Consider the following 144,179-nt stretch of genomic DNA (forward strand, 5'->3'; position numbering starts at 1 on the left):
TAAACATAGGCTCAACAATCACTAACAGTTTGAGGTGGAAGAACATACGTGAACATACAGGGAGGCTGGGTGAAGGCTGACTGTTGAAACTGTTGAGACATGTTCAAATTGCCACATTAGCCCTAATTCCCCTTGAAAACATATGACTATGTATTAGAGCCTGTACCTTAATTAGAGGCCATTATGGTTGCCACATTTAGCATATTCATTTGGTAAACACTTTTATGCAAAGTGAGTCACTCATTACAACAGCTAAGTTGCAGTAAGATAAAGACACATACTGAGAGTGAGGGCAACAACAGGGCAAGCTGACATAGCTGACATTCCAGGCAAGCTGACATAGCACAGCAAAAGCAAACATCTTCGTTTTTGCCATCCACTTAATCCCTTAAACAACACACAACCCTTCATAATAATAATCCCTAAATTCTTTAATGAGTTAATAATTATGTCTTTTGTCCTATTAGAGTTGTAGGTGAATAGGTCAACCTAGGCCTACTGTTGAATTAAACACTATTTAGACCATGTGGAAAGTGGTTCTTAGTTTGTTTTCCCAAATTAATATAATTAGCTTAATACCATTTGTGAAAATGAAGTCTACGCCTAAATGTCCCTAGAAGACCTAACTTGATCAACAATAACTGAAGAAGGTCCCTGCAAGACTTCTCATTGCCATGTGGTGATCTCTGAACTGTTTTTACACCTTCCCTCTAAATAAAGAAGCAGCCCGTCATCACCACTAATCCAATTTTGGGAGCGACCAGTGCCAATCAGTGACTGGGCTATAGCCGACCATTTTGCCACCACTGCCCACCGTAGATTGTAGCCTTCCTCTCTCTCTCACTCACCACCCCCCTACCCCCTCTCTCTCAGTGACCTTTCTATTCGATAGGACAGCTTTAATGTCAGTGTGATATCATATTGCGAGCATGCAAGCTTTAGCATTTCAGCGGGTGATCCTCTTCTCGTACTATGTTCTTCATTGTGAGGGGCATAGGCCGGTAAAACATGGTAATCACCAGTTTAATCTCGAGCTTTGCTCTGTCTCTGCTGGCTTCTGATCAGTTCAGTGGCTGTTGTTGCATGTTCGAAGTCCAGAACTCTGTTCCAAAAATAAGTCTGTGCCACCATGCCGAAGGAAGAAAAACAAGAAGAGTCTTATTTTTAGGGTCATTAATTTTGACCACGTGCCCTGAAGGTAAACTGGATGGCCACTGCGCAAAAGCTCTCCATCAGTATGTCCTACGAAGCCAACACGCACTGGACGTTGACAGCGATTGTTCTCTTTGGGTCCCTCTGTGGGATTGTGTCATTGTATCCTCTCTCAAACAGGACTAATGTAATTTTAATGGAAGAAACATGGGAGAACCTTTTCTCCCGTTCCGTTTTAGGGATCTCGGGGGAGAAATCTGACCTGAACTGGGAGAGTGACTATTTGCTTGGTATCAAGAGAGTGCGGAGGCTGTACTGCAACGTGGGTATCGGGTTTCACCTTCAGATCCTCCCAGACGGCAGGATAAACGGCGCACATAATGAAAACCAGTACAGTGAGTTGGTCCCCAAATAATTACAAGTCATTAAGCATGTAGCCCATATCCCTGCTTTTTGCATGATAACCAATCCGTTATGAGAACAGACAAATGTGTCCCAAATAAAAGACAGATTGTCCACCATTTATGTACATGTCTTCAAGCTCAAAGATGAGATGAGTGTTAAGGTGCAAATTGTATCTTTATGTATACTATCCATAAGTGAAATAATTCATACCTAAATCTGGTTGGATATTTTGCACTGTATAGGTTATCGAACAGTTGTATTACATAGATATAGATAGATAGATACTTTATTGATCCCCAAGGGGAAATAGATCAGTCATTGTAGATTAATTCCCTCCAATTTATCCTATGTTTCATACAGTGTAGGATAGTTGAAGTTCTGCTGTTTGTAGGCTAATTCAATGTTTTGTTCTATCAGGTCTAATAGAGATCTCAGCTGTAGAGCGTGGAGTCGTTAGCTTGTTTGGGGTGAAAACTGAGCTGTTTGTCGCAATGAATAGCCGTGGGAGATTGTACGGAACGGTAGGTATGATATCTCGGATATTGTCAAGCAATCCAAGGTATTTTCTGCATACACAAATTTCCTGTTCATTAAATTTGGTTAGAGTAATGGTGGTTCTGTTGGAGAAAACCAGGCTTTGGATCCGACCAATCTGTATATTCCCTATAACACCAGATATTACAGGTAGCTTATGTCTGTTGTTAATATCCTGAAAAAGTCATTAAAGTAATGATGCTGCTGTTGGGGAAACATGGTATTGATTTGGATCCTGCCAATCTGTACTCTGTAACACTAAATGTTACAGATAGTCTATGCTTGATTTGAAATTATGTATGAATTTTGCAACTTCTAAAAGCTAACTTAAACCTAAACCAATTTGATGTGGATAACCCCAGAAATTCATAAATAGAATGTTGACTTTGAATTAGTAGTTCCATCCAATTAGTCATCCATTTACTCAACAATCAGAGTGGATGGAATTCAGGAAGAAATGGCCCAGGTGTATCAGATTCAGATATCAGTTAATACCTACATGTACCTTATTGCTCTGCTTATTGGAATAATCAGTAATCTTTCAAAATCGGTATGAATATTATGCCGATAAAGTAATTGCAATAAATAATGAAAAATCTATCAGCTAAATTTGAGTTGGGCTGTTTGTTAAAGTTTTCCCTCGATGACTTTTTCAGAGAGTCTTCCAAGATGAATGCAAGTTCAAGGAGACCCTGCTTCCCAACAACTACAATGCTTATGAGTCTTCCATACATAGAGGATGTTACATTGCTCTAAGCAAAAATGGGCGCATGAAGAGAGGATACAAGGCCTCTATCGCCATGACTGTTACACACTTCCTACCACGGCTATGAGCTAAACTGACAATGAACCACTAATTTGCACATTTGAGTTTGAGGAAAATTGAAAATCCACAGAACTTCAGAAGAAAGAGACCTACTATTCTGTTTACACACAAAGACATACTTTGCTAATTTCATCAGCAGACATTGTCAAATATTTATGTACTTCATTGTCTATGCTAAGTGTAGTTTCTGTTCTAATTCTGTAAGGGACTTCTTTTATTCTTCTTTAAGAGGCTTGCTATGGCCTATGACTTAGGTGCTCCTCACAACAGGTGCAAATTATACAGGTGTCACTGGGTTAACTAATATCCTTGGCTTATATGTATACAATTTACAGTGTTTTATTACCTCAGTGTGCATGATGGTTTCAGAGAGAAACATGCTTGTTCACCACCATTGTTCAGATGACTATGTTCATCATTGCCATTCTCTTGTGAGTAAAACTGAAGAAATTACTAAAGTGATATTCATGCAGTGAAATTACAGTAGGTGGTGCCTTAGCTTTGTGATTGTGACCCCATAACTTATGCAACAGATGTACTCAGTGGGAAAAAATGGATTTCTGCAAGTCTGTTAACACTCCAGAAAAGTATGTGTACTAGCCTAATTACTAGAAGGCCATGGGTATCTTCTGGTTGTTTTCTTTCATAATCAGATTAATTAAGCTGTTGAGATCCTAGAGCCCAGAACTGACATAACAGTGTTTGTAAGTGGACATTTTTCTTATAATGCTGCTGTATCTGACCAGTTTAACTGCTGGACTGTGGGAATGAACTCCCCTTGATACCTGATACTTTTCAACTGATATTTGGCTGAAGGCGTACAGTCATGAGTACCAGGAATGTAGTACTTAATTAGAATAAGATTATTACTGATAGCCTTTGTGTGAACTAAGGATTTATTTTAATAAGACTTTAATATGACAAGAAGAAATAGGTCTTTAGACCTGTGGACTAAACATGACTAACTGAAATATTTTGACTCATAAGATGGCAAAAATGCTGATCTTTAATGGCTCTTTTGTTGGTAATGGCCTTTAGTTTCCCTTTTCGTTATAAATAAGTTCTTGCTGTGTTTAGAGAAAGTCTTCCAACCACAAGATACATAATACTATCCCTCTGCCCAGATGCCCTACATGAACCCAAAGTTCTATCAAAGCATTTGCAAAATGTGCGATATAACACTACTCTGACTTTTAAAACGGATCCTGGGGGCATGGTACAATACTGCTGCAATACTGGGGAGTTACAGGTGGCACATATTAAGAACCTTTTTTATTATTCTATTTAACAGATAATGTAGTTAATTTGCAGACCCATTACTGATTTAGCATCAGAGGGAAGGCACTGTGTGTGCATCTGTTATTCCTTAATTCAGGAGATATTGTCGTTGCAGTGGTGCTTGTTTACAGTTTCACAAATTAAGAAATGAGTTTGCACATGATTGCATGCTGTTGAGAGCATAAATAGTTGTTTATGGTTGAACCGTTATGGATACAAGTCTTGAACTCCTGAGACGGAGAGAAAGAGGGGTAGGGGGGAAGACTTATATACAGTACCTAAATAGCACTTTTTCCACAAATTTACCTCATGACAGACATTTGTTACATATTTTATGATTTTACTGATGATTTGGGACATTGGTGCCAAGTAATTTTAGGGTGAGCATTTTTTTTTTTTGGGATATATAATTTTAGGGTGAGCACTTGTTTTGGAACGATAAAGAAAAAAGTAACTCACTGACTGTTCTGTCTTTTAACTGATGCAGAAAGATACTCAGTAGTCTTCAAATAAAACCATTCCCCTGGGGATAATTTGTAATTATTTGTTACTGGGAGCAATGTTGAATGCTTAGTGTAAATTCTTAATAACAGCTACAGAGAGTTAATGACCAACCAGTCCCACTTGCAGTTTAAGACTGGTTGCAGTCGAGTTTCTGTATTAATTCTCATGGACATAATTTTAACATTATTTATTTTTAATACAGTATTCTTGCCATTCAGATATACAGACATATGCTAATTATACAAACCTCCCATCACATATTCTTCTCTCTTCTATTCAGAAATGTTGTGTGCCATTGTTTTCAGTTTGTCTTGCAATTTAATCAGAAATAATTGATGTAAGGAGATATTGTATGTCCTGAAGTCTTGCTTGCACTTAGTCTCCTGGGATGTTACTGGATACGTTAGAACCTTATTCCTGTGACATTAAACCGGCTCACAAAGACACTTTTTGTAAGACTGTAAACACTGTATCTGGCTATGTAGCATGAACTCTGCAGAATATTACACAAGGGTGACTCCTTGTATGTCGCATCCGGCCTTTGCTCCTACTCTTGTAATTACAATCCTAAACTGCTGAAAGGACTAATGCACCCTTCAATACCCCTCATCTTCTTTTTTCAACACCTTTTGCCTTAGTTCTGATCTGCAAAAATCATGTGTTTTGTGTGTGTGTGTGGCGGGGGAGTAGATATGTTGCAAATATTTACCTTTTATTTTTGTACATATGTGCTGTGCACAAGATATAGATGTATTAAATTAATTATTAAAATGTTTAAAGCTGTATGTTTGCTGTTTTGTGTGAATGTACAGTAGGTAAGTCATTGCTTATTCACATTCATCATCAATCATCATGAAGACCTACCATGATCTTTATATAATTAAGCACACCTTGTAAATTACTGTGGTGCCCGAAAGAACAACAAAAAAAACAGAAGTAGATATAATTTTTCCTTCCAACAATTGTTCATCAGTCCACTACCAGGAGCAAGCTGGACACAGAATGGATTCATTTGGATAAGCCAAAAGACTTAGTTTGTAGATGGATGGATTAGACCATCCCAATTCTGGACCAAGTCTCGGCTCACGACTAAAGAAAAAAACTGTGAAAGTCTGCTACTTTACAACAGACTCAGGACCTGTTAGCAACATGTTGAAGATGCTTGTGTTTGTAATAGAACAGGCACACAAACAGGCCAGATTGAAAATGGTGTTGTGGTGCTCTATCATGTTGGTATTCTGACCAAGGTTTTACAGTTTTCCTCAGTTGCTTTGGCGCATTTCTCAGATCAGAATTGAAATTCTCAAACTCCATCACATTATCACTTCAAGCACTTCAAGCAATTTCTCCCAATCTTGAACAGCAAATGCTTTAGGACATCCATGCTGACTGTGTACAAAAGTCCGCTGTTGCAATTGCTAATGTCATGTTGGTCAAAATGCACAAACTGGTTCCATGTTGAATAGTCCTACCCTAAAAAACAAATGTATGTTATCGCTTGAGCAATTACACGCACTGACATTGAACCACTTGTCATAATTAGTCATAATCTGTCAAGCATGTTTTATACATTTCTGTTACATTTTGTTTCATAAAGGTTTCCTAAATTATGAGGAATTATATCTGAAAATATGTAGCCTGACTGACAGGAATGTCAGGAAGTATAGACTACAAATATTTACCTATAAAGTAAATCTGACTCAGCGGTGCACAGCTCTAAGGGGTTTCAGTGTTTCACTGTAAATTTCTAATTTTTTCTTTGCGTTCTTTTCGTTATCTTTATACTGTAACAATGTCTGTCAATAAGTGTAAGTACTAACAGTCCAGTGCAGTAAAACATCCAGTCTCTTGCAATTAACCCCCCCCCCCCCCCCACAATAAAGTGTAACTTTGTAGTTTTGAAATAGCTATGCCGCACATAATTGTTTTTCATTGGAAAGTACTTACAGAGACAAAACAGTTTGGAAAATACTTACAGAGACAAAACAGTTTGACTATCTTGCTCATGAACAATAAACACTTGTCAATCTGATTGCATTGACATTTGCATTGGCATAAATACTTTGAGGCAAACTACAGTAAGCATTTTGAGCAAGATACACTTTTGCAGGTAATGTGGTCTACCATTAGGCTTCTATTGATATCAGGTCACACAGGCATCTCAGAAGAAGCTGAGGCTTGATAATAATAACCTAGATTGGGCATGGTTTGTATACTCTTGCTGATTCAATAATAATGACATGTAATTTCAGAGGCACATTTTCAACAAAAGGTTAAATGCTACATATGTAAAATTGCTTATTTTTACTTTATTTTTCACTTTTTACATGTTACAACCCTCTCAGTCTGTGCGCCTACCTGGCCACCCCATCAAACGGTTTCTAGAATCGCCTCTTTCTAAAAGAGTGAAGTTGAACCACACTTACTTTATACTTCTTTTAGCCTAATGACACGTCAGAAATGTTCTCCAAAAACTGCAGCAAATATTTTAATTGAGCTTATATTGTCCTATTGCATTTCAGAAATTGGCCAAAAAGAATAAAATCAAACACATTTGATTTATTTGTTTCAAAAGCTTAAAGAGACTTGTCCTCTTGTGTAACATATTTTATCCTCTGTGACAGCCGAAAGACACTCACAGACATTTTCTGTCACATCAAAGGATCATAGGCTTTTGTCAGTTAATTACCATTGTAGGCTAGTTGGTATATAGGCCTATAGGCTACATTTGCAAGTTTCGATAATTAGGCCTACATTTTATTTATTTATTAGAATTGTTTTATTAAAACATATTAGATTTTATTATTCCACGAAAACTACTTCATTAACTTTTTGATGTAGGATAGGCCTTAACTATAGATATTTTTTCTATAAAACCTTAGGGAATCCCACTCAGTTAGGAACGCTACAACAGCCAATCAAATCGGAGACTGCCTCAGGCTGCTAAATTTGTCTCATGCAGGTTGCTGATCTCAGTTTATTTTGAAGACACTGTGAAATTGTGGACTCTGACAAGTGGAACTCCAATAGTAGGCTATGATACCTTGTATTCTAACAATAATGCGACAGTAAGTAACATCAGTTTTGATAATTTAACCATAACTTCAATATGCCTAATGTGCTGCATGTGTAGGCTATAACCAACCCCTTAAGGCTGATATATGTTTCTGCGTCGACTCCACGCAATGGCCGCTGCCTCGACGCACACCAGCATGCCATGAAACTTTCGAAGTTCTGCGTCGCCTAGTGTCTGCGTCGCTCACCACCGAAACGGTAGTCCGAATGGCAAACCCCATACTGCCGTGCTGAAATATCAATCTTATTGGTTTTCCCTTTTCTTGTTTTCTAAAGTATCGAGAAATAGACACAGTAAATTCCAATGACCTAGTTACTGTAACCAGAAAATAAGTCTGAGGTTATTTGCGAGGTGTCTGCCAGTCAGTTATGTTAGCAAGCAAACGTCACCAAAACTGCCCACAAAGTAAGCTAGGCCTACTGCTTGCTGGCGAAGTGTTAATTTCAAAAAGTTAATAACAGATAGACACGTTATAAACTAATAACCCCGTCATTCTAACTTAAATATGTCTGAGTTTATTTGCAAAGCTTATGTCAGTGAACTAACAGGTTGCTAGTCCCAGTAGGCTGCTTGAAAACACCGGTTATCAGGACCAGTGGCGCCGGTGTTCCAGTTTAGATGGTGAGCAGGTTAACTTGTGATATTTGCATAAAATCCGTGAATATTCAACAAGACCCTGCCTACTTGTTAACAACGCTTTGCTCTGCCTCCGCCCTTCCAGTGCTGGAGATTCACATTTTCACAAGCCTACAGTGCGTGACAGAATATGAAGCAAGATCTTGCCGAAAACATGCGGGAATCGCTATGTATAATGCATGTCTGCTTAAGCATCCACACAAAATGTTGTGCAAACAGGAAATGTGTCAAAGTAAATCAGCTGTAAGGCCCGTCTTTTGCCCAAACCTTATGCATTTCTAAAGAATGCCTTTTGCAGTCAATTTACATGTGTGGATGCCTGCGTTTGATCTGTATTGTCTTAGCTGGCCATGGCCAAAGATCCCCAACACCCGCTCATGCCTAAAGTGACCATTTGGTCCTTGTTCTGGCCCCTCTACTGAGAGATAACTCAGTCCTGGGCCTACTTGATGTCTTGTGGTGAGATAGGCCAACCTCATTATCATACAGTATTGCTCTGTAAATATGTGTTGTGAATAATACATTCATGTTTGGTCTTGAATTAATACTTGTAATGTGGGCAACAGTCTGATTATGGTTTTGGTACAATTGAATGTATCTGTTCATAATTGTAGATTAAGAATTAAGCTGTAGCATAAAGTTATGATATCCACCTGGGCCACACCCATCCACCTCAGACAACAAAGGCTCTGATGAGTCGGGGGTGGCCCAAGTGAATGATAAAAGTGGAGGCTCTGGTCCTCCAGTGGCTCTTCTCTTCTCTTCTCTTCCTCTCGGCTCTCTCTGCTCTTCTCTTCTCTTCTGTCTTCTTTCCCATCTTGGGGCTCTTCCTCTCTCTCCCTCTTCATCTCCCTCTCTCTCCCCCTCTTCTCCTCTCTCTCTGTCTCCCTTTGTCTTTCTCTCTCTCTCTTTCTCTCTCCCCCTCTCTCTATCTCTGGGTTTGTATTGTTTTATCTGGTGTATCAGTTATCTCTAACTTGTCAAGTTTACCTCTGTGAATTGGTTAAGTTTCCTTTATTACCATTTGCTACTTTGTTACAGTAGACTATGTGAGTTTACTTGTACATTCAACTGAAGTGATATGGGTTACATTTACCTTTAAGACTTAATGCTTATTAAATTGTTCATTTGCCTACCAATAGTATATCTTCAATTCCCGTAGTGTGCCATGCCATTCTCCTCCATAGCTGATAAGATAGTTACTTGGTAATTGATTGGTGATACAAATTATTGATAAAATGGAGTCAGATCAACGAGTATGTAATAACATCATTGCCATTTAACTCTTCACCCTACTTGTCCACACAAGCTCCTTTAAGTGATGATATAGCTCGACGCCTCTATGTTTCCGAGGCTATATATATATCATTTCTGAAGGCGTTCTTCTTACAGAGCGAAGGTTTTGTTGGGTTTCGAACATGAGTCTCACTGAGGCAAAATGTTCTAAGCAGTAAGCACTATCACCACTACACCACAGAGAGCAACACTTGTTATAAGTCTATTAGACTAGTCTACTAGCTTACTAGCTATCCTGATGTCCATGTTAACTGGTGATAGCCTATAACATGAGCAAACACAGCGAATGCATGCCTTGAATAATGCAGATTAATTTTGCCTCAGTAATTTTGCATCACAAACAGTAACAAATGACCCCATCAGACGTTGCTCGTTTTTTGTGCAGAAAGCAAAAATTATGAAGATCACTTAGGCCTCGAACTGCTCACTAAAATAGCAAGCTTGCAGCAATAGTCCACCCTGCTAACCAATTGCACCACTGGTTATTTTGTATCTATGCAATAGCATGGTGTTCCTATTAAATGAATGTAGGTCTATGTTCTGACAGCTTATTTGTCAATCGATCAAGATATTCATTATAGCAAACATCTAGGCTAAGTGAATGTTTTGCAACAGGCTGCTGAACGAGCAGTAAGTAGGCTAAACTATTTTCTAATTTAGGCTACGTGGGAATCTGAAACAGCAACATCTGTCATCAAACTCTCTCATCAAAGTTTTGTAATATATGCTACCATGATAACCATTTTGTGGCGTCAAATTAGGACCAACAAATTAAATAATATTTAACTCAGAGAAAATAAGTTTCATGTGTTCACTTCAAATCATTAGACAGCTCACTGCATAACTTCACCGAGACGTGACACTAAGTTATGATAATGTTTGCACATGACTGACGTATTTCATATAATTAACCCCCAAAACGGAATAAAGTGTTAGTGGGACATGCCAGTTTGTTGTACATCAGTTAGGTTTTGGTACCTATTTTGTTGTTTTGAGGCTTGCATATGCCCATGTTAAATGGCACCAGTTAACATGGGCGTATATTTCTCACTTATGATAACCTGTGTTAACTTTGACTAACAGTTCAATATATACATAGAAATCTGGCATCAATTTCAGCGGCTCGTAGTGTAGTGATATAGACGATGTAGAAGCTAATCCAATCAACTTTCTTGTCCATGCGTGGTTCGAATCCCAGCTAGTTTTATTTTTTTCCATTCATTCAGTAGGCCTATGTAGCCTATCATATTTGTGGATAATGCTTAAACGGACATGTATTAGACATACACTGGTGATGTTTTCAGCGATATCCGTTATATTGTCTCAGTTGCAAACACTTCGTGAAAATGTAGCCTAATATAAACCTGCACTATCGGAGGCAGAGCAGATTAAGAAGTAGGCAGGGTCTTGTTGAATATTCACTGATTTTATGCAGATATCACCAGTTAAACTGTTCACCATCTAAACTGGAACACCGGCAGGCGTAATCCTGTACGCACTGTGCATACAATTTTTTCATGGTGAAATCATTCAATATTAGCCTACAACAATAAAATAAAAATAAAAAACTTGTGTGACTAGCCTATATTTATTGACTCATGTGCAATCTGAATATTGGAATTATTCCGAAAAAAACGGAATATGGTGTGCATGGAAAACCAGATAAAATATGAAAATGTAGCATGACATGATAACGATTGACCTGTGGCGGTTGTCGTGCGTGGCTTTGGATGGGTCAATTCTGGTGCTTAAAAAAACAACGTTCCATTCATTTATAGGCTAAATCATTCAGTCATGAAAAGAAAACAACAGCAGCAGCTTAATATTTTTCAGGCGTTTAACCATAACGTTAAAAGACTTAGCCTATGTTCTTAGCAGCGATGCTGACACTGACAGCAGTGAGAGATTGTCCTCTACGGTCACGCTCTACACATGTTTAAAATGTTGAATTGTTTGCTTACCTCTGTAGGCTTATTTAAAAAAAATAAAACACTGTTTGGAACAGGGATTCAGTTAATGCGTAGAGCATTAGAGGTTCTCAACCTTTTTGGGGCTAAAGCACGTCATGACGAGTCGGGTTGGTGCAGGTGTTAAAAGTCCTTGACTGTGCGTAGGCCTGCCTATCATCTAAAAGTTTGGGACAACCAAGTGCAATGTATTTAGAGTGTTGTGAGCAGTGTTGGGAGGGTTACATTCAAAACGTATTCCGTTACAGAATACAGAATACATGCCCAAAAATGTAATTTGTAACGTATTCCGTTACGTTACTCAATCTGAGTATTCTGAATACTTAGATTACTTCTACATTTAATTGCATTTTATAAGTGTAGGAATGCGCCATCAAATCCTACTTACTAAACAGGCCTATTCTGGTGTGTTCTTCTGTTCCAAATAGCTGAAGTGTTAGGCCCACATAGGAGAATGTAAAGTCAACTAAGCTACCTGATACAACTTTAAAATAGCAAGGTGACCACTAAAACTACAGCAGGCGACTAGGCTAATTAAAACAAACAAAATAAATAGGCTACTTTAAGGGCGTAGCCAGAAATTATAATTAAGGGGTGCCTGTGAGATTTTTCGGCGGCATCAACCCAGTACGAGGGGCTCATATTACAGGTGGAACGCAAATGACCTGTAAATGTAAATACGCTAGCTAGGCTACTGTATATAAGGGCCCTCAAAATGGACGTGATCGCGTAATGACAATCAAAAACCGCACGTTAAAATATGCTACTGTAAGGTTTGGATGTCCAAGAATGAAATATCAAGTCAGATGGTAATGGATGTTTAATTCAAGCAGCATGTCACATTCTCCATCCACACGCAGGTAGTAAGACACATCAACTACAGTACTTCCTGTCTAATCACTACAGTCGAACTAATCACAGCACCACCTAGTGGTATAATGTGGAATCTACTGGTAAGTGAACACAACATCCCCCCTTTACTTAAAAGATATTTTCTTCCACTCATAGGACAGTATTAGGGAGCAACATCCTTTAGCTATAAGTTCTCAATACCTAAGGCAGAATCAAAATGTAACTTAACATGAATTGTTCTAATAACATTAGCAAAATCTTTGAACACTAGGCTACTACATGTTCTAACACCTGTTCCTTAAATTAGCATTTAAGAATTAACAAGAAGACAATTACTTTGTTCTTAAAGGCAATTTTTCTTGAACTAAGTATCACAGTCCAAACATGTAATGTTAATTCTTTAAGTCTCATAGTCCTTGAGCCAATCTGGTGGTTTATGTGCTCTGGCAGGACGGTCTCTTGCTTCTTGATCATTTCCCGGTTCAGCTGTATCTTCCGGACCAGTCTGGCTGAGCTAGAGACTCTGGCAGTCTGACGGGTACCGAGGCCAGATGGGAAGCATGCCAGGTTTTCCCATCATCCAAGATGTAGGTGCTAGGACCCACTTGCCTCTTGATCCTGATGGGTGCAGAGAATTTCTGATGTCCCTTTGGAACATGCACTGGTTTTCGTACTCGCACTCTATCCCCTTCTTTGAATAAAGGAGTGCGAGCTCCCCTTCTGGCATCACAGTACTGTTTCATTTGAGATTGGCGAAGGGAAACTCTGCAACGTACGTCATCGTCATGAGCTGTCACAGCTGGAGGAGCAAGAACATTGAGCTTAGTTCTCATTTTTCGGCCATACATGAGTTCAAATGGCGATGCGTTGGTCATGGCATGAGGGGTGGCACGATATGCCTGAAGGAACTCAGTTGTTGTAGATTTCCACGTTTTTTTCTGGAGGATTGCAGCTTGGATACAGCCTTTAAAGACTCTGTTGAATCGCTCTATGGCACCGTTGGAGGAGGGATGGTACACAGATGAATGGATAAGTGTGATACCCCGGTCTTTGAGGAAAGCAGAGAAAGCAGCAGCTGTAAATTGTGGCCCATTATCTGTGACCACGGATTCTGGGTTACCGTAGCGGCTGAAGAGACTTCTGAGGAAACCCAGTACTGTCTCAGTAGTAACAGATGATGCAAAAGCGACTTCTGGCCACTTTGAGTAATAATCAGTGAGGGTGATTGCAAACTTGCAGTTCCATGTTGCAGTTTCAAATGGTCCAACAATGTCTATCCCCAGCTTACTCCAGGGGCCCTCAGGTAAGGGTATAGGCTGCAATGGTGCCTTGGAGACTCTTGCTGACTTGTCTGACCTTTGACACAGTGAACAGGCAGAGATCTCAGAGCGAACCAGTGTGTCCATACCTGGGAACCAGTAAAGCTCGCGCAGTCTCTGTTTTGTCCGCACAATGCCTTGATGGCCTTCATGTGCCAGGGCAATGAGCGTGCTGCGCAAGGAGACAGGCACAACTAGGCGTGACCCTCGAAACACCAAGTCGTCCTTCACACTTAGTTCCTGCCTAACCTTGAAGTACGGTTGAAGCACTGGATTCACAGTCTTTACAGAAGGAGGCCACTTCTGGGTAATTTGTTGACGCAGAGAAGCAAGTTCGGAGCAGGAAGAGGAAGCAGCTTCAAACTCACCAGCAGTCACTGAGATAGGGCCCATTGACAACAAGGCCACCAGCTCAGGTTCCATGTCTGCGATAAGAGGGGAGGCAGCAGGCAGAGGTAAGCGTGAGAGGCAATCGGCTGTATGGTTCAATGTTCCGGCACGGTAGACGACGTCATATGTGAAGCAGAGGAGACGAGCCGACCAGCGTGCAATACGCATCCCTGCTCGATCAGCCCCTTTTGTAGAGAGGAGCGTTGTAAGGGCCTGATGGTCGGTGCGGAGTGTGAACTTACGGCCCCACAGATACGTCCTCCATTTCTCCACAGCCCAGACGCAGGCGAGAGCTTCTTTCTCAACTGTTGAGTATTTTCTCTCGGCCGGCGTCAGTGTCCCTGATGCGAACGCCACTGTGCGTTCCGTGCGGTCTGGATGCAACTGTGTGAACACGGCACCCAGGCCATAATCTGATGCATCTGTTGAAATTATCGTTGGAAAGTCTGGGTTGAATAAAGCAAGAGCAGGGCTGTCAATTAGCAGCTGTTTCACGGCAAGGAAGCATTTCTGAGCCTTATCAGTCCATTCAAATATGGCGTCTTGACGCAGACAGAGGCGGAGCGGCTCTACAACTGTGGCATAGTTTGGTATGAATTTCCCATACCAAGACAGCATACCTAGGAAAGAGCGAAGGCTGGCAGCATCTTTGGGAGGAGGAGCCTGTGTGATTGCTTGCAAATGCTCTGTGTCAGGTTTGATTCCATTAGCGGTCACCAGGTGTCCCAAGAACTTCAGACTAGATTGACGAAAGTGACATTTCTTGTCATTAAGCTGTAAGCCTGCCTTTTTGAGTCTTTGCAATACCGTTTCCAGAGCAGTGTCATGCTCTTGTGCTGTGCGCCCGTAGCAAATAATGTCATCCAGATAGTTCTGTACATTTGACACGCCTCTCAGCACTGTGGCCATCAGCTTTTGGGGAACTCTGCAAAACCGGAACAGCCCTTCATGTGTGATGAAAGCTGTTAAATCCCGACTCTCCGGATGAAGTGGTACTTGATGATATGCACTTTCCAAGTCTATGGTTGAAAATAAAGTAGCTCCTGTCAGTGTGGCGAGCAGTTCCTCCATGTGAGGAAGAGGGTGACTGTCTATGATGATTGCTTTGTTGGGCTCGCGAAGGTCTACACACATTCGGATTCCTCCAGTCTTCTTTTGTGTGACCACTATCGGCGAGACCCAAGGAGAAGAGTCAATGCGCTCTATCACACCAGCTGAGAGGAGACGGTTCAGCTCTTCTGACACAGCAGATCTCACTGAGAAAGGAAGGCGTCTCAGCTTTTGACGCACAGGAACAGCAGTTGGTGAAATCTTCACCTGATGCATAAAGCCTATAGCACATCCTATTGTTGTTGGTGAGGCTGGACGTATGGTCAGATGCCCCACTGACGCTGTGAATGGTGGAGGAGAGATTGATGTAGATGGTGGGTACACGGTATTGCCCTCGATGCGCAGGTGGAGAGCAGATATTAGGTCCATGCCCATCAGTGCAGTCCCTGAGTCCACAACATAGAAGTTGGCTGGACCTTTAATGCCATCCATATGAACAGTTGCTTGCATACAGCCCAGCACGTTGATAGGTGTTCGCGAATATGTCACCAGACGAACAGAAGATTGTTGGAGAGGAGCTTCCTTGAAATGCTCCTCATAGATACATCTGGGTAAGACTGAAACTGAAGCACCAGTGTCCACAGTTCATTTCACCGTCTTCACAGTCTGTGCAGCTTGAATGTCCACTGTACATTGTATCTTATCAGGAGTGTCTGTTCCTTCCACAAGCAAAAGTGTATATTCAGGCACTTCAACCTCTTTCACTGAATGAGTCTGCATAGACTGGCAAACACGTGCAAAATGTCCCTTTTTATTGCAATTCCTGCAGGTTGCTTTTGCTGCTTGGCATTCACGTGAATTGGCAAGATGTTTGTCTGAACCACAGCGGAAGCAGGTACGTGCAGAGGAAGCTGAGGTAGGTTTTAAAGCTGGTCTTGCAGTAGAATCTTGGCGCAACTTTGTAGTGGTGCCCTGACGTTGAGGTCTTCGTCTGCGCTCTACACTTTTAGTCTGGACCACTTGTACAGGTAAGTGCTGGTCATCCGCAATAGCTTTAGCTTGCTGAGTTGCTGATTCAACTTGAGTGGCTATAGTAATGGCTTCAGTTAATGTAAGTTTCTCTTTCAATAACAGTCTTTCTCTAATACGAGGGTTAGCCACATGCTCAACAAGCTGATCTCGAATCATATCATCTCCATTTGGGAATTCGCATGTTGCAGCGAGTTGTCTTAATGAAGCAATGTATTGCACTATTGTTTCCTGGGCTCCTTGAACTCTTTTTCTGAAAGCGTGGCGCTCAGCAACCACATTAATAGCAGGAGTAAAATGGTTCTGTAGTGCAGTAATGGCAGTTGCTAAATCGTTTCCAGAATCTGGTAAAGTATGGAAAATTCTTTGCCCTTCTGAGCCCAAGCAATGCAGTAATAATGCTCTTTTTCTTGCCTCCGGCCATGTGTTTCCGGTTGCATTGATCACTAGAAGATAATTCTCAAACATCCTCACCCATACCTTGAAAGGAATTGCCGGTTCTCCCGGGCATGGCAGAAATAAATCTGGAAATGGAGTATTCAAAGCCATCCTCACTTAAAATTGCTCACTGGGTTGTCTCGTCGCCAATTTGTAAGGTTTGGATGTCCAAGAATGAAATATCAAGTCAGATGGTAATGGATGTTTAATTCAAGCAGCATGTCACATTCTCCATCCACACGCAGGTAGTAAGACACATCAACTACAGTACTTCCTGTCTAATCACTACAGTCGAACTAATCACAGCACCACCTAGTGGTATAATGTGGAATCTACTGGTAAGTGAACACAACAGCTACTCGCAAGAATAATTCTTCAGAGGCTGCACCATATAATTCATTTTAAAACGTAAATGTAGATCTAAGAAAAAAAATCCATAAAGCTATTTTTAAGTTAGAATAAAAAACTTAGAATGCAGTGCCTATTTTAGAGATTGGTTTTATTGTAGGTCTAAATCAACACGTGAACTAGGCTTTGTTTATTGATTAGCAAACTGTTCAACCGATTGGCTGAAGTAGCCTGAGCTATTTATACTTGGGAAAATATCCTTTGAACAGACATCAGGAACCACAATCAGTGAGGAACAGGAGTTACCTCCACTTACTTTACTCCTAATTTGCTGTGCAAACAGTCATTTCAGGGTCTCCCATGACGCGTCCATAATGCGCGCTGGCTGCGTTTTGAGGCTAGTGCAAGACGGTGGGGCTTGGATTTAAACATGGAAACAATGTCATAATAGATTGCTTTCAGGAGCTTCTGGGAAATGGAGTTGCCTTAATTTATTTAGAGAGTGAATAAACTTATGAAACAGAAGTATCGTCGTGTAATCCATTGATTTCAACAATGTAACTGTATTCTAAATACCAACTATTTAACTTGTAACTGTATCGGAATACAGTTACTCATAATTTGTATTCTGAATATGTAACGCCGGTACATGTATTCCGTTACTCCCCAACACTGGTTGTGAGCAAATCCTTATTGTTAGTAAGTTACCATAACTGTGTTTTTCTCTATCGCAAATCGCGACATAAACTCATTGGTTTATTTTTTCTTTGCTGTCCCTTTGTCACGGGTTGGGTAGTGAAGTTATAATGCGCATAAGGTATGTTCACCTAATTTGAGTCAGAGCCGCTTGCTTTGTAACAGTAGGCCTATTTCTGTCCTTTCCAAACTGCGTTAAAATAGTGTGTTTAGCAACCATAATTTTAAAAAAATCCCGGGAGAGAAATCTCCCTCATCCCAGAACTTTTAAAGAGCGAAACACCCCTATAAGCCCACGTAACCTACAGCCAGTGTTGTAAAAGTTAGACGCTTCATGCAGTAGGCTATTTTGATAAGGGATGACATGGGTAGGTTGACGTGAGGGTTTTCTGTTCCAGTTTATGTAAAGGTCTTAGGCTCAATAAGGAGGCTAGCCTACATTTACCAAAAGCGCAAATTTGGTAAATAAGGTCGGGTACTCTTTTTTTTTTTTTGGCAGGGGGGGTGCGTACTATGGAATAGGCTACAACCCTAGCGGCGCCCCTGACTTCAATGCAGCAGTTTTGAACAAATTTGCTCAGCATGGTCACGATGCTAAGCGGATTTAATAGCAATTTAGCCAGACGTCTTCTATGCAATGCTTCTATGTGGCAACAACAATCCTTCAACAATCGTGAATATTTTGTTAAATGCACATGCAGAGGAGGGGCAGCAGGCTACGAGAGAGAGCGGGGCGGGGTAAGGAAAGGCTGTGTGCGTAAAAAGCGCAGCTCAATGGCAACTTAAGGATTTGATCTTATATTTAATTTAAATTAAACTAAATTAAATTAAACATAGAATATTAATCTGTGGCGGTTTCATGGCGCCCCGCCACAGATTAGTCAATGTATGGGAAACACTGACAGGCCTACTCATTACTGACGAATGTAATGTGATTAAAGTTACTTTAAGGAATACACTGTGATTACAGTGAGTTACTGTAAGGAATTACACCCAACTCTGATAGCTAAACATAGAGACATATAAAGATATTAGGGTATAAGAACATATAAGATATAAAACTTGGTGGAGCGTCATCCTGCAATGTCCGGAACCAACAGGGTGCATGGTCATCTAAGCGTTTCCATTTTTAAGTGTGCTTGCAAGCACACTTATTGTTCTTCTTAAGTTTTATTAAGTGTGCTTGCTGCAAAGCAGCACACTTATTGTTCTTCTTAAGTTTTATTATTCCCGTCTCCCTAATTTTTTGTCAGCTCTAGCGCCTAGGCCCTTTGAGACAGAGACACCGTTCCAACTTTAAAACGTCCGGTCAGTACCGGTGTAAGTTGGTCGCAAAGATGACGTCAGGTGGGCGTGTCGTTCGTCCGCCATATTGGATTGAACAGAAAGCGAAACTAAATTTTCACAGGTCACGAAACTTGACGTACATTATCCTTGGACCAAGCCTCACAAAAGTTACCGGAAGGATTTTTGATTTTCGAAAGCGTTTGACCGTCACAGCCAAACGAAATCGGCGGCGAAGCTCCGAAACAGGAAGTCGTCCATATCTCAGGAACACTGTCACATATCGATACCAAATTTTGTATATGAACTGGGGACTCCAGTGTGAGGGTGCATAAGCTAAAAAAAAAAAGAAATATTCCAAAAGTTTCCATCATTTGGCAAACCACCCACAGGTATTTGGTAACTCTCACCATTCACCTTTGCACCATTCACTTTCTATCACAATGCCTTCCAAGTATGCTCAATGTCTCTGGGCAGCCACAATGTCTCCAGGCAACCTTGCCCAATCATGAAATCCTTGCTCTGCCATGGGATAGTATGGACTTAAGAACTGAAATAGCAAGGAGAACAGTAGCTATATATAGCTTACATAATAGAGTTGTTTTCACATTGACGGTATTCAAATTACATTTTTCATTATTGTTAAATATCATGATGGAAGAGTATTATTAAAAATGTTACAAGTATGCAAATGCATATGTCTACGGGCATTTAGGTTTTACTGTGTTGTTTTGTTGTAAAGACATGCAAGGCATTCTGGGCCCACTTCCCCGATAACGACGGAGACATGCTCTTAAGAGGGTTTTCTACGATTCATCTTACGATCGTTCGTTTGGTTTTTCCGACTGTTTCCCGAACATGCTCGTAGCGTGAACGCGCGTGCACTGCTCTTAAGATGCTCTTAAGGGGAGCTGTCCACGTTAATAGTTCTGAAATATCCTCTGATTTGACGGTGATGTCAGGTGACTGCACGTCACAGCTATAGGCCTACCATTTAAACTTCGGATCTACACATTAATTCACATCAATACGAAAATAGAAACACTTTGACATCTGCAAGTAGGTTATATAGCTACCACACAGAGACATAAATAATTGTAATTATTTTAAGATTAGATTGTTGCACCATGCAATAATTTTTCGCGGTGCCACTTAAGAACACGTTTGAAGAAGTCGAGTAGCCTAAGAAAGAGAGGAAATGTGTAGGCTTAGATTTTGATGCAGTAGGCTACAGACTAAACCACATGTTGCTTTCTCTGCTTTTTACCTCATAGGCCTAATAAAATATTCACTTAGCAAAGATAATGTCAAACTATTCTGGCAACGTCTCGTTTCATAACTTGATTGCATTTTTGTCCGCTTTTCATCACATTATTATGACCATTAAATGTAGGCTATTTTGCACGCTAAAATCTGATTCATCACAGGTAAACACAATAAAGAATGGGAAAGTAAGTTGGATTATGTATTCTAAGTTGTAATTCCTCTGTATGTCCTGTTGGTGACCTCAGTGAGAAGTACTGTTAAGACGCTCTTAGCCGGTAACGAGTACTCTGGAGCACTCGTAGATCTACGAGTGTTTTCACGACGCTCTTAAGCTACGATGGTTTCGGGAAACAGTCGGCAAATCTTAAGACGTTCGTAAGAGGGACTTTACGACTCTCTTAGGCTTAAGATGCTTTCGGGGAAGTGGGCCCTGGGCCCAGTTTCCCGATAACGACGGAGACACGCTCTCACGAGGGTTTTCTACGATTCATCTTACGATCGTTTGTTTGGTTTTTCCGACTGTTTCCCGAACATGCTCGTAGCGTGAACGCGCGTGCACTGCTCTTAAGATGCTCTTAAGGGGAGCTGTCCACGTTAATAGTTCTGAAATATCCTCTGATTTGACGGTGATGTCAGGTGACTGCACGTCACAGCTATAGGCCTACCATTTAAACTTCAGATCTACACATTAATTCACATCAATACGAAAATAGAAACACTTTGACATCTGCATGTAAGCATCCCTAGGTTATATACCACACAGAGACATCAATAATTGTAATTATTTTAAGATTAGATTGTTGCACCATGCAATAATTTTTCGCGGTGTCAAGAACACGTTTGAAGATAAGAAAGAAGTCGAGTAAGAAAGAGAGGAAATATGTAGGCTTAGATTTTGATGCAGTAGGCTACAGACTAAACCACATGTTGCTTTCTCTGCTTTTTACCTCATAGGCCTAATTAAATATAGCCTTCACTTAGCAAAGATAATGTCAAACTATTATGGCAACGTCTCGTCTAATAACTTGATTGCATTTTGTCCGCTTTTCATCACATTATTATGACCATTAAATGTAGGCTATTTTGCACGCTAAAATCTGATTCATCACAGGTAAACACAATAAAGAATGGGAACGTAAATTGGATTATGTATTCTAAGTTGTAATTCCTCTGTATGTCCTGTTGGTGACCTCAGTGAGAAGTACTGTTAAGACGCTCTTAGCCGGTAACGAGTACTCTGGAGCACTCGTAGATCTAAGAGTGTTTTCACGACGCTCTTAAAGGAACACGCCACCCAAAATCAGTAGTGATATATGTTCTTACCGTAACTTTCACGAGTTGAGTCGTACCTCTCCCGCGTCGGTAGGTGCACTCAAACGCTCTGTTGCGCGGCGCGAATGTGTTAGCATGTTGCTATGCTAGCGGGCTCTGCCGTGGCCGTAGAGAGAGGCACATAGCAGTATTCAAACACCTCCACGTTTTACCTACTTAAATACAGTTGCACGAGTAGTTGATGAAAAATGTTAGGGCACACAACATGAAACGTGACGATTTTCCAAGCGAATAAACATGAGAACTACAATGTGTGGCGCAATAGCACTTGGGAGTACTTCGACCTAGCGTGGTAATATTATTAACACCTAATTGTAGATCCTATCCACCACAGAGTTTAGAATCCATGCTGGATCGACCCTCAGCCTCTCCCTCCCCTCTGAGCGAGAGAGGCACACACACTAGAGATGCGCTGATGGGCTATTATTTCAACCATAACTGCATAGCAAAACTTATCATCCATCAGCCATCCTTTAGCACCAAAGTTTGTTGACCAATTTTCAAAACTGCACCCGCCCACCATCCGCTGGTTGTTTTAATGTAGGCTATATGGGTGATGCAGCGCTGCTGACGTGAGGCTAGAAAGCCCTTGCCTGTTCTAGAAAGACTGATCTAATGCAGCAAATATATTAAAAGGCAAAAGTCGTACATTGGCTAGGCCTATCCCCAGAATATCAGCAGCAAACTCAGTCTCTGTCGCGCAAAACAGTCTCCAAATAAAACGCACATCGGCCTGTTGCCTATTCTGCCAGCTTGTGACAATATATCGTCCAAAATGCTTGATTGCATTGCATTCTCCACATTTTTAGCTACATTTTCATGTACCACATCAGCATTTTTGTTCAGTGAATCTTTTGTAAATTGCTTTACAATTACCGTCGGGCCCTTGTCAGCAGACTTCGGCTTGCCTCTTGCCATATTCACTCCTTGTCTTCCGATGTCATTTCTGAGTCATCTACAGATGTTCACCTCCCTAAATAGAACCAACTTCAACCTGTGTTATATCCTAGATGAGACTGCCTGGGTTATTTTGTTTAGATATTAGCCTATATATAAAACACATAATTGTAGCCTACCATTCAGGGAATAGGCATTTAAAAGAGAGACAGAGAGTGATATGACTAAGAAATGACACCGGGCGATGGCAGTGCGAGATGTTCAGAACGTAAGAGCTAAAACTTCTACAAACTCACTAACATCCACAGCGGAAAAAGAAGTTAAGAAAAATAGTCGGAAAACTTAGATGTGTAAGGCAAGCAAGCAAGTTTGGCGGTTGTTACTAAAAATGTGAACATGCACGTTGCATTGTTGTGCGGTGGACTTTCAGAATGAATGGAGTCGGAGTTTCTTTAATATCGAGGCGTCATATTTGTCCGATGGCCTGCTATAAAATGAATTGCGATGTCTGTCTGAAAAAGACGCGCTCGTGCAGTCAAAATGAATGGGAGTCTTCAGAACAGGCTTGTCAGTCAACCTGACATAACAGTGTGTAAAGTAGCCTATAATGTGAATGCCTTGTTATTTTATCAAGGATTTCTTTCTTTTTGCAAAAAATAAAGTACAATAGGCATTAATTAGTAGGCCAGGAGCATGCTGAAATTATGTGGCAAATTGCGTTTTTTATTACAATGATAAAATTGTAAAAGGACGTGACCGAAGCTGAGGCAAGCCAGGCAATAGGCCTATAGGCCCGACGGTAATTGTAAAGCAATTTACAAAAGATTCACTGAACAAAAATGCTGATGTGGTACATGAAAATGTAGCTAAAAATGTGGAGAATGCAATGCAATCAAGCATTTTGGACGATATATTGTCACAAGCTGGCAGAATAGGCAACAGGCCGATGTGCGTTTTATTTGGAGACTGTTTTGCGCGACAGAGACTGAGTTTGCTGCTGATATTCTGGGGATAGGCCTAGCCAATGTACGACTTTTGCCTTTTAATATATTTGCTGCATTAGATCAGTCTTTCTAGAACAGGCAAGGGCTTTCTAGCCTCACGTCAGCAGCGCTGCATCACCCATATAGCCTACATTAAAACAACCAGCGGATGGTGGGCGGGTGCAGTTTTGAAAATTGGTCAACAAACTTTGGTGCTAAAGGATGGCTGATGGATGATAAGTTTTGCTATGCAGTTATGGTTGAAATAATAGCCCATCAGCGCATCTCTAGTGTGTGTGCCTCTCTCGCTCAGAGGGGAGGGAGAGGCTGAGGGTCGATCCAGCATGGATTCTAAACTCTGTGGTGGATAGGATCTACAATTAGGTGTTAATAATATTACCACGCTAGGTCGAAGTACTCCCAAGTGCTATTGCGCCACACATTGTAGTTCTCATGTTTATTCGCTTGAAGAAAATCGTCACGTTTCATGTTGTGTGCCCTTAAATTTTTCATCAACTACTCGTGCAACTGTATTTAAGTAGGTAAAACGTGGAGGTGTTTGAATACTGCTATGTGCCTCTCTCTACGGCCACGGCAGAGCCCGCTAGCATAGCAACATGCTAACACATTCGCGCCGCGCGACAGAGCGTTTGAGTGCACCTACCGACGCGGGAGAGGTACGACTCAACTCGTGAAAGTTACGGTAAGAACATATATCACTACTGATTTTGGGTGGCGTGTTCCTTTAAGCTACGATGGTTTCGGGAAACAGTCGGCAAATCTTAAGACGTTCGTAAGAGGGACTTTACGACGCTCTTAGGCTTAAGATGCTTTCGGGGAACTGGGCCCTGGGCCGTAATGAACAGTGGTCGGCAGCACTCCATAGGCTACGTATTAATATGAATAGGTGTTTCTGTAAACCTAGGGACAATAAACAGCTATCTCTGTTACAAAAACGAGTTGGTAATCGCTCATTGAAGAGGGAACTATGATAAAAAGATTGTTTTCCTAAAAGCATGTTGCTGACAAAAGAATAAGCAGGAAATGCCACGTTTATCTTAAATAGCCTACTGAACGCTAGGTGGCAACGTTGTATTACATTTCACTAAATGCGGTGGAATTAGTGTGAACTTCACAAGGAAGGAAGGTGCAAATATTATGTAATTTATCATGGGAAATTATTGGAAATGTTATTTCTTGTTTATTCTAATTGCAAACCACACACATCCATTCGTAATCACACGTACACATTTAAAGGATGCGATTTGTAGGATTGTTAACGAACGTTCTGTAGGCCAAAATCAAAACACTGGTGAACATTCTCAAGACTACCAGACGCGAGCCTCTTCTGGGTTGCCAGATGTAATGAAGACTTATAGCTAACGTTAGTTGACCTGCAGCTGCTTTAACGTTTCTCCAACCATGACCCAGCTACACATTACGGAAACAGTGAAAACAAAAAATACCTCTCTAACCAACGTAACATATTTAGCTGAAGTTAGCGATGCAGATGAAGTTTAGCATAGGCTAGGCCTACCTGTTGTGGAGAAATATGGCCAGCTCTGCGTCAGACTTGATATTCTTAGTTTGACGAAGACGTCACCATCTCAGGAAGCTCCTCCGATGTCCACTTAATTTGTTTCTTGTTTTAATTTTGGAAATTTGCCTGCCTCTTGTAGGCGTTCATGACAACAACTGACAGCTGTTGAGAGATGGCATTTGCTAATTTGGCAACCCAAATAGGAGGACGCGCTAGCCCATTATTAATACGCTATTCTAGAATGAATCGTTCAAAACATAAACGAAAATTCCAAGAGATTCTGCCCCGTAACTGTTTTTTTTTCATGGGTTTTACGGGGTTTCACGGGTTAGAGTAATGTTGTCAAATAAGCCATTACTTCAATTCATCGTGTTTCCTCACTCTCTGACAACATATGGTGATCATTTTTGGAATGGTTACAGTTTATTTTCCATTATTTCTTACATACTGGACATTTAATACTGGAAGACTGTCTATTCGTTTATTTGATGTTGCTTAGCAACGGGGACAGACTTCAGAGCAAAGATTCTAGAACAGAGCTTCAGAGAGACACGTTTTGAGTTCGTGGCCAAGTAGACTACCTAAAATATCGGTTTCCATGTGTATGTGCTGGATGGTGTGCTTCCTTTATGAAAGTAAGTGTTTTATACAGTTAACGTTACAAACATAGTGAGTCATGTTGTAGTGGTCCACATAAATGTGCCCCTTCTGTTAATAGAATGCTAAGCGGAGATTTTAACATCATTCATTTCTTGTGTGGCTAGAAGCTAGCTAGCTAGGCGGGAGGAGATGTTGCTGTAACGTTATGAGATTTATGTTGCTTAGCGTAATGCCATGGTCATTTGATATGAGATGCTTGTGCTCGTAACTTCGTCACTCGTAACTTTAGGACTCCTATTTTGTTTTACTAAGAGTAATTCAGGAAGCATTTTAGCCCTAAAAGTAGCGCCTGAGTCTGTGACAGCTTAAGCGAGGACTCCTAATAAGACCGATTCACAAACAATGTTTTGTGGTGGCATTTCACGTCGCGATGTTTTGAAATGCGTCTAACAATCACGAGGGAACAATTTTGCATTGTAGGCATTACTAAGGGATGCAGTAACACCACCAACAACAACCAAAACTAGCCTACTCATTGTTTACATGTACATTAAATGTAACGTTTCATTGTGAATCAAATTAAAAGATTCTCCTCTTTGCAAACGTTGGCATAGGCATATGGTGACAGATTAATTGAATAATGTTGCTGCGTGAATCACGGTAAGCGCGAATTAAGTGGCCACTTCTTAATAGGAGTCACTGTATGGAAGTAGGCTAAGTAAAATAGAGATGTTTAAAATAAGTTAAAGTTAGGATATGCCCGCTTGACAACGGCAGAGATAACTGGCCTTTGGCCATAGCAACCATCCATTTAGAACGACTGGCCTTCATAGCAACCAAGGATCTTAGCTGTGATTCATGTAGCTACAGTATGCATACAATGTGATGCAAAGTATAGAAAGGTGATGAAATATACAGAGACAGGTCAAGAAATATAGTGCAATGTAGACAGTAGTATACAGTTGATTTACAGAAGGTGGTTTAGAGTAATATGAATTAAATATAAACATGTGCACTTGTGCAGTGTATTAGCAGTTATCTCAAACAATAAGTAGAATAATGTATGTAGTAGTAACAATATAGATATATGCAGTGTATTAACAGAATATAATAAAACAGAATAAATATGGATATTCAATATGACAAATATATAACAGATATGTACATAACACACTGTCTTCTCACGTTGGTGACCGGACCAGGGCAAGCACACTTTCGCAGTTCCCGCCGGAAATGCAGTCTAGTTATTATTATTATTTTTCCCGTCTCCCTAATTTTTTGTCAGCTCTAGCGCCTAGGCCCTTTGAGACAGAGACACCGTTCCAACTTTAAAACGTCCGGTCAGTACCGGTGTAAGTTGGTCACGAAGATGACATCAGGTGGGCGTGTCGTCCGTCCGCCATATTGGATTGAACAGAAAGCGAAACTACATTTTCACAGGTCACAAATTTGGTCCGAACGCCACGAAACTTGACGTACATTATCCTTGGACCAAGCCTCACAAAAGTTACCGGAAGGATTTTTGATTTTCGAAAGCGTTTGCCCGTCACAGCCAAACGAAATCGGCGGCGAAGCTCCGAAACAGGAAGTCGTCCATATCTCAGGAACACTGTCACATATCGATACCAAATTTTGTATATGAACTGGGGACTCCAGTGTGAGGGTGCATAAGCTAAAAAAAAAAAAGGAAAATATTCCATCATTTGGCAAACCACCCATTCATTTTTGGTAACTATCACCTTTCACATTTGCAGTTATACTGCTATCACAATGCCTTCCAAGTATGCACAATCTCTCTGGGCAGTCACAATGTCTCTGGGCAGCCTTGCCCAATCATGAAATCCTTGCTCTGCCATGGGATAGTATGGACTTACGAACTGAAATAGCAAGGAGAACAGTAGCTATATATGGCTTACATATAGAGTTGTTTTCACATTGACGGTATTCAAATTAAATTTTTTCCTTATTGCTAAATGTCATGATGGGAGAGTAGCAAAGGGGCAGAAAATTTCCGGTAAATTTCCGGAAACTTACCGGAAACTTTCCATGGGAAGTTAAGCTGGGGAATTTTGGGAATATTCCAAATTGGAAACTTTCATGGAATTAAAGGAAATATGGGAATTAATGGGAATGTACGGGAATTAACTGGGAATTTTTGGTAATTCATACAAACTGTTTCATATACAAATATTAACATTTTGTTTCGTAATAAGCCATATGTTTTGTTCGTATTTTCGCTTAGCTTAGCATACAAAGCTAGCTATCATGCTAGCGGGAATCCCATTCTCTGCCTATGGTTTACTAGCGTGCTAAGCTAGCAACTCTGAAACCACTGAACTGCCCAAGATACACCACGCCACTCAACAACAAAATCCGATTGGTTGGAACATTAACTGACTATCAGTTTGTTCAATTAGAATCCCAGAAAATGCTAAAACAAATTAAAAAATATATAATGACACAACATACCACCCCAACCAAACCTTATAGATTATTGAAGTTATATATATATAAATTGTCAAGCTTAATCAGACAGATTAATCGTCCCATTTCAGTTTATGCAAAATGACGTACACCCATTTGAATGAGGACAAAAGTGATGACAAGCTCATAACTGGGCAACTCTGTTTGCAAACTTCCCCCAGTTTCACACCAGTTATTCCCACATGAGATGACATTTTCACTGGGAATTTATTTTCCCCATGCACATGAACACACCATAGGTTTCCTTTATGTCTAGTAGCCTATGCTGATTGCTATGTGCATGTGATTGACGTATGTGCAGGGTAGAAATTTGACTGAAATTAAATCAGGTTGTTTTAAGTAATATTATGCTGCAAGATGGGGTTTTGTCCACTACATTTAAGTTCCCTGTTATAGACTAACTTGCCATATTAAAAATTCCCAGTTTATTCCCATTATTTCCTGTTTATTCCCGTTAATTTCCATATATTCCCGTTAATTCCCATGGAAAGTTTCCAACTTTGAAAATTCCCGGAATTTTGCAACCCTACTAGCTATAGGGAGGAGATGTATGTTGCTAATTGGGATTTATGTTGTTTAGCGTAATTTCATGGTCATTTGATATGAGATGCTTGCACTCGTAACTTCGTCACTTGTAACTTTAGGACTGCTATTTTTTTTACTAATAGTAATTCACGAAGCACTTTAGCCCTAAAAGTAGCACGTAAGTCTGTGACAGCTTAAAAGAAGTGGCAAAGACTCCTAACGCGATGTTTTTAAATGCGTCTACTATTGTCTACAGGAGCTTCCAATCGCGAGGGAACTTGCATTGTAGGCATAACTAAGGGATGCAATAACACCACCAACAACCAAAACTAGCCTACTCATTGTCAACATGTACATGAAATGTAACGTTACATGTGAATCAAATTAAAATGTTTTCTTTGCAAACGTAAGCATAGGCATATGGTGACAGAATAATTTAATAATGCTGCTGTGTGAATCACGGTAAGCGTGAATGAAGTGGCCACTTCTTAATGGGACTCACTGTATGGAAGTGGGCTAAGTAAAATAGAGATGTTTTAAATAAGATAAGGTTAATCAGAATTCTACGATATGCCCGCTTGACAACGGCAGAGATAGAACTGGCCTTTGGCCATAGCAACCATCCATTTAGAACAACTGGCCTTCATAGCAACCAAAGATCTGAGCTGTGTTGCAATGTGAGGCAAAGTATAGAAAGGTGATGAAACATACAGAGACAGGTCAAGAAATATAGTGCAATGTAGACAGACAGTAGTATACAGTTGATTTACAGACGGTGGTTTAGAGTAATATGAAGTATTCCTTTATTCTGAGATAGGCTACATCAATAGGCTCTCAAAACAACCCCAGGCTCACAAAACAATCCCAAACAGACATAAGGTCTTTATAGAGCAAATCCATATAGATTATTTGTCAAATAAACCAGTAAAACATAATTTGTGGGATGGAATATATAACATTCACACTCATAGCTCATATTTTTTAAAAATAAATCAGTGAAAAAGTATCCTGACAAACAAGCAGCTTTTTAATGCCTTGGTCATATTTCATAATTTCAATTCCTCTGTAGGTTACCTGATAGCCCAGTTTGAGAGGCGCAAGACGCGTGACATTATTTATTTTTGCAGCCAATCACTGCTGTCATTTTATTTTATTGATTTGATCTCAGTCATAGAAGCTAAATTCGAAGGCAGGCCAAAGGTAAAATCCAACGAATGGCATTCAACCCGCAAGCCAATAGTTGAATAGCCCTCTCCTAGAGCTTTTGAGATATTGCCACTGCTCCAAAACTGAAAGGCACTGTTACAATGCCTGGATCAAGCCAGGTTCAGCATAGCGTATGCCACTGTCTGCTCACGTTGCTGACCGGACCAGGGCAAGCACACTTTCGCAGTTCCCGCCGGAAATGCAGTCTAGTTAATTTTTAACATATCGGATGGAATGCATAAATGGACTCGCATTTCTTTTAGCCATCGTGAATGTCCTCACATGGTTTAGTGTACTTGCTTTAAACTATTATTTTGTGTGTGGACAAAACCTGAGGAGGCTGTGGTCCTTCAATGTCTGCAGTAAGCTCCTCAGGATGTTTTACCAGTCTGTTGTTGCCAGCGTCCTCTTCTATGCTGTGGTATGCTGGGGAGGAAGCACAAAGAAGAAGGATGCTGGGTGACTAGACAGGCTAATAAGGAAAGCTGGCTCTGTCGTGGGAGCCGAACTGGAGTGCATCACTTCAATATCAGATAAAAGGACCCTGAGCAAACTGATCAACATCTTGGACAATGAATGTCATTCACTCCACAGCACTATTATAAAGCAAAAGAGCTTGATCAGCTGGAGACTTCGCTCACTGCCATGCACAACTGAAAGGCTGAGGAAGTCATTTGTCCCCAGGGCCATTGAACTGTTCAATGCTTCACTTAAGGGAAGAGGAGAGATAGACTTCTCTGCATAGTCTGTCTGCCTCTCCACCCTCTCCATGTTTGAGTACTGACTGCCCACTACTGTTTTACTACTGTCCACAGCATAATGTTTTTAATGCTATATTAGCACACATGACCAATGGCTTCTGCTACAATACTGAATGGCTGTAACCCTATTACCTCAACCTATTCTTGCACTGACATAGTTTTTATATTACCTTGTCTACATTATACATTACTCTCTTACTTGTCCATATTATTTATGCTGGTCTCTAGACCATATTCTTGCACTGTTGGACTACTATTGGACTACTTTTTGCACCTTCAACATGACATTCACTCTCTTGAGCACTTTACCATGCACACAGAACTACAGGCCAGTCCCGGCCCTGTCACTGCAAGCGTCTCATGCTTGATCATCCTGGATTTTTTAAATTTAATTTATATAGTATATTTAGTATTTAATTTTGTTAGTTTTTCTTATTTTCTACTGTCTCTATTGTACAGTGGAGTTGTATTATATGTATATACTTATATTTACCCTTTCTGCTGTAAGTGCATGTTGTGTGTGATGTCTATGCTACTGAGATCTTGAATTTCCCCTTGGGGATCAATAAAGTATCTATCTATCTTTCTATCTATCTATCTAAAACAAGGCAAGGACGTCTTTGGCTCTGGGAGATAATCTTAAAGGTCAGGTATTTTTGGCGACTGTAGAGCTCCCCCTAGAGTCACAATATATTTATATTTTACTTTGCCGTTGTAAATAACCTACTTCTCGTGGCTTGTTCCCCCTGTACACGATGAAAATGCTTTTGTTGTGGATTAACAATAGGCAAAAGAGCTTCAAAGCTCCAAAGAGCTACTGCCAAGGTAATGTTTCACGATTCTTGCGAGATGTGATCGGGCTGCTATTCTTGAAGTTGCATGGCTGGTTCTCTCGTTAGCGACTCACTACGGCTGTGGTGTACTGTATGTCTATGCTAGACAAGCGTTTCCCCTATTACAAGTTTGTTTACTATGAAATTGGCTTTGTAAAGGTTATATTAAGGTGAAAATCTTAAGCCTATAGACCAAACAACTAATTGTTTAATTGAGAAAATAACAGATGAATCTAGGGTAATTGTTAGTTGCAGCCTTAATGGATGGAACAGCTCTAATGAACAGACCATTTTATGAACATTATGTACATCTGACTTCTTATTTAACCAGTGGTGAAACACAGTATAACAGAGATGGGATGCTACAAGGTATGTGTGACTCTGTTCTAATTATTATTATGTTGTTACATACATGTAATTGTTAATTACATTGTCAGTAGTCTGCAGTGGGGATATGTCATAAAACCTGATTAATTTGCTTTCCTGTTTTAGGGCAGAGTATAGACTCTCCACTCTCTGAGATAGGAGAGAGACAGGCAGAAGCTGCTGGAATCTACCTCAGAGATGTCAAATTCACCAATGCATTTGTGAGTGATATGCAACGAGCACGCCAGGTGAGATATGGGAGGTAGACATGTTGGGAATTCAGAGTGAATTTCTCAAAAAGAAGCTGATCAACTGCTGTGTCAGTGTGTGATAAACCAAATGTGTTATTAAATGTAGGTTTGTGTTTGTTGCAGACGGCGGAAATTATTTTGAAAAACAATAACAATTCCGCGGGCGTACAGCTCATGACTGACCCTCTATTAAAAGAGAGAGTAAGTAGCAGGGAGATGTGAGAGGTGGAAATGTACCATTACTTCCAATAAGATATATGCACTTAATTCTTTCTTTGGTATGCTGTCTGTTGTATTTGTTGTGCTCATCGAATGTGTCCTGTAACCAGTGAAATTTACTCATACTGTATGCTCATGAAGTACATTTTTGCCAAATCTCTCATTAGTGAAATTTTCCTCAGAGTTTTGGCATTGTGGAGGGGCAACCTATGGATGTCATGAGGAGTATGGCAAAAGCAGCAGGACAGTTAGTTCCTGATTTCACCCCTCCACAGGGGGAAACAGTGGAGCAGGTAAGACCATAGTAAGAGTATTATTGGTTATGATGATTATGATGATATCCGCATGACCAAAACTGCATGTCTGGCATAATGCCACCATCTGGCAACAGAAAGAATGGCTTGGTCTTGGCTGTACCATTCCTAGATGGTTCATCAGATTTATTTCAGGTTAGGTGTACATAAACTCATGAGTGTCCTGCACCACAACTACATGTGAATTGCCGGCTGTAGCCGGCTAACATAAACTCTGATACATTTTATTTGTAAGCGCCTTTCAAGTCACCCAAGGACACTGTACAATTAAAAGGTTCATGGACGTTATACATTACATACAGACAGAAATTACAAACACAGAGGACACTGTACAATTCAAAGTTCAGGACGCTATACACTACATACAAACAGAGGCACAGACACAAAGGACACTGCACACCAGAGAACAAGAATACACAGACACAGGGCATGGTGGTGTAGCACAGTGTTTCCCAAAGTCTGGGTCGTGGGTCGCAGGAGATTTTATTTAGGTCGCCAGCACAATTTATGTTGTGTTATAGGCCTAACTGATACCATTTGTCATTTGATACCAGGAAAGCTAACAGTTTTCTATTAGGATGTAGTTTGTTAACTACCACAGTCACGGTTTTGTCATAAAAGCTCATGAAACTGGGGGATGAACACATCGCAGAGAGGGTGCCAGAGCATGGATATCTACCTCTCAAAATGAAACCGTTCTGTGGGGCGCCTGCCATGTACCTCACAGTTGCAAACTACAAGGGACATGAATCCGCCTATTTGCATGAACATTAACAGATACCAGCTCCTCAACTTTACCGATTAAAATCTAGTGACCGGACATAAGGCCGTTCAATTTGCATGTAGATTATTTCGATTGTAGATGCAATCTTTAAAGTTAATAGCAACCTCCTCACATTCTTATTTCTGATTTAAAATGCACAACAGTGCATTATATTAGGCTACAATTTAAATGGACATTTTAAACACTATTCCTCTCGTTTTCTACCTCGCTAACTCCAAAGTAAAGGCGCATAATCGGCAATGTTAAGTCTATGAGGATTTTTTAAAAGTTTTTCTTTAATAGTTTAAAAAGTATAAAAGTTTCAAAGTGGAAAAGACATAGCAACCTGCTCCGTTTGAAGACCTACGTTACAAAGTTTGAACAAAGTTTCTAAGTTAAACTGTTCAAGAGAAATTGCGTATGGAAAAAGTGGTAAGCATTTTCATGCACTGTAATAAATCGGATAACAATAGAGTGCATTTTCATGCACTCTAATAAAATGCCTTGGAATAACAGTACAGTGCATTTTCATGCACTGTAATAATCATAAGAATAAGAAGACTTGGAAGAACAGTACAGTGCATTTTCATGCACTGTAATAATAGTCTAATATCAAGTTGATTTTCTCACTTATATCTCTCAAGTTCGTGATGTGAACCTACCTAGGCTATGGGATTTCATTCATTTAGGCTTACTGTTGGGTTTAATGTCAGAAATAGGCTATGCAACCTTGGCAAACTTTTACATCTGGAGAGAGGTCCTTGCTAACTATCCCGCTAGCTCAAGTCTGTCTTTGGTATAGTGCTCACTAAAATCATAAATGAACATTGCAAGACACTTATCTCTTCTATGATCCCAAAAAGATTTTCTTCAACTTGTTCGTTTTTTGAACATTTATTTTATCTAATGACACAGAAAGCATGACATACTGTATTACATCCACTTATCCTTGTTATGCACTATATGCAACTATTTTTCACTAGCCTAAAACCGTAAGACTGAATTACCCTCACATATTTCTTGAAGCGACAGGCACTCAATTACATACATCAGCAATGCGCACTCAATTAGACCTACACACCACATTAAAGATATGCTTAAATGTAATAGTTTTAAAATCAATATGAAGTATCCAAATGACTAAATATTTTTAGCTACTAGTAATTATGCAGATTATAAAATACTAAACATTATTAACAAAATATAGGCTACAATTTTATATGAATTCCAAAATATATGAAATAGAAACATATGACATAAGCTATCATTTTCTGTGTGTGTGTGTGTGGACAGTCGAGTAGAATCTAGGATGGCCACTGGTGTGAATGATCACACTATATTCAATATTACTGATGACGACAAGGTGGTGGGGGCCCCCAAATCAAATAAATTTTTTAAAAAGTATCGTAATCGCAATTCTTTACTTGGTATCGGTATCGAAACAATAATTTTGGTATTGTGACAACACTATTTCAATCCAAGCAGAAATCACACTATTAAGAAAACACATCACACCAGTCAGAGGCAGAGTCCTACCAGGCTACGCAGAACCCGTAGATGGAAGGGATAGCAGGTAAGTGGCAGTAAGGCACAATGAATGGACAAAAGAAAAAAAATACAAACAAACAGACAAACCACGGGTGGCCCTCTCACAGCATCAACTATATATGCATACCGGTATATAAAAAAAAACAAATACTAAAAAACAAATAACTGAAGGGAAAAGTGGTCAGACACTAAACCGTGTGCCTTTACTCTAATAAAAAGAGAAACACATTAGTTCACTGCTTCATATGTGTGTTGCACATCAGAAATACAAGAGGGATATTCGCTAGTTAGTCAGTTACTCACTCAGTAGACTATATATTTCAAAACAAAAGACAATCAAACCATATACCTTTAAAAGCAATGTGTTATCCACAGCCAACAGGCAGGGCGTGCGAGAGAAGCAACGGGTTAACAGCAAAATGGGGCATTAATTGGTGTTACATACCTGCAGACTTTCTCACGTTGGAAAGGGAACGGGAATAAATGCTGACAAATCAACCCTTCACCTCCTCTGTATTAATGCTATAAAAGTCGTAAGATAATTCCAATAATTCCGTGGAAATGCATGGATTCCAGTTGCTGCCACTGGAAGCAACTGGAATCCATGCATTTCCACTGAATTATTTTTGGAATCTGATCCCTTATCCTACCTGTTCATTCGTACTCATCGCTCGACTTATAGTGACTAAATTGAAGATGGCGGCGAACTGTAAACTTCCTGAAGGTACTCTCTGTATAAATCGTCTTGTAAATAAACTACCAGTGCTTTTCTGAAGTTCTCAATGTCTCGTTCTCGGAAGTCTACCAATGAATTGTGGAGCTACTTTGAGCCTCATAAATGGTGTAAAACAGTGATTTATTTGAATGGCTAGTAGTCCAGTCATTTTAAGAGAAAGGGTTGAACAAATTGCAACACAAGCAAACTTAACTGATTTTGTATCCTCAATATGTCCTGAGTAAGGGAAAAAAAGCCCCGAAGAATCCCAATAGGGGAAAGTTTAGAAAAAGACCTAAATATACCCTATTCATGCGCCTATACAGTATTTTTCTCACGCAAATAGGGGAAAAAAATTAACCTTCACATATCACCATGAAAATTACTGAGTTGATTACTTACATCAAGACAAACAAAAAATGTATTATACGTTTTTTGAAATTGTTTGTTAACATGTGCAAACAGGGCATAATGGAATTATGTATAGCTAATGTATAGTGACCCAAAACGAATTGCAACATTTGACAAACAAATTGTCCAAGGCATGGAGGAAGATAATACATGTCTCAACTGGTATTATAGCTCATCTAGAGGGTATATGCTTATAGAAAATATATGGTTTATGGTGTTTAATTTGTTTTCCCTGGACAGTATAGGCCAAAATGTATCCACTTTACATTAGATTCGCCTTTACTGAATAGAGGGCAATGTATTGTGCATGGCATAGAGGAAGATGGGAAATGTCTTAAATGGTTTTATATCTCCTCCAGAGGGTATATGCTTATAGAAAATATATAGTTTACGGTGTTTAATTTGTTTCCCTTAATAGTGCAGGCCAAAATGTATCAGCTGTCCACTTGATTTGCCTATACAGAATAGAGGAGTATGTGTTATGCATGGTATGGAGGAAGATGGGACATAAGTTGATTGATGCTATATTTCATGTACAGTGCATATACTTTTAGAATATGTATAGTTTTGACTGTTTTATGACTTTGGTAAAACCATGACCCATGCATAGGCATGCATTGTTAATTATTAATCTTAAACTATATTTATTAGTATAGCATTTTTGCCAGATGTCACAACAATAGAGTCACTTGGAGGCTAACTGCAGTTATCCCATCTGCACCCTTCTGTCGAATTAGGACATGATCATGTCCATCTTCAACTTTGCCTTCACAATTTTCCATTCACTAACATAAACATACTGTGCTGTCCGATTATTGTTTTAGACAAAAATTGTGCAAAGTAAAGGGGCATCATACAGCCCCCTCTGATTGGACAGACATTATATCAGTCACCCCTGGGCAAGAGGTCAATTACTATAAGACTTGCAAAATGATGGACTGATACTGATACAAAACCAAACCACTTTCCTAGGCTGAATAATGCGTGTTTGTACAGATTACACATTGTGGAACACTTACATGCAAAAAACCCACTTGGCTCTATTTAAAGATTCAGCAACCATTTCCATTGATTCAAAGGGCCACAATGTAAAAATAGACACCAATTTTGCAACAAACCAGTCTGAAATAAGCCAAAGGAATTCACTCTTTGAAAATAAAAGAATGTTCCTCAACAATGCAAGATTCTAAAATTCCATGTTAAGTTAGATGGGGTCAGATATTCTTTAGAATGTGTATTCTACAACATTCTAATTACAGTTTTGTCAGTATTTGCTGAAGAATAATGCATAAAACAACCCTCATTTTAACATATTTTCATGGTCTTTTACTATGGTGTAAAGATCACCAATTGAAATATAAAAATGTGAAAAGAAATTCTGTTGCAATTAGTTTTGGGTCAGACCTTTGCCTGGACTATTAGCTCCGTTGTGGTATTTATACAAATATGTAATTACATTATGCCCTGTTTGCCCTTGTTAACAAACAATTTCAAAAAACTTATAATACATTTTTTGTTTGTCTTGATGTAAGTAATCAACTCAGTAATTTTCATGGTGATATGTGAAGGTTAATTTTTTCCCCCTATTCACATGAGAAAAAATACTGTAGGCGCATGAATAGGGTATATTTGGGTCTTTTTCGAAACTTTCCCCTATTGGGATTCTTCGGGGCTTTTTTTCCCTTACTCAGGACATATTGAGGATTCAAAATCAGTTAAGTTTGCTTGTGTTGCAATTTGTTCAACCTTGACCCCTATTTTGCCTTAAAATGACTGGACTATAGGCCGATGCCCGAGGCACCCCCATCGAAAACCTGTTGGTAGCATCGGCTAACTAGCCCCAGATTTCGGAGTGCAGGGGACAAGCCAAGATGAGCTATGAGAAAAAAGTTCACACTCTGTATCATGTGTCAACATACTTTAGGTCAATATCACACCGAACCGAACTCCTTTAAGGGATTAACATATATTACAAAAGACAAATTAGATAGTAGGAACAATATATGGGGTGGACCCCACCTGTCGGCCAGCTTTCTGCGTCCACACTCACCCTTGTTCACCATCAAGACCCAGTCACCTTCAACAATGACATTCCCCTTCATCTTTCTGTTGTACAAGTCTGCTTGGCGTTCCTGGCTAGTGAAAGCGTTGGATTGAGCAGTACCCAAAGCCTCCCTGAGATATTGCCTCATTTTAGCAACATATTGATCATAGTCTACGATGTCACAATCAGCACTCTGAAATATAATGTCAACTGGCAGACGTGGTACTCCTTACCTTAAAATAAAGGGTGCGTACCTCGTTGACTCATGTGCAGTGCAATTGTAGGAGGGAGGGTTCTGATCAAACTGCTCAAGGTTCGGTTGAACCGTTCAAAGTTCCTATTTCCTGTTTGATGGTATGCTGTAATTCTAGACTTATTTACAACAGCAATTTGTAACAGCTCTTGAATCAGTTCACTTTCAAAATTAGCACCCTGGTTCGAGTGAATGAAAATGGTCAGTGACCATTAAAACATCCACAGTCTTCCTGGTGTCCTCCGCGGACCAAAAGTCAATACAGATTGAGCGGGCTTGTGGTTTTAATGCGAGGAGCTCTCCCTTCTGGCTCAGCAGTCTCACTGACTACACATCACTTACAGATTTTCAGATACTCATGGATGTCCTGTTTCATATCAGCCCAAAAAAACCTCTTTCTTGCCAGATACAATGTTCTGTACTGCTCCTGATGGCCTGTTCCATCATGGAGGCCCTGCAGCCTGTGCTTAACCCTTTGCAGACTGAGCCAAACATTAAATTTCTTCATACTCGATGCCCTTATTGCACAAAAAGGCTTATTGTGTGGTTATGCTACATGACAGAGATACAATATACCCACCATTGTAATCAAGAGAACTAGCCTTTTAAATTGGTATACATCACAAGTTTGAGTGTAACACACAATACCTTCAAAATTCCACCTTAAAAAACATGAAAATATCAATTTGTTAAGATATTTTTTTTTTACCTAATTGTATCTATTGTAGATATAGTGTATAGACAATTTTATGTTCTCCTCAGTGAAAAAAAACAAAATCAATTTATCACCTTTGGTACAGAAGTTATGATCAATTTACTCATAACTGCAAGTCGCAGTAACGAGTAGAATTTTTAAATGTTTTCATTCCCCGATTTCACATCTGACCCAAAAATACACAGATTTAATGGTCATGTAACAAAAATAAGATGTTTTACCATCTAAGCAAGATGCATAGCTAAATATGAGATGTCTTACTATACTCTGAAGAGGCAAACCAATTGTGGGGAGGAAAGAGAAAAGCTGAAATACAGACTAGCTGAATGGTGACTGCTTCTTCATGTGCTTTATTCTACTATGAAAACAAGAATAAAGAGACACTGGCTGGCATAAGTCTGAGTCTATGCTTTCTACATGACATGGGACCTGACAGGAAATGGTAAAACAAACTCAAAATAAAGATATAGACAGATAAGAAAAGTAGAAATTCAATAGGCAAAACTCTTGTCACAACCAGAAATGTACATGTGCACAGTTGGGTTCTCTCTCTCTCTCTCTCTCACACACACACACACACACACACACACAAACATGCTTACCCAGCTGAGGATGATGGGAGATTACTGTCCTCCTCTAGCACATCCTTGTCTACCTTTTCATCCAGAAGTATGAAGGTGGTGTATTCACCACCTATCTTCCATGTCCATGCCATTGAGGTACTTGGGGTTATGTTTACCAATGACTTGGAGCTCATCAGCTGTCAGCTGCTTCCACCCCAGTTGTGCATATTTCTCTCCTTATATTTAAAATAATAACAGCAAAAAACACTTAATGTGTAACACTAAACTCTTAATGATTATGTGGAAGTTGCTTGGAGAGGTAACATTAGTCTCAAAGCTCACTACTAAGTGTTATTCCCTTGGCTAAACCATACATAGCATGCCAACTTACAAGCAAACATTGATTCATGAAAATATGAGGAAGGAGATATGACATTTCCATGACAATTCCTTGTATACACAAGTATACTTGGCCTAGAAACCTGATTTACTGAAAATATCTAGAGCCTGAGTTGCTCTACACGCGAACGTGACGTAATGTAGCACTTATAGCGTTCCCGTTTGTCTTTATATTGTATTCTGCGCACAGCAAGTGCAATGCATACATTGGTGACCGGATTAAAGCAATGTAATCAAGTGTGTAAGAGCTAGGGGTGTAACGGTTCATGTATTCGTATTGAACCGAAACGGTACGGGCGTCACGGTTCGGTGCATGAATTTACACGGAGAATACACGGTATAAAAATACATAAAACTCGTGTGCGGATTAATTAATGTCATGCGCAATTACTGTTAAGTAGCGAGAGTTACGGGAGTTCTTTAGCGACACCTAACGCTAATCTGTAGCCTTGCCTTAGCTCTGAAGCTCTGATTGGCGCCTATGTTTTTTTTGTCAGGTCGTCGGTCGAGTCCGTCAGTCATTAGCAGCACTAAGGTTAGACCCACAAGAGTTAGAGGATCCGCTGGTCTCTTTAAGATCGCAAGTTACAGTAACGTTAGTACAGGCGAAAGAGTGGTGGTGGATAAGATGAAACTGTGTGTCGGCGTTGTTCAGCAGTTGTTGGGTATGTGAGTGGAAAAAATGCTACACATATTCGAAGCCATCACCCAGATGATGTAGGCTACCAATCACTGAAACGAGGGGGAAAAACTTCCCCTGCGCTTCAGCAGCCTTTGGATACACATACAAATAGGGCCAAAACCTATGGCTTAAATTAAATGATTTCGTAATGACAGAAAGCTATGTAAATCGCGTGGTAATTACCTTTATGTTGGGGTAACTTGTAACTTCTCACATGAGGTTCTGGTAGTGTTAAGTGCATAGACAGTAAAATAAAGTGACAACGCTAACCAGGGTAATAAACAAACCATGCTACGGTGAGTTAACGTCAAAGGGCAAAGTCACGTGACTTCTAGTTGTAGTCTGTTTATGAAATGAAAGGAGCCATTTCGTTTAAAAAAATAGTGTGATATTTTCAGTTAGTAGGCTAGATTATTACTTTACACACAATAAAAAAAATATTGAGGCAAATTGTAGACCCTTCCATATACAACTAAACACAGATGTTGAAGGTCTTGCTTAAGTGGATTTTTAAAAATCATTTTTCTATGTAATTTGCACTTTCAGAAATAAGAGATGCTGTAGGCCTATTTTCAGTTTTATAGCTGATTGTCTTATTTTGTTTACAAGTTACAGATGGAGTCTGGGTACTTATTGTACTGTTTAGCCTACATCTTACACACTTGAGGCTGTTGCAGATAGCTCAGGGAAGAGACTGTATGACACTAGGTGGTACAGCCTGAGACATGTACAAAAAAAAATGCTTTCTGCATTTTTGTTTTGCTTTTCCCTCCATTGTACCGAACTCGTACCGAACCGTGATGTCCGAACCGAGGTATGAACCGAACCGTGACTTCTGTGTACCGTTACACCCCTAGTAAGAGCATTTAAAATCGGCATTAAAACAGCCAACGTAGTACACATAGAACTACATCTCAACTACCATCAATTACGGGCACAGCCATCTTTGTAAGTCGTAAGGTTCTCCTTGTTGTCCTCAGTGTACTCTCAGGAGCACCGCGTGGGATAGTTGATTTTACGAACATAAGGGGGCGTGACTCGCTGAAATGACGCGAGACAGCTGGGAGATTTCACTTTCCAACTCGGACGATGCAAATAGAATGCAGCATTAAAGGATGTAAAAGCTCCCAACATTTAAGCCACCCAGCAACCTCATAATCGCAGGCTTACGTTACACCATCGGTGATCAACACAGTCTTCACGTCTGTAATGTTAACTAGGGCTGTCACTTTACGTTCGAAAATCGATTGCACAATCGATTGGACCAACCAACACAAGTTTCGAAAACTAAAATAGGGAATCGATTTTAACCAAATATGTACACTATTCATTTTAAACTAATTAAACAAATGAAAAAGATAGATGTAACAAAACGCAGGAACAAGCAGAAAAATAACAAAGAATTCCGAAGTGCAGTAAGCATTGCGAAAGCTAAAAAGAAAATTCCCACCAATTTTACGCACCGGAAACAGCTTTTTCAATCGGCTGCTGTGCTGCTGGTGTTTTGCCAAAAAATTGAGGACAACGCGATCAACCTGTGCGACATGAGAGATACGAGTGATAGGCCCTAATAACTTGAGGAGTTCGATATGGAAGCACCTCGGGGTTTGGGTATATCAAACTATGGAGAAGGACAAAGCGGTATGCAAACTGTGCAGTCGTGAGTTCTACGTAGGCGAAATTTGTTTGACATTTCTAATTGTAAACGCAGCCACGTTGAAGCCTGCAGTAATGTTTTTCACTGATGTTATGGCAGTCCACTCTGCTTATTGTTTTTCGAGAATGTTGCACTCCTGTTTGTCATTGTGCACGAAACTTCACGCCAATTCTGCATCTTCAAGCGCCCCCTTTACGTTCGTCCTAATGCCTGTTAGTTGTTGTGGATTGTCCTATATTTTGGTGTTGAAAATTGAAACGTCTTTAGACATGAAAAATCGATTTTACAATCGATTCAATGAACAATTATGTCTCGAGAATCGAACAGGATTTTTTCACAAAAGTGACAGCCCTAATGTTAACATTGTCATTCATATCAGATGTTTTGCAAATAGCCAAATAACCCAGTAGTTGTTTTGTTGCCCACCCAAAAAAGACACCCTGGTAACTCCTCTGGCTACAGTTAAGTTTTGGTTTGGTACTGACATGTTTGAAGGGATTGCATGATAACCATGCTTTGTGATACTGTCACAGTAGCGATTTACAAGAGTATGGAATGCTCTAAGATCATGTTTAGCCTGTCCAGCCATACTTATATGCAGCTGTAGTGCCAATAAAAGCAGAATAGAACATTGATTCACACTGTCTTTTTTTTTTTTTTTTTTGCAGGTTAAGTTACGCTTTGCAGAATTTCTAGGGAGCATGTTGCAGCAGCTCATGGATGAACACAGACATCAGGACAGCACCCAGAGCATGCCTGTCCATGTCCTGGTGATCACACATGGTGCCTACATGAGAGTGGTGGTGCGATATATGGTTGAAGATTTGCATTGCAGTTTTCACTCTGGAGTAGATAAGTCACATATCTACTCAGCCTGTCCAAACACAGGTATAATGCGATTTATTTTCAACATGAAATGTAATGAATCCTCAACTCCTTCTGACCTACAGTGTCTCTTTGTCAACCAATCCGACCATATCACAATAGAATTACAGTAAAGAAGATGATGAAACTGGGAGACAGTGACCATGTTTATGAATTAAATTGTTATTATCCATGTTTATGAATTAAATTGTTATTCTCCCGAAATCACTGTTATTTCCTTTGCATATTTTATATGTATGTTAATTATATATATCTATTTCCATATATATATTACAGACAATGATACTTTAAGAGTCCACAATTCCAATACAATGTGTCAATTTCAGTGAATTCTGAATGTTCTCTAAGCTATCTGTTAGCCTGTGGTCAAATGGACTCTGGTGTTCCTACATTCCTAGCTCTACAAATGGGGGCGGGGGGGGGGACGCTGATGGCTCACACAGAGCCAAAAATACAGTAGTTAGTCAATCAACAGGCTGCTTCTTTAGAATCAGAGACAGAGTTTATTGGCCTACAGCACAAGGAATGTAATATAACACTTCTTCTGACATTTATGGTAGATTGTCATACATGAGCAGTGTGCAATTGAACACGGGAATATTTTGGGAAATTAACTTATTTGCCGTCTCCCCTAGAGTTACATAAGATGATGCATACCCTTCTTGCCTCTGTGTGTATACTGTAGCACCCAGAACAGTAACTCAGTAACTCAGTCTGACTCACCCACCGTCAGCCTAGCTTTGCTTAGTTCATTGACGTGGTTGGAACCAACTAGCCTATAGCTCCAAAAAGTGACAAAAGAACTCCAACATTTTCATATTTATATGTGGTGACGTGTATCGAAACCGAAATCACAACTCATCCACAAACCTGTCACGATGTGAGAAGGCAGAATCGTGACACCCCCCTTCCAGTGTTTACTGCAGTGCTTTGCAGCTAATGGCCACCTTACAAACAACGTTGACAAGATTTGGGAAAGATTCTTGAAAGATTGTAGTCTTTTAACTAATTGCCCCCATTCAAGCTTTACTCAAAAGACTCCAATCTTTAAAGAATCTTTCCCAAATCTTGTCAAAGTTGTTTGGTGTAAGGAGGCCATTTATGCGGCGTGCCTAAGCAAATGTCTCCCGCCTTAACTACCGGTCCGTTGTCTAAAAATAAATAAATAAATCATAATTTCATAGCTTTCATTGTAGACCAAACAATATAGAAGTAGCCTACCTTAAACCCCCTCTTCTCTCTCTCTCTCTCTCTCTCTCTCTCTCTCAATGGACACGCCCCTCATTATGCACATTTAATCCAAATAAAACAATCACAATCGTGAAAGCAAGGACGCATAGAAAACGACTAGCTAAATTGTTAAATCCAATTAGCATCATTAGCACACTGTGCATATTTGTTTAAAACTCTTGCATTCAAGTTGACTGGAGTCATTTTGATATCAGGAAATTTAGTTGTTAGCAGTTCAACATTTACTTGCCAACATAGATTAAATAGGCCTACAAATATTTCCACAGAGAACTGGTGTATATCTGGTTATTAGCTTTACTGCTTGCTTGAGTAGTCCAACTTTGTTTATTCAATGCCCATTTACAGTATTCATCTCCCGCTCTACAAAAGTAAAAGATTCTTGAACGCTACGCGGCTGCTCTGAAATCATTGGTCGGTACCATTCATTATAGTAAGTCATTGGAAATGTAGTTTTTTTTGTCAGGGAAAAGTCATGGAATTTCACATTTGACCTCAGAGTGGGAACCCTGCAAAATGGCCTGTCACACAGAGAAAAAGTATTACTTTGAAACTTAAAGATAAATCTTTACTACTCACGTCACTACCCTCAACTTCACATGGAACTTACATTACAGTCTAAGTACTAACTAAAACATCTAATTTATACTATCCAACCGATTTTGACAGCCAAACCTTTCTGTAATCGACATGTTAACTTTATTTAACTGCGTGATCATTATGAAAAAACTTATCCTCGCTCGGAAAATCTAACTATGGTGACACATTTATGTAACACATTTAGCTAGGAGACAGTTTAAGCAGTTTGTAGTTTAGGCCCCTATTTTGCACCCTGGCGCATGGCGTAAAACTCGTTTTCCACCCGGCACAAAGTTTATTTTCTTATTTTGCTTGTCTATTTTTTAAACAATGCGCCCAGGGGTGTGGTAATTAACAACCGAGTGGCCTAGCGCATACAAGCTAAAGCGCATTACGCCACTGACCAAGATAAACCTGGTCAGAAGTCTATGGCGAGTTGTTTATATGTTATTTTAAGAGTGCATTGTCAACAGTCATATTGGCGGGTGCACAACACACCATAAAGTAGGCTAATAAATCTATTCCTATCTCGGGGGATTTTGTAGTTCTTCAGAACCCTATTTTTACTACCCCTGCTGTCCACGTCCATTACGGACACTATGATCATGTTTACCACTGCCACCTCCACAGTGTTGGGGAGTAACGGAATACATGTACCAGCGTTATGTATTCAGAATACAATTATGAGTAACTGTATACGTTACAGTTACAATTTAAATAGTCAGTAAGATTAAAAGAAAGTGAAGGATCACCGCACACTGGTGGATTTTCTTTGCTGGTTTATTTTTCAGTGAACGACGCGTTTCGCCAATGCTTCATCAGGTTCACAAGAGTTGTAAATAGCCTATCATGCAGTTAATGGGATGCATAGTTGGGAAGTTATAGTAGGTCAACTTGGTGTGAAGACACATATAGAGGAAATTGTCTCTCGTTGTTGCAGTGTTTCCTCTAGGATTTTTTTAAGCAGTGGGGGCAGGCCCCACAACAACCCCCCCCCCCCCCCCCCCCCGCGACACATACATAACAAAATAATTTTTTATAGCCTATAATTTAATATGAAAAGTATTTCTTTTAAAATATGAATTGCTTAAAAATACTGCTAATTTTATGCTGTTTAACAAATGTATAAATTGTGCACTGTCGCTTTAATTCACGTTTATTTCTCAATGATCTTCTGCCTGCTCCGCTATAGCTAGTACTGTACCTACGGCTGGGCCCTCTCACAGTTTTTAAATGGTCAGTAGTGGGAACTACTGTTGCCTTCATGATTTCCTTTTAAAAGTTTCTTATAAGAAGGATATATAAATTATCAACAATGACAAGCCAGCTGGAACCTGCGGCTCTCTCTCCCTCTCGTGAGTGCAGACGCTTTCACAATTAAATGGATCACATAATGTTCACGTTAGATCTGCTGCAAAGGAGTTAACTTAGTTTAACATGATGTTATCTCGATTTAACATGATGTTTTGACATTGACATTGCAAACGTTCTCTAAGGAGAGTGAAAAGCAGTTTGCAGTAAGGCTAACCAACGTCGTCTCTATCGCAGGAAAAAAATAGCGAGCAGCCTGATAACCAAATGAAATGCTCGGCGGGCCGCAGTTTGCCCACCCCTGGCCTAGGCTAAGCATTCTGTAGCCTAATTCATTAGAAAATGTAAAAAATGTTTGCACTTCTTTTTGCTAATTTTCACATTTAGCAACAAGGGTAACAAACGTTTAGGTCGTGCGGCCTTTGTGCGTCTGTGTAGCCCAAATTATTAAAAAATAAACTTTTCCGTGTCATACAACACAACTATTTATTTTAACATCATTACATCTATTAATACATCTATAGACTATTTCCAATTTGTATTATATTAGTGACTCACTTATCGTTTTAATGTTTCCAGATGTTTGATATCAGGACGTGAGCTGTCAGAACTGACAAGTTGAACGTTGTCTTATTAAAACGGACCCACCGCGGTGACGTTTTTGGTGGAGGTGTGGTTTAATAGTGACTCAGAAGAAAGCAAACGTTTGGACAATAAGCACATCCACACACTATGTAAACTGGACAGCCCCAAACCTCTGAATAGTTCTGCTTGTTGTTAAATTGCAATGTTAGCGGCTGCCAACGGGGGGATGTCGGCAGGATCATTTAAAAGGCAACTGCGACTATTGTGCGTCTGTCCCATTTCTGATACCGTGGGGGAAGAAAATTAAACCGTGACGGGCCGCCACTACCAAATCAACATAGAGGAAACACTGTGTTGATTTGCCTGATGGTAAGCACAGTGTACGGCCGTACACCTGCTTGGGTATAATAGCGTGTGCACAAAGCACATACACTTTGCTCCTAATATAGGCTACACAGACGCAGCAGTTTCCATTTCTGCAAATCATACATAATTACAAGGAAAAATACGAGGGATCATTGTGGTGTCCATGAGGATGTGGGAAAATAAGCATAAATCTAGCGTAGGCCTACACAATTTCCATGAATCATGGATGTGTTGATGACATAAATGAGGAAATATTAGAGGACTTAAGGAGACGTGATGTTGAACTGCATTATGCCGATGCCATTTAACCCAAATGCCCAAGCAGCAGCACGGGAGAGGAAAGCTTATCTGACAGAAGAACATTGCAAAAATATCACCATTCATTCATAGTGATTCAGTTAGAGTGAGCCCAAAACATCGGAAAGTATGTCTTTGTGATATTTCTGTATTTACATTTTGTCAAAAAGAAAAATCAATAGCAAACGGTTCCTAACTGAACAATCCTTGCTGTGAACCACTCCTGACTGCGCCTGACAAACCCGCATCATAATAGCAAGCGCACATGCACCTATTTAGATACTTTCGTTATAGCTCATTAAAATAGAGCTCACGGGCTGATTTGATTGATATTGTAAACCATACTTTATGCTACTCTACTTACATTCCATACGAAGACTGCAAAAAGAGGAGGTGCTCAGGAACTACATGCCACCACCAGGTAGGCTAGGCTATGTGTGATGATGGCCATGTCTGGCCCATATGTCAAACACAAGGACATCATGGAGAACTAGGGTTGCACGGCCTCCGAGGGCGCTGGTGAGTCTGGCGGTGGCGGGATCTGCGGCCGCCGGTTGCACCTCAGCCATACCAGAGAATGTCTGAGAACCAGAGAATGTCCGTACACGGCTCTGGCCATACAGTCTATGGATGGAACAAAGATGAAGGAGCAACTGTAGCCACGAGGTGGCGTCCTCGAGGACTTCCGGTGGCAGAAATGTTTCCCCTATATTTTCTGGTTTTGCCTATTCCCAAACCCCAAGAACACACATAAATCGAGAACCTTACCCGGAGAGTATTGGGTATGTTTTGCGGTTTTTTTCATAGGAATTTTCCAAAATACAGTCTATTTCTCGCAAGAATCAGGAAGTGTTATGCCAACATTAAAAACTACAAGCTTCCGGTAGACTCCCCCACTCACAGAATGGAACGCTCCAAAGTCATTGAAAGCTAACTTTGGTTTGTTTGCAGTTTATACAGCAGAGATGGAGGACATAAGGGGTAAATGCCACATTTTTACATTACCAACTTTGAAATATCTTATCATATCAAATATGTCTGTTTGGAAATAAAAGGAAAGGAATTAGGGCGATAGGGCAGTCAGTGCAGGCTACGTGTGTTTGGTCATGGTTCCGGGTAGGTAGGTAGCAAGTGATGGTTATTTTAATTCGTCAACTTTAACTTGCAGCTCACTGAGCTATCGTAACACCCCCAATTATCGCCACTTTTGTTCAGAAATTCTAAAACAACGATGTTTTTTAACACTTCAAAATAACATTTACTAAAATTAACCTTACATTTTTCATAGTGTGTAGATTTGAACAAAATCTGGTTTGGTTCTTAACGGGAGCATTTACTGCCTGAAATATCCGATTTTGTTTACCACGCTTGGAGTTATAGTGCTGGCCTGATGGGTCGCCTATTTACACCGTTTCAACGGCACATGGACGGTTAGACCGAGAATTCTCGTCGTGAAATTAAAATTCCACTGGAGCTCCAAGCGGTTGTGTACACGCAGCCTTACAACACTGTTTACAGCTCTTCGAGTCACGGTAAAATGTCATTTTTGGTACATAGCTAATTTAGATACACTTATGGTGTGGGTGGTTGCGTTTATTTAGGAGCCCGCCGTCTTGGTTTGTATAGAAATTGATATTAAGTGACACATACACGTAAGACGGCGAAAATACGGGACCGACGGTAATAGGGGGAGTTACGATACAGATTAGGCAACTGAATTATGAAGTGTAATTTTCTAATAATGTTATACATGTCAGCCAGTTGACTGACAACGCAAGGGCTGATGTGTCTCGGCTTGATTTTGTTTGAAGCTTGACTGTGATACGGCAGCTTGTGCTATGACCTGTCAGTCTGTTTTACCGTAGTGTAGGCTACATTATGACACCTACTGTAGTCTAGTCAACTCAGAAGATGAGCTAGGATTTTTTAGAGAACTGTATCGTAATAGAGGCAATATCTCGAAAAAGACGTGTTCTGATAGCATCTTGGGGAATGTAATGGCATCTTAAATCACTTTATCTCTGGCACATTTAAAAACAACTGGAGTTGTCCCCAGTGATACAGATGAGGTATCCTACAATAAGTTGATGATTTAGGATTTAGTTGGCCTATTAAAAGCAGAACTATAAGAAATCTGAAAATAAAAGCAGTAAATATGGGCCTTCTAATCTAGACCTACAGCAAAAGAACTAGGACTAGGCCTAGGCCTATACATTTTTTCTACTTTTCAATCATTCATTCATCATTCATTCATTCAACCTATATTATTCTCAGAGGTTCATTGAGTGTAGTCCTCATTTTCAGTGAAGTTACTTGAGTGGTAGTTACAAAATCAGGAATGGCTTTTTTTATGTTGTTGCCATTTTATTTGTCCATAGTCCATCTTAGGAACTGGCATGTTTTACATGGAAATATTGTATGCATTTATATAAGATGAACACATAATAACATAGTGAAGAAAGTTGAAATGATACAGTAAAACATTAGTAATTCAAACTTTTCCACAGCAGATAGACAGTGACAGTGAAAAAGTAGTGCAAAAGTAGAAGAGGAGGGATAGGAGAGTTTTTTTGTGAGAAACTACTTTTCTTATTAACTTCAAATACATTTTGATGGAAGATGGTAACGTGACACCTATTGTGTCCTTTAGGCATTAATGCACTATGCTGTTCTGTATTTCATGTCCAAAATTAGGCCAAAACTCCACAATGCTTCTTCATCTGTTTACAATTCAATCTAAACACATGTATTTGTTGACTTCTATTTATTTACTTTTCAGTATTTCCTTTGGCATGTGTGGTACAAAACTACGCCTGGGGAAAGGTTGGACTGGACAGTGAAGTGGCCAAACTGGTTGTTGGAGATGATCCTCAGGCTTTTATTAAACACGATCAACCATATGCTGAGGTTATACTATCTTGGTTAATTCTTAAAGGTTGTATCAGCGATTTCAGGCCCAAAAAAGGCCCAAACATAAATTATCACATTCATCTAATCTTTCCTAACGATCCGCTAGCTGCCTGCTCCATAAGCAGGCCGTCAAATCAACGCGTCTCTGTAGGCAGCCTAGGCTCCGAGATCTGTACACAAAAACAATTGTTACCAACTCAAAGGCAAAATAAAGTGTTCCAACATTGTTTGAACAGCAACAGAAGTGACGTTACCCCGCCATCGCTGATACAACCTTTAAAGGGGCACTATGCAGTTTTTGCTTAATTTACCTTAACTTAAAAGCTTCGAAGTCATTGAGATGATTATATGACTTTTTCCGGGTTGAATGGTGGCTGTCTTGCTTCACCATAATGTCTGTGAGTGGAAAAACCAGCCTTGCAGCTTCTGGCGAGCCACCGGCGTCAGAGTCAGAAAGTGTTGTGGGAGTCTCTGGTCTCGCAAGGCAATATATTGCTTTATGGCACTACACACATACACACTAGGCACCGGCTAGCTATAAGAACAAGGTAGCGATGGAGTTTCTCAGACATTAGTCAGGGCAGAGCCGGCGAAAAAGAAGCAGAAAGCGAGAAAACCGCTGTCAAGGAAGAACAGAGAAAGAGGAAATGGCAGACTGACCGAGCAAGGAGTGTTGTAAAATATCTACTCCGAAGCTGTAGGGGGAGCAGGCAAAAAGTGAGAAAACAGCGAAGAAATTGCCAAAACTGCATAGGGCCCCTTTAATTTATGTAATTGTTAGAAAATACTGTGGAGATGAGCCAGTTTTAACAAGAGTGTCATTCTTGTTGTGTCCTACCTAACTAAATTCCATCTGTTGAATGAAAAGGAAATACTTATACTAAAAATCTATGTTTTTTTTGTAGTGGCATGGAAGAGTAATGATGCTGAAATTAGATTTTTGTTGGACTCTTGGACGTCTGATGTGTGTTTTAGCTCTGGATGGGTGCGCACTCTAAAGGGGATGCCTGCATCAAAGACAACAGGATACCACAGAGGACGCTTGGTCAGTGGATTGCAGAAAATCCAGCATGCTTAGGGTCAAAGGTCAAAAAGACCTTTCATGGTCAGCTGCCATTTCTTTTTAAAGTCCTGTCTGTGAAAACGGCATTATCAATTCAGGCCCACCCTAACAGAGTAAGTACAGAGGTTTACAGAAATCAGTGTAGCGATTTTTGTATTTTGTTGTAATATGAAATACACTGTTCTAGATTGTTCTAAAGTATTACTCTATTGCATATGCATGCTTTGTGGATATTGGTCCCGGTAAAAGATTGCTATTTGACCATACTGGTGAGGCAAATATAATCCTTTATCCTATATTGTTGGAATAACAACAACTGACCACCACCAACTCTTTGTTTAGGAGTTGGCTGTTCAGCTACATGCCAAGTTTCCCGAGCACTATCCTGACAACAACCATAAGCCTGAGATGGCGATAGCACTAACACAGTTTGAGGGTCTATGTGGCTTTAGGCCACTGGAGGAAATCTCAACTTTTCTGAAAAGTAAGTATGGCTACCTACACCTTGGAATCAAGTTTAAGGATGTTGCAAAAACGTAGAAAATGCTTAATAGATACACATATTTCAACCAGTTCACACGTTTTTCACATATTTTAACCAGTTCACACATTCAGTCGAACTAATCTGATTTCTCTGTGCAATTATGCAGAAACAAAATTGTGAGATTCAACTATTTTAGCACACTTTCTCGGTTATATTTCCATATGATGGAAGGATTACTTTTTTCGTGAACATTACATGAAACAGCCTATTAACAAATAATACCAATGGACTAATGTTTCAGACTTTCCAAATTCAACAGCCAAAACTAGACAGAGAAAGGAACATGCCGTTTATTTCATGTGAGAGTTGGAGGGAGGGGACAGAGAAAACAGTTCAAAACAGTTTGGGACCCTCCCAAGTGCGAGATGATGAAGCCAGATACAGTAGCAGGTCCTGATTAATGATTAATGTTCTTTAGGTAATTTATGCATAGGCTATCCCTAATTCTTTGTTAGTCTACACCTCTTATCTCTCTCTCTTTCTCTCTCGCCGTCCCGGTTAGACACACACAAGCATTCATAAGTTTGTATGTATGCTATCATGTAAATGACATTATGACAAATTTTTGCCTAAAAAATGAGCTAAACTAAAAATGTTCCCCAAAAAATGGTCTAATGTCTAATGGCCTACTGGATCAATACACCCCCCCCCCGAACAGTGCTCAGCTAAATGTAATACATTATAATCAGTTTGATATTAGTTGGGGTTGTCTTGTTTTCAGCTGTTCCAGAGTTTCATACTCTAATAGGAGATGAAGCCTCAGAGGAATTACAGAACAGTGCTGAGGACCCACACCGCGCTGCAAAGGCTTTAAAGATGTGCTTCACCAGAATGATGAATTGTGAGAAGAAAGTTTTTGTTGATCAGCTCAACATGCTGGTAAAAAGAATTACAGATGATGGTGAATATTTTTCCGCTTGTCTGAGCTATGTACTAGGATGCCAGCTGTGCTCCACCATTTGGGAAAATACACTTATTTTCCACCTCCCCTCGAGTTAAACAATTGAGTTTTACCTTTACCCAGTTCGACTCAGAGAACGGTTGGATGAACTGGGGAAAGGTAAAACTCAATTGTTTAACTCAAGGGGAGGTGAAAAATGAGTGTATTTCCCCAAATGGTGGAATATCCCTTTAACACTGCAGCATTAACCTGTTTGTTTTGATACTCATGATGATACTCAATTTTATATGACTTTAGTTGTAGTTGATACAGAATGCTAGGATCTCAATAGCTTATGTTATGTTTGTCAGTGGTCAATGTTTTATATATATTATTTCTTTTTTTAGTAAGAACAGATTTAACATGTGAAGTGATTTTTTTCCCCCATTTGTAGAAGAAACAGGTAAAGATACATCAGGAAGTCATGGGAAGCTTTTGCTGCGACTAAATGCTCAGTACCCAGGAGATATAGGATGCTTCTCCATCTACTTTCTCAACCATATCATTCTGGAGCCGGGTCAAGCCATGTTCCTGGGGGCCAGTGAGCCACATGCTTACTTAAGTGGAGGTCTGTATTTAATAATAGTCCTGTGATGTCAGTTGTTTAACATGGATATCAGATCCAGAACGAAATGAAGAGGAGCAAACTAAAAAAAAAACCTTGGTGAAAGCCATTAGAAAAAACCTGAAGCGTTTGTGCTACAGAATAGAACAGTGTTAATCTGAGAGGTATACAATGAACCATGATTGGTATGATTACCATGCCAACTGTGCATAGATTGTGTCAGCAGTCATTACGACCATTCTTGGTGCAATTGATTGAAGGAAAGCCAAATTGATACCAAATAGGTGTGTAACTGAATGGATTAAATAAACTAGTTCTCTTCTCTTCTACCAGACTGCATTGAGTGCATGGCCTGTTCGGATAATACAGTGCGTGCTGGATTAACCCCTAAATACATTGATGTCAACACACTGTGTGAGATGCTCAACTACACCCCTGGTCCAGCCGACTCTAAGATTTTCCCCTGTACGCAATACTGCTCCGATCCCTTTGTCCACCTCTATGATCCGGCTGTTCCTGACTTCTCCGTTATGAGGATTGAGGTAAGTAGACCATTGTTGCGAAATTGAATAGAGAAGAGCCTCTAATCACTTTGATTTTCAGTATAACAGGACAAATATGTTAGCCTGGCCGTATCCACATAGTATCTCCACTCATTTTCATTTCACTGAGATACTATTCTGCCTGCTCAGAATGCGTTTACGTTTCCCTCAGCCACCAGTGTGAAGAACCAAGATTCAAGAGATTTTATTAACCATTTGTACATGCAGATACTATAGGATAGGAATTTAGGCATAGGAAGTTTTGTGCAAAGCTCTTAGAGACAGGGTTGGGTGTGACACTGTGCCAACGGGCCCTATACCCTTGTCGTTTACTGTGGCACTTTCCCTTAACCTATTATATAAGCGCGTTCTAAATGCATTGTTTTCGTTACAATTTTCTCACATGGTGCGCCTTCCCCACATTCAAGGCGTAGCCTAAAACTTAGTGGGGGTCTGGGGTGTCACTCCCATGAACATTTTGTAAATACTGTTAACTAAATGCACTAAATTTCTGCACACTTTCAGTCAGAGACTAGGACCTACACTATGCCTAAAACACACATGCATGATCTGTACATTGAAGGCCTACAGTACATGCTGGTGGTTTGGATGAGAGGGGTCTTGGTGTGGTAGCTCGGTAGCCCAGAGCCAGGAGGTTTGACCGCTGCATCTGGGATGATCTATCTCAGCCACGCAGGCGGCAGGTCATGTCTCTATGCACTTCTAGTAGCAAAAGCCTGCACACTCTACTCCGGAGCAGTCGTAGCTTAAGATTACGGGAGAGATCATGGTCGATAGGATCATCCTCCGACTTTGGCAGTTGATAATGTCGTAAAGTTACAGTCCGGCACAGCCCACCAGCCTGTCACCTAAGTATGGACAAGTAGCCTGTTGATTGAATGTCCAGATGAGTCCTCCGTTGCCTCTCACATCTCACTCTTGCCTTCACGCCAGCTCCTGTACCTCTTCTTTCTCCGTAGCTCTGCAGGTATTTGATGGGAAAAGCACTCACATGAGCCTCATAGACAGTAAAAGAAATGGACGAATAGACTCCGTTGTTTTCAATGGGAGGGGCACTGACACAAATGTAACAGTTTTTCAGTTGCCCTCCCATCGTACTGCGCAGACTCGAACTTAACTTTGTGACGTTAGCCATCGAACTGAATCTTGTGTCTGATAGATGGTTTACACAGAAATTCTTCTCACACTTCCTTCGCCATCAAAGTTAAACATGTATTTATTTATTATTATTATTAACATCATCATCATCATCAAGCCTTGTTCATGTTGAAACTACCAGACATGATCATCTTCAAACACGTCTGGAAAAATCCGCATATACAGAGTTTTAGACCATGCCTTAGGCTAACCAGCTACAGTACGACGTGACTCATAGTCATACAACAGATCATTTTGAGTAAAAAAACGGAAACGGAGTGAAAGAACTACTATCCCATGAGCCTTTTCAAACTTACACATTTCGAACATTTGCAGCCTAACGATAGTTTAACATGCTTCTATTTTAATGTTAAAAAGAAGATGACTAACTTCCTACCGTTTCCATTGAGTAAATTCAACTTTCATGATGAGAAAACAGTTTTATCGGACGGCTTCACATTCTGACAGCCTTGGTATCCATCTTGATTCCAGGGAGTAATGAGACAATAGGCGCGGGAACAGTGCCATAATTTAGTTTCGAAATCAAAAGTGTCTGTGGTAAATGGCAGTAGTAGGCTAATGCCTGCAAACATAAGAAAATTGGTCCCTTTATATGGCTCTGGTATCTTCAATATCATTAATCACTTCAGGAAATACCAATTTGGTCCCGGTCAGGAAAGGGTCAATTAGGTGTCTTTTAGATTTGTAATGAAAATAAAAAAGTAGCTCATTATAGCTCGGCACATCCGATTTTGCCATAAGTCATAAGTACAGAATTTGTGTTGTGTTGTCTTGTGTTGTTAATTTGCAATGTGTCTGAAACTCTTTTACATTGTACATTTATTCTGATCCATAGTACCAGTACTGGTATAAGTGTGACTTAAAAACATAATACACTGTGTTAGTAAATTAATTGTAATAATAAGGATGATTGTGATGACAACAATGCCATGGCTTGATGGCAAGCTTTAAAAAACAAAGTCAAACATGTCACTTTGTTAATGAACAGATCCCAACTGCTGTAAAGGAATACACAATTAACCCAGTGGACAGTGCTGGCATCCTGCTTGTGGTCAGTGGTGAGGCAACTGCTGCTGCTCCCTCTTCCTTTTCTGATTTGATCTTGAGAAGAGGCTCTGTCATTTTCATCTCGGCCAATGAGGGTGTCTCTCTGCGTGTGACTTCGACATGTGGGATGACAATGTACCGTGCATGCTGCCTATTATAGCAAACTTGAACCTTCAGTACTTTTCTGAATTAAAATTTAGATTTCCATGTCTTACGGCATATGGGTCACCATGATTAATGTTTTCAGCTGATAATTCAATGATATATACACTACTCACAAAAAGTTAGGAATATCTGGCTTTCGGGTGAAATTTAATGTTTCAGTACAGAAAGTACTGAAACATTGGACTGTTGGACATGCACATTCAAAAGTCTAGAGAAGGTCACATTAAGTTCAACTGTAAAGGTTATAGTGGATTTTAGGTTCATCCTGAATTTTCACCCGAAAGCCGAATATCCCTGACTTTTTGTGAGTAGTGTATAATTGATGTCTGTGAAAAGTATACATTTCTTGAAGGTAGACTATGCAGGTTTAGGTATTTTTGGCAGCTGTAGAGCTCCCTCTAGAGTCGCGATATATTTATATTTTACTCTGCTGTTGTAAATAGCAAACGTCTCGTGACTATGCACAATGAAAATGCTTTTGTTGTGGAGGTGAAGGATTAACAACAGGCAAAAACTATCCCCAAAGAGCTATATCTACTGACAAGGTAATGTTTCACAATTCTCGCAAGATTTTTTTGGGCCACCGCTCTTGAAGATGTATGGCTGGTTTTCTCGGTAGCGACTCGCTATCTCTATGCTGTAGGCCTATCTATGCTAGGTGAACGATTCGCCTATTACAAATTCGTTTACCATCAAATTGGCTTCGTAAAGGTTATATTAAGGTGAAAATCTTGCATAGTGTACCTTTTAAGTATTGTGAATCTTTAGCCACTTTCCTGAACAGAGTTCTTAGCACTGCCTTGTAAGTGGTTGTGGTTGAATCTGACACATAACATCTATGCATGTCTACATAAATTGAGCAGAATTTTAGCATTGTTTATATTTATGATCCAGAATGTACTTCTTTCCTGTGAATCAACACATGCAGTGTCTTTATATTGTATATGTGAAATTGAAGGAATGTTAATTTTTTTGATCACTTTCTTTCTTTGTTGGTTATTTGAGGCACAGATTCCGGTTATGGTTATGGAATTTAGTAGACGCGTTGTCCAAAGTGATTTAAAAATGGACAGTAAACAGTTTTAAAAAGTTGGTAATATGATGAACATAAGACCAGTAAACCTTATTCATAGAATGGCAGGGTTATTCCGTATTAGTAGCAGTGATCAGTGAAATCTGTGACCATTGATTAGTGCATCAATGCTCATCACAGTGGTGTCCATCATGTGCAATGTTCTATCCAATTAGAAGACTTCAGTTAGTGCAGTGTTTGTCAACCTTTTTTGAGCCACGGTAAATTTTTTACACAAAAAAAAAATCCCACGACACACCACCAACCAAAAATGTAACACAATTACACACTGTAGCCTAATACAGCAAAAATAATTACAAATTCGTCTCCATTTGTTTACAATTCAGTTCAGAGTCTGCATTTTTTCCTTTTCAAGTAGGCTAGGCCTTTCCACATTTTATGTTTCAGACTCATCTTAAAATGGATTCAATTATTTTTTTCTCATCAATCTACACACAATACTCCAACACTCCACAAAAAACAGGTGTTTGGGGTGTTTACCATCAAATTGGCTTCGTAAAGGTTATATTAAGGTGAAAATCTTGCATAGTGTACCTTTTAAGTATTGTGAATCTTTAGCCACTTTCCTGAACAGAGTTCTTAGCACTGCCTTGTAAGTGGTTGTGGTTGAATCTGACACATAACATCTATGCATGTCTACATAAATTGAGCAGAATTTTAGCATTGTTTATATTTATGATCCAGAATGTACTTCTTTCCTGTGAATCAACACATGCAGTGTCTTTATATTGTATATGTGAAATTGAAGGAATGTTAATTTTTTTGATCACTTTCTTTCTTTGTTGGTTATTTGAGGCACAGATTCCGGTTATGGTTATGGAATTTAGTAGACGCGTTGTCCAAAGTGATTTAAAAATGGACAGTAAACAGTTTTAAAAAGTTGGTAATATGATGAACATAAGACCAGTAAACCTTATTCATAGAATGGCAGGGTTATTCCGTATTAGTAGCAGTGATCAGTGAAATCTGTGACCATTGATTAGTGCATCAATGCTCATCACAGTGGTGTCCATCATGTGCAATGTTCTATCCAATTAGAAGACTTCAGTTAGTGCAGTGTTTGTCAACCTTTTTTGAGCCACGGTAAATTTTTTACACAAAAAAAAAATCCCACGACACACCACCAACCAAAAATGTAACACAATTACACACTGTAGCCTAATACAGCAAAAATAATTACAAATTCGTCTCCATTTGTTTACAATTCAGTTCAGAGTCTGCATTTTTTCCTTTTCAAGTAGGCTAGGCCTTTCCACATTTTATGTTTCAGACTCATCTTAAAATGGATTCAATTATTTTTTTCTCATCAATCTACACACAATACTCCAACACTCCACAAAAAACAGGTGTTTGGGGTGTTTTGTAAATGTATAAAAAATAAAAGACTGAAATATTCCATTTACATAAGTATTCAGATCCTTTGTTATGACGCTTGTAATTGAGCTCTGGTGTATCCTACTTCTATCAATGGTCCTTGAGATGCTTCTACAACTTGATTGGAGTCCACCTGTGCTTAAATTAATTCACTGAACAGGAAAGGCACACATCTCTATATACTGTAAGGTCTCACAGTTGATGGTGTATGTCAGAGTGAAAACCAAGCCACGAGGTTGAGAGAATTGTCCGTAGACCTGCGAGACAGGTTTGTGTGAAGACACAGATCTGGGGAATGATACAAGAATGTCTGCAGCATTGAAAGTGCCCAAGAGCACTGTAGCCTCCATCATTCTCAAATTGAAAAGTTTGGAACAACCAACAGTCTTCCACAGATCTGGCTGCTCAGCCAAACTGAGTAATCCAGGACGAAGGGCCTTGGTCAGACAGGAAACCAAGGACCCAATGGTCACTATGAATGACATCCAGAGTTCCTTTGAGAGGATGAGAGAAGCGTAAAGAAGGACAAACATCAGTGCATCACTCCACCAATCAGGCTTTTATGGTAGAGTGCCCAGACGGAAGCCATTTTTTGCCGGGAGTTTCTCAAAAAGCACCTGAATGACTCTCAGACCATGAGAAGTAAAATCATCTGGTCTGATGAAACAAAGACTGAACTATTTGGCCATAAATTCCCAACAGTGTGTGTGGAAGAAACCAGGCACTGAGCTATACTGATGTTTGTCCTTTACGCTTCTCTCATCCTCTCAAAGGAACTCTGGATCTCATTCATACTGTTTATCCCACAGAAAGTGTGCCCTCCCCTATCATTTTAGATTTCATTTTATAATCTATGGGGTTTTGCTTGTGACATGTAGCAGGGGTAATTATGCTTCCCTGAATTTCCCCATCCTTTCTACAGTACAGTGTACAAGTTCTAGTTTGTGCATTTTCCCACACCTCTGAGGTACAGTAGGTAGCAGGGGGTGTGGCATGGGTGTGGCAGGAATAGTTTCCCACGGGACCCCTTAAGTTTTGATGTAGCCCCCTCCTCTGCCTCTTTTGCAACTGTCCCACGGCAGAGGAGTTGTGATGCGCCTGGCTCACTCCATGCCTGATTATTTTCTTTCTTTTGTCATCTCAGAGAGCAATAAATATCAAAGCAACGGTCGGTTGTGGCGTCCATCATTCTTCCACTATACACAACGCAGTGATCGAGGGAGGGGAGAGACGATCTCCGTTACACATGCAAACAATTTGTGTGTAGGCAGTTTAAAGAAAAAAGTACATGAGAAACGTTCATTAGGACAAAACCAACATTTGAAACTACAGAAGTAAAGAATATGTTTAATATGAACCCACTACTGATACTGATATTTGGATAACACAGCATTGGATATAACTAAAACAAATAAAAACTAATCAAATGTAGTGACACTTCTCAGTCATTCTACATAAAGGCAGATGGTAATTTTATTAAAATAGGAAATCTTTAGATTTACACAATAAAAGTCAATAAAATATAAATTAAATTTCAGGAATATGCTGCCAATACGTGTAGCTTTCTGAAGCAGCAGTAAAAGCATGAGAAAATGTGTATGGTGTGGCAGAGCTTAGTGATTTAAATGTTCTAATGCTATACATTGTTATCATACACCCAAATCCACAATGGATTTCAATTCATTTATCTGGGATTTTCTTCTGCACTGGAGATTAAATTGCTATGAAGCTAGAGGAGCAAAGTTCAATATGATAGTGCACTTTTTTAATTTTTATATCATTTATAGAGGCAGCATCACAGAAACAGGTTTCTCATGGGATCAGAGAACAGAATGAAACCTTACAGCTGAAGTATGATTTCAGTAGTTAAAGATAGTAACAACAGGGTAGCCCTAGTCATCTGGTTCAGTTACACACTGTTCCACAATTTCCCGCAGGTTAGGGTTTTCCATTGCAGCAGCAACCCTCTCTTTGTCATTGATTTGTTTGTTAACTGCAGTGGAACAAAAGTTAAATTCCATTACAAACATGACTGAGATTTATAGACAGAATTTCTCATCAAGATATTTTGGGTATTGTTATTAAGTTAATATTTAAATAATAAAAAAACTTGAGTGCTTACTGTCTTCCTCAGTTGTATGTGTTCCTTCAGAAATATAAATTTCCAACTGTAAACAAATACATAAATACCATAATACATGTAGGATTAGATTAGGATGGGATCTGTAACCAACACTTGCCCTAGGCGTAATACAGATGGGTAACTGGTACACTAGATATTTTCGCTGTAATTAAATGGAAACAAATGAAAAGTGCTTACCTTGTGTTTAAATGGTAGGCATCGTTGTAATTTGACTTGAAGACAGAGGCCTACAAGTGAGTGATAGAGAGAAAAACCATTAGCTTCATCTACAGAATCTGTCATATCTCGATCATGTAAAACAAACCAAGTTAGTTTTTTAGTTGAAAATGTTGTTAAATGTCCTTTGTATCAATGAAAAACTATTGACTCTTGAACCATATATCCTGACAAAACAACAGTCAGCTAACTACAGAGTGGAGGAAAATGTATGACAAGCATATTTGTGCCTGCAAGTAATACAAAACATCTGAATTTCAGATTCAGTGTTATTACAATGATGCTGAGTAGGTATGGGGGTAGAATTGTCTAATAAAGATCTGTACATACTCGAAGAGGTATGCACAAATATATGTGTATTTGTAAATACCAATACACAAATATATAAAGTAATTTGTACAAATATGCGTGTATTTGTAAATATATTTTTGACATCTACAAATAAATATGTTTGGTTTTGTGTGTGGGAGGCTTTGGATTCTGCATTTGTGGATCGCATTTGTGGATTTGTGAATCGCATATGTGGATTTGTGGATGACGTAATTTTGAGACATTCCTATCGCACAGCGATCCCTCCCCCAAACATTCTAAATCAATTGTATGCACCATTTCTATGTAGTGTATGCACCATTGCTATGTAGCATAATAATGCTACTGAATACACCATTTGAAAACTTGGACCCCATACATGACAACCTTTTTCATGTACAATCTGTATAGTGCTTTAAATTGTCAGATTAATCTTACTATGTCTCAATTCATTTGTATCAAAAATGCCCTCCTCCACCTTTGGTGCTTCCCTACCTTCTAGCTGCAGTGTGTATCCTTAGCAATAAGTAGATGCAGCATATTGGGTACTGAAATATTCACAGGTATCCATAGAAATAGAATTTTCATGTTGTTTTATCCAATATTAGTTGTGCAGATGTATAGTCCATCTTATACACACCCATTGAACCAACAAAGAATATGCAAAAAAAGAGACTTTTGTGTAACTATTCCATATTTTGTGTAGTCCAATAGTCCAAATAGTCTACAAGAAACCTCAGAGTGTTTCCTTTCATTTGAGACCAGGATTATGCTTCTATACCAAGAGGTTGACACACAGTAAGGCTTTTATTGTCAGTATACATTTTGCGTAACCAAAAGTCCTATGGGGACTTTCCATAGGGCATTTTACAAAACGCATGAGCTTACCGTGCCAAACAATAGTCTAAAGTACTCATTTTTCATTCTATATTGATCTACTTTTGCACACAGTTTCACAAGACCTGGTGCTAGGTCATAAGTCATAGCAAGTGACCTAGAGGCTGAAATGTGGTCAGTTCAGAGATGCTTGTTAGCCGGCAGAAAGAAAAAACTATATTCTAGCCTCTGTAACTCAGTACTTCATTGTTCCCTAAGAAACTACAGGGTCTAAGCTTTCTGAAGAGGTCAAGCATTTGATGGTTGGCCAAAAGAGGGAACAGTGCCCTCTGAAGTAGGCACAGTGCAATTTTGGGGGGAAAAGACAAAATAAATTCCTGTTATTAAATAAGTTAATTAAAATAATGAGGAAAATCCAACTTTTAAGGATACCAATTTTCTTTGTGAAGGAATAATGTATTGTAAATAAATAAATGTTCTTCCTTAAAATACAGGGGGCATAAGTATACAAACCCCTATGTTAAATTCTCATAGAGGCAGGCATATTTTCATTTTTAAAGGCCAGTTATTTCATGGATCCAGGGTAGCCTACTATGCATCCTGATAAAGTTCCCTTGGCCTTTGGAATTAAAATAGCCCCACATCATCACATACCTTTCACCATACCTAGAGATTGGCATGGGGTACATTCCATAAGATCATCTCTCAATGCAAATCAAACCAGCTATTAGGCTAACTGAAATAAAACCATGCCAATCTCTAGGTATTCAACAGGGTATTCAACATTATTTATTCTACACAACACTACATACCTATCAATGTTGCCAGAGAACAGTGGGGTACTGTAGGAGAGAATTTGATGATAATGAGGTATTCATCATCTCCAAGTTCATGAACGTCAACGCATTTCTCAGAAACAACGTCTAGCTCTTCCAGAGTGTTGGGTTTCTCTGGATCTCGAATAGTACGGATAACATCTAAGAAAAGATAAGAGATTAGTTGAATTACAGGCATATCCAATATGTTGAATATGTCAGTGTGGACTCAAAAAAACTCAGATGTCTCTCCGCAGTCCTGCCTCAGGCCTGTATACGAAGTGTTAAAATGGGAAACAAATAGTGGCTTGTTTATGCTTTAAACATTTCAAGCCCACTTGTTGCTTCGGAGGCATGGAGGGGAGGGGTCATTTGATTAGCTGTTGAGTTGAGTATTGTGCAGTGCAAACTATTTGTTTACTTTTGCACTTTTTATCCAACATATTTCCGCTTCAGCGTAAGTGCTCTTTACGCTTATTGACAGCTGTTAAAGGGCCTTTAACAGTCAGAAGTAGCCTAGGTTAGGCCTACCCTCATGGCCAAAAAAAATTTATTCGAAGAAAATATTTAGGATAGAAAGTGCAAAGGTGATTTCAGATTTCACATTGTACAATGGTGAGTCTGAGAGATAAAGCATATACAATCTGAAAGATTGACAGCATGTCAGCTATGGACGGAACAGGTCACTGCGATAAACTTATTTTCTCGATATCCATTCGATCAATTTGGCTTATCAGTGCATTCGTCTTTACATAATCGTATATCAATTGAAATGGTTTATAGCAGGTATAAATTACGTAAGCTATGTGATTATGATTAGGAGTTCAAGTTTCCAGGACTGACTGGAAGTCCATGAACACCGATATTGTAGGATAGTGTGACATTGTAGCTAGCAGCCTATCACCCATCGGACAACACACCGACAACACAGTTATCGGGTGACTATCCTAGCCAGAAACAATAAGCCTACATTAACATGCCAAGGGGATGAACCATGTTCACCTTTGCACTTTACTTTATATTATCTGAGACGCCGACAGGCCTAACGTTAAGCTTTTATTCGAATCGATTGGGAGCTACATAACATGTATTTGAGTTTTAACCTAGCAAGCAACCTTCGATAGCATAAACAACTTTAATGGTCATTTTACCATAAACTTCTAATGCCTTTTCTTCCATATTTTTGGTCCCAGATACATTCTTCACAGACAAGCCGGAGAACTGCAATAGCTTGCTAACTGTCGGTGCTATTTTGCTAACTGACGGTGTTTCAGGCCGGATTCGAACCTGCGATGACATTCTTAAAGTGCTATGTAGCACAGCGCTGCCATTCCCATGTGTGCCACGGACACGCTGATTAACCCCATTACGCAGATAGGAATTCCAGCTTCATTTGGAACGATTTGTACTTTATCTTTATATTCTTTATCTAATGTTTTACATGCAGCACTTTGGATATTAAGGGCTTAAATTGAAGAAAACAAATGGGCCAAGACATTCATTCACCTCCAGACCTTTATTTCCTTCATTAAGTCTACATTTTAGAACATCATATACAGAGAAAAATGTCAAAAAAGTAAAAAACGCCTATTATTTTTGTAGTTGTCAGTGTGTCCATGGATGGTGTGTTACAACAGCAGGTCATACACTATATTTCCTGTATCTACATGTTCTTAGGAAGCAAACTCCAAAATTTAAAGCAGATGCATAAAATTACATAGGTTCTACACAGCAATTTCTAATAGGTGCATATAGGCGTTTCCAAGTGTCCATAACTTCTCCAAGCTCTCCAAAATCCAAAAACAAGATTTTCCCAATATAGCAGGTTGTGTGTGTGGTATTTTTGTGTTTTGACCTTGTAAATATACATTTTACTTAATTTCAGGCTAATATTTACACTTCTTTCAAGTTAACCAATAAGGAGGATCATTACCTCTCCAAATGCCACCTAATGTATTGAAACTGTCTTTTAGGGGAAATGTAGAAGTGTTAGAAAACAGTCCATACCAGAGTCCCATTAGCCAGAACAGTTGCAAATATTTGTAATAATTGTAAAGGAGGAGGCTCCACGTCTTCCCAGTCTGCATCATGCCACATGTCCACTGGGGGGTCACTCTCCACTGGGGCTTGAGCTGGGCGGTTGCCATGCCTGGCACCACGCTTTGCTGCAGGAGGGCATGGAGTTGAGGCTGGAACTGGTCGCTTGCCACGCTTTGCTGCAGGAGGGCATGGCGTTGAGGTTGGGGCTGGAACTGGTCGCTTGCCATGCCTTGCTGCTGGAGGGCATGGAGTTGAGGCTGGGTCTGGGCGCTTGCCATGCATGGCACTACACCTTGCTGCAGGAGGGCATGGAGTTGAGGCTGGGGCTGGAGCTGGGCCTCTGGCACAATGCTGAGGTGCACTGGTGCTGGCTGAGGGACCAGTGGCAGAGGTACTAGGAGTGGAGTAAATGTTCCCATGAGTAGTGAATTATATTTTGTACAAGCTAATAAATTGATCATTCACAAAAAAAATAATAGATTACTATACCAACATAGCAAGTGCATGTTTGATGAAGTCATAGACATATTTATGACGAAGTATAGCCTACGAATGCAACAGGCTGATTTGACAGGCTGCCAAAGTATCTCGCTCTTTCTCTCTCTCACTCTCTCTCTCCTACATGACATGCACTGCAAAGGCTAACATACTAAGAATTTTTTTTTAAATTTAAACTACATTACAGTGTAGAACATGAAAATATTTATGACGAACTACGAAATGCAACAGTCTGATTTTCTTCGTGAGACTTATAGCATGAATTCACTCGTACGTGACATGCACCATAAAGTTCAGCTATGCAAAGGCACACATCCTAAGGATACATATATAATATAATATATAAATGTGCATTACTTCAACTACATTACGTGGATAGACACACGATCACTTACATTTCAAGGATGACATCCATGCCCTCCGCTAACTCGAAGTCCACGCTGCTCCTAGCCTGAACCACGGTCCCAAATCTCCTCGAAGTCGAAGTCCGACTCCACATCAAAAAGCTCGGCGTGAATCTCCTTCAAGGTCTTACTTCGTGGTCTTGCCATGATGCAAAAATCAATATGCTCCGAGAAATAGTCAGAAGAAGAGAAATAGCGTTCGTCAAAGCCTCAAACCTCACTACGCCATCTGCGTAATCCACATGCGCTAATTGCGCATATGGACTGCACGTGGGTCATTGTCATGACGCACTATCCTTGGAAAGGCATGGTTAGACCAATCAGGGTAAATGGCACATCTATGTTTTTGTAAGAAGGCATACTATTCGTTAAGAAAGACGTCAATCACTTCTGGGAAGCCTGACGCGAACTAGGAAGTAATATTAGAGACCACGTTCGAATGTAAACAAGACACGCGTTCTCACCATAGGTGAAAGAGACCGTCATTTATCAAAACTAGTTAGTTGACAGCAAATAACAACTCTGGAATTATAAAGAGGACATCTTTAGCTTTTGATTCATGTATACCATTGTATGTAAACTTGAATTTGGTGGTTGGGAAGAGTTAGAGAAGATCTTGTTGCATTTATATAGGGTAAATGTTACTGTTCTTCACTGTAACGTGAGCAAGCAAATAAACAACCTTTTTGGACATATCAATGCAGCTGAAACAAATTATTCAGATATTTTGAAGGTAAATAATTTTATTTTGAGTTTATTTGAACTTAACTTACATCTTGAACATGTTTAAAGAGCTCCGTTTTAAAGGGAGGCTACTTCCTGTGTAAACATTAGCAACATGCTAGGCTAGGTGAATATAGTTCGTTCTAGTTAACTATTGCATTAGGGCTACCCAAAATACATATGCACATAGTTGGAATGTTAGTAACAATGACTAGTTGGTTGTTTTGGATTAATATTGATGACTGCAGGAATAAATTACAAGCTAATTTGAATATTCATAATGGGCCCGCCGGCGGGCCCACTAGGGGGCGCTTTTGCCTAATGGGGTTAATGCAGTGCTCATTATACATGATTAGAGTCTCGTGACTGCCGGCTACTGCGTGCGTGCGTAGGTCAAAGTCCGCCTATCGCAGCATTCCCCTATGTTGTAAAATTATTTTTTACTCCTCTGGGTGTTGCAATGGATATCAATGATTCATATGATTGCCCTCAGTAAAAAAGCACAAGAAACAGGACGCAAACAGTTACAAACTCTGCTTCATAAGATGTCGCGGGCGATTGGGAAGACGCTGAGCAGAGGGCACCGTCGCGTAAAACATCGTGAGACCGCGGAAACAGCCTGACGGTGCTTCAGGCTGGATTCGAACCTGCGATGACATTCTTAAAATGCTATGTAGCACAGCGCTGCCTTTCCCATGTGTGCTACGGAGACGCTGATTAATGCAGTGCTCATTATACATGATTAGAGTCTCGTGACTGCCGGCTACTGCGTGCGTGCGTGCGTAGGTCAAAGTCCGCTGATCGCGGCATTCCCCTATTTTGTAAAATTATTTTTTACTCCTCTGGGTGTTGCAATGGATATCAATGATTCATATGATTGCCCTCAGTAAAAAAGCACAAGAAACAGGACGCAAACAGTTACAAACACTCAGGTTCTCTGCTTCATAAGATGTCGCGGGCGATTGGGAAGACGCTGAGCAGAGGGCACCGTCGCGTAAAACATCGTGAGACCACGGAAAGAGCCTGACGGTGCTTCAGGCTGGATTCGAACCTGCGATGACATTCTGAAAGTGCTATGTAGCACAGCGCTGCCTTTCCCATGTGTGCTACGGAGACGCTGATTAATGCAGTGCTCATTATACATGATTAGAGTCTCGTGACTGCCGGCTACTGCGTGCGTGCGTGCGTAGGTCAAAGTCCGCTGATCGCGGCATTCCCCTATTTTGTAAAATTATTTTTTACTCCTCTGGGTGTTGCAATGGATATCAATGATTCATATGATTGCCCTCAGTAAAAAAGCACAAGAAACAGGACGCAAACAGTTACAAACTCTGCTTCATAAGATGTCGCGGGCGATTGGGAAGACGCTGAGCAGAGGGCACCGTCGCGTAAAACATCGTGAGACCGCGGAAACAGCCTGACGGTGCTTCAGGCTGGATTCGAACCTGCGATGACATTCTTAAAATGCTATGTAGCACAGCGCTGCCTTTCCCATGTGTGCTACGGAGACGCTGATTAATGCAGTGCTCATTATACATGATTAGAGTCTCGTGACTGCCGGCTACTGCGTGCGTGCGTGCGTAGGTCAAAGTCCGCTGATCGCGGCATTCCCCTATTTTGTAAAATTATTTTTTACTCCTCTGGGTGTTGCAATGGATATCAATGATTCATATGATTGCCCTCAGTAAAAAAGCACAAGAAACAGGACGCAAACAGTTACAAACACTCAGGTTCTCTGCTTCATAAGATGTTGCGGGCGATTGGGAAGACGCTGAGCAGAGGGCACCGTCGCGTAAAACATCGTGAGACCACGGAAAGAGCCTGACGGTGCTTCAGGCTGGATTCGAACCTGCGATGACATTCTGAAAGTGCTATGTAGCACAGCGCTGCCTTTCCCATGTGTGCTACGGAGACGCTGATTAATGCAGTGCTCATTATACATGATTAGAGTCTCGTGACTGCCGGCTACTGCGTGCGTGCGTGCGTAGGTCAAAGTCCGCTGATCGCGGCATTCCCCTATTTTGTAAAATTATTTTTTACTCCTCTGGGTGTTGCAATGGATATCAATGATTCATATGATTGCCCTCAGTAAAAAAGCACAAGAAACAGGACGCAAACAGTTACAAACACTCAGGTTCTCTGCTTCATAAGATGTCGCGGGCGATTGGGAAGACGCTGAGCAGAGGGCACCGTCGCGTAAAACATCGTGAGACCACGGAAAGAGCCTGACGGTGCTTCAGGCTGGATTCGAACCTGCGATGACATTCTGAAAGTGCTATGTAGCACAGCGCTGCCTTTCCCATGTGTGCTACGGAGACGCTGATTAATGCAGTGCTCATTATACATGATTAGAGTCTCGTGACTGCCGGCTACTGCGTGCGTGCGTGCGTAGGTCAAAGTCCGCTGATCGCGGCATTCCCCTATTTTGTAAAATTATTTTTTACTCCTCTGGGTGTTGCAATGGATATCAATGATTCATATGATTGCCCTCAGTAAAAAAGCACAAGAAACAGGACGCAAACAGTTACAAACTCTGCTTCATAAGATGTCGCGGGCGATTGGGAAGACGCTGAGCAGAGGGCACCGTCGCGTAAAACATCGTGAGACCGCGGAAACAGCCTGACGGTGCTTCAGGCTGGATTCGAACCTGCGATGACATTCTTAAAATGCTATGTAGCACAGCGCTGCCTTTCCCATGTGTGCTACGGAGACGCTGATTAATGCAGTGCTCATTATACATGATTAGAGTCTCGTGACTGCCGGCTACTGCGTGCGTGCGTGCGTAGGTCAAAGTCCGCTGATCGCGGCATTCCCCTATTTTGTAAAATTATTTTTTACTCCTCTGGGTGTTGCAATGGATATCAATGATTCATATGATTGCCCTCAGTAAAAAAGCACAAGAAACAGGACGCAAACAGTTACAAACTCTGCTTCATAAGATGTCGCGGGCGATTGGGAAGACGCTGAGCAGAGGGCACCGTCGCGTAAAACATCGTGAGACCGCGGAAACAGCCTGACGGTGCTTCAGGCTGGATTCGAACCTGCGATGACATTCTTAAAATGCTATGTAGCACAGCGCTGCCTTTCCCATGTGTGCTACGGAGACGCTGATTAATGCAGTGCTCATTAAACATGATTAGAGTCTCGTGACTGCCGGCTACTGCGTGCGTGCGTGCGTAGGTCAAAGTCCGCTGATCGCGGCATTCCCCTATTTTGTAAAATTATTTTTTACTCCTCTGGGTGTTGCAATGGATATCAATGATTCATATGATTGCCCTCAGTAAAAAAGCACAAGAAACAGGACGCAAACAGTTACAAACACTCAGGTTCTCTGCTTCATAAGATGTCGCGGGCGATTGGGAAGACGCTGAGCAGAGGGCACCGTCGCGTAAAACATCGTGAGACCGCGGAAACAGCCTGACGGTGCTTCAGGCTGGATTCGAACCTGCGATGACATTCTGAAAGTGCTATGTAGCACAGCGCTGCCTTTCCCATGTGTGCTACGGAGACGCTGATTAATGCAGTGCTCATTATACATGATTAGAGTCTCGTGACTGCCGGCTACTGCGTGCGTGCGTGCGTAGGTCAAAGTCCGCTGATCGCGGCATTCCCCTATTTTGTAAAATTATTTTTTACTCCTCTGGGTGTTGCAATGGATATCAATGATTCATATGATTGCCCTCAGTAAAAAAGCACAAGAAACAGGACGCAAACAGTTACAAACTCTGCTTCATAAGATGTCGCGGGCGATTGGGAAGACGCTGAGCAGAGGGCACCGTCGCGTAAAACATCGTGAGACCGCGGAAACAGCCTGACGGTGCTTCAGGCTGGATTCGAACCTGCGATGACATTCTTAAAATGCTATGTAGCACAGCGCTGCCATTCCCATGTGTGCCACGGACACGCTGATTAATGCAGTGCTCATTATACATGATTAGAGTCTCGTGACTGCCGGCTACTGCGTGCGTGCGTAGGTCAAAGTCCGCCTATCGCAGCATTCCCCTATTTTGTAAAATTATTTTTTACTCCTCTGGGTGTTGCAATGGATATCAATGATTCATATGATTGCCCTCAGTAAAAAAGCACAAGAAACAGGACGCAAACAGTTACAAACTCTGCTTCATAAGATGTCGCGGGCGATTGGGAAGACGCTGAGCAGAGGGCACCGTCGCGTAAAACATCGTGAGACCGCGGAAACAGCCTGACGGTGCTTCAGGCTGGATTCGAACCTGCGATGACATTCTTAAAATGCTATGTAGCACAGCGCTGCCTTTCCCATGTGTGCTACGGAGACGCTGATTAATGCAGTGCTCATTATACATGATTAGAGTCTCGTGACTGCCGGCTACTGCGTGCGTGCGTGCGTAGGTCAAAGTCCGCTGATCGCGGCATTCCCCTATTTTGTAAAATTATTTTTTACTCCTCTGGGTGTTGCAATGGATATCAATGATTCATATGATTGCCCTCAGTAAAAAAGCACAAGAAACAGGACGCAAACAGTTACAAACACTCAGGTTCTCTGCTTCATAAGATGTCGCGGGCGATTGGGAAGACGCTGAGCAGAGGGCACCGTCGCGTAAAACATCGTGAGACCACGGAAAGAGCCTGACGGTGCTTCAGGCTGGATTCGAACCTGCGATGACATTCTGAAAGTGCTATGTAGCACAGCGCTGCCTTTCCCATGTGTGCTACGGAGACGCTGATTAATGCAGTGCTCATTATACATGATTAGAGTCTCGTGACTGCCGGCTACTGCGTGCGTGCGTGCGTAGGTCAAAGTCCGCTGATCGCGGCATTCCCCTATTTTGTAAAATTATTTTTTACTCCTCTGGGTGTTGCAATGGATATCAATGATTCATATGATTGCCCTCAGTAAAAAAGCACAAGAAACAGGACGCAAACAGTTACAAACTCTGCTTCATAAGATGTCGCGGGCGATTGGGAAGACGCTGAGCAGAGGGCACCGTCGCTTAAAACATCGTGAGACCACGGAAACAGCCTGACGGTGCTTCAGGCTGGATTCGAACCTGCGATGACATTCTTAAAATGCTATGTAGCACAGCGCTGCCTTTCCCATGTGTGCTACGGAGACGCTGATTAATGCAGTGCTCATTATACATGATTAGAGTCTCGTGACTGCCGGCTACTGCGTGCGTGCGTGCGTAGGTCAAAGTCCGCTGATCGCGGCATTCCCCTATTTTGTAAAATTATTTTTTACTCCTCTGGGTGTTGCAATGGATATCAATGATTCATATGATTGCCCTCAGTAAAAAAGCACAAGAAACAGGACGCAAACAGTTACAAACTCTGCTTCATAAGATGTCGCGGGCGATTGGGAAGACGCTGAGCAGAGGGCACCGTCGCGTAAAACATCGTGAGACCGCGGAAACAGCCTGACGGTGCTTCAGGCTGGATTCGAACCTGCGATGACATTCTTAAAATGCTATGTAGCACAGCGCTGCCTTTCCCATGTGTGCTACGGAGACGCTGATTAATGCAGTGCTCATTATACATGATTAGAGTCTCGTGACTGCCGGCTACTGCGTGCGTGCGTGCGTAGGTCAAAGTCCGCTGATCGCGGCATTCCCCTATTTTGTAAAATTATTTTTTACTCCTCTGGGTGTTGCAATGGATATCAATGATTCATATGATTGCCCTCAGTAAAAAAGCACAAGAAACAGGACGCAAACAGTTACAAACACTCAGGTTCTCTGCTTCATAAGATGTCGCGGGCGATTGGGAAGACGCTGAGCAGAGGGCACCGTCGCGTAAAACATCGTGAGACCGCGGAAACAGCCTGACGGTGCTTCAGGCTGGATTCGAACCTGCGATGACATTCTGAAAGTGCTATGTAGCACAGCGCTGCCTTTCCCATGTGTGCTACGGAGACGCTGATTAATGCAGTGCTCATTATACATGATTAGAGTCTCGTGACTGCCGGCTACTGCGTGCGTGCGTGCGTAGGTCAAAGTCCGCTGATCGCGGCATTCCCCTATTTTGTAAAATTATTTTTTACTCCTCTGGGTGTTGCAATGGATATCAATGATTCATATGATTGCCCTCAGTAAAAAAGCACAAGAAACAGGACGCAAACAGTTACAAACTCTGCTTCATAAGATGTCGCGGGCGATTGGGAAGACGCTGAGCAGAGGGCACCGTCGCGTAAAACATCGTGAGACCGCGGAAACAGCCTGACGGTGCTTCAGGCTGGATTCGAACCTGCGATGACATTCTTAAAATGCTATGTAGCACAGCGCTGCCTTTCCCATGTGTGCTACGGAGACGCTGATTAATGCAGTGCTCATTATACATGATTAGAGTCTCGTGACTGCCGGCTACTGCGTGCGTGCGTGCGTAGGTCAAAGTCCACTGATCGCGGCATTCCCCTATTTTGTAAAATTATTTTTTACTCCTCTGGGTGTTGCAATGGATATCAATGATTCATATGATTGCCCTCAGTAAAAAAGCACAAGAAACAGGACGCAAACAGTTACAAACACTCAGGTTCTCTGCTTCATAAGATGTCGCGAGCGATTGGGAAGACGCTGAGCAGAGGGCACCGTCGCGTAAAACATCGTGAGACCGCGGAAACAGCCTGACGGTGCTTCAGGCTGGATTCGAACCTGCGATGACATTCTGAAAGTGCTATGTAGCACAGCGCTGCCTTTCCCATGTGTGCTACGGAGACGCTGATTAATGCAGTGCTCATTATACATGATTAGAGTCTCGTGACTGCCGGCTACTGCGTGCGTGCGTAGGTCAAAGTCCGCTGATCGCGGCATTCCCCTATTTTGTAAAATTATTTTTTACTCCTCTGGGTGTTGCAATGGATATCAATGATTCATATGATTGCCCTCAGTAAAAAAGCACAAGAAACAGGACGCAAACAGTTACAAACTCTGCTTCATAAGATGTCGCGGGCGATTGGGAAGACGCTGAGCAGAGGGCACCGTCGCGTAAAACATCGTGAGACCACGGAAACAGCCTGACGGTGCTTCAGGCTGGATTCGAACCTGCGATGACATTCTTAAAATGCTATGTAGCACAGCGCTGCCTTTCCCATGTGTGCTACGGAGACGCTGATTAATGCAGTGCTCATTATACATGATTAGAGTCTCGTGACTGCCGGCTACTGCGTGCGTGCGTGCGTAGGTCAAAGTCCGCTGATCGCGGCATTCCCCTATTTTGTAAAATTATTTTTTACTCCTCTGGGTGTTGCAATGGATATCAATGATTCATATGATTGCCCTCAGTAAAAAAGCACAAGAAACAGGACGCAAACAGTTACAAACTCTGCTTCATAAGATGTCGCGGGCGATTGGGAAGACGCTGAGCAGAGGGCACCGTCGCGTAAAACATCGTGAGACCGCGGAAACAGCCTGACGGTGCTTCAGGCTGGATTCGAACCTGCGATGACATTCTTAAAATGCTATGTAGCACAGCGCTGCCTTTCCCATGTGTGCTACGGAGACGCTGATTAATGCAGTGCTCATTAAACATGATTAGAGTCTCGTGACTGCCGGCTACTGCGTGCGTGCGTGCGTAGGTCAAAGTCCGCTGATCGCGGCATTCCCCTATTTTGTAAAATTATTTTTTACTCCTCTGGGTGTTGCAATGGATATCAATGATTCATATGATTGCCCTCAGTAAAAAAGCACAAGAAACAGGACGCAAACAGTTACAAACACTCAGGTTCTCTGCTTCATAAGATGTCGCGGGCGATTGGGAAGACGCTGAGCAGAGGGCACCGTCGCGTAAAACATCGTGAGACCACGGAAAGAGCCTGACGGTGCTTCAGGCTGGATTCGAACCTGCGATGACATTCTGAAAGTGCTATGTAGCACAGCGCTGCCTTTCCCATGTGTGCTACGGAGACGCTGATTAATGCAGTGCTCATTATACATGATTAGAGTCTCGTGACTGCCGGCTACTGCGTGCGTGCGTGCGTAGGTCAAAGTCCGCTGATCGCGGCATTCCCCTATTTTGTAAAATTATTTTTTACTCCTCTGGGTGTTGCAATGGATATCAATGATTCATATGATTGCCCTCAGTAAAAAAGCACAAGAAACAGGACGCAAACAGTTACAAACTCTGCTTCATAAGATGTCGCGGGCGATTGGGAAGACGCTGAGCAGAGGGCACCGTCGCGTAAAACATCGTGAGACCGCGGAAACAGCCTGACGGTGCTTCAGGCTGGATTCGAACCTGCGATGACATTCTTAAAATGCTATGTAGCACAGCGCTGCCTTTCCCATGTGTGCTACGGAGACGCTGATTAATGCAGTGCTCATTATACATGATTAGAGTCTCGTGACTGCCGGCTACTGCGTGCGTGCGTGCGTAGGTCAAAGTCCGCTGATCGCGGCATTCCCCTATTTTGTAAAATTATTTTTTACTCCTCTGGGTGTTGCAATGGATATCAATGATTCATATGATTGCCCTCAGTAAAAAAGCACAAGAAACAGGACGCAAACAGTTACAAACTCTGCTTCATAAGATGTCGCGGGCGATTGGGAAGACGCTGAGCAGAGGGCACCGTCGCGTAAAACATCGTGAGACCGCGGAAACAGCCTGACGGTGCTTCAGGCTGGATTCGAACCTGCGATGACATTCTTAAAATGCTATGTAGCACAGCGCTGCCTTTCCCATGTGTGCTACGGAGACGCTGATTAATGCAGTGCTCATTAAACATGATTAGAGTCTCGTGACTGCCGGCTACTGCGTGCGTGCGTGCGTAGGTCAAAGTCCGCTGATCGCGGCATTCCCCTATTTTGTAAAATTATTTTTTACTCCTCTGGGTGTTGCAATGGATATCAATGATTCATATGATTGCCCTCAGTAAAAAAGCACAAGAAACAGGACGCAAACAGTTACAAACTCTGCTTCATAAGATGTCGCTGGCGATCGGGAAGACGCTGAGCAGAGGGCACCGTCGCGTAAAACATCGTGAGACCGCGGAAACAGCCTGACGGTGCTTCAGGCTGGATTCGAACCTGCGATGACATTCTTAAAGTGCTATGTAGCACAGCGATGCCTTTCCCATGTGTGCTACGGAGACACCGATTAATGCAGTGCTCATTATACATGATTAGAGTCTCGTGACTGCCGGCTACTGCGTGCGTGCGTGCGTAGGTCAAAGTCCGCTGATCGCGGCATTCCCCTATTTTGTAAAATTATTTTTTACTCCTCTGGGTGTTGCAATGGATATCAATGATTCATATGATTGCCCTCAGTAAAAAAGCACAAGAAACAGGACGCAAACAGTTACAAACTCTGCTTCATAAGATGTCGCGGGCGATTGGGAAGACGCTGAGCAGAGGGCACCGTCGCGTAAAACATCGTGAGACCGCGGAAACAGCCTGACGGTGCTTCAGGCTGGATTCGAACCTGCGATGACATTCTTAAAATGCTATGTAGCACAGCGCTGCCTTTCCCATGTGTGCTACGGAGACGCTGATTAATGCAGTGCTCATTATACATGATTAGAGTCTCGTGACTGCCGGCTACTGCGTGCGTGCGTGCGTAGGTCAAAGTCCGCTGATCGCGGCATTCCCCTATTTTGTAAAATTATTTTTTACTCCTCTGGGTGTTGCAATGGATATCAATGATTCATATGATTGCCCTCAGTAAAAAAGCACAAGAAACAGGACGCAAACAGTTACAAACACTCAGGTTCTCTGCTTCATAAGATGTCGCGGGCGATTGGGAAGACGCTGAGCAGAGGGCACCGTCGCGTAAAACATCGTGAGACCGCGGAAACAGCCTGACGGTGCTTCAGGCTGGATTCGAACCTGCGATGACATTCTGAAAGTGCTATGTAGCACAGCGCTGCCTTTCCCATGTGTGCTACGGAGACGCTGATTAATGCAGTGCTCATTATACATGATTAGAGTCTCGTGACTGCCGGCTACTGCGTGCGTGCGTGCGTAGGTCAAAGTCCGCTGATCGCGGCATTCCCCTATTTTGTAAAATTATTTTTTACTCCTCTGGGTGTTGCAATGGATATCAATGATTCATATGATTGCCCTCAGTAAAAAAGCACAAGAAACAGGACGCAAACAGTTACAAACTCTGCTTCATAAGATGTCGCGGGCGATTGGGAAGACGCTGAGCAGAGGGCACCGTCGCGTAAAACATCGTGAGACCGCGGAAACAGCCTGACGGTGCTTCAGGCTGGATTCGAACCTGCGATGACATTCTTAAAATGCTATGTAGCACAGCGCTGCCTTTCCCATGTGTGCTACGGAGACGCTGATTAATGCAGTGCTCATTATACATGATTAGAGTCTCGTGACTGCCGGCTACTGCGTGCGTGCGTGCGTAGGTCAAAGTCCACTGATCGCGGCATTCCCCTATTTTGTAAAATTATTTTTTACTCCTCTGGGTGTTGCAATGGATATCAATGATTCATATGATTGCCCTCAGTAAAAAAGCACAAGAAACAGGACGCAAACAGTTACAAACACTCAGGTTCTCTGCTTCATAAGATGTCGCGAGCGATTGGGAAGACGCTGAGCAGAGGGCACCGTCGCGTAAAACATCGTGAGACCGCGGAAACAGCCTGACGGTGCTTCAGGCTGGATTCGAACCTGCGATGACATTCTGAAAGTGCTATGTAGCACAGCGCTGCCTTTCCCATGTGTGCTACGGAGACGCTGATTAATGCAGTGCTCATTATACATGATTAGAGTCTCGTGACTGCCGGCTACTGCGTGCGTGCGTAGGTCAAAGTCCGCTGATCGCGGCATTCCCCTATTTTGTAAAATTATTTTTTACTCCTCTGGGTGTTGCAATGGATATCAATGATTCATATGATTGCCCTCAGTAAAAAAGCACAAGAAACAGGACGCAAACAGTTACAAACTCTGCTTCATAAGATGTCGCGGGCGATTGGGAAGACGCTGAGCAGAGGGCACCGTCGCGTAAAACATCGTGAGACCACGGAAACAGCCTGACGGTGCTTCAGGCTGGATTCGAACCTGCGATGACATTCTTAAAATGCTATGTAGCACAGCGCTGCCTTTCCCATGTGTGCTACGGAGACGCTGATTAATGCAGTGCTCATTATACATGATTAGAGTCTCGTGACTGCCGGCTACTGCGTGCGTGCGTGCGTAGGTCAAAGTCCGCTGATCGCGGCATTCCCCTATTTTGTAAAATTATTTTTTACTCCTCTGGGTGTTGCAATGGATATCAATGATTCATATGATTGCCCTCAGTAAAAAAGCACAAGAAACAGGACGCAAACAGTTACAAACTCTGCTTCATAAGATGTCGCGGGCGATTGGGAAGACGCTGAGCAGAGGGCACCGTCGCGTAAAACATCGTGAGACCGCGGAAACAGCCTGACGGTGCTTCAGGCTGGATTCGAACCTGCGATGACATTCTTAAAATGCTATGTAGCACAGCGCTGCCTTTCCCATGTGTGCTACGGAGACGCTGATTAATGCAGTGCTCATTAAACATGATTAGAGTCTCGTGACTGCCGGCTACTGCGTGCGTGCGTGCGTAGGTCAAAGTCCGCTGATCGCGGCATTCCCCTATTTTGTAAAATTATTTTTTACTCCTCTGGGTGTTGCAATGGATATCAATGATTCATATGATTGCCCTCAGTAAAAAAGCACAAGAAACAGGACGCAAACAGTTACAAACACTCAGGTTCTCTGCTTCATAAGATGTCGCGGGCGATTGGGAAGACGCTGAGCAGAGGGCACCGTCGCGTAAAACATCGTGAGACCACGGAAAGAGCCTGACGGTGCTTCAGGCTGGATTCGAACCTGCGATGACATTCTGAAAGTGCTATGTAGCACAGCGCTGCCTTTCCCATGTGTGCTACGGAGACGCTGATTAATGCAGTGCTCATTATACATGATTAGAGTCTCGTGACTGCCGGCTACTGCGTGCGTGCGTGCGTAGGTCAAAGTCCGCTGATCGCGGCATTCCCCTATTTTGTAAAATTATTTTTTACTCCTCTGGGTGTTGCAATGGATATCAATGATTCATATGATTGCCCTCAGTAAAAAAGCACAAGAAACAGGACGCAAACAGTTACAAACTCTGCTTCATAAGATGTCGCGGGCGATTGGGAAGACGCTGAGCAGAGGGCACCGTCGCGTAAAACATCGTGAGACCGCGGAAACAGCCTGACGGTGCTTCAGGCTGGATTCGAACCTGCGATGACATTCTTAAAATGCTATGTAGCACAGCGCTGCCTTTCCCATGTGTGCTACGGAGACGCTGATTAATGCAGTGCTCATTATACATGATTAGAGTCTCGTGACTGCCGGCTACTGCGTGCGTGCGTGCGTAGGTCAAAGTCCGCTGATCGCGGCATTCCCCTATTTTGTAAAATTATTTTTTACTCCTCTGGGTGTTGCAATGGATATCAATGATTCATATGATTGCCCTCAGTAAAAAAGCACAAGAAACAGGACGCAAACAGTTACAAACTCTGCTTCATAAGATGTCGCGGGCGATTGGGAAGACGCTGAGCAGAGGGCACCGTCGCGTAAAACATCGTGAGACCGCGGAAACAGCCTGACGGTGCTTCAGGCTGGATTCGAACCTGCGATGACATTCTTAAAATGCTATGTAGCACAGCGCTGCCTTTCCCATGTGTGCTACGGAGACGCTGATTAATGCAGTGCTCATTAAACATGATTAGAGTCTCGTGACTGCCGGCTACTGCGTGCGTGCGTGCGTAGGTCAAAGTCCGCTGATCGCGGCATTCCCCTATTTTGTAAAATTATTTTTTACTCCTCTGGGTGTTGCAATGGATATCAATGATTCATATGATTGCCCTCAGTAAAAAAGCACAAGAAACAGGACGCAAACAGTTACAAACTCTGCTTCATAAGATGTCGCTGGCGATCGGGAAGACGCTGAGCAGAGGGCACCGTCGCGTAAAACATCGTGAGACCGCGGAAACAGCCTGACGGTGCTTCAGGCTGGATTCGAACCTGCGATGACATTCTTAAAGTGCTATGTAGCACAGCGATGCCTTTCCCATGTGTGCTACGGAGACACCGATTAATGCAGTGCTCATTATACATGATTAGAGTCTCGTGACTGCCGGCTACTGCGTGCGTGCGTGCGTAGGTCAAAGTCCGCTGATCGCGGCATTCCCCTATTTTGTAAAATTATTTTTTACTCCTCTGGGTGTTGCAATGGATATCAATGATTCATATGATTGCCCTCAGTAAAAAAACACAAGAAACAGGACGCAAACAGTTACAAACACTCAGGTTCTCTGCTTCATAAGATGTCGCGGGCGATCGGGAAGACGCTGAGCAGAGGGCACCGTCGCGTAAAACAACGTGAGACAGCGGAATCGGTGCTTTAGGCCGGATCCGAACCGGCGATGCTATTCTTAAAGTGCTATGTAGCACAGCGCTGCCTTTCCCATGTGTGCTACGGAGACGCTGATTAATGCAGTGCTCATTATACATGGTTAGAGTCTCGTGACTGCCGGCTACTGCGTGCGTGCGTGCGTAGGTCAAAGTCCGCTGATCGCGGCATTCCCCTATTTTGTAAAATAATTTTTTACTCCTCTGGGTGTTGCAATGGATATCAATGATTCATATGATTGCCCTCAGTAAAAAAGCACAAGAAACAGGACGCAAACAGTTACAAACTCTGCTTCATAAGATGTCGCGGGCGATCGGGAAGACGCTGAGCAGAGGGCACCGTCGCGTAAAACAACGTGAGTCCGGGGAAACTGCCGGACGGTGCTTCAGGCCGGATTCGAACCGGCGATGCCATTCTTAAAGTGCTATGTAGCACAGCGCTGCCTTTCCCATGTGTGCTACGGAGACGCTGATTAATGCAGTGCTCATTATACATGATTAGAGTCTCGTGACTGCCGGCTACTGCGTGCGTGCGTGCGTGTGTAGGTCAAAGTCCGCCGATCGCGGCATTCCCCTATTTTGTAAAATAATGTTTTACTCCTCTGGGTGTTGCAATGGATATCAATGATTCATATGATTGCCCTCAGTAAAAAAACACAAGAAACAGGACGCAAACAGTTACAAACTCTGCTTCATAAGATGTCGCGGGCGATTGGGAAGACGCTGAGCAGAGGGCACCGTCGCGTAAAACATCGTGAGACCGCGGAAACAGCCTGACGGTGCTTCAGGCTGGATTCGAACCTGCGATGACATTCTTAAAATGCTATGTAGCACAGCGCTGCCTTTCCCATGTGTGCTACGGAGACGCTGATTAATGCAGTGCTCATTATACATGATTAGAGTCTCGTGACTGCCGGCTACTGCGTGCGTGCGTGCGTAGGTCAAAGTCCGCTGATCGCGGCATTCCCCTATTTTGTAAAATTATTTTTTACTCCTCTGGGTGTTGCAATGGATATCAATGATTCATATGATTGCCCTCAGTAAAAAAGCACAAGAAACAGGACGCAAACAGTTACAAACACTCAGGTTCTCTGCTTCATAAGATGTCGCGGGCGATTGGGAAGACGCTGAGCAGAGGGCACCGTCGCGTAAAACATCGTGAGACCGCGGAAACAGCCTGACGGTGCTTCAGGCTGGATTCGAACCTGCGATGACATTCTGAAAGTGCTATGTAGCACAGCGCTGCCTTTCCCATGTGTGCTACGGAGACGCTGATTAATGCAGTGCTCATTATACATGATTAGAGTCTCGTGACTGCCGGCTACTGCGTGCGTGCGTGCGTAGGTCAAAGTCCGCTGATCGCAGCATTCCCCTATTTTGTAAAATTATTTTTTACTCCTCTGGGTGTTGCAATGGATATCAATGATTCATATGATTGCCCTCAGTAAAAAAACACAAGAAACAGGACGCAAACAGTTACAAACACTCAGGTTCTCTGCTTCATAAGATGTCGCTGGCAATCGGGAAGACGCTGAGCAGAGGGCACCGTCGCGTAAAACATCGTGAGACCGCGGAAACAGCCTGACGGTGCTTCAGGCTGGATTCGAACCTGCGATGACATTCTTAAAGTGCTATGTAGCACAGCGATGCCTTTCCCATGTGTGCTACGGAGACACCGATTAATGCAGTGCTCATTATACATGATTAGAGTCTCGTGACTGCCGGCTACTGCGTGCGTGCGTGCGTAGGTCAAAGTCCGCTGATCGCGGCATTCCCCTATTTTGTAAAATTATTTTTTACTCCTCTGGGTGTTGCAATGGATATCAATGATTCATATGATTGCCCTCAGTAAAAAAACACAAGAAACAGGACGCAAACAGTTACAAACACTCAGGTTCTCTGCTTCATAAGATGTCGCGGGCGATCGGGAAGACGCTGAGCAGAGGGCACCGTCGCGTAAAACAACGTGAGTCCGCGGAAACTGCCAGACGGTGCTTCAGGCCGGATTCGAACCAGCGATGCCATTCTTAAAGTGCTATGTAGCACAGCGCTGCCTTTCCCATGTGTGCTACGGAGACGCTGCTTAATGCAGTGCTCATTATACATGATTAGAGTCTCGTGACTGCCGGCTACTGCGTGCGTGCGTGCGTGTGTAGGTCAAAGTCCGCCGATCGCGGCATTCCCCTATTTTGTAAAATTATTTTTTACTCCTCTGGGTGTTGCAATGGATATCAATGATTCATATGATTGCCCTCAGTAAAAAAAACACAAGAAACAGGACGCAATCAGTTACAAACACTCAGGTCCTCTGCTTCATAAGATGTCGCGGGCGATCGGGAAGACGCTGAGCAGAGGGCACCGTCGCATAAAACAACGTGAGTCCGCGGAAACTGCCGGACGGTGCTTCAGGCCGGATTCGAACCAGCGATGCCATTCTTAAAGTGCTATGTAGCACAGCGCTGCCTTTCCCATGTGTGCTACGGAGACGCTGATTAATGCAGTGCTCATTATACATGATTAGAGTCTCGTGACTGCCGGCTACTGCGTGCGTGCGTGCGTAGGTCAAAGTCCGCTGATCGCGGCATTCCCCTATTTTGTAAAATTATTTTTTACTCCTCTGGGTGTTGCAATGGATATCAATGATTCATATGATTGCCCTCAGTAAAAAAGCACAAGAAACAGGACGCAAACAGTTACAAACACTCAGGTTCTCTGCTTCATAAGATGTCGCGGGCGATCGGGAAGACGCTGAGCAGAGGGCACCGTCGCGTAAAACAACGTGAGACAGCGGAATCGGTGCTTCAGGCCGGATCCGAACTGGCGATGCTATTCTTAAAGTGCTATGTAGCACAGCGCTGCCTTTCCCATGTGTGCTACGGAGACGCTGATTAATGCAGTGCTCATTATACATGATTAAAGTCTCGTGACTGCCGGCTACTGCGTGCGTGCGTGCGTAGGTCAAAGTCCGCTGATCGCGGCATTCCCCTATTTTGTAAAATAATTTTTTACTCCTCTGGGTGTTGCAATGGATATCAATAATTCATATGATTGCCCTCAGTAAAAAAGCACAAGAAACAGGACGCAAACAGTTACAAACACTCAGGTTCTCTGCTTCATAAGATGTCGCGGGCGATCGGGAAGACGCTGAGCAGAGGGCACCGTCGCGTAAAACAATGTGAGACAGCGGAATCGGTGCTTCAGGCCGGATCCGAACTGGCGATGCTATTCTTAAAGTGCTATGTAGCACAGCGCTGCCTTTCCCATGTGTGCTACGGAGACGCTGATTAATGCAGTGCTCATTATACATGATTAGAGTCTCGTGACTGCCGGCTACTGCGTGCGTGCGTGCGTAGGTCAAAGTCCGCTGATCGCGGCATTCCCCTATTTTGTAAAATTATTTTTTACTCCTCTGGGTGTTGCAATGGATATCAATGATTCATATGATTACCCTCAGTAAAAAAGCACAAGAAACAGGACGCAAACAGTTACAAACTCTGCTTCATAAGATGTCGCGGGCGATCGGGAAGACGCTGAGCAGAGGGCACCGTCGCGTAAAACATCGTGAGACCGCGGAAACAGCCTGACTGTGCTTCAGGCTGGATTCATGACATTCTTAAAGTGCTATGTAGCACAGCGATGCCTTTCCCATGTGTGCTACGGAGACACCGATTAATGCAGTGCTCATTATACATGATTAGAGTCTCGTGACTGCCGGTTACTGCGTGCGTGCGTGTGTAGGTCAAAGTCCGCCGATCGCGGCATTCCCCTATTTTGTAAAATAATTTTTTACTCCTCTGGGTGTTGCAATGGATATCAATGATTCATATGATTGCCCTCAGTAAAAAAAAACACAAGAAACAGGACGCAATCAGTTACAAACACTCAGGTCCTCTGCTTCATAAGATGTCGCGGGCGATCGGGAAGACGCTGAGCAGAGGGCACCGTCGCGTAAAACAACGTGAGTCCGCGGAAACTGCCAGACGGTGCTTCAGGCCGGATTCGAACCTGCGATGACATTCTTAAAGTGCTATGTAGCACAGCGATGCCTTTCCCATGTGTGCTACGGAGACACCGATTAATGCAGTGCTCATTATACATGATTAGAGTCTCGTGACTGCCGGCTACTGCGTGCGTGCGTGCGTGTGTAGGTCAAAGTCCGCCGATCGCGGCATTCCCCTATTTTGTAAAATAATTTTTTACTCCTCTGGGTGTTGCAATGGATATCAATGATTCATATGATTGCCCTCAGTAAAAAAGCACAAGAAACAGGACGCAAACAGTTACAAACACTCAGGTTCTCTGCTTCATAAGATGTCGCGGGCGATCGGGAAGACGCTGAGCAGAGGGCACCGTCGCGTAAAACAACGTGAGTCCGGGGAAACTGCCGGACGGTGCTTCAGGCCGGATTCGAACCGGCGATGCCATTCTTAAAGTGCTATGTAGCACAGCGATGCCTTTCCCATGTGTGCTACGGAGACACCGATTAATGCAGTGCTCATTATACATGATTAGAGTCTCGTGACTGCCGGCTACTGCGTGCGTGCGTGCGTGTGTAGGTCAAAGTCCGCCGATCGCGGCATTCCCCTATTTTGTAAAATTATTTTTTACTCCTCTGGGTGTTGCAATGGATATCAATGATTCATATGATTGCCCTCAGTAAAAAAACACAAGAAACAGGACGCAAACAGTTACAAACACTCAGGTTCTCTGCTTCATAAGATGTCGCGGGCGATCGGGAAGACGCTGAGCAGAGGGCACCGTCGCGTAAAACAACGTGAGACAGCGGAATCGGTGCTTTAGGCCGGATCCGAACCGGCGATGCTATTCTTAAAGTGCTATGTAGCACAGCGCTGCCTTTCCCATGTGTGCTACGGAGACGCTGATTAATGCAGTGCTCATTATACATGGTTAGAGTCTCGTGACTGCCGGCTACTGCGTGCGTGCGTGCGTAGGTCAAAGTCCGCTGATCGCGGCATTCCCCTATTTTGTAAAATAATTTTTTACTCCTCTGGGTGTTGCAATGGATATCAATGATTCATATGATTGCCCTCAGTAAAAAAGCACAAGAAACAGGACGCAAACAGTTACAAACTCTGCTTCATAAGATGTCGCGGGCGATCGGGAAGACGCTGAGCAGAGGGCACCGTCGCGTAAAACAACGTGAGTCCGGGGAAACTGCCGGACGGTGCTTCAGGCCGGATTCGAACCGGCGATGCCATTCTTAAAGTGCTATGTAGCACAGCGCTGCCTTTCCCATGTGTGCTACGGAGACGCTGATTAATGCAGTGCTCATTATACATGATTAGAGTCTCGTGACTGCCGGCTACTGCGTGCGTGCGTGCGTGTGTAGGTCAAAGTCCGCCGATCGCGGCATTCCCCTATTTTGTAAAATAATGTTTTACTCCTCTGGGTGTTGCAATGGATATCAATGATTCATATGATTGCCCTCAGTAAAAAAACACAAGAAACAGGACGCAAACAGTTACAAACTCTGCTTCATAAGATGTCGCGGGCGATTGGGAAGACGCTGAGCAGAGGGCACCGTCGCGTAAAACATCGTGAGACCGCGGAAACAGCCTGACGGTGCTTCAGGCTGGATTCGAACCTGCGATGACATTCTTAAAATGCTATGTAGCACAGCGCTGCCTTTCCCATGTGTGCTACGGAGACGCTGATTAATGCAGTGCTCATTATACATGATTAGAGTCTCGTGACTGCCGGCTACTGCGTGCGTGCGTGCGTAGGTCAAAGTCCGCTGATCGCGGCATTCCCCTATTTTGTAAAATTATTTTTTACTCCTCTGGGTGTTGCAATGGATATCAATGATTCATATGATTGCCCTCAGTAAAAAAGCACAAGAAACAGGACGCAAACAGTTACAAACACTCAGGTTCTCTGCTTCATAAGATGTCGCGGGCGATTGGGAAGACGCTGAGCAGAGGGCACCGTCGCGTAAAACATCGTGAGACCGCGGAAACAGCCTGACGGTGCTTCAGGCTGGATTCGAACCTGCGATGACATTCTGAAAGTGCTATGTAGCACAGCGCTGCCTTTCCCATGTGTGCTACGGAGACGCTGATTAATGCAGTGCTCATTATACATGATTAGAGTCTCGTGACTGCCGGCTACTGCGTGCGTGCGTGCGTAGGTCAAAGTCCGCTGATCGCAGCATTCCCCTATTTTGTAAAATTATTTTTTACTCCTCTGGGTGTTGCAATGGATATCAATGATTCATATGATTGCCCTCAGTAAAAAAACACAAGAAACAGGACGCAAACAGTTACAAACACTCAGGTTCTCTGCTTCATAAGATGTCGCTGGCAATCGGGAAGACGCTGAGCAGAGGGCACCGTCGCGTAAAACATCGTGAGACCGCGGAAACAGCCTGACGGTGCTTCAGGCTGGATTCGAACCTGCGATGACATTCTTAAAGTGCTATGTAGCACAGCGATGCCTTTCCCATGTGTGCTACGGAGACACCGATTAATGCAGTGCTCATTATACATGATTAGAGTCTCGTGACTGCCGGCTACTGCGTGCGTGCGTGCGTAGGTCAAAGTCCGCTGATCGCGGCATTCCCCTATTTTGTAAAATTATTTTTTACTCCTCTGGGTGTTGCAATGGATATCAATGATTCATATGATTGCCCTCAGTAAAAAAACACAAGAAACAGGACGCAAACAGTTACAAACACTCAGGTTCTCTGCTTCATAAGATGTCGCGGGCGATCGGGAAGACGCTGAGCAGAGGGCACCGTCGCGTAAAACAACGTGAGTCCGCGGAAACTGCCAGACGGTGCTTCAGGCCGGATTCGAACCAGCGATGCCATTCTTAAAGTGCTATGTAGCACAGCGCTGCCTTTCCCATGTGTGCTACGGAGACGCTGCTTAATGCAGTGCTCATTATACATGATTAGAGTCTCGTGACTGCCGGCTACTGCGTGCGTGCGTGCGTGTGTAGGTCAAAGTCCGCCGATCGCGGCATTCCCCTATTTTGTAAAATTATTTTTTACTCCTCTGGGTGTTGCAATGGATATCAATGATTCATATGATTGCCCTCAGTAAAAAAAACACAAGAAACAGGACGCAATCAGTTACAAACACTCAGGTCCTCTGCTTCATAAGATGTCGCGGGCGATCGGGAAGACGCTGAGCAGAGGGCACCGTCGCATAAAACAACGTGAGTCCGCGGAAACTGCCGGACGGTGCTTCAGGCCGGATTCGAACCAGCGATGCCATTCTTAAAGTGCTATGTAGCACAGCGCTGCCTTTCCCATGTGTGCTACGGAGACGCTGATTAATGCAGTGCTCATTATACATGATTAGAGTCTCGTGACTGCCGGCTACTGCGTGCGTGCGTGCGTAGGTCAAAGTCCGCTGATCGCGGCATTCCCCTATTTTGTAAAATTATTTTTTACTCCTCTGGGTGTTGCAATGGATATCAATGATTCATATGATTGCCCTCAGTAAAAAAGCACAAGAAACAGGACGCAAACAGTTACAAACACTCAGGTTCTCTGCTTCATAAGATGTCGCGGGCGATCGGGAAGACGCTGAGCAGAGGGCACCGTCGCGTAAAACAACGTGAGACAGCGGAATCGGTGCTTCAGGCCGGATCCGAACTGGCGATGCTATTCTTAAAGTGCTATGTAGCACAGCGCTGCCTTTCCCATGTGTGCTACGGAGACGCTGATTAATGCAGTGCTCATTATACATGATTAAAGTCTCGTGACTGCCGGCTACTGCGTGCGTGCGTGCGTAGGTCAAAGTCCGCTGATCGCGGCATTCCCCTATTTTGTAAAATAATTTTTTACTCCTCTGGGTGTTGCAATGGATATCAATAATTCATATGATTGCCCTCAGTAAAAAAGCACAAGAAACAGGACGCAAACAGTTACAAACACTCAGGTTCTCTGCTTCATAAGATGTCGCGGGCGATCGGGAAGACGCTGAGCAGAGGGCACCGTCGCGTAAAACAATGTGAGACAGCGGAATCGGTGCTTCAGGCCGGATCCGAACTGGCGATGCTATTCTTAAAGTGCTATGTAGCACAGCGCTGCCTTTCCCATGTGTGCTACGGAGACGCTGATTAATGCAGTGCTCATTATACATGATTAGAGTCTCGTGACTGCCGGCTACTGCGTGCGTGCGTGCGTAGGTCAAAGTCCGCTGATCGCGGCATTCCCCTATTTTGTAAAATTATTTTTTACTCCTCTGGGTGTTGCAATGGATATCAATGATTCATATGATTACCCTCAGTAAAAAAGCACAAGAAACAGGACGCAAACAGTTACAAACTCTGCTTCATAAGATGTCGCGGGCGATCGGGAAGACGCTGAGCAGAGGGCACCGTCGCGTAAAACATCGTGAGACCGCGGAAACAGCCTGACTGTGCTTCAGGCTGGATTCATGACATTCTTAAAGTGCTATGTAGCACAGCGATGCCTTTCCCATGTGTGCTACGGAGACACCGATTAATGCAGTGCTCATTATACATGATTAGAGTCTCGTGACTGCCGGTTACTGCGTGCGTGCGTGTGTAGGTCAAAGTCCGCCGATCGCGGCATTCCCCTATTTTGTAAAATAATTTTTTACTCCTCTGGGTGTTGCAATGGATATCAATGATTCATATGATTGCCCTCAGTAAAAAAAAACACAAGAAACAGGACGCAATCAGTTACAAACACTCAGGTCCTCTGCTTCATAAGATGTCGCGGGCGATCGGGAAGACGCTGAGCAGAGGGCACCGTCGCGTAAAACAACGTGAGTCCGCGGAAACTGCCAGACGGTGCTTCAGGCCGGATTCGAACCTGCGATGACATTCTTAAAGTGCTATGTAGCACAGCGATGCCTTTCCCATGTGTGCTACGGAGACACCGATTAATGCAGTGCTCATTATACATGATTAGAGTCTCGTGACTGCCGGCTACTGCGTGCGTGCGTGCGTGTGTAGGTCAAAGTCCGCCGATCGCGGCATTCCCCTATTTTGTAAAATAATTTTTTACTCCTCTGGGTGTTGCAATGGATATCAATGATTCATATGATTGCCCTCAGTAAAAAAGCACAAGAAACAGGACGCAAACAGTTACAAACACTCAGGTTCTCTGCTTCATAAGATGTCGCGGGCGATCGGGAAGACGCTGAGCAGAGGGCACCGTCGCGTAAAACAACGTGAGTCCGGGGAAACTGCCGGACGGTGCTTCAGGCCGGATTCGAACCGGCGATGCCATTCTTAAAGTGCTATGTAGCACAGCGCTGCCTTTCCCATGTGTGCTACGGAGACGCTGATTAATGCAGTGCTCATTATACATGATTAGAGTCTCGTGACTGCCGGCTACTGCGTGCGTGCGTGCGTGTGTAGGTCAAAGTCCGCCGATCGCGGCATTCCCCTATTTTGTAAAATAATGTTTTACTCCTCTGGGTGTTGCAATGGATATCAATGATTCATATGATTGCCCTCAGTAAAAAAACACAAGAAACAGGACGCAAACAGTTACAAACACTCAGGTTCTCTGCTTCATAAGATGTCGCGGGCGATCGGGAAGACGCTGAGCAGAGGGCACCGTCGCGTAAAACAACGTGAGACAGCGGAATCGGTGCTTCAGGCCGGATCCAAACCGGCGATGCTATTCTTAAAGTGCTATGTAGCACAGCGCTGCCTTTCCCATGTGTGCTACGGAGACGCTGATTAATGCAGTGCTCATTATACATGGTTAGAGTCTCGTGACTGCCGGCTACTGCGTGCGTGCGTGCGTAGGTCAAAGTCCGCTGATCGCGGCATTCCCCTATTTTGTAAAATAATTTTTTACTCCTCTGGGTGTTGCAATGGATATCAATGATTCATATGATTGCCCTCAGTAAAAAAGCACAAGAAACAGGACGCAAACAGTTACAAACTCTGCTTCATAAGATGTCGCGGGCGATCGGGAAGACGCTGAGCAGAGGGCACCGTCGCGTAAAACAACGTGAGTCCGCGGAAACTGCCGGACGGTGCTTCAGGCCGGATTCGAACCGGCGATGCCATTCTTAAAGTGCTATGTAGCACAGCGCTGCCTTTCCCATGTGTGCTACGGAGACGCTGATTAATGCAGTGCTCATTATACATGATTAAAGTCTCGTGACTGCCGGCTACTGCGTGCGTGCGTGCGTAGGTCAAAGTCCGCTGATCGCGGCATTCCCCTATTTTGTAAAATAATTTTTTACTCCTCTGGGTGTTGCAATGGATATCAATGATTCATATGATTGCCCTCAGTAAAAAAGCACAAGAAACAGGACGCAAACAGTTACAAACACTCAGGTTCTCTGCTTCATAAGATGTCGCGGGCGATCGGGAAGACGCTGAGCAGAGGGCACCGTCGCGTAAAACAACGTGAGACAGCGGAATCGGTGCTTCAGGCCGGATCCGAACTGGCGATGCTATTCTTAAAGTGCTATGTAGCACAGCGCTGCCTTTCCCATGTGTGCTACGGAGACGCTGATTAATGCAGTGCTCATTATACATGATTAGAGTCTCGTGACTGCCGGCTACTGCGTGCGTGCGTGCGTAGGTCAAAGTCCGCTGATCGCGGCATTCCCCTATTTTGTAAAATTATTTTTTACTCCTCTGGGTGTTGCAATGGATATCAATGATTCATATGATTACCCTCAGTAAAAAAGCACAAGAAACAGGACGCAAACAGTTACAAACTCTGCTTCATAAGATGTCGCGGGCGATCGGGAAGACGCTGAGCAGAGGGCACCGTCGCGTAAAACATCGTGAGACCGCGGAAACAGCCTGACTGTGCTTCAGGCTGGATTCATGACATTCTTAAAGTGCTATGTAGCACAGCGATGCCTTTCCCATGTGTGCTACGGAGACACCGATTAATGCAGTGCTCATTATACATGATTAGAGTCTCGTGACTGCCGGCTACTGCGTGCGTGCGTGTGTAGGTCAAAGTCCGCCGATCGCGGCATTCCCCTATTTTGTAAAATAATTTTTTACTCCTCTGGGTGTTGCAATGGATATCAATGATTCATATGATTGCCCTCAGTAAAAAAGCACAAGAAACAGGACACAAACAGTTACAAACACTCAGGTTCTCTGCTTCATAAGATGTCGCGGGCGATCGGGAAGACGCTGAGCAGAGGGCACCGTCGCGTAAAACAACGTGAGTCCGGGGAAACTGCCGGACGGTGCTTCAGGCCGGATTCGAACCGGCGATGCCATTCTTAAAGTGCTATGTAGCACAGCGCTGCCTTTCCCATGTGTGCTACGGAGACGCTGATTAATGCAGTGCTCATTATACATGATTAGAGTCTCGTGACTGCCGGCTACTGCGTGCGTGCGTGCGTGTGTAGGTCAAAGTCCGCCGATCGCGGCATTCCCCTATTTTGTAAAATAATGTTTTACTCCTCTGGGTGTTGCAATGGATATCAATGATTCATATGATTGCCCTCAGTAAAAAAACACAAGAAACAGGACGCAAACAGTTACAAACTCTGCTTCATAAGATGTCGCGGGCGATTGGGAAGACGCTGAGCAGAGGGCACCGTCGCGTAAAACATCGTGAGACCGCGGAAACAGCCTGACGGTGCTTCAGGCTGGATTCGAACCTGCGATGACATTCTTAAAGTGCTATGTAGCACAGCGATGCCTTTCCCATGTGTGCTACGGAGACACCGATTAATGCAGTGCTCATTATACATGATTAGAGTCTCGTGACTGCCGGCTACTGCGTGCGTGCGTGCGTAGGTCAAAGTCCGCTGATCGCGGCATTCCCCTATTTTGTAAAATTATTTTTTACTCCTCTGGGTGTTGCAATGGATATCAATGATTCATATGATTGCCCTCAGTAAAAAAACACAAGAAACAGGACGCAAACAGTTACAAACACTCAGGTTCTCTGCTTCATAAGATGTCGCGGGCGATCGGGAAGACGCTGAGCAGAGGGCACCGTCGCGTAAAACAACGTGAGTCCGCGGAAACTGCCAGACGGTGCTTCAGGCCGGATTCGAACCAGCGATGCCATTCTTAAAGTGCTATGTAGCACAGCGCTGCCTTTCCCATGTGTGCTACGGAGACGCTGCTTAATGCAGTGCTCATTATACATGATTAGAGTCTCGTGACTGCCGGCTACTGCGTGCGTGCGTGCGTGTGTAGGTCAAAGTCCGCCGATCGCGGCATTCCCCTATTTTGTAAAATTATTTTTTACTCCTCTGGGTGTTGCAATGGATATCAATGATTCATATGATTGCCCTCAGTAAAAAAAACACAAGAAACAGGACGCAATCAGTTACAAACACTCAGGTCCTCTGCTTCATAAGATGTCGCGGGCGATCGGGAAGACGCTGAGCAGAGGGCACCGTCGCATAAAACAACGTGAGTCCGCGGAAACTGCCGGACGGTGCTTCAGGCCGGATTCGAACCAGCGATGCCATTCTTAAAGTGCTATGTAGCACAGCGCTGCCTTTCCCATGTGTGCTACGGAGACGCTGATTAATGCAGTGCTCATTATACATGATTAGAGTCTCGTGACTGCCGGCTACTGCGTGCGTGCGTGCGTAGGTCAAAGTCCGCTGATCGCGGCATTCCCCTATTTTGTAAAATTATTTTTTACTCCTCTGGGTGTTGCAATGGATATCAATGATTCATATGATTGCCCTCAGTAAAAAAGCACAAGAAACAGGACGCAAACAGTTACAAACACTCAGGTTCTCTGCTTCATAAGATGTCGCGGGCGATCGGGAAGACGCTGAGCAGAGGGCACCGTCGCGTAAAACAACGTGAGACAGCGGAATCGGTGCTTCAGGCCGGATCCGAACTGGCGATGCTATTCTTAAAGTGCTATGTAGCACAGCGCTGCCTTTCCCATGTGTGCTACGGAGACGCTGATTAATGCAGTGCTCATTATACATGATTAAAGTCTCGTGACTGCCGGCTACTGCGTGCGTGCGTGCGTAGGTCAAAGTCCGCTGATCGCGGCATTCCCCTATTTTGTAAAATAATTTTTTACTCCTCTGGGTGTTGCAATGGATATCAATAATTCATATGATTGCCCTCAGTAAAAAAGCACAAGAAACAGGACGCAAACAGTTACAAACACTCAGGTTCTCTGCTTCATAAGATGTCGCGGGCGATCGGGAAGACGCTGAGCAGAGGGCACCGTCGCGTAAAACAATGTGAGACAGCGGAATCGGTGCTTCAGGCCGGATCCGAACTGGCGATGCTATTCTTAAAGTGCTATGTAGCACAGCGCTGCCTTTCCCATGTGTGCTACGGAGACGCTGATTAATGCAGTGCTCATTATACATGATTAGAGTCTCGTGACTGCCGGCTACTGCGTGCGTGCGTGCGTAGGTCAAAGTCCGCTGATCGCGGCATTCCCCTATTTTGTAAAATTATTTTTTACTCCTCTGGGTGTTGCAATGGATATCAATGATTCATATGATTACCCTCAGTAAAAAAGCACAAGAAACAGGACGCAAACAGTTACAAACTCTGCTTCATAAGATGTCGCGGGCGATCGGGAAGACGCTGAGCAGAGGGCACCGTCGCGTAAAACATCGTGAGACCGCGGAAACAGCCTGACTGTGCTTCAGGCTGGATTCATGACATTCTTAAAGTGCTATGTAGCACAGCGATGCCTTTCCCATGTGTGCTACGGAGACACCGATTAATGCAGTGCTCATTATACATGATTAGAGTCTCGTGACTGCCGGTTACTGCGTGCGTGCGTGTGTAGGTCAAAGTCCGCCGATCGCGGCATTCCCCTATTTTGTAAAATAATTTTTTACTCCTCTGGGTGTTGCAATGGATATCAATGATTCATATGATTGCCCTCAGTAAAAAAAAACACAAGAAACAGGACGCAATCAGTTACAAACACTCAGGTCCTCTGCTTCATAAGATGTCGCGGGCGATCGGGAAGACGCTGAGCAGAGGGCACCGTCGCGTAAAACAACGTGAGTCCGCGGAAACTGCCAGACGGTGCTTCAGGCCGGATTCGAACCTGCGATGACATTCTTAAAGTGCTATGTAGCACAGCGATGCCTTTCCCATGTGTGCTACGGAGACACCGATTAATGCAGTGCTCATTATACATGATTAGAGTCTCGTGACTGCCGGCTACTGCGTGCGTGCGTGCGTGTGTAGGTCAAAGTCCGCCGATCGCGGCATTCCCCTATTTTGTAAAATAATTTTTTACTCCTCTGGGTGTTGCAATGGATATCAATGATTCATATGATTGCCCTCAGTAAAAAAGCACAAGAAACAGGACGCAAACAGTTACAAACACTCAGGTTCTCTGCTTCATAAGATGTCGCGGGCGATCGGGAAGACGCTGAGCAGAGGGCACCGTCGCGTAAAACAACGTGAGTCCGGGGAAACTGCCGGACGGTGCTTCAGGCCGGATTCGAACCGGCGATGCCATTCTTAAAGTGCTATGTAGCACAGCGCTGCCTTTCCCATGTGTGCTACGGAGACGCTGATTAATGCAGTGCTCATTATACATGATTAGAGTCTCGTGACTGCCGGCTACTGCGTGCGTGCGTGCGTGTGTAGGTCAAAGTCCGCCGATCGCGGCATTCCCCTATTTTGTAAAATAATGTTTTACTCCTCTGGGTGTTGCAATGGATATCAATGATTCATATGATTGCCCTCAGTAAAAAAACACAAGAAACAGGACGCAAACAGTTACAAACACTCAGGTTCTCTGCTTCATAAGATGTCGCGGGCGATCGGGAAGACGCTGAGCAGAGGGCACCGTCGCGTAAAACAACGTGAGACAGCGGAATCGGTGCTTCAGGCCGGATCCAAACCGGCGATGCTATTCTTAAAGTGCTATGTAGCACAGCGCTGCCTTTCCCATGTGTGCTACGGAGACGCTGATTAATGCAGTGCTCATTATACATGGTTAGAGTCTCGTGACTGCCGGCTACTGCGTGCGTGCGTGCGTAGGTCAAAGTCCGCTGATCGCGGCATTCCCCTATTTTGTAAAATAATTTTTTACTCCTCTGGGTGTTGCAATGGATATCAATGATTCATATGATTGCCCTCAGTAAAAAAGCACAAGAAACAGGACGCAAACAGTTACAAACTCTGCTTCATAAGATGTCGCGGGCGATCGGGAAGACGCTGAGCAGAGGGCACCGTCGCGTAAAACAACGTGAGTCCGCGGAAACTGCCGGACGGTGCTTCAGGCCGGATTCGAACCGGCGATGCCATTCTTAAAGTGCTATGTAGCACAGCGCTGCCTTTCCCATGTGTGCTACGGAGACGCTGATTAATGCAGTGCTCATTATACATGATTAAAGTCTCGTGACTGCCGGCTACTGCGTGCGTGCGTGCGTAGGTCAAAGTCCGCTGATCGCGGCATTCCCCTATTTTGTAAAATAATTTTTTACTCCTCTGGGTGTTGCAATGGATATCAATGATTCATATGATTGCCCTCAGTAAAAAAGCACAAGAAACAGGACGCAAACAGTTACAAACACTCAGGTTCTCTGCTTCATAAGATGTCGCGGGCGATCGGGAAGACGCTGAGCAGAGGGCACCGTCGCGTAAAACAACGTGAGACAGCGGAATCGGTGCTTCAGGCCGGATCCGAACTGGCGATGCTATTCTTAAAGTGCTATGTAGCACAGCGCTGCCTTTCCCATGTGTGCTACGGAGACGCTGATTAATGCAGTGCTCATTATACATGATTAGAGTCTCGTGACTGCCGGCTACTGCGTGCGTGCGTGCGTAGGTCAAAGTCCGCTGATCGCGGCATTCCCCTATTTTGTAAAATTATTTTTTACTCCTCTGGGTGTTGCAATGGATATCAATGATTCATATGATTACCCTCAGTAAAAAAGCACAAGAAACAGGACGCAAACAGTTACAAACTCTGCTTCATAAGATGTCGCGGGCGATCGGGAAGACGCTGAGCAGAGGGCACCGTCGCGTAAAACATCGTGAGACCGCGGAAACAGCCTGACTGTGCTTCAGGCTGGATTCATGACATTCTTAAAGTGCTATGTAGCACAGCGATGCCTTTCCCATGTGTGCTACGGAGACACCGATTAATGCAGTGCTCATTATACATGATTAGAGTCTCGTGACTGCCGGCTACTGCGTGCGTGCGTGTGTAGGTCAAAGTCCGCCGATCGCGGCATTCCCCTATTTTGTAAAATAATTTTTTACTCCTCTGGGTGTTGCAATGGATATCAATGATTCATATGATTGCCCTCAGTAAAAAAGCACAAGAAACAGGACACAAACAGTTACAAACACTCAGGTTCTCTGCTTCATAAGATGTCGCGGGCGATCGGGAAGACGCTGAGCAGAGGGCACCGTCGCGTAAAACAACGTGAGTCCGGGGAAACTGCCGGACGGTGCTTCAGGCCGGATTCGAACCGGCGATGCCATTCTTAAAGTGCTATGTAGCACAGCGCTGCCTTTCCCATGTGTGCTACGGAGACGCTGATTAATGCAGTGCTCATTATACATGATTAGAGTCTCGTGACTGCCGGCTACTGCGTGCGTGCGTGCGTGTGTAGGTCAAAGTCCGCCGATCGCGGCATTCCCCTATTTTGTAAAATAATGTTTTACTCCTCTGGGTGTTGCAATGGATATCAATGATTCATATGATTGCCCTCAGTAAAAAAACACAAGAAACAGGACGCAAACAGTTACAAACTCTGCTTCATAAGATGTCGCGGGCGATTGGGAAGACGCTGAGCAGAGGGCACCGTCGCGTAAAACATCGTGAGACCGCGGAAACAGCCTGACGGTGCTTCAGGCTGGATTCGAACCTGCGATGACATTCTGAAAGTGCTATGTAGCACAGCGCTGCCTTTCCCATGTGTGCTACGGAGACGCTGATTAATGCAGTGCTCATTATACATGATTAGAGTCTCGTGACTGCCGGCTACTGCGTGCGTGCGTGCGTAGGTCAAAGTCCGCTGATCGCGGCATTCCCCTATTTTGTAAAATTATTTTTTACTCCTCTGGGTGTTGCAATGGATATCAATGATTCATATGATTGCCCTCAGTAAAAAAGCACAAGAAACAGGACGCAAACAGTTACAAACTCTGCTTCATAAGATGTCGCGGGCGATTGGGAAGACGCTGAGCAGAGGGCACCGTCGCGTAAAACATCGTGAGACCGCGGAAACAGCCTGACGGTGCTTCAGGCTGGATTCGAACCTGCGATGACATTCTTAAAATGCTATGTAGCACAGCGCTGCCTTTCCCATGTGTGCTACGGAGACGCTGATTAATGCAGTGCTCATTATACATGATTAGAGTCTCGTGACTGCCGGCTACTGCGTGCGTGCGTGCGTAGGTCAAAGTCCGCTGATCGCGGCATTCCCCTATTTTGTAAAATTATTTTTTACTCCTCTGGGTGTTGCAATGGATATCAATGATTCATATGATTGCCCTCAGTAAAAAAGCACAAGAAACAGGACGCAAACAGTTACAAACACTCAGGTTCTCTGCTTCATAAGATGTCGCGGGCGATTGGGAAGACGCTGAGCAGAGGGCACCGTCGCGTAAAACATCGTGAGACCGCGGAAACAGCCTGACGGTGCTTCAGGCTGGATTCGAACCTGCGATGACATTCTGAAAGTGCTATGTAGCACAGCGCTGCCTTTCCCATGTGTGCTACGGAGACGCTGATTAATGCAGTGCTCATTATACATGATTAGAGTCTCGTGACTGCCGGCTACTGCGTGCGTGCGTGCGTAGGTCAAAGTCCGCTGATCGCAGCATTCCCCTATTTTGTAAAATTATTTTTTACTCCTCTGGGTGTTGCAATGGATATCAATGATTCATATGATTGCCCTCAGTAAAAAAACACAAGAAACAGGACGCAAACAGTTACAAACACTCAGGTTCTCTGCTTCATAAGATGTCGCTGGCAATCGGGAAGACGCTGAGCAGAGGGCACCGTCGCGTAAAACATCGTGAGACCGCGGAAACAGCCTGACGGTGCTTCAGGCTGGATTCGAACCTGCGATGACATTCTTAAAGTGCTATGTAGCACAGCGATGCCTTTCCCATGTGTGCTACGGAGACACCGATTAATGCAGTGCTCATTATACATGATTAGAGTCTCGTGACTGCCGGCTACTGCGTGCGTGCGTGCGTGTGTAGGTCAAAGTCCGCCGATCGCGGCATTCCCCTATTTTGTAAAATAATTTTTTACTCCTCTGGGTGTTGCAATGGATATCAATGATTCATATGATTGCCCTCAGTAAAAAAGCACAAGAAACAGGACGCAAACAGTTACAAACACTCAGGTTCTCTGCTTCATAAGATGTCGCGGGCGATCGGGAAGACGCTGAGCAGAGGGCACCGTCGCGTAAAACAACGTGAGTCCGGGGAAACTGCCGGACGGTGCTTCAGGCCGGATTCGAACCGGCGATGCCATTCTTAAAGTGCTATGTAGCACAGCGCTGCCTTTCCCATGTGTGCTACGGAGACGCTGATTAATGCAGTGCTCATTATACATGATTAGAGTCTCGTGACTGCCGGCTACTGCGTGCGTGCGTGCGTGTGTAGGTCAAAGTCCGCCGATCGCGGCATTCCCCTATTTTGTAAAATAATGTTTTACTCCTCTGGGTGTTGCAATGGATATCAATGATTCATATGATTGCCCTCAGTAAAAAAACACAAGAAACAGGACGCAAACAGTTACAAACACTCAGGTTCTCTGCTTCATAAGATGTCGCGGGCGATCGGGAAGACGCTGAGCAGAGGGCACCGTCGCGTAAAACAACGTGAGACAGCGGAATCGGTGCTTCAGGCCGGATCCAAACCGGCGATGCTATTCTTAAAGTGCTATGTAGCACAGCGCTGCCTTTCCCATGTGTGCTACGGAGACGCTGATTAATGCAGTGCTCATTATACATGGTTAGAGTCTCGTGACTGCCGGCTACTGCGTGCGTGCGTGCGTAGGTCAAAGTCCGCTGATCGCGGCATTCCCCTATTTTGTAAAATAATTTTTTACTCCTCTGGGTGTTGCAATGGATATCAATGATTCATATGATTGCCCTCAGTAAAAAAGCACAAGAAACAGGACGCAAACAGTTACAAACTCTGCTTCATAAGATGTCGCGGGCGATCGGGAAGACGCTGAGCAGAGGGCACCGTCGCGTAAAACAACGTGAGTCCGCGGAAACTGCCGGACGGTGCTTCAGGCCGGATTCGAACCGGCGATGCCATTCTTAAAGTGCTATGTAGCACAGCGCTGCCTTTCCCATGTGTGCTACGGAGACGCTGATTAATGCAGTGCTCATTATACATGATTAAAGTCTCGTGACTGCCGGCTACTGCGTGCGTGCGTGCGTAGGTCAAAGTCCGCTGATCGCGGCATTCCCCTATTTTGTAAAATAATTTTTTACTCCTCTGGGTGTTGCAATGGATATCAATGATTCATATGATTGCCCTCAGTAAAAAAGCACAAGAAACAGGACGCAAACAGTTACAAACACTCAGGTTCTCTGCTTCATAAGATGTCGCGGGCGATCGGGAAGACGCTGAGCAGAGGGCACCGTCGCGTAAAACAACGTGAGACAGCGGAATCGGTGCTTCAGGCCGGATCCGAACTGGCGATGCTATTCTTAAAGTGCTATGTAGCACAGCGCTGCCTTTCCCATGTGTGCTACGGAGACGCTGATTAATGCAGTGCTCATTATACATGATTAGAGTCTCGTGACTGCCGGCTACTGCGTGCGTGCGTGCGTAGGTCAAAGTCCGCTGATCGCGGCATTCCCCTATTTTGTAAAATTATTTTTTACTCCTCTGGGTGTTGCAATGGATATCAATGATTCATATGATTACCCTCAGTAAAAAAGCACAAGAAACAGGACGCAAACAGTTACAAACTCTGCTTCATAAGATGTCGCGGGCGATCGGGAAGACGCTGAGCAGAGGGCACCGTCGCGTAAAACATCGTGAGACCGCGGAAACAGCCTGACTGTGCTTCAGGCTGGATTCATGACATTCTTAAAGTGCTATGTAGCACAGCGATGCCTTTCCCATGTGTGCTACGGAGACACCGATTAATGCAGTGCTCATTATACATGATTAGAGTCTCGTGACTGCCGGCTACTGCGTGCGTGCGTGTGTAGGTCAAAGTCCGCCGATCGCGGCATTCCCCTATTTTGTAAAATAATTTTTTACTCCTCTGGGTGTTGCAATGGATATCAATGATTCATATGATTGCCCTCAGTAAAAAAGCACAAGAAACAGGACACAAACAGTTACAAACACTCAGGTTCTCTGCTTCATAAGATGTCGCGGGCGATCGGGAAGACGCTGAGCAGAGGGCACCGTCGCGTAAAACAACGTGAGTCCGGGGAAACTGCCGGACGGTGCTTCAGGCCGGATTCGAACCGGCGATGCCATTCTTAAAGTGCTATGTAGCACAGCGCTGCCTTTCCCATGTGTGCTACGGAGACGCTGATTAATGCAGTGCTCATTATACATGATTAGAGTCTCGTGACTGCCGGCTACTGCGTGCGTGCGTGCGTAGGTCAAAGTCCGCTGATCGCGGCATTCCCCTATTTTGTAAAATTATTTTTTACTCCTCTGGGTGTTGCAATGGATATCAATGATTCATATGATTACCCTCAGTAAAAAAGCACAAGAAACAGGACGCAAACAGTTACAAACTCTGCTTCATAAGATGTCGCGGGCGATCGGGAAGACGCTGAGCAGAGGGCACCGTCGCGTAAAACATCGTGAGACCGCGGAAACAGCCTGACTGTGCTTCAGGCTGGATTCATGACATTCTTAAAGTGCTATGTAGCACAGCGATGCCTTTCCCATGTGTGCTACGGAGACACCGATTAATGCAGTGCTCATTATACATGATTAGAGTCTCGTGACTGCCGGCTACTGCGTGCGTGCGTGTGTAGGTCAAAGTCCGCCGATCGCGGCATTCCCCTATTTTGTAAAATAATTTTTTACTCCTCTGGGTGTTGCAATGGATATCAATGATTCATATGATTGCCCTCAGTAAAAAAGCACAAGAAACAGGACACAAACAGTTACAAACACTCAGGTTCTCTGCTTCATAAGATGTCGCGGGCGATCGGGAAGACGCTGAGCAGAGGGCACCGTCGCGTAAAACAACGTGAGTCCGGGGAAACTGCCGGACGGTGCTTCAGGCCGGATTCGAACCGGCGATGCCATTCTTAAAGTGCTATGTAGCACAGCGCTGCCTTTCCCATGTGTGCTACGGAGACGCTGATTAATGCAGTGCTCATTATACATGATTAGAGTCTCGTGACTGCCGGCTACTGCGTGCGTGCGTGCGTGTGTAGGTCAAAGTCCGCCGATCGCGGCATTCCCCTATTTTGTAAAATAATGTTTTACTCCTCTGGGTGTTGCAATGGATATCAATGATTCATATGATTGCCCTCAGTAAAAAAACACAAGAAACAGGACGCAAACAGTTACAAACACTCAGGTTCTCTGCTTCATAAGATGTCGCGGGTGATCGGGAAGACGCTGAGCAGAGGGCACCGTCGCGTAAAACAACGAGAGACAGCGGAATCGGTGCTTCAGGCCGGATCCGAACCGGCGATGCTATTCTTAAAGTGCTATGTAGCACAGCGCTGCCTTTCCCATGTGTGCTACGGAGACGCTGATTAATGCAGTGCTCATTATACATGGTTAGAGTCTCGTGACTGCCGGCTACTGCGTGCGTGCGTGCATAGGTCAAAGTCCGCTGATCGCGGCATTCCCCTATTTTGTAAAATTATTTTTTACTCCTCTGGGTGTTGCAATGGATATCAATGATTCATATGATTGCCCTCAGTAAAAAAGCACAAGAAACAGGACGCAAACAGTTACAAACTCTGCTTCATAAGATGTCGCGGGCGATCGGGAAGACACTGAGCAGAGGGCACCGTCGCGTAAAACAACGTGAGTCCGCGGAAACTGCCGGACGGTGCTTCAGGCCGGATTCGAACCGGCGATGCCATTCTTAAAGTGCTATGTAGCACAGCGCTGCCTTTCCCATGTGTGCTACGGAGACGCTGATTAATGCAGTGCTCATTATACATGATTAAAGTCTCGTGACTGCCGGCTACTGCGTGCGTGCGTGCGTAGGTCAAAGTCCGCTGATCGCGGCATTCCCCTATTTTGTAAAATAATTTTTTACTCCTCTGGGTGTTGCAATGGATATCAATAATTCATATGATTGCCCTCAGTAAAAAAGCACAAGAAACAGGACGCAAACAGTTACAAACACTCAGGTTCTCTGCTTCATAAGATGTCGCGGGCGATCGGGAAGACGCTGAGCAGAGGGCACCGTCGCGTAAAACAACGTGAGACAGCGGAATCGGTGCTTCAGGCCGGATCCGAACTGGCGATGCTATTCTTAAAGTGCTATGTAGCACAGCGCTGCCTTTCCCATGTGTGCTACGGAGACGCTGATTAATGCAGTGCTCATTATACATGATTAGAGTCTCGTGACTGCCGGCTACTGCGTGCGTGCGTGCGTAGGTCAAAGTCCGCTGATCGCGGCATTCCCCTATTTTGTAAAATTATTTTTTACTCCTCTGGGTGTTGCAATGGATATCAATGATTCATATGATTACCCTCAGTAAAAAAGCACAAGAAACAGGACGCAAACAGTTACAAACTCTGCTTCATAAGATGTCGCGGGCGATCGGGAAGACGCTGAGCAGAGGGCACCGTCGCGTAAAACATCGTGAGACCGCGGAAACAGCCTGACTGTGCTTCAGGCTGGATTCATGACATTCTTAAAGTGCTATGTAGCACAGCGATGCCTTTCCCATGTGTGCTACGGAGACACCGATTAATGCAGTGCTCATTATACATGATTAGAGTCTCGTGACTGCCGGTTACTGCGTGCGTGCGTGTGTAGGTCAAAGTCCGCCGATCGCGGCATTCCCCTATTTTGTAAAATAATTTTTTACTCCTCTGGGTGTTGCAATGGATATCAATGATTCATATGATTGCCCTCAGTAAAAAAAAACACAAGAAACAGGACGCAATCAGTTACAAACACTCAGGTCCTCTGCTTCATAAGATGTCGCGGGCGATCGGGAAGACGCTGAGCAGAGGGCACCGTCGCGTAAAACAACGTGAGTCCGCGGAAACTGCCAGACGGTGCTTCAGGCCGGATTCGAACCTGCGATGACATTCTTAAAGTGCTATGTAGCACAGCGATGCCTTTCCCATGTGTGCTACGGAGACACCGATTAATGCAGTGCTCATTATACATGATTAGAGTCTCGTGACTGCCGGCTACTGCGTGCGTGCGTGCGTGTGTAGGTCAAAGTCCGCCGATCGCGGCATTCCCCTATTTTGTAAAATAATTTTTTACTCCTCTGGGTGTTGCAATGGATATCAATGATTCATATGATTGCCCTCAGTAAAAAAGCACAAGAAACAGGACGCAAACAGTTACAAACACTCAGGTTCTCTGCTTCATAAGATGTCGCGGGCGATCGGGAAGACGCTGAGCAGAGGGCACCGTCGCGTAAAACAACGTGAGACAGCGGAATCGGTGCTTCAGGCCGGATCCGAACCGGCAATGCTATTCTTAAAGTGCTATGTAGCACAGCGATGCCTTTCCCATGTGTGCTACGGAGACACCGATTAATGCAGTGCTCATTATACATGATTAGAGTCTCGTGACTGCCGGTTACTGCGTGCGTGCGTGTGTAGGTCAAAGTCCGCCGATCGCGGCATTCCCCTATTTTGTAAAATAATTTTTTACTCCTCTGGGTGTTGCAATGGATATCAATGATTCATATGATTGCCCTCAGTAAAAAAAAACACAAGAAACAGGACGCAATCAGTTACAAACACTCAGGTCCTCTGCTTCATAAGATGTCGCGGGCGATCGGGAAGACGCTGAGCAGAGGGCACCGTCGCGTAAAACAACGTGAGTCTGCGGAAACTGCCAGACGGTGCTTCAGGCCGGATTCGAACCTGCGATGACATTCTTAAAGTGCTATGTAGCACAGCGATGCCTTTCCCATGTGTGCTACGGAGACACCGATTAATGCAGTGCTCATTATACATGATTAGAGTCTCGTGACTGCCGGCTACTGCGTGCGTGCGTGCGTGTGTAGGTCAAAGTCCGCCGATCGCGGCATTCCCCTATTTTGTAAAATAATTTTTTACTCCTCTGGGTGTTGCAATGGATATCAATGATTCATATGATTGCCCTCAGTAAAAAAGCACAAGAAACAGGACGCAAACAGTTACAAACTCTGCTTCATAAGATGTCGCGGGCGATCGGGAAGACGCTGAGCAGAGGGCACCGTCGCGTAAAACAATGTGAGTCCGCGGAAACTGCCGGACGGTGCTTCAGGCCGGATTCGAACAGGCGATGCCATTCTTAAAGTGCTATGTAGCACAGCGCTGCCTTTCCCATGTGTGCTACGGAGACGCTGATTAATGCAGTGCTCATTATACATGATTAAAGTCTCGTGACTGCCGGCTACTGCGTGCGTGCGTGCGTAGGTCAAAGTCCGCTGATCGCGGCATTCCCCTATTTTGTAAAATTATTTTTTACTCCTCTGGGTGTTGCAATGGATATCAATGATTCATATGATTGCCCTCAGTAAAAAAGCACAAGAAACAGGACGCAAACAGTTACAAACACTCAGGTTCTCTGCTTCATAAGATGTCGCGGGCGATCGGGAAGACGCTGAGCAGAGGGCACCGTCGCGTAAAACAACGTGAGACAGCGGAATCGGTGCTTCAGGCCGGATCCGAACTGGCGATGCTATTCTTAAAGTGCTATGTAGCACAGCGCTGCCTTTCCCATGTGTGCTACGGAGACGCTGATTAATGCAGTGCTCATTATACATGATTAGAGTCTCGTGACTGCCGGCTACTGCGTGCGTGCGTGCGTAGGTCAAAGTCCGCTGATCGCGGCATTCCCCTATTTTGTAAAATAATTTTTTACTCCTCTGGGTGTTGCAATGGATATCAATGATTCATATGATTACCCTCAGTAAAAAAGCACAAGAAACAGGACGCAAACAGTTACAAACTCTGCTTCATAAGATGTCGCGGGCGATCGGGAAGACGCTGAGCAGAGGGCACCGTCGCGTAAAACATCGTGAGACCGCGGAAACAGCCTGACTGTGCTTCAGGCTGGATTCGAACCTGCGATGACATTCTTAAAGTGCTATGTAGCACAGCGATGCCTTTCCCATGTGTGCTACGGAGACACCGATTAATGCAGTGCTCATTATACATGATTAGAGTCTCGTGACTGCCGGCTACTGCGTGCGTGCGTGCGTGTGTAGGTCAAAGTCCGCCGATCGCGGCATTCCCCTATTTTGTAAAATTATTTTTTACTCCTCTGGGTGTTGCAATGGATATCAATGATTCATATGATTGCCCTCAGTAAAAAAAAACACAAGAAACAGGACGCAATCAGTTACAAACACTCAGGTCCTCTGCTTCATAAGATGTCGCGGGCGATCGGGAAGACGCTGAGCAGAGGGCACCGTCGCGTAAAACAACGTGAGTCCGCGGAAACTGCCGGACGGTGCTTCAGGCCGGATTCGAACCTGCGATGACATTCTTAAAGTGCTATGTAGCACAGCGATGCCTTTCCCATGTGTGCTACGGAGACACCGATTAATGCAGTGCTCATTATACATGATTAGAGTCTCGTGACTGCCGGCTACTGCGTGCATGCGTGCGTGTGTAGGTCAAAGTCCGCCGATCGCGGCATTCCCCTATTTTGTAAAATAATGTTTTACTCCTCTGGGTGTTGCAATGGATATCAATGATTCATATGATTGCCCTCAGTAAAAAAACACAAGAAACAGGACGCAAACAGTTACAAACACTCAGGTTCTCTGCTTCATAAGATGTCGCGGGCGATCGGGAAGACGCTGAGCAGAGGGCACCGTCGCGTAAAACAACGTGAGACAGCGGAATCGGTGCTTCAGGCCGGATCCGAACCGGCAATGCTATTCTTAAAGTGCTATGTAGCACAGCGCTGCCTTTCCCATGTGTGCTACGGAGACGCTGATTAATGCAGTGCTCATTATACATGGTTAGAGTCTCGTGACTGCCGGCTACTGCGTGCGTGCGTGCATAGGTCAAAGTCCGCTGATCGCGGCATTCCCCTATTTTGTAAAATAATTTTTTACTCCTCTGGGTGTTGCAATGGATATCAATGATTCATATGATTGCCCTCAGTAAAAAAGCACAAGAAACAGGACGCAAACAGTTACAAACTCTGCTTCATAAGATGTCGCGGGCGATCGGGAAGACGCTGAGCAGAGGGCACCGTCGCGTAAAACAACGTGAGTCCGCGGAAACTGCCGGACGGTGCTTCAGGCCGGATTCGAACCGGCGATGCCATTCTTAAAGTGCTATGTAGCACAGCGCTGCCTTTCCCATGTGTGCTACGGAGACGCTGATTAATGCAGTGCTCATTATACATGATTAAAGTCTCGTGACTGCCGGCTACTGCGTGCGTGCGTGCGTAGGTCAAAGTCCGCTGATCGCGGCATTCCCCTATTTTGTAAAATAATTTTTTACTCCTCTGGGTGTTGCAATGGATATCAATGATTCATATGATTGCCCTCAGTAAAAAAGCACAAGAAACAGGACGCAAACAGTTACAAACACTCAGGTTCTCTGCTTCATAAGATGTCGCGGGCGATCGGGAAGACGCTGAGCAGAGGGCACCATCGCGTAAAACAACGAGAGACAGCGGAATCGGTGCTTCAGGCCGGATCCGAACTGGCGATGCTATTCTTAAAGTGCTATGTAGCACAGCGCTGCCTTTCCCATGTGTGCTACGGAGACGCTGATTAATGCAGTGCTCATTATACATGATTAGAGTCTCGTGACTGCCGGCTACTGCGTGCGTGCGTGCGTAGGTCAAAGTCCGCTGATCGCGGCATTCCCCTATTTTGTAAAATTATTTTTTACTCCTCTGGGTGTTGCAATGGATATCAATGATTCATATGATTACCCTCAGTAAAAAAGCACAAGAAACAGGACGCAAACAGTTACAAACTCTGCTTCATAAGATGTCGTGGGCGATCGGGAAGACGCTGAGCAGAGGGCACCGTCGCGTAAAACATCGTGAGACCGCGGAAACAGCCTGACTGTGCTTCAGGCTGGATTCATGACATTCTTAAAGTGCTATGTAGCACAGCGATGCCTTTCCCATGTGTGCTACGGAGACACCGATTAATGCAGTGCTCATTATACATGATTAGAGTCTCGTGACTGCCGGCTACTGCGTGCGTGCGTGTGTAGGTCAAAGTCCGCCGATCGCGGCATTCCCCTATTTTGTAAAATAATTTTTTACTCCTCTGGGTGTTGCAATGGATATCAATGATTCATATGATTGCCCTCAGTAAAAAAAAACACAAGAAACAGGACGCAATCAGTTACAAACACTCAGGTCCTCTGCTTCATAAGATGTCGCGGGCGATCGGGAAGACGCTGAGCAGAGGGCACCGTCGCGTAAAACAACGTGAGTCCGCGGAAACTGCCGGACGGTGCTTCAGGCCGGATTCGAACCTGCGATGACATTCTTAAAGTGCTATGTAGCACAGCGATGCCTTTCCCATGTGTGCTACGGAGACACCGATTAATGCAGTGCTCATTATACATGATTAGAGTCTCGTGACTGCCGGCTACTGCGTGCGTGCGTGCGTGTGTAGGTCAAAGTCCGCCGATCGCGGCATTCCCCTATTTTGTAAAATAATTTTTTACTCCTCTGGGTGTTGCAATGGATATCAATGATTCATATGATTGCCCTCAGTAAAAAAAAACACAAGAAACAGGACGCAATCAGTTACAAACACTCAGGTCCTCTGCTTCATAAGATGTCGCGGGCGATCGGGAAGACGCTGAGCAGAGGGCACCGTCGCGTAAAACAACGTGAGTCCGCGGAAACTGCCGGACGGTGCTTCAGGCCGGATTCGAACCTGCGATGACATTCTTAAAGTGCTATGTAGCACAGCGATGCCTTTCCCATGTGTGCTACGGAGACACCGATTAATGCAGTGCTCATTATACATGATTAGAGTCTCGTGACTGCCGGCTACTGCGTGCATGCGTGCGTGTGTAGGTCAAAGTCCGCCGATCGCGGCATTCCCCTATTTTGTAAAATAATGTTTTACTCCTCTGGGTGTTGCAATGGATATCAATGATTCATATGATTGCCCTCAGTAAAAAAACACAAGAAACAGGACGCAAACAGTTACAAACACTCAGGTTCTCTGCTTCATAAGATGTCGCGGGCGATCGGGAAGACGCTGAGCAGAGGGCACCGTCGCGTAAAACAACGTGAGACAGCGGAATCGGTGCTTCAGGCCGGATCCGAACCGGCAATGCTATTCTTAAAGTGCTATGTAGCACAGCGCTGCCTTTCCCATGTGTGCTACGGAGACGCTGATTAATGCAGTGCTCATTATACATGGTTAGAGTCTCGTGACTGCCGGCTACTGCGTGCGTGCGTGCATAGGTCAAAGTCCGCTGATCGCGGCATTCCCCTATTTTGTAAAATAATTTTTTACTCCTCTGGGTGTTGCAATGGATATCAATGATTCATATGATTGCCCTCAGTAAAAAAGCACAAGAAACAGGACGCAAACAGTTACAAACTCTGCTTCATAAGATGTCGCGGGCGATCGGGAAGACGCTGAGCAGAGGGCACCGTCGCGTAAAACAACGTGAGTCCGCGGAAACTGCCGGACGGTGCTTCAGGCCGGATTCGAACCGGCGATGCCATTCTTAAAGTGCTATGTAGCACAGCGCTGCCTTTCCCATGTGTGCTACGGAGACGCTGATTAATGCAGTGCTCATTATACATGATTAAAGTCTCGTGACTGCCGGCTACTGCGTGCGTGCGTGCGTAGGTCAAAGTCCGCTGATCGCGGCATTCCCCTATTTTGTAAAATAATTTTTTACTCCTCTGGGTGTTGCAATGGATATCAATGATTCATATGATTGCCCTCAGTAAAAAAGCACAAGAAACAGGACGCAAACAGTTACAAACACTCAGGTTCTCTGCTTCATAAGATGTCGCGGGCGATCGGGAAGACGCTGAGCAGAGGGCACCATCGCGTAAAACAACGAGAGACAGCGGAATCGGTGCTTCAGGCCGGATCCGAACTGGCGATGCTATTCTTAAAGTGCTATGTAGCACAGCGCTGCCTTTCCCATGTGTGCTACGGAGACGCTGATTAATGCAGTGCTCATTATACATGATTAGAGTCTCGTGACTGCCGGCTACTGCGTGCGTGCGTGCGTAGGTCAAAGTCCGCTGATCGCGGCATTCCCCTATTTTGTAAAATTATTTTTTACTCCTCTGGGTGTTGCAATGGATATCAATGATTCATATGATTACCCTCAGTAAAAAAGCACAAGAAACAGGACGCAAACAGTTACAAACTCTGCTTCATAAGATGTCGTGGGCGATCGGGAAGACGCTGAGCAGAGGGCACCGTCGCGTAAAACATCGTGAGACCGCGGAAACAGCCTGACTGTGCTTCAGGCTGGATTCATGACATTCTTAAAGTGCTATGTAGCACAGCGATGCCTTTCCCATGTGTGCTACGGAGACACCGATTAATGCAGTGCTCATTATACATGATTAGAGTCTCGTGACTGCCGGCTACTGCGTGCGTGCGTGTGTAGGTCAAAGTCCGCCGATCGCGGCATTCCCCTATTTTGTAAAATAATTTTTTACTCCTCTGGGTGTTGCAATGGATATCAATGATTCATATGATTGCCCTCAGTAAAAAAAAACACAAGAAACAGGACGCAATCAGTTACAAACACTCAGGTCCTCTGCTTCATAAGATGTCGCGGGCGATCGGGAAGACGCTGAGCAGAGGGCACCGTCGCGTAAAACAACGTGAGTCCGCGGAAACTGCCGGACGGTGCTTCAGGCCGGATTCGAACCTGCGATGACATTCTTAAAGTGCTATGTAGCACAGCGATGCCTTTCCCATGTGTGCTACGGAGACACCGATTAATGCAGTGCTCATTATACATGATTAGAGTCTCGTGACTGCCGGCTACTGCGTGCGTGCGTGCGTGTGTAGGTCAAAGTCCGCCGATCGCGGCATTCCCCTATTTTGTAAAATAATTTTTTACTCCTCTGGGTGTTGCAATGGATATCAATGATTCATATGATTGCCCTCAGTAAAAAAGCACAAGAAACAGGACGCAAACAGTTACAAACACTCAGGTTCTCTGCTTCATAAGATGTCGCGGGCGATCGGGAAGACGCTGAGCAGAGGGCACCGTCGCGTAAAACAACGTGAGTCCGGGGAAACTGCCGGACGGTGCTTCAGGCCGGATTCGAACCGGCGATGCCATTCTTAAAGTGCTATGTAGCACAGCGCTGCCTTTCCCATGTGTGCTACGGAGACGCTGATTAATGCAGTGCTCATTATACATGATTAGAGTCTCGTGACTGCCGGCTACTGCGTGCGTGCGTGCGTGTGTAGGTCAAAGTCCGCCGATCGCGGCATTCCCCTATTTTGTAAAATAATGTTTTACTCCTCTGGGTGTTGCAATGGATATCAATGATTCATATGATTGCCCTCAGTAAAAAAACACAAGAAACAGGACGCAAACAGTTACAAACACTCAGGTTCTCTGCTTCATAAGATGTCGCGGGCGATCGGGAAGACGCTGAGCAGAGGGCACCGTCGCGTAAAACAACGTGAGACAGCGGAATCGGTGCTTCAGGCCGGATCCGAACCGGCAATGCTATTCTTAAAGTGCTATGTAGCACAGCGCTGCCTTTCCCATGTGTGCTACGGAGACGCTGATTAATGCAGTGCTCATTATACATGGTTAGAGTCTCGTGACTGCCGGCTACTGCGTGCGTGCGTGCATAGGTCAAAGTCCGCTGATCGCGGCATTCCCCTATTTTGTAAAATAATTTTTTACTCCTCTGGGTGTTGCAATGGATATCAATGATTCATATGATTGCCCTCAGTAAAAAAGCACAAGAAACAGGACGCAAACAGTTACAAACTCTGCTTCATAAGATGTCGCGGGCGATCGGGAAGACGCTGAGCAGAGGGCACCGTCGCGTAAAACAACGTGAGTCCGCGGAAACTGCCGGACGGTGCTTCAGGCCGGATTCGAACCGGCGATGCCATTCTTAAAGTGCTATGTAGCACAGCGCTGCCTTTCCCATGTGTGCTACGGAGACGCTGATTAATGCAGTGCTCATTATACATGATTAAAGTCTCGTGACTGCCGGCTACTGCGTGCGTGCGTGCGTAGGTCAAAGTCCGCTGATCGCGGCATTCCCCTATTTTGTAAAATAATTTTTTACTCCTCTGGGTGTTGCAATGGATATCAATGATTCATATGATTGCCCTCAGTAAAAAAGCACAAGAAACAAGACGCAAACAGTTACAAACACTCAGGTTCTCTGCTTCATAAGATGTCGCGGGCGATCGGGAAGACGCTGAGCAGAGGGCACCATCGCGTAAAACAACGAGAGACAGCGGAATCGGTGCTTCAGGCCGGATCCGAACTGGCGATGCTATTCTTAAAGTGCTATGTAGCACAGCGCTGCCTTTCCCATGTGTGCTACGGAGACGCTGATTAATGCAGTGCTCATTATACATGATTAGAGTCTCGTGACTGCCGGCTACTGCGTGCGTGCGTGCGTAGGTCAAAGTCCGCTGATCGCGGCATTCCCCTATTTTGTAAAATTATTTTTTACTCCTCTGGGTGTTGCAATGGATATCAATGATTCATATGATTACCCTCAGTAAAAAAGCACAAGAAACAGGACGCAAACAGTTACAAACTCTGCTTCATAAGATGTCGCGGGCGATCGGGAAGACGCTGAGCAGAGGGCACCGTCGCGTAAAACATCGTGAGACCGCGGAAACAGCCTGACTGTGCTTCAGGCTGGATTCGAACCTGCGATGACATTCTTAAAGTGCTATGTAGCACAGCGATGCCTTTCCCATGTGTGCTACGGAGACACCGATTAATGCAGTGCTCATTATACATGATTAGAGTCTCGTGACTGCCGGCTACTGCGTGCGTGCGTGTGTAGGTCAAAGTCCGCCAATCGCGGCATTCCCCTATTTTGTAAAATAATTTTTTACTCCTCTGGGTGTTGCAATGGATATCAATGATTCATATGATTGCCCTCAGTAAAAAAAAACACAAGAAACAGGACGCAATCAGTTACAAACACTCAGGTCCTCTGCTTCATAAGATGTCGCGGGCGATCGGGAAGACGCTGAGCAGAGGGCACCGTCGCGTAAAACAACGTGAGTCCGCGGAAACTGCCGGACGGTGCTTCAGGCCGGATTCGAACCTGCGATGACATTCTTAAAGTGCTATGTAGCACAGCGATGCCTTTCCCATGTGTGCTACGGAGACACCGATTAATGCAGTGCTCATTATACATGATTAGAGTCTCGTGACTGCCGGCTACTGCGTGCGTGCGTGCGTGTGTAGGTCAAAGTCCGCCGATCGCGGCATTCCCCTATTTTGTAAAATAATTTTTTACTCCTCTGGGTGTTGCAATGGATATCAATGATTCATATGATTGCCCTCAGTAAAAAAGCACAAGAAACAGGACGCAAACAGTTACAAACACTCAGGTTCTCTGCTTCATAAGATGTCGCGGGCGATCGGGAAGACGCTGAGCAGAGGGCACCGTCGCGTAAAACAACGTGAGTCCGGGGAAACTGCCGGACGGTGCTTCAGGCCGGATTCGAACCGGCGATGCCATTCTTAAAGTGCTATGTAGCACAGCGCTGCCTTTCCCATGTGTGCTACGGAGACGCTGATTAATGCAGTGCTCATTATACATGATTAGAGTCTCGTGACTGCCGGCTACTGCGTGCGTGCGTGCGTGTGTAGGTCAAAGTCCGCCGATCGCGGCATTCCCCTATTTTGTAAAATAATGTTTTACTCCTCTGGGTGTTGCAATGGATATCAATGATTCATATGATTGCCCTCAGTAAAAAAACACAAGAAACAGGACGCAAACAGTTACAAACACTCAGGTTCTCTGCTTCATAAGATGTCGCGGGCGATCGGGAAGACGCTGAGCAGAGGGCACCGTCGCGTAAAACAACGTGAGACAGCGGAATCGGTGCTTCAGGCCGGATCCGAACCGGCGATGCTATTCTTAAAGTGCTATGTAGCACAGCGCTGCCTTTCCCATGTGTGCTACGGAGACGCTGATTAATGCAGTGCTCATTATACATGGTTAGAGTCTCGTGACTGCCGGCTACTGCGTGCGTGCGTGCATAGGTCAAAGTCCGCTGATCGCGGCATTCCCCTATTTTGTAAAATAATTTTTTACTCCTATGGGTGTTGCAATGGATATCAATGATTCATATGATTGCCCTCAGTAAAAAAGCACAAGAAACAGGACGCAAACAGTTACAAACTCTGCTTCATAAGATGTCGCGGGCGATCGGGAAGACACTGAGCAGAGGGCACCGTCGCGTAAAACAACGTGAGTCCGCGGAAACTGCCGGACGGTGCTTCAGGCCGGATTCGAACCGGCGATGCCATTCTTAAAGTGCTATGTAGCACAGCGCTGCCTTTCCCATGTGTGCTACGGAGACGCTGATTAATGCAGTGCTCATTATACATGATTAAAGTCTCGTGACTGCCGGCTACTGCGTGCGTGCGTGCGTAGGTCAAAGTCCGCTGATCGCGGCATTCCCCTATTTTGTAAAATAATTTTTTACTCCTCTGGGTGTTGCAATGGATATCAATAATTCATATGATTGCCCTCAGTAAAAAAGCACAAGAAACAGGACGCAAACAGTTACAAACACTCAGGTTCTCTGCTTCATAAGATGTCGCGGGCGATCGGGAAGACGCTGAGCAGAGGGCACCGTCGCGTAAAACAACGTGAGACAGCGGAATCGGTGCTTCAGGCCGGATCCGAACTGGCGATGCTATTCTTAAAGTGCTATGTAGCACAGCGCTGCCTTTCCCATGTGTGCTACGGAGACGCTGATTAATGCAGTGCTCATTATACATGATTAGAGTCTCGTGACTGCCGGCTACTGCGTGCGTGCGTGCGTAGGTCAAAGTCCGCTGATCGCGGCATTCCCCTATTTTGTAAAATTATTTTTTACTCCTCTGGGTGTTGCAATGGATATCAATGATTCATATGATTACCCTCAGTAAAAAAGCACAAGAAACAGGACGCAAACAGTTACAAACTCTGCTTCATAAGATGTCGCGGGCGATCGGGAAGACGCTGAGCAGAGGGCACCGTCGCGTAAAACATCGTGAGACCGCGGAAACAGCCTGACTGTGCTTCAGGCTGGATTCATGACATTCTTAAAGTGCTATGTAGCACAGCGATGCCTTTCCCATGTGTGCTACGGAGACACCGATTAATGCAGTGCTCATTATACATGATTAGAGTCTCGTGACTGCCGGCTACTGCGTGCGTGCGTGTGTAGGTCAAAGTCCGCCGATCGCGGCATTCCCCTATTTTGTAAAATAATTTTTTACTCCTCTGGGTGTTGCAATGGATATCAATGATTCATATGATTGCCTCAGTAAAAAAAAACACAAGAAACAGGACGCAATCAGTTACAAACACTCAGGTCCTCTGCTTCATAAGATGTCGCGGGCGATCGGGAAGACGCTGAGCAGAGGGCACCGTCGCGTAAAACAACGTGAGTCCGCGGAAACTGCCAGACGGTGCTTCAGGCCGGATTCGAACCTGCGATGACATTCTTAAAGTGCTATGTAGCACAGCGATGCCTTTCCCATGTGTGCTACGGAGACACCGATTAATGCAGTGCTCATTATACATGATTAGAGTCTCGTGACTGCCGGCTACTGCGTGCGTGCGTGCGTGTGTAGGTCAAAGTCCGCCGATCGCGGCATTCCCCTATTTTGTAAAATAATTTTTTACTCCTCTGGGTGTTGCAATGGATATCAATGATTCATATGATTGCCCTCAGTAAAAAAGCACAAGAAACAGGACGCAAACAGTTACAAACACTCAGGTTCTCTGCTTCATAAGATGTCGCGGGCGATCGGGAAGACGCTGAGCAGAGGGCACCGTCGCGTAAAACAACGTGAGTCCGGGGAAACTGCCGGACGGTGCTTCAGGCCGGATTCGAACCGGCGATGCCATTCTTAAAGTGCTATGTAGCACAGCGCTGCCTTTCCCATGTGTGCTACGGAGACGCTGATTAATGCAGTGCTCATTATACATGATTAGAGTCTCGTGACTGCCGGCTACTGCGTGCGTGCGTGCGTGTGTAGGTCAAAGTCCGCCGATCGCGGCATTCCCCTATTTTGTAAAATAATGTTTTACTCCTCTGGGTGTTGCAATGGATATCAATGATTCATATGATTGCCCTCAGTAAAAAAACACAAGAAACAGGACGCAAACAGTTACAAACACTCAGGTTCTCTGCTTCATAAGATGTCGCGGGCGATCGGGAAGACGCTGAGCAGAGGGCACCGTCGCGTAAAACAACGTGAGACAGCGGAATCGGTGCTTCAGGCCGGATCCAAACCGGCGATGCTATTCTTAAAGTGCTATGTAGCACAGCGCTGCCTTTCCCATGTGTGCTACGGAGACGCTGATTAATGCAGTGCTCATTATACATGGTTAGAGTCTCGTGACTGCCGGCTACTGCGTGCGTGCGTGCGTAGGTCAAAGTCCGCTGATCGCGGCATTCCCCTATTTTGTAAAATAATTTTTTACTCCTCTGGGTGTTGCAATGGATATCAATGATTCATATGATTGCCCTCAGTAAAAAAGCACAAGAAACAGGACGCAAACAGTTACAAACTCTGCTTCATAAGATGTCGTGGGCGATCGGGAAGACGCTGAGCAGAGGGCACCGTCGCGTAAAACATCGTGAGACCGCGGAAACAGCCTGACTGTGCTTCAGGCTGGATTCATGACATTCTTAAAGTGCTATGTAGCACAGCGATGCCTTTCCCATGTGTGCTACGGAGACACCGATTAATGCAGTGCTCATTATACATGATTAGAGTCTCGTGACTGCCGGCTACTGCGTGTGTGCGTGTGTAGGTCAAAGTCCGCCGATCGCGGCATTCCCCTATTTTGTAAAATAATTTTTTACTCCTCTGGGTGTTGCAATGGATATCAATGATTCATATGATTGCCCTCAGTAAAAAAGCACAAGAAACAGGACGCAAACAGTTACAAACTCTGCTTCATAAGATGTCGCGGGCGATCGGGAAGACACTGAGCAGAGGGCACCGTCGCGTAAAACAACGTGAGTCCGCGGAAACTGCCGGACGGTGCTTCAGGCCGGATTCGAACCGGCGATGCCATTCTTAAAGTGCTATGTAGCACAGCGCTGCCTTTCCCATGTGTGCTACGGAGACGCTGATTAATGCAGTGCTCATTATACATGATTAAAGTCTCGTGACTGCCGGCTACTGCGTGCGTGCGTGCGTAGGTCAAAGTCCGCTGATCGCGGCATTCCCCTATTTTGTAAAATAATTTTTTACTCCTCTGGGTGTTGCAATGGATATCAATAATTCATATGATTGCCCTCAGTAAAAAAGCACAAGAAACAGGACGCAAACAGTTACAAACACTCAGGTTCTCTGCTTCATAAGATGTCGCGGGCGATCGGGAAGACGCTGAGCAGAGGGCACCGTCGCGTAAAACAACGTGAGACAGCGGAATCGGTGCTTCAGGCCGGATCCGAACTGGCGATGCTATTCTTAAAGTGCTATGTAGCACAGCGCTGCCTTTCCCATGTGTGCTACGGAGACGCTGATTAATGCAGTGCTCATTATACATGATTAGAGTCTCGTGACTGCCGGCTACTGCGTGCGTGCGTGCGTAGGTCAAAGTCCGCTGATCGCGGCATTCCCCTATTTTGTAAAATTATTTTTTACTCCTCTGGGTGTTGCAATGGATATCAATGATTCATATGATTACCCTCAGTAAAAAAGCACAAGAAACAGGACGCAAACAGTTACAAACTCTGCTTCATAAGATGTCGCGGGCGATCGGGAAGACGCTGAGCAGAGGGCACCGTCGCGTAAAACATCGTGAGACCGCGGAAACAGCCTGACTGTGCTTCAGGCTGGATTCATGACATTCTTAAAGTGCTATGTAGCACAGCGATGCCTTTCCCATGTGTGCTACGGAGACACCGATTAATGCAGTGCTCATTATACATGATTAGAGTCTCGTGACTGCCGGCTACTGCGTGCGTGCGTGTGTAGGTCAAAGTCCGCCGATCGCGGCATTCCCCTATTTTGTAAAATAATTTTTTACTCCTCTGGGTGTTGCAATGGATATCAATGATTCATATGATTGCCTCAGTAAAAAAAAACACAAGAAACAGGACGCAATCAGTTACAAACACTCAGGTCCTCTGCTTCATAAGATGTCGCGGGCGATCGGGAAGACGCTGAGCAGAGGGCACCGTCGCGTAAAACAACGTGAGTCCGCGGAAACTGCCAGACGGTGCTTCAGGCCGGATTCGAACCTGCGATGACATTCTTAAAGTGCTATGTAGCACAGCGATGCCTTTCCCATGTGTGCTACGGAGACACCGATTAATGCAGTGCTCATTATACATGATTAGAGTCTCGTGACTGCCGGCTACTGCGTGCGTGCGTGCGTGTGTAGGTCAAAGTCCGCCGATCGCGGCATTCCCCTATTTTGTAAAATAATTTTTTACTCCTCTGGGTGTTGCAATGGATATCAATGATTCATATGATTGCCCTCAGTAAAAAAGCACAAGAAACAGGACGCAAACAGTTACAAACACTCAGGTTCTCTGCTTCATAAGATGTCGCGGGCGATCGGGAAGACGCTGAGCAGAGGGCACCGTCGCGTAAAACAACGTGAGTCCGGGGAAACTGCCGGACGGTGCTTCAGGCCGGATTCGAACCGGCGATGCCATTCTTAAAGTGCTATGTAGCACAGCGCTGCCTTTCCCATGTGTGCTACGGAGACGCTGATTAATGCAGTGCTCATTATACATGATTAGAGTCTCGTGACTGCCGGCTACTGCGTGCGTGCGTGCGTGTGTAGGTCAAAGTCCGCCGATCGCGGCATTCCCCTATTTTGTAAAATAATGTTTTACTCCTCTGGGTGTTGCAATGGATATCAATGATTCATATGATTGCCCTCAGTAAAAAAACACAAGAAACAGGACGCAAACAGTTACAAACACTCAGGTTCTCTGCTTCATAAGATGTCGCGGGCGATCGGGAAGACGCTGAGCAGAGGGCACCGTCGCGTAAAACAACGTGAGACAGCGGAATCGGTGCTTCAGGCCGGATCCAAACCGGCGATGCTATTCTTAAAGTGCTATGTAGCACAGCGCTGCCTTTCCCATGTGTGCTACGGAGACGCTGATTAATGCAGTGCTCATTATACATGGTTAGAGTCTCGTGACTGCCGGCTACTGCGTGCGTGCGTGCGTAGGTCAAAGTCCGCTGATCGCGGCATTCCCCTATTTTGTAAAATAATTTTTTACTCCTCTGGGTGTTGCAATGGATATCAATGATTCATATGATTGCCCTCAGTAAAAAAGCACAAGAAACAGGACGCAAACAGTTACAAACTCTGCTTCATAAGATGTCGTGGGCGATCGGGAAGACGCTGAGCAGAGGGCACCGTCGCGTAAAACATCGTGAGACCGCGGAAACAGCCTGACTGTGCTTCAGGCTGGATTCATGACATTCTTAAAGTGCTATGTAGCACAGCGATGCCTTTCCCATGTGTGCTACGGAGACACCGATTAATGCAGTGCTCATTATACATGATTAGAGTCTCGTGACTGCCGGCTACTGCGTGCGTGCGTGTGTAGGTCAAAGTCCGCCGATCGCGGCATTCCCCTATTTTGTAAAATAATTTTTTACTCCTCTGGGTGTTGCAATGGATATCAATGATTCATATGATTGCCCTCAGTAAAAAAAAACACAAGAAACAGGACGCAATCAGTTACAAACACTCAGGTCCTCTGCTTCATAAGATGTCGCGGGCGATCGGGAAGACGCTGAGCAGAGGGCACCGTCGCGTAAAACAACGTGAGTCCGCGGAAACTGCCGGACGGTGCTTCAGGCCGGATTCGAACCTGCGATGACATTCTTAAAGTGCTATGTAGCACAGCGATGCCTTTCCCATGTGTGCTACGGAGACACCGATTAATGCAGTGCTCATTATACATGATTAGAGTCTCGTGACTGCCGGCTACTGCGTGCGTGCGTGCGTGTAGGTCAAAGTCCGCCGATCGCGGCATTCCCCTATTTTGTAAAATAATTTTTTACTCCTCTGGGTGTTGCAATGGATATCAATGATTCATATGATTGCCCTCAGTAAAAAAGCACAAGAAACAGGACACAAACAGTTACAAACACTCAGGTTCTCTGCTTCATAAGATGTCGCGGGCGATCGGGAAGACGCTGAGCAGAGGGCACCGTCGCGTAAAACAACGTGAGACAGCGGAATCGGTGCTTCAGGCCGGATCCGAACTGGCGATGCTATTCTTAAAGTGCTATGTAGCACAGCGCTGCCTTTCCCATGTGTGCTACGGAGACGCTGATTAATGCAGTGCTCATTATACATGATTAGAGTCTCGTGACTGCCGGCTACTGCGTGCGTGCGTGCGTAGGTCAAAGTCCGCTGATCGCGGCATTCCCCTATTTTGTAAAATTATTTTTTACTCCTCTGGGTGTTGCAATGGATATCAATGATTCATATGATTACCCTCAGTAAAAAAGCACAAGAAACAGGACGCAAACAGTTACAAACTCTGCTTCATAAGATGTCGCGGGCGATCGGGAAGACGCTGAGCAGAGGGCACCGTCGCGTAAAACATCGTGAGACCGCGGAAACAGCCTGACTGTGCTTCAGGCTGGATTCATGACATTCTTAAAGTGCTATGTAGCACAGCGATGCCTTTCCCATGTGTGCTACGGAGACACCGATTAATGCAGTGCTCATTATACATGATTAGAGTCTCGTGACTGCCGGCTACTGCGTGCGTGCGTGTGTAGGTCAAAGTCCGCCGATCGCGGCATTCCCCTATTTTGTAAAATAATTTTTTACTCCTCTGGGTGTTGCAATGGATATCAATGATTCATATGATTGCCTCAGTAAAAAAAAACACAAGAAACAGGACGCAATCAGTTACAAACACTCAGGTCCTCTGCTTCATAAGATGTCGCGGGCGATCGGGAAGACGCTGAGCAGAGGGCACCGTCGCGTAAAACAACGTGAGTCCGCGGAAACTGCCAGACGGTGCTTCAGGCCGGATTCGAACCTGCGATGACATTCTTAAAGTGCTATGTAGCACAGCGATGCCTTTCCCATGTGTGCTACGGAGACACCGATTAATGCAGTGCTCATTATACATGATTAGAGTCTCGTGACTGCCGGCTACTGCGTGCGTGCGTGCGTGTGTAGGTCAAAGTCCGCCGATCGCGGCATTCCCCTATTTTGTAAAATAATTTTTTACTCCTCTGGGTGTTGCAATGGATATCAATGATTCATATGATTGCCCTCAGTAAAAAAGCACAAGAAACAGGACGCAAACAGTTACAAACACTCAGGTTCTCTGCTTCATAAGATGTCGCGGGCGATCGGGAAGACGCTGAGCAGAGGGCACCGTCGCGTAAAACAACGTGAGTCCGGGGAAACTGCCGGACGGTGCTTCAGGCCGGATTCGAACCGGCGATGCCATTCTTAAAGTGCTATGTAGCACAGCGCTGCCTTTCCCATGTGTGCTACGGAGACGCTGATTAATGCAGTGCTCATTATACATGATTAGAGTCTCGTGACTGCCGGCTACTGCGTGCGTGCGTGCGTGTGTAGGTCAAAGTCCGCCGATCGCGGCATTCCCCTATTTTGTAAAATAATGTTTTACTCCTCTGGGTGTTGCAATGGATATCAATGATTCATATGATTGCCCTCAGTAAAAAAACACAAGAAACAGGACGCAAACAGTTACAAACACTCAGGTTCTCTGCTTCATAAGATGTCGCGGGCGATCGGGAAGACGCTGAGCAGAGGGCACCGTCGCGTAAAACAACGTGAGACAGCGGAATCGGTGCTTCAGGCCGGATCCAAACCGGCGATGCTATTCTTAAAGTGCTATGTAGCACAGCGCTGCCTTTCCCATGTGTGCTACGGAGACGCTGATTAATGCAGTGCTCATTATACATGGTTAGAGTCTCGTGACTGCCGGCTACTGCGTGCGTGCGTGCGTAGGTCAAAGTCCGCTGATCGCGGCATTCCCCTATTTTGTAAAATAATTTTTTACTCCTCTGGGTGTTGCAATGGATATCAATGATTCATATGATTGCCCTCAGTAAAAAAGCACAAGAAACAGGACGCAAACAGTTACAAACTCTGCTTCATAAGATGTCGTGGGCGATCGGGAAGACGCTGAGCAGAGGGCACCGTCGCGTAAAACATCGTGAGACCGCGGAAACAGCCTGACTGTGCTTCAGGCTGGATTCATGACATTCTTAAAGTGCTATGTAGCACAGCGATGCCTTTCCCATGTGTGCTACGGAGACACCGATTAATGCAGTGCTCATTATACATGATTAGAGTCTCGTGACTGCCGGCTACTGCGTGCGTGCGTGTGTAGGTCAAAGTCCGCCGATCGCGGCATTCCCCTATTTTGTAAAATAATTTTTTACTCCTCTGGGTGTTGCAATGGATATCAATGATTCATATGATTGCCCTCAGTAAAAAAAAACACAAGAAACAGGACGCAATCAGTTACAAACACTCAGGTCCTCTGCTTCATAAGATGTCGCGGGCGATCGGGAAGACGCTGAGCAGAGGGCACCGTCGCGTAAAACAACGTGAGTCCGCGGAAACTGCCGGACGGTGCTTCAGGCCGGATTCGAACCTGCGATGACATTCTTAAAGTGCTATGTAGCACAGCGATGCCTTTCCCATGTGTGCTACGGAGACACCGATTAATGCAGTGCTCATTATACATGATTAGAGTCTCGTGACTGCCGGCTACTGCGTGCGTGCGTGCGTGTAGGTCAAAGTCCGCCGATCGCGGCATTCCCCTATTTTGTAAAATAATTTTTTACTCCTCTGAGTGTTGCAATGGATATCAATGATTCATATGATTGCCCTCAGTAAAAAAGCACAAGAAACAGGACACAAACAGTTACAAACACTCAGGTTCTCTGCTTCATAAGATGTCGCGGGCGATCGGGAAGACGCTGAGCAGAGGGCACCGTCGCGTAAAACAACGTGAGTCCGGGGAAACTGCCGGACGGTGCTTCAGGCCGGATTCGAACCGGCGATGCCATTCTTAAAGTGCTATGTAGCACAGCGCTGCCTTTCCCATGTGTGCTACGGAGACGCTGATTAATGCAGTGCTCATTATACATGATTAGAGTCTCGTGACTGCCGGCTACTGCGTGCGTGCGTGCGTGTGTAGGTCAAAGTCCGCCGATCGCGGCATTCCCCTATTTTGTAAAATAATGTTTTACTCCTCTGGGTGTTGCAATGGATATCAATGATTCATATGATTGCCCTCAGTAAAAAAACACAAGAAACAGGACGCAAACAGTTACAAACACTCAGGTTCTCTGCTTCATAAGATGTCGCGGGCGATCGGGAAGACGCTGAGCAGAGGGCACCGTCGCGTAAAACAACGTGAGACAGCGGAATCGGTGCTTCAGGCCGGATCCGAACCGGCGATGCTATTCTTAAAGTGCTATGTAGCACAGCGCTGCCTTTCCCATGTGTGCTACGGAGACGCTGATTAATGCAGTGCTCATTATACATGATTAGAGTCTCGTGACTGCCGGCTACTGCGTGCGTGCGTGCGTAGGTCAAAGTCCGCTGATCGCGGCATTCCCCTATTTTGTAAAATTATTTTTTACTCCTCTGGGTGTTGCAATGGATATCAATGATTCATATGATTGCCCTCAGTAAAAAAGCACAAGAAACAGGACGCAAACAGTTACAAACACTCAGGTTCTCTGCTTCATAAGATGTCGCGGGCGATTGGGAAGACGCTGAGCAGAGGGCACCGTCGCGTAAAACATCGTGAGACCACGGAAAGAGCCTGACGGTGCTTCAGGCTGGATTCGAACCTGCGATGACATTCTGAAAGTGCTATGTAGCACAGCGCTGCCTTTCCCATGTGTGCTACGGAGACGCTGATTAATGCAGTGCTCATTATACATGATTAGAGTCTCGTGACTGCCGGCTACTGCGTGCGTGCGTGCGTAGGTCAAAGTCCGCTGATCGCGGCATTCCCCTATTTTGTAAAATTATTTTTTACTCCTCTGGGTGTTGCAATGGATATCAATGATTCATATGATTGCCCTCAGTAAAAAAGCACAAGAAACAGGACGCAAACAGTTACAAACTCTGCTTCATAAGATGTCGCGGGCGATTGGGAAGACGCTGAGCAGAGGGCACCGTCGCGTAAAACATCGTGAGACCGCGGAAACAGCCTGACGGTGCTTCAGGCTGGATTCGAACCTGCGATGACATTCTTAAAATGCTATGTAGCACAGCGCTGCCTTTCCCATGTGTGCTACGGAGACGCTGATTAATGCAGTGCTCATTATACATGATTAGAGTCTCGTGACTGCCGGCTACTGCGTGCGTGCGTGCGTAGGTCAAAGTCCGCTGATCGCGGCATTCCCCTATTTTGTAAAATTATTTTTTACTCCTCTGGGTGTTGCAATGGATATCAATGATTCATATGATTGCCCTCAGTAAAAAAGCACAAGAAACAGGACGCAAACAGTTACAAACTCTGCTTCATAAGATGTCGCGGGCGATTGGGAAGACGCTGAGCAGAGGGCACCGTCGCGTAAAACATCGTGAGACCGCGGAAACAGCCTGACGGTGCTTCAGGCTGGATTCGAACCTGCGATGACATTCTTAAAATGCTATGTAGCACAGCGCTGCCTTTCCCATGTGTGCTACGGAGACGCTGATTAATGCAGTGCTCATTAAACATGATTAGAGTCTCGTGACTGCCGGCTACTGCGTGCGTGCGTGCGTAGGTCAAAGTCCGCTGATCGCGGCATTCCCCTATTTTGTAAAATTATTTTTTACTCCTCTGGGTGTTGCAATGGATATCAATGATTCATATGATTGCCCTCAGTAAAAAAGCACAAGAAACAGGACGCAAACAGTTACAAACACTCAGGTTCTCTGCTTCATAAGATGTCGCGGGCGATTGGGAAGACGCTGAGCAGAGGGCACCGTCGCGTAAAACATCGTGAGACCACGGAAAGAGCCTGACGGTGCTTCAGGCTGGATTCGAACCTGCGATGACATTCTGAAAGTGCTATGTAGCACAGCGCTGCCTTTCCCATGTGTGCTACGGAGACGCTGATTAATGCAGTGCTCATTATACATGATTAGAGTCTCGTGACTGCCGGCTACTGCGTGCGTGCGTGCGTAGGTCAAAGTCCGCTGATCGCGGCATTCCCCTATTTTGTAAAATTATTTTTTACTCCTCTGGGTGTTGCAATGGATATCAATGATTCATATGATTGCCCTCAGTAAAAAAGCACAAGAAACAGGACGCAAACAGTTACAAACTCTGCTTCATAAGATGTCGCGGGCGATTGGGAAGACGCTGAGCAGAGGGCACCGTCGCGTAAAACATCGTGAGACCGCGGAAACAGCCTGACGGTGCTTCAGGCTGGATTCGAACCTGCGATGACATTCTTAAAATGCTATGTAGCACAGCGCTGCCTTTCCCATGTGTGCTACGGAGACGCTGATTAATGCAGTGCTCATTATACATGATTAGAGTCTCGTGACTGCCGGCTACTGCGTGCGTGCGTGCGTAGGTCAAAGTCCGCTGATCGCGGCATTCCCCTATTTTGTAAAATTATTTTTTACTCCTCTGGGTGTTGCAATGGATATCAATGATTCATATGATTGCCCTCAGTAAAAAAGCACAAGAAACAGGACGCAAACAGTTACAAACTCTGCTTCATAAGATGTCGCGGGCGATTGGGAAGACGCTGAGCAGAGGGCACCGTCGCGTAAAACATCGTGAGACCGCGGAAACAGCCTGACGGTGCTTCAGGCTGGATTCGAACCTGCGATGACATTCTTAAAATGCTATGTAGCACAGCGCTGCCTTTCCCATGTGTGCTACGGAGACGCTGATTAATGCAGTGCTCATTAAACATGATTAGAGTCTCGTGACTGCCGGCTACTGCGTGCGTGCGTGCGTAGGTCAAAGTCCGCTGATCGCGGCATTCCCCTATTTTGTAAAATTATTTTTTACTCCTCTGGGTGTTGCAATGGATATCAATGATTCATATGATTGCCCTCAGTAAAAAAGCACAAGAAACAGGACGCAAACAGTTACAAACTCTGCTTCATAAGATGTCGCTGGCGATCGGGAAGACGCTGAGCAGAGGGCACCGTCGCGTAAAACATCGTGAGACCGCGGAAACAGCCTGACGGTGCTTCAGGCTGGATTCGAACCTGCGATGACATTCTTAAAGTGCTATGTAGCACAGCGATGCCTTTCCCATGTGTGCTACGGAGACACCGATTAATGCAGTGCTCATTATACATGATTAGAGTCTCGTGACTGCCGGCTACTGCGTGCGTGCGTGCGTAGGTCAAAGTCCGCTGATCGCGGCATTCCCCTATTTTGTAAAATTATTTTTTACTCCTCTGGGTGTTGCAATGGATATCAATGATTCATATGATTGCCCTCAGTAAAAAAGCACAAGAAACAGGACGCAAACAGTTACAAACACTCAGGTTCTCTGCTTCATAAGATGTCGCGGGCGATTGGGAAGACGCTGAGCAGAGGGCACCGTCGCGTAAAACATCGTGAGACCGCGGAAACAGCCTGACGGTGCTTCAGGCTGGATTCGAACCTGCGATGACATTCTGAAAGTGCTATGTAGCACAGCGCTGCCTTTCCCATGTGTGCTACGGAGACGCTGATTAATGCAGTGCTCATTATACATGATTAGAGTCTCGTGACTGCCGGCTACTGCGTGCGTGCGTGCGTAGGTCAAAGTCCGCTGATCGCGGCATTCCCCTATTTTGTAAAATTATTTTTTACTCCTCTGGGTGTTGCAATGGATATCAATGATTCATATGATTGCCCTCAGTAAAAAAGCACAAGAAACAGGACGCAAACAGTTACAAACTCTGCTTCATAAGATGTCGCGGGCGATTGGGAAGACGCTGAGCAGAGGGCACCGTCGCGTAAAACATCGTGAGACCGCGGAAACAGCCTGACGGTGCTTCAGGCTGGATTCGAACCTGCGATGACATTCTTAAAATGCTATGTAGCACAGCGCTGCCATTCCCATGTGTGCCACGGACACGCTGATTAATGCAGTGCTCATTATACATGATTAGAGTCTCGTGACTGCCGGCTACTGCGTGCGTGCGTAGGTCAAAGTCCGCCTATCGCAGCATTCCCCTATTTTGTAAAATTATTTTTTACTCCTCTGGGTGTTGCAATGGATATCAATGATTCATATGATTGCCCTCAGTAAAAAAGCACAAGAAACAGGACGCAAACAGTTACAAACTCTGCTTCATAAGATGTCGCGGGCGATTGGGAAGACGCTGAGCAGAGGGCACCGTCGCGTAAAACATCGTGAGACCGCGGAAACAGCCTGACGGTGCTTCAGGCTGGATTCGAACCTGCGATGACATTCTGAAAGTGCTATGTAGCACAGCGCTGCCTTTCCCATGTGTGCTACGGAGACGCTGATTAATGCAGTGCTCATTATACATGATTAGAGTCTCGTGACTGCCGGCTACTGCGTGCGTGCGTGCGTAGGTCAAAGTCCGCTGATCGCGGCATTCCCCTATTTTGTAAAATTATTTTTTACTCCTCTGGGTGTTGCAATGGATATCAATGATTCATATGATTGCCCTCAGTAAAAAAGCACAAGAAACAGGACGCAAACAGTTACAAACTCTGCTTCATAAGATGTCGCGGGCGATTGGGAAGACGCTGAGCAGAGGGCACCGTCGCGTAAAACATCGTGAGACCACGGAAACAGCCTGACGGTGCTTCAGGCTGGATTCGAACCTGCGATGACATTCTTAAAATGCTATGTAGCACAGCGCTGCCTTTCCCATGTGTGCTACGGAGACGCTGATTAATGCAGTGCTCATTATACATGATTAGAGTCTCGTGACTGCCGGCTACTGCGTGCGTGCGTGCGTAGGTCAAAGTCCGCTGATCGCGGCATTCCCCTATTTTGTAAAATTATTTTTTACTCCTCTGGGTGTTGCAATGGATATCAATGATTCATATGATTGCCCTCAGTAAAAAAGCACAAGAAACAGGACGCAAACAGTTACAAACTCTGCTTCATAAGATGTCGCGGGCGATTGGGAAGACGCTGAGCAGAGGGCACCGTCGCGTAAAACATCGTGAGACCGCGGAAACAGCCTGACGGTGCTTCAGGCTGGATTCGAACCTGCGATGACATTCTTAAAATGCTATGTAGCACAGCGCTGCCTTTCCCATGTGTGCTACGGAGACGCTGATTAATGCAGTGCTCATTATACATGATTAGAGTCTCGTGACTGCCGGCTACTGCGTGCGTGCGTGCGTAGGTCAAAGTCCGCTGATCGCGGCATTCCCCTATTTTGTAAAATTATTTTTTACTCCTCTGGGTGTTGCAATGGATATCAATGATTCATATGATTGCCCTCAGTAAAAAAGCACAAGAAACAGGACGCAAACAGTTACAAACACTCAGGTTCTCTGCTTCATAAGATGTCGCGGGCGATTGGGAAGACGCTGAGCAGAGGGCACCGTCGCGTAAAACATCGTGAGACCGCGGAAACAGCCTGACGGTGCTTCAGGCTGGATTCGAACCTGCGATGACATTCTGAAAGTGCTATGTAGCACAGCGCTGCCTTTCCCATGTGTGCTACGGAGACGCTGATTAATGCAGTGCTCATTATACATGATTAGAGTCTCGTGACTGCCGGCTACTGCGTGCGTGCGTGCGTAGGTCAAAGTCCGCTGATCGCGGCATTCCCCTATTTTGTAAAATTATTTTTTACTCCTCTGGGTGTTGCAATGGATATCAATGATTCATATGATTGCCCTCAGTAAAAAAGCACAAGAAACAGGACGCAAACAGTTACAAACTCTGCTTCATAAGATGTCGCGGGCGATTGGGAAGACGCTGAGCAGAGGGCACCGTCGCGTAAAACATCGTGAGACCGCGGAAACAGCCTGACGGTGCTTCAGGCTGGATTCGAACCTGCGATGACATTCTTAAAATGCTATGTAGCACAGCGCTGCCTTTCCCATGTGTGCTACGGAGACGCTGATTAATGCAGTGCTCATTATACATGATTAGAGTCTCGTGACTGCCGGCTACTGCGTGCGTGCGTGCGTAGGTCAAAGTCCACTGATCGCGGCATTCCCCTATTTTGTAAAATTATTTTTTACTCCTCTGGGTGTTGCAATGGATATCAATGATTCATATGATTGCCCTCAGTAAAAAAGCACAAGAAACAGGACGCAAACAGTTACAAACACTCAGGTTCTCTGCTTCATAAGATGTCGCGAGCGATTGGGAAGACGCTGAGCAGAGGGCACCGTCGCGTAAAACATCGTGAGACCGCGGAAACAGCCTGACGGTGCTTCAGGCTGGATTCGAACCTGCGATGACATTCTGAAAGTGCTATGTAGCACAGCGCTGCCTTTCCCATGTGTGCTACGGAGACGCTGATTAATGCAGTGCTCATTATACATGATTAGAGTCTCGTGACTGCCGGCTACTGCGTGCGTGCGTAGGTCAAAGTCCGCTGATCGCGGCATTCCCCTATTTTGTAAAATTATTTTTTACTCCTCTGGGTGTTGCAATGGATATCAATGATTCATATGATTGCCCTCAGTAAAAAAGCACAAGAAACAGGACGCAAACAGTTACAAACTCTGCTTCATAAGATGTCGCGGGCGATTGGGAAGACGCTGAGCAGAGGGCACCGTCGCGTAAAACATCGTGAGACCACGGAAACAGCCTGACGGTGCTTCAGGCTGGATTCGAACCTGCGATGACATTCTTAAAATGCTATGTAGCACAGCGCTGCCTTTCCCATGTGTGCTACGGAGACGCTGATTAATGCAGTGCTCATTATACATGATTAGAGTCTCGTGACTGCCGGCTACTGCGTGCGTGCGTGCGTAGGTCAAAGTCCGCTGATCGCGGCATTCCCCTATTTTGTAAAATTATTTTTTACTCCTCTGGGTGTTGCAATGGATATCAATGATTCATATGATTGCCCTCAGTAAAAAAGCACAAGAAACAGGACGCAAACAGTTACAAACTCTGCTTCATAAGATGTCGCGGGCGATTGGGAAGACGCTGAGCAGAGGGCACCGTCGCGTAAAACATCGTGAGACCGCGGAAACAGCCTGACGGTGCTTCAGGCTGGATTCGAACCTGCGATGACATTCTTAAAATGCTATGTAGCACAGCGCTGCCTTTCCCATGTGTGCTACGGAGACGCTGATTAATGCAGTGCTCATTATACATGATTAGAGTCTCGTGACTGCCGGCTACTGCGTGCGTGCGTGCGTAGGTCAAAGTCCGCTGATCGCGGCATTCCCCTATTTTGTAAAATTATTTTTTACTCCTCTGGGTGTTGCAATGGATATCAATGATTCATATGATTGCCCTCAGTAAAAAAGCACAAGAAACAGGACGCAAACAGTTACAAACTCTGCTTCATAAGATGTCGCGGGCGATTGGGAAGACGCTGAGCAGAGGGCACCGTCGCGTAAAACATCGTGAGACCGCGGAAACAGCCTGACGGTGCTTCAGGCTGGATTCGAACCTGCGATGACATTCTTAAAATGCTATGTAGCACAGCGCTGCCTTTCCCATGTGTGCTACGGAGACGCTGATTAATGCAGTGCTCATTAAACATGATTAGAGTCTCGTGACTGCCGGCTACTGCGTGCGTGCGTGCGTAGGTCAAAGTCCGCTGATCGCGGCATTCCCCTATTTTGTAAAATTATTTTTTACTCCTCTGGGTGTTGCAATGGATATCAATGATTCATATGATTGCCCTCAGTAAAAAAGCACAAGAAACAGGACGCAAACAGTTACAAACTCTGCTTCATAAGATGTCGCTGGCGATCGGGAAGACGCTGAGCAGAGGGCACCGTCGCGTAAAACATCGTGAGACCGCGGAAACAGCCTGACGGTGCTTCAGGCTGGATTCGAACCTGCGATGACATTCTTAAAGTGCTATGTAGCACAGCGATGCCTTTCCCATGTGTGCTACGGAGACACCGATTAATGCAGTGCTCATTATACATGATTAGAGTCTCGTGACTGCCGGCTACTGCGTGCGTGCGTGCGTAGGTCAAAGTCCGCTGATCGCGGCATTCCCCTATTTTGTAAAATTATTTTTTACTCCTCTGGGTGTTGCAATGGATATCAATGATTCATATGATTGCCCTCAGTAAAAAAGCACAAGAAACAGGACGCAAACAGTTACAAACTCTGCTTCATAAGATGTCGCGGGCGATTGGGAAGACGCTGAGCAGAGGGCACCGTCGCGTAAAACATCGTGAGACCGCGGAAACAGCCTGACGGTGCTTCAGGCTGGATTCGAACCTGCGATGACATTCTTAAAATGCTATGTAGCACAGCGCTGCCTTTCCCATGTGTGCTACGGAGACGCTGATTAATGCAGTGCTCATTATACATGATTAGAGTCTCGTGACTGCCGGCTACTGCGTGCGTGCGTGCGTAGGTCAAAGTCCGCTGATCGCGGCATTCCCCTATTTTGTAAAATTATTTTTTACTCCTCTGGGTGTTGCAATGGATATCAATGATTCATATGATTGCCCTCAGTAAAAAAGCACAAGAAACAGGACGCAAACAGTTACAAACACTCAGGTTCTCTGCTTCATAAGATGTCGCGGGCGATTGGGAAGACGCTGAGCAGAGGGCACCGTCGCGTAAAACATCGTGAGACCGCGGAAACAGCCTGACGGTGCTTCAGGCTGGATTCGAACCTGCGATGACATTCTGAAAGTGCTATGTAGCACAGCGCTGCCTTTCCCATGTGTGCTACGGAGACGCTGATTAATGCAGTGCTCATTATACATGATTAGAGTCTCGTGACTGCCGGCTACTGCGTGCGTGCGTGCGTAGGTCAAAGTCCGCTGATCGCGGCATTCCCCTATTTTGTAAAATTATTTTTTACTCCTCTGGGTGTTGCAATGGATATCAATGATTCATATGATTGCCCTCAGTAAAAAAGCACAAGAAACAGGACGCAAACAGTTACAAACTCTGCTTCATAAGATGTCGCGGGCGATTGGGAAGACGCTGAGCAGAGGGCACCGTCGCGTAAAACATCGTGAGACCGCGGAAACAGCCTGACGGTGCTTCAGGCTGGATTCGAACCTGCGATGACATTCTTAAAATGCTATGTAGCACAGCGCTGCCTTTCCCATGTGTGCTACGGAGACGCTGATTAATGCAGTGCTCATTATACATGATTAGAGTCTCGTGACTGCCGGCTACTGCGTGCGTGCGTGCGTAGGTCAAAGTCCACTGATCGCGGCATTCCCCTATTTTGTAAAATTATTTTTTACTCCTCTGGGTGTTGCAATGGATATCAATGATTCATATGATTGCCCTCAGTAAAAAAGCACAAGAAACAGGACGCAAACAGTTACAAACACTCAGGTTCTCTGCTTCATAAGATGTCGCGAGCGATTGGGAAGACGCTGAGCAGAGGGCACCGTCGCGTAAAACATCGTGAGACCGCGGAAACAGCCTGACGGTGCTTCAGGCTGGATTCGAACCTGCGATGACATTCTGAAAGTGCTATGTAGCACAGCGCTGCCTTTCCCATGTGTGCTACGGAGACGCTGATTAATGCAGTGCTCATTATACATGATTAGAGTCTCGTGACTGCCGGCTACTGCGTGCGTGCGTAGGTCAAAGTCCGCTGATCGCGGCATTCCCCTATTTTGTAAAATTATTTTTTACTCCTCTGGGTGTTGCAATGGATATCAATGATTCATATGATTGCCCTCAGTAAAAAAGCACAAGAAACAGGACGCAAACAGTTACAAACTCTGCTTCATAAGATGTCGCGGGCGATTGGGAAGACGCTGAGCAGAGGGCACCGTCGCGTAAAACATCGTGAGACCACGGAAACAGCCTGACGGTGCTTCAGGCTGGATTCGAACCTGCGATGACATTCTTAAAATGCTATGTAGCACAGCGCTGCCTTTCCCATGTGTGCTACGGAGACGCTGATTAATGCAGTGCTCATTATACATGATTAGAGTCTCGTGACTGCCGGCTACTGCGTGCGTGCGTGCGTAGGTCAAAGTCCGCTGATCGCGGCATTCCCCTATTTTGTAAAATTATTTTTTACTCCTCTGGGTGTTGCAATGGATATCAATGATTCATATGATTGCCCTCAGTAAAAAAGCACAAGAAACAGGACGCAAACAGTTACAAACTCTGCTTCATAAGATGTCGCGGGCGATTGGGAAGACGCTGAGCAGAGGGCACCGTCGCGTAAAACATCGTGAGACCGCGGAAACAGCCTGACGGTGCTTCAGGCTGGATTCGAACCTGCGATGACATTCTTAAAATGCTATGTAGCACAGCGCTGCCTTTCCCATGTGTGCTACGGAGACGCTGATTAATGCAGTGCTCATTAAACATGATTAGAGTCTCGTGACTGCCGGCTACTGCGTGCGTGCGTGCGTAGGTCAAAGTCCGCTGATCGCGGCATTCCCCTATTTTGTAAAATTATTTTTTACTCCTCTGGGTGTTGCAATGGATATCAATGATTCATATGATTGCCCTCAGTAAAAAAGCACAAGAAACAGGACGCAAACAGTTACAAACACTCAGGTTCTCTGCTTCATAAGATGTCGCGGGCGATTGGGAAGACGCTGAGCAGAGGGCACCGTCGCGTAAAACATCGTGAGACCACGGAAAGAGCCTGACGGTGCTTCAGGCTGGATTCGAACCTGCGATGACATTCTGAAAGTGCTATGTAGCACAGCGCTGCCTTTCCCATGTGTGCTACGGAGACGCTGATTAATGCAGTGCTCATTATACATGATTAGAGTCTCGTGACTGCCGGCTACTGCGTGCGTGCGTGCGTAGGTCAAAGTCCGCTGATCGCGGCATTCCCCTATTTTGTAAAATTATTTTTTACTCCTCTGGGTGTTGCAATGGATATCAATGATTCATATGATTGCCCTCAGTAAAAAAGCACAAGAAACAGGACGCAAACAGTTACAAACTCTGCTTCATAAGATGTCGCGGGCGATTGGGAAGACGCTGAGCAGAGGGCACCGTCGCGTAAAACATCGTGAGACCGCGGAAACAGCCTGACGGTGCTTCAGGCTGGATTCGAACCTGCGATGACATTCTTAAAATGCTATGTAGCACAGCGCTGCCTTTCCCATGTGTGCTACGGAGACGCTGATTAATGCAGTGCTCATTATACATGATTAGAGTCTCGTGACTGCCGGCTACTGCGTGCGTGCGTGCGTAGGTCAAAGTCCGCTGATCGCGGCATTCCCCTATTTTGTAAAATTATTTTTTACTCCTCTGGGTGTTGCAATGGATATCAATGATTCATATGATTGCCCTCAGTAAAAAAGCACAAGAAACAGGACGCAAACAGTTACAAACTCTGCTTCATAAGATGTCGCGGGCGATTGGGAAGATGCTGAGCAGAGGGCACCGTCGCGTAAAACATCGTGAGACCGCGGAAACAGCCTGACGGTGCTTCAGGCTGGATTCGAACCTGCGATGACATTCTTAAAATGCTATGTAGCACAGCGCTGCCTTTCCCATGTGTGCTACGGAGACGCTGATTAATGCAGTGCTCATTAAACATGATTAGAGTCTCGTGACTGCCGGCTACTGCGTGCGTGCGTGCGTAGGTCAAAGTCCGCTGATCGCGGCATTCCCCTATTTTGTAAAATTATTTTTTACTCCTCTGGGTGTTGCAATGGATATCAATGATTCATATGATTGCCCTCAGTAAAAAAGCACAAGAAACAGGACGCAAACAGTTACAAACTCTGCTTCATAAGATGTCGCTGGCGATCGGGAAGACGCTGAGCAGAGGGCACCGTCGCGTAAAACATCGTGAGACCGCGGAAACAGCCTGACGGTGCTTCAGGCTGGATTCGAACCTGCGATGACATTCTTAAAGTGCTATGTAGCACAGCGATGCCTTTCCCATGTGTGCTACGGAGACACCGATTAATGCAGTGCTCATTATACATGATTAGAGTCTCGTGACTGCCGGCTACTGCGTGCGTGCGTGCGTAGGTCAAAGTCCGCTGATCGCGGCATTCCCCTATTTTGTAAAATTATTTTTTACTCCTCTGGGTGTTGCAATGGATATCAATGATTCATATGATTGCCCTCAGTAAAAAAGCACAAGAAACAGGACGCAAACAGTTACAAACACTCAGGTTCTCTGCTTCATAAGATGTCGCGGGCGATTGGGAAGACGCTGAGCAGAGGGCACCGTCGCGTAAAACATCGTGAGACCGCGGAAACAGCCTGACGGTGCTTCAGGCTGGATTCGAACCTGCGATGACATTCTTAAAATGCTATGTAGCACAGCGCTGCCATTCCCATGTGTGCCACGGACACGCTGATTAATGCAGTGCTCATTATACATGATTAGAGTCTCGTGACTGCCGGCTACTGCGTGCGTGCGTAGGTCAAAGTCCGCCTATCGCAGCATTCCCCTATTTTGTAAAATTATTTTTTACTCCTCTGGGTGTTGCAATGGATATCAATGATTCATATGATTGCCCTCAGTAAAAAAGCACAAGAAACAGGACGCAAACAGTTACAAACTCTGCTTCATAAGATGTCGCGGGCGATCGGGAAGACGCTGAGCAGAGGGCACCGTCGCGTAAAACAACGTGAGACAGCGGAATCGGTGCTTCAGGCCGGATCCGAACTGGCGATGCTATTCTTAAAGTGCTATGTAGCACAGCGCTGCCTTTCCCATGTGTGCTACGGAGACGCTGATTAATGCAGTGCTCATTATACATGATTAGAGTCTCGTGACTGCCGGCTACTGCGTGCGTGCGTGTGTAGGTCAAAGTCCGCTGATCGCGGCATTCCCCTATTTTGTAAAATTATTTTTTACTCCTCTGGGTGTTGCAATGGATATCAATGATTCATATGATTACCCTCAGTAAAAAAGCACAAGAAACAGGACGCAAACAGTTACAAACTCTGCTTCATAAGATGTCGCGGGCGATCGGGAAGACGCTGAGCAGAGGGCACCGTCGCGTAAAACATCGTGAGACCGCGGAAACAGCCTGACTGTGCTTCAGGCTGGATTCATGACATTCTTAAAGTGCTATGTAGCACAGCGATGCCTTTCCCATGTGTGCTACGGAGACACCGATTAATGCAGTGCTCATTATACATGATTAGAGTCTCGTGACTGCCGGCTACTGCGTGCGTGCGTGTGTAGGTCAAAGTCCGCCGATCGCGGCATTCCCCTATTTTGTAAAATAATTTTTTACTCCTCTGGGTGTTGCAATGGATATCAATGATTCATATGATTGCCCTCAGTAAAAAAAAACACAAGAAACAGGACGCAATCAGTTACAAACACTCAGGTCCTCTGCTTCATAAGATGTCGCGGGCGATCGGGAAGACGCTGAGCAGAGGGCACCGTCGCGTAAAACAACGTGAGTCCGCGGAAACTGCCGGACGGTGCTTCAGGCCGGATTCGAACCTGCGATGACATTCTTAAAGTGCTATGTAGCACAGCGATGCCTTTCCCATGTGTGCTACGGAGACACCGATTAATGCAGTGCTCATTATACATGATTAGAGTCTCGTGACTGCCGGCTACTGCGTGCGTGCGTGCGTGTGTAGGTCAAAGTCCGCCGATCGCGGCATTCCCCTATTTTGTAAAATTATTTTTTACTCCTCTGGGTGTTGCAATGGATATCAATGATTCATATGATTGCCCTCAGTAAAAAAACACAAGAAACAGGACGCAAACAGTTACAAACACTCAGGTTCTCTGCTTCATAAGATGTCGCGGGCGATCGGGAAGACGCTGAGCAGAGGGCACTGTCGCGTAAAACAACGTGAGACAGCGGAATCGGTGCTTTAGGCCGGATCCGAACCGGCGATGCTATTCTTAAAGTGCTATGTAGCACAGCGCTGCCTTTCCCATGTGTGCTACGGAGACGCTGATTAATGCAGTGCTCATTATACATGGTTAGAGTCTCGTGACTGCCGGCTACTGCGTGCGTGCGTAGGTCAAAGTCCGCTGATCGCGGCATTCCCCTATTTTGTAAAATAATTTTTTACTCCTCTGGGTGTTGCAATGGATATCAATGATTCATATGATTGCCCTCAGTAAAAAAGCACAAGAAACAGGACGCAAACAGTTACAAACTCTGCTTCATAAGATGTCGCGGGCGATCGGGAAGACGCTGAGCAGAGGGCACCGTCGCGTAAAACAACGTGAGACAGCGGAATCGGTGCTTCAGGCCGGATCCGAACTGGCGATGCTATTCTTAAAGTGCTATGTAGCACAGCGCTGCCTTTCCCATGTGTGCTACGGAGACGCTGATTAATGCAGTGCTCATTATACATGATTAGAGTCTCGTGACTGCCGGCTACTGCGTGCGTGCGTGTGTAGGTCAAAGTCCGCTGATCGCGGCATTCCCCTATTTTGTAAAATTATTTTTTACTCCTCTGGGTGTTGCAATGGATATCAATGATTCATATGATTACCCTCAGTAAAAAAGCACAAGAAACAGGACGCAAACAGTTACAAACTCTGCTTCATAAGATGTCGCGGGCGATCGGGAAGACGCTGAGCAGAGGGCACCGTCGAGTAAAACATCGTGAGACCGCGGAAACAGCCTGACTGTGCTTCAGGCTGGATTCATGACATTCTTAAAGTGCTATGTAGCACAGCGATGCCTTTCCCATGTGTGCTACGGAGACACCGATTAATGCAGTGCTCATTATACATGATTAGAGTCTCGTGACTGCCGGCTACTGCGTGCGTGCGTGTGTAGGTCAAAGTCCGCCGATCGCGGCATTCCCCTATTTTGTAAAATAATTTTTTACTCCTCTGGGTGTTGCAATGGATATCAATGATTCATATGATTGCCCTCAGTAAAAAAAAACACAAGAAACAGGACGCAATCAGTTACAAACACTCAGGTCCTCTGCTTCATAAGATGTCGCGGGCGATCGGGAAGACGCTGAGCAGAGGGCACCGTCGCGTAAAACAACGTGAGTCCGCGGAAACTGCCGGACGGTGCTTCAGGCCGGATTCGAACCTGCGATGACATTCTTAAAGTGCTATGTAGCACAGCGATGCCTTTCCCATGTGTGCTACGGAGACACCGATTAATGCTGTGCTCATTATACATGATTAGAGTCTCGTGACTGCCGGCTACTGCGTGCGTGCGTGCGTGTGTAGGTCAAAGTCCGCCGATCGCGGCATTCCCCTATTTTGTAAAATTATTTTTTACTCCTCTGGGTGTTGCAATGGATATCAATGATTCATATGATTGCCCTCAGTAAAAAAACACAAGAAACAGGACGCAAACAGTTACAAACACTCAGGTTCTCTGCTTCATAAGATGTCACGGGCGATCGGGAAGACGCTGAGCAGAGGGCACCGTCGCGTAAAACAACGTGAGACAGCGGAATCGGTGCTTTAGGCCGGATCCGAACCGGCGATGCTATTCTTAAAGTGCTGTGTAGCACAGCGCTGCCTTTCCCATGTGTGCTACGGAGACGCTGATTAATGCAGTGCTCATTATACATGGTTAGAGTCTCGTGACTGCCGGCTACTGCGTGCGTGCGTGCGTAGGTCAAAGTCCGCTGATCGCGGCATTCCCCTATTTTGTAAAATAATTTTTTACTCCTCTGGGTGTTGCAATGGATATCAATGATTCATATGATTGCCCTCAGTAAAAAAGCACAAGAAACAGGACGCAAACAGTTACAAACTCTGCTTCATAAGATGTCGCGGGCGATCGGGAAGACGCTGAGCAGAGGGCACCGTCGCGTAAAACAACGTGAGTCCGCGGAAACTGCCGGACGGTGCTTCAGGCCGGATTCGAACCGGCGATGCCATTCTTAAAGTGCTATGTAGCACAGCGCTGCCTTTCCCATGTGTGCTACGGAGACGCTGATTAATGCAGTGCTCATTATACATGATTAAAGTCTCGTGACTGCCGGCTACTGCGTGCGTGCGTGCGTAGGTCAAAGTCCGCTGATCGCGGCATTCCCCTATTTTGTAAAATATTTTTTTACTCCTCTGGGTGTTGCAATGGATATCAATGATTCATATGATTGCCCTCAGTAAAAAAGCACAAGAAACAGGACGCAAACAGTTACAAACACTCAGGTTCTCTGCTTCATAAGATGTCGCGGGCTATCGGGAAGACGCTGAGCAGAGGGCACCGTCGCGTAAAACAACGAGAGACAGCGGAATCGGTGCTTCAGGCCGGATCCGAACTGGCGATGCTATTCTTAAAGTGCTATGTAGCACAGCGCTGCCTTTCCCATGTGTGCTACGGAGACGCTGATTAATGCAGTGCTCATTATACATGTTTAGAGTCTCGTGACTGCCGGCTACTGCGTGCGTGCGTGCGTAGGTCAAAGTCCGCTGATCGCGGCATTCCCCTATTTTGTAAAATTATTTTTTACTCCTCTGGGTGTTGCAATGGATATCAATGATTCATATGATGACCCTCAGTAAAAAAGCACAAGAAACAGGACGCAAACAGTTACAAACTCTGCTTCATAAGATGTCGTGGGCGATCGGGAAGACGCTGAGCAGAGGGCACCGTCGCGTAAAACATCGTGAGACCGCGGAAACAGCCTGACTGTGCTTCAGGCTGGATTCATGACATTCTTAAAGTGCTATGTAGCACAGCGATGCCTTTCCCATGTGTGCTACGGAGACACCGATTAATGCAGTGCTCATTATACATGATTAGAGTCTCGTGACTGCCGGCTACTGCGTGCGTGCGTGTGTAGGTCAAAGTCCGCCGATCGCGGCATTCCCCTATTTTGTAAAATAATTTTTTACTCCTCTGGGTGTTGCAATGGATATCAATGATTCATATGATTGCCCTCAGTAAAAAAAAACACAAGAAACAGGACGCAATCAGTTACAAACACTCAGGTCCTCTGCTTCATAAGATGTCGCGGGCGATCGGGAAGACGCTGAGCAGAGGGCACCGTCGCGTAAAACAACGTGAGTCCGCGGAAACTGCCGGACGGTGCTTCAGGCCGGATTCGAACCTGCGATGACATTCTTAAAGTGCTATGTAGCACAGCGATGCCTTTCCCATGTGTGCTACGGAGACACCGATTAATGCAGTGCTCATTATACATGATTAGAGTCTCGTGACTGCCGGCTACTGCGTGCGTGCGTGCGTGTGTAGGTCAAAGTCCGCCGATCGCGGCATTCCCCTATTTTGTAAAATTATTTTTTACTCCTCTGGGTGTTGCAATGGATATCAATGATTCATATGATTGCCCTCAGTAAAAAAACACAAGAAACAGGACGCAAACAGTTACAAACACTCAGGTTCTCTGCTTCATAAGATGTCACGGGCGATCGGGAAGACGCTGAGCAGAGGGCACCGTCGCGTAAAACAACGTGAGACAGCGGAATCGGTGCTTTAGGCCGGATCCGAACCGGCGATGCTATTCTTAAAGTGCTATGTAGCACAGCGCTGCCTTTCCCATGTGTGCTACGGAGACGCTGATTAATGCAGTGCTCATTATACATGGTTAGAGTCTCGTGACTGCCGGCTACTGCGTGCGTGCGTGCGTAGGTCAAAGTCCGCTGATCGCGGCATTCCCCTATTTTGTAAAATAATTTTTTACTCCTCTGGGTGTTGCAATGGATATCAATGATTCATATGATTGCCCTCAGTAAAAAAGCACAAGAAACAGGACGCAAACAGTTACAAACTCTGCTTCATAAGATGTCGCGGGCGATCGGGAAGACGCTGAGCAGAGGGCACCGTCGCGTAAAACAACGTGAGTCCGCGGAAACTGCCGGACGGTGCTTCAGGCCGGATTCGAACCGGCGATGCCATTCTTAAAGTGCTATGTAGCACAGCGCTGCCTTTCCCATGTGTGCTACGGAGACGCTGATTAATGCAGTGCTCATTATACATGATTAAAGTCTCGTGACTGCCGGCTACTGCGTGCGTGCGTGCGTAGGTCAAAGTCCGCTGATCGCGGCATTCCCCTATTTTGTAAAATATTTTTTTACTCCTCTGGGTGTTGCAATGGATATCAATGATTCATATGATTGCCCTCAGTAAAAAAGCACAAGAAACAGGACGCAAACAGTTACAAACACTCAGGTTCTCTGCTTCATAAGATGTCGCGGGCTATCGGGAAGACGCTGAGCAGAGGGCACCGTCGCGTAAAACAACGAGAGACAGCGGAATCGGTGCTTCAGGCCGGATCCGAACTGGCGATGCTATTCTTAAAGTGCTATGTAGCACAGCGCTGCCTTTCCCATGTGTGCTACGGAGACGCTGATTAATGCAGTGCTCATTATACATGTTTAGAGTCTCGTGACTGCCGGCTACTGCGTGCGTGCGTGCGTAGGTCAAAGTCCGCTGATCGCGGCATTCCCCTATTTTGTAAAATTATTTTTTACTCCTCTGGGTGTTGCAATGGATATCAATGATTCATATGATGACCCTCAGTAAAAAAGCACAAGAAACAGGACGCAAACAGTTACAAACTCTGCTTCATAAGATGTCGTGGGCGATCGGGAAGACGCTGAGCAGAGGGCACCGTCGCGTAAAACATCGTGAGACCGCGGAAACAGCCTGACTGTGCTTCAGGCTGGATTCATGACATTCTTAAAGTGCTATGTAGCACAGCGATGCCTTTCCCATGTGTGCTACGGAGACACCGATTAATGCAGTGCTCATTATACATGATTAGAGTCTCGTGACTGCCGGCTACTGCGTGCGTGCGTGTGTAGGTCAAAGTCCGCCGATCGCGGCATTCCCCTATTTTGTAAAATAATTTTTTACTCCTCTGGGTGTTGCAATGGATATCAATGATTCATATGATTGCCCTCAGTAAAAAAAAACACAAGAAACAGGACGCAATCAGTTACAAACACTCAGGTCCTCTGCTTCATAAGATGTCGCGGGCGATCGGGAAGACGCTGAGCAGAGGGCACCGTCGCGTAAAACAACGTGAGTCCGCGGAAACTGCCGGACGGTGCTTCAGGCCGGATTCGAACCTGCGATGACATTCTTAAAGTGCTATGTAGCACAGCGATGCCTTTCCCATGTGTGCTACGGAGACACCGATTAATGCAGTGCTCATTATACATGATTAGAGTCTCGTGACTGCCGGCTACTGCGTGCGTGCGTGCGTGTGTAGGTCAAAGTCCGCCGATCGGGGCATTCCCCTATTTTGTAAAATTATTTTTTACTCCTCTGGGTGTTGCAATGGATATCAATGATTCATATGATTGCCCTCAGTAAAAAAACACAAGAAACAGGACGCAAACAGTTACAAACACTCAGGTTCTCTGCTTCATAAGATGTCGCGGGCGATCGGGAAGACGCTGAGCAGAGGGCACCGTCGCGTAAAACAACGTGAGACAGCGGAATCGGTGCTTTAGGCCGGATCCGAACCGGCGATGCTATTCTTAAAGTGCTATGTAGCACAGCGCTGCCTTTCCCATGTGTGCTACGGAGACGCTGATTAATGCAGTGCTCATTATACATGGTTAGAGTCTCGTGACTGCCGGCTACTGCGTGCGTGCGTGCGTAGGTCAAAGTCCGCTGATCGCGGCATTCCCCTATTTTGTAAAATTATTTTTTACTCCTCTGGGTGTTGCAATGGATATCAATGATTCATATGATTGCCCTCAGTAAAAAAGCACAAGAAACAGGACGCAAACAGTTACAAACTCTGCTTCATAAGATGTCGCGGGCGATCGGGAAGACGCTGAGCAGAGGGCACCGTCGCGTAAAAAAACGTGAGTCCGGGGAAACTGCCGGACGGTGCTTCAGGCCGGATTCGAACCGGCGATGCCATTCTTAAAGTGCTATGTAGCACAGCGCTGCCTTTCCCATGTGTGCTACGGAGACGCTGATTAATGCAGTGCTCATTATACATGATTAGAGTCTCGTGACTGCCGGCTACTGCGTGCGTGCGTGCGTGTGTAGGTCAAAGTCCGCCGATCGCGGCATTCCCCTATTTTGTAAAATAATGTTTTACTCCTCTGGGTGTTGCAATGGATATCAATGATTCATATGATTGCCCTCAGTAAAAAAACACAAGAAACAGGACGCAAACAGTTACAAACACTCAGGTTCTCTGCTTCATAAGATGTCGCGGGCGATCGGGAAGACGCTGAGCAGAGGGCACCGTCGCGTAAAACAACGTGAGACAGCGGAATCGGTGCTTCAGGCCGGATCCGAACCGGCGATGCTATTCTTAAAGTGCTATGTAGCACAGCGCTGCCTTTCCCATGTGTGCTACGGAGACGCTGATTAATGCAGTGCTCATTATACATGATTAGAGTCTCGTGACTGCCGGCTACTGCGTGCGTGCGTGCGTAGGTCAAAGTCCGCTGATCGCGGCATTCCCCTATTTTGTAAAATTATTTTTTACTCCTCTGGGTGTTGCAATGGATATCAATGATTCATATGATTGCCCTCAGTAAAAAAGCACAAGAAACAGGACGCAAACAGTTACAAACACTCAGGTTCTCTGCTTCATAAGATGTCGCGGGCGATTGGGAAGACGCTGAGCAGAGGGCACCGTCGCGTAAAACATCGTGAGACCACGGAAAGAGCCTGACGGTGCTTCAGGCTGGATTCGAACCTGCGATGACATTCTGAAAGTGCTATGTAGCACAGCGCTGCCTTTCCCATGTGTGCTACGGAGACGCTGATTAATGCAGTGCTCATTATACATGATTAGAGTCTCGTGACTGCCGGCTACTGCGTGCGTGCGTGCGTAGGTCAAAGTCCGCTGATCGCGGCATTCCCCTATTTTGTAAAATTATTTTTTACTCCTCTGGGTGTTGCAATGGATATCAATGATTCATATGATTGCCCTCAGTAAAAAAGCACAAGAAACAGGACGCAAACAGTTACAAACTCTGCTTCATAAGATGTCGCGGGCGATTGGGAAGACGCTGAGCAGAGGGCACCGTCGCGTAAAACATCGTGAGACCGCGGAAACAGCCTGACGGTGCTTCAGGCTGGATTCGAACCTGCGATGACATTCTTAAAATGCTATGTAGCACAGCGCTGCCTTTCCCATGTGTGCTACGGAGACGCTGATTAATGCAGTGCTCATTATACATGATTAGAGTCTCGTGACTGCCGGCTACTGCGTGCGTGCGTGCGTAGGTCAAAGTCCGCTGATCGCGGCATTCCCCTATTTTGTAAAATTATTTTTTACTCCTCTGGGTGTTGCAATGGATATCAATGATTCATATGATTGCCCTCAGTAAAAAAGCACAAGAAACAGGACGCAAACAGTTACAAACTCTGCTTCATAAGATGTCGCGGGCGATTGGGAAGACGCTGAGCAGAGGGCACCGTCGCGTAAAACATCGTGAGACCGCGGAAACAGCCTGACGGTGCTTCAGGCTGGATTCGAACCTGCGATGACATTCTTAAAATGCTATGTAGCACAGCGCTGCCTTTCCCATGTGTGCTACGGAGACGCTGATTAATGCAGTGCTCATTAAACATGA

General features: G+C 44.6%; 4 protein-coding genes across 8 annotated transcripts; 3 read left to right on the plus strand and 1 right to left on the minus strand.

The window, feature by feature from the left end:
• The first annotated feature begins 904 nt into the window (after positions 1 to 904).
• fgf6a (fibroblast growth factor 6a) lies at positions 905 to 5,375 on the plus strand. Its single transcript, XM_076299665.1, has 3 exons — positions 905 to 1,547; positions 1,975 to 2,078; positions 2,748 to 5,375. The coding sequence occupies exons 1-3, from the start codon at positions 1,208 to 1,210 to the stop codon at positions 2,922 to 2,924; spliced, it is 621 nt and encodes a 206-aa protein (XP_076155780.1). The 5' UTR covers positions 905 to 1,207; the 3' UTR covers positions 2,925 to 5,375.
• A 2,190-nt stretch (positions 5,376 to 7,565) lies between these two features.
• Positions 7,566 to 43,496, plus strand: tigara (TP53 induced glycolysis regulatory phosphatase a). Of its 2 annotated transcripts, XM_076303048.1 has the most exons (6): positions 7,566 to 7,767; positions 31,839 to 31,876; positions 32,000 to 32,121; positions 32,248 to 32,325; positions 32,526 to 32,636; positions 43,076 to 43,496. In XM_076303048.1, the coding sequence occupies exons 1-6, from the start codon at positions 7,736 to 7,738 to the stop codon at positions 43,403 to 43,405; spliced, it is 711 nt and encodes a 236-aa protein (XP_076159163.1). In that variant the 5' UTR covers positions 7,566 to 7,735; the 3' UTR covers positions 43,406 to 43,496. The 2 variants fall into 2 exon arrangements, with proteins under 2 accessions (XP_076159163.1, XP_076159154.1); XM_076303039.1 differs by lacking the exon at positions 7,566 to 7,767 and having other exon boundaries at positions 31,107 to 31,876.
• A 5,068-nt stretch (positions 43,497 to 48,564) lies between these two features.
• Positions 48,565 to 59,133, plus strand: LOC143142233 (mannose-6-phosphate isomerase-like). Of its 4 annotated transcripts, none has more exons than XM_076303009.1 (8): positions 48,565 to 48,659; positions 50,458 to 50,585; positions 51,564 to 51,764; positions 51,994 to 52,135; positions 52,917 to 53,096; positions 53,530 to 53,703; positions 54,034 to 54,242; positions 56,410 to 59,133. In XM_076303009.1, exons 1-8 carry the CDS (start codon positions 48,644 to 48,646, stop codon positions 56,626 to 56,628), a joined length of 1,269 nt encoding a protein of 422 aa, XP_076159124.1. In that variant the 5' UTR covers positions 48,565 to 48,643; the 3' UTR covers positions 56,629 to 59,133. The 4 variants fall into 4 exon arrangements, with proteins under 4 accessions (XP_076159124.1, XP_076159142.1, XP_076159138.1 ...); XM_076303027.1 differs by lacking the exon at positions 48,565 to 48,659 and adding an exon at positions 49,117 to 49,210; XM_076303023.1 differs by lacking the exon at positions 48,565 to 48,659 and having other exon boundaries at positions 50,487 to 51,305; positions 51,494 to 51,764.
• A 1,298-nt stretch (positions 59,134 to 60,431) lies between these two features.
• On the minus strand, positions 60,432 to 64,680 carry ciao2a (cytosolic iron-sulfur assembly component 2A). Its single transcript, XM_076303059.1, has 5 exons — positions 64,572 to 64,680; positions 63,418 to 63,582; positions 61,421 to 61,470; positions 61,223 to 61,268; positions 60,432 to 61,093 (listed from the first exon to the last, which is right to left on the minus strand). The coding sequence occupies exons 1-5, from the start codon at positions 64,597 to 64,599 to the stop codon at positions 60,993 to 60,995; spliced, it is 390 nt and encodes a 129-aa protein (XP_076159174.1). The 5' UTR covers positions 64,600 to 64,680; the 3' UTR covers positions 60,432 to 60,992.
• Between the last annotated feature and the right edge of the window lie 79,499 nt (positions 64,681 to 144,179).

The sequence above is a fragment of the Alosa pseudoharengus genome, unplaced genomic scaffold (assembly GCF_046254945.1).
Source record: "Alosa pseudoharengus isolate Yale_2024_CS ecotype anadromous, Long Island Sound unplaced genomic scaffold, YU_APseudo_1.1 YU_APseudo_1.1_scf_10, whole genome shotgun sequence".
In the NCBI taxonomy this organism is placed as follows: Eukaryota; Metazoa; Chordata; class Actinopteri; order Clupeiformes; family Clupeidae; genus Alosa; species Alosa pseudoharengus.

Bases quoted from the DNA above. Each gene is read 5' to 3' on its own strand.
- LOC143142233 (XM_076303009.1), top strand. The intron at 51,765-51,993 runs GTAAGTACAGAG...CTCTTTGTTTAG, and splicing joins TTCAGGCCCACCCTAACAGA to GAGTTGGCTGTTCAGCTACA. The intron at 53,704-54,033 runs GTCTGTATTTAA...CTCTTCTACCAG, and splicing joins ACATGCTTACTTAAGTGGAG to ACTGCATTGAGTGCATGGCC.
- tigara (XM_076303039.1), top strand. From the start codon at position 31,768: ATGGATGGAACAGCTCTAATGAACAGACCATTTTATGAACATTATGTA. The intron at 31,877-31,999 runs GTATGTGTGACT...TTCCTGTTTTAG, and splicing joins CAGAGATGGGATGCTACAAG to GGCAGAGTATAGACTCTCCA. The intron at 32,122-32,247 runs GTGAGATATGGG...TGTTTGTTGCAG, and splicing joins ATATGCAACGAGCACGCCAG to ACGGCGGAAATTATTTTGAA.
- ciao2a (XM_076303059.1), bottom strand. From the start codon at position 64,599: ATGGAAGAAAAGGCATTAGAAGTTTATG. The intron at 63,583-64,571 runs GTAAAATGACCA...ATCTTTTCTTAG, and splicing joins AAAGGCATTAGAAGTTTATG to ATGTTATCCGTACTATTCGA. The intron at 61,471-63,417 runs GTATGTAGTGTT...ACTCACTTGTAG, and splicing joins TTCTCTGGCAACATTGATAG to GCCTCTGTCTTCAAGTCAAA.
- fgf6a (XM_076299665.1), top strand. From the start codon at position 1,208: ATGGCCACTGCGCAAAAGCTCTCCATCAGTATGTCCTACGAAGCCAAC. The intron at 1,548-1,974 runs GTGAGTTGGTCC...TTGTTCTATCAG, and splicing joins ACATAATGAAAACCAGTACA to GTCTAATAGAGATCTCAGCT. The intron at 2,079-2,747 runs GTAGGTATGATA...TGACTTTTTCAG, and splicing joins GTGGGAGATTGTACGGAACG to AGAGTCTTCCAAGATGAATG.